This window comes from Neospora caninum, chromosome VIIb, assembly GCF_000208865.1.
Source record: "Neospora caninum Liverpool complete genome, chromosome VIIb".
Lineage (NCBI taxonomy): Eukaryota > Apicomplexa > Conoidasida > Eucoccidiorida > Sarcocystidae > Neospora > Neospora caninum.
This window is the reverse complement of record NC_018394.1, coordinates 1,461,695-1,598,232: the sequence shown is the minus strand read 5'-3', so window position 1 is coordinate 1,598,232 and position 136,538 is coordinate 1,461,695. Positions and strand designations below refer to the sequence as shown.

Below are 136,538 nucleotides of genomic sequence, written 5' to 3'. Positions count from 1 at the left end.
AAACAATTGGCTACTGGCCTCATTCCCGGCGGGTCCAGTTCGGCGTCCTCGCTGCAGCAACAGTTGGACAGCAAACTCTTTGTCACGAAAGTCGACAATCCCCGCCAGCCCTTTGTTCCTCAAAGTGTCCTGGATGCACAGAAAGAGAGAGAGGTAGGCCAGACAGAGAAGGCTCACAAACCAGCGAAGCAGCCACCGATGCCTTGCGTCGAGAAAAAAGTAAATTCGAAACGTGCACACGAGACGCACGATGTGTGGTGCGCTGGGTGATGGGAAAGCCGTGGGGGCGGCTTTTGAGGAGGAACTGCCGGTGGGTTCAGATTTCCACAGGCACCAACGCCGAGTCAAATACAGCAGGCTGAAGACCGTCATGCACGCGCATGCATGTTTATGCGTATATATGCGCATGAACGCGCTTCGAAGTGTATCTGTTCAGGTGTGAATCTCTGGACGCGCGGGCACGTGGATCTCTATACACGGTGTGTACCGGAGAAGTCTTCATGGGAAGGGAAGCGCATTTGCTTCGTCCTCGAGTCGTCTGGTTTTTTGCACCCAAAGAGTCGACTTTTCTGTTTCCTCCCGTTTTCAGCAGGATGAGGGTGACGTTGCTGTTCGGCAACCGAGGCGCGTCCTGGAGAGAGACTTGGAGGAAGAACAAGGAGGCAGCGGAGTATACAGTGTGGATCTACGAAGTAAGGCTTAGACGATTCTTTCCAGCCCCCCGGGCTGTCCCTCGTGGAGTTAACAAGATTTTCAGTGTCCTGCCGAGGTAGAGAAGTGGCGAGTTGAGATAGAAAATGGCCGTTCCGAACTTTGGTGAGTATTCCACTTCGTTCTGGCCGTTTTAGAGTCGCGTCCCATGCGAGACCCGGAACTTAGGATTTGCGTTGGAGACTGGTTTGCTGCTTCGCGAGGAACGCAGGTGTCTTTTGATGTCCTCGTGCTGCTGTGGTACAACGCAGAATCGCACATTTTGGCTAAGGAAGAGTGGCGATACGACGTGGTGCCGGAGTTTTTGAACGGGCAAAATGTCCGAGATTTCGTGGACGTCGACATCGAGGAGAAACTCAAACTCCTGGAAGAGGAGGAAGCTCTTCTTCTTCAACAACAAGAAATGGAGAGACCCGATTTAGAGGTACACCTCTGTTTTTCGCGTGAGGCGCATTCACAGGTTTTTATCTGTCATGTCTGAAATTGGCAATAACGCACACAAGCATGCACCACTTCCGTTGTACCAACGCGCGATTCCTCGGGTGTCGGTATGTGCGTGTGTGCATCTGCAGTTGTGGCCGTAGAGTCCGTAGAGTGTGTGTTGATGGTAGGTTTATGTCTATTTGGACGCTGAAAATAAAGTGCGCATGCCTTGTTTGTTTGTCAGGATCAGCTGGATAACTTGGCGTCTCTGAAGATGGAAATGGCCAAACTCCATTTGGGAATCAAGCGACAGCGGCTGATGAATTGCCTGAAGAAAAAGCGCAATGGACCGCGCCTGCTGAAGAAACCGGTAGGGCGACTCTTCCGTTTTTCTTTCCTTGAACGCCAGGGCTGACGGAGTGATTTTTTTGTCGCAGAACATACTGAATTGAACTGCGGCTGTCGCGCCTCTTCGATTCCGAAGAAAGTAACGAATGCCGAACAAATTAAGCGGAGAAAAAGGGATCACACAGCCCCGCACAAAACGTCTTCCCGCTGTCGCCTCTGTCCTTCGTTTCCCTCTGCCAGTCGCCCGTTCATCCATCGCGGTTCTTCCGGTGCTCCCCTGTACTACCTAGTGTGGTTCTCTCCCCGTTTTGGCATTTTCTCGGTCCCTGCCTGGGCTTCGATGACACATTTCCCCTGCTCTTTCCTTGCACTGTGTATCCCTGTTTTTCTTCAGAAGACAAAACTCCAGGAGATCCGCGAGAAGAGGCGCCTGGAGGCCGCTTCCAGCCTGGCAGGAGACGGCGCAAGCGTGACGGATGCGATGTCCGAAGCTCAGAGCACAGCTGCTTCGACGGATCGGGGCACAGAGGCGAGCTCCACAATCCGAGGAAGAACTCTTGAGAGTAAGATATTGTAGAATGGACATAGAGGGAAGCACAAGGCAACTGAAGGAATTGCGCATTCCTTGGTCACAATCGGTTGCGAGGGTGTGCGTCTCGGTTGCACGCTCGGATTCTGGAACGCTCACGCGTCGGGTGGCGGAGGCCCAGTGCTGAAGACAATTTTGTGGGCACTGCATCAAAAGTCAGCGAAGATACACATGGCCATGTACCGCAGGATTTCCCTTCCCTATCGGTCTGGGTTCCTCTCAGGCGGAACACAGAAATGTGGGGGTTGGGAAATATATGGATATTCACACGTTCCTAAACGAAGCCGCTTTCGGGCGTTGACGTAAAAGTTAGAACACCTGTTGGTGTCGATTTGAGTGTTTTTCGTCGCGACACCCACACCGTGCGCAATCTGGCTTTCGAGAACTGGAGACGAAGCGCCTGTTTTGTGTCGTTTACAGGGAGCGCGCGTCGCGGTCGATCGCCGTCTGCGGATGGTGCAGACGGAGACGAAGATGGTCACGGGAGACTGAAGAAGAAGATTCGGGCTATGAGCCGGTCTCGTTCCGTGCAGCCGACGGCCCGTCAGCGAGCGGCGAGCCGAGCGCGTTCAGCGAGTCGAACGGGAGAAGGTGAAGAAGAGGAACGCGAACAAGGGCCCGCAGCTCTTGGTCAGATTCGAAGACTTGGTGGTGTGGCTCAGAGAAAGGCAAGGAAAATGAAGATTGCAGCTGACCGTCCAATTCGAGGCCGAGCGGGAGAAGCCGACCGACACATCAGCGTTAAAATGCCCAAGCATCTGTTCTCTGGAAAGCGCAGCAATGGCAAAACTGACAGACGATGAAAAGCGCAGACACTTGCAGGAACGAAGGAAAACAAGAGCGGCTGTTACACAGATAATCGCTCGCCTGTTGGTATTGTGTATCTACACGTGCATGCATCTCCATGGCGGATGGAGATGTGCTGTGGGATTGCCTCTCTCATGTCACTAGCTGGGAACGTTTTCCCCGTAGTTGTTCTGTGTCACGGATTGCTTTGGTTTGCTGAGGCAACAGATGCCGGAACTGCCTCAGTGGCCAGCATTTGACGAAGACGAGATCAAGACTGATGATACGGATATTGCAGCCTCCCATGTCTGTGACTTGTCAGTTGAAGATTAGGTGGAGCAGTTCTTGTTTAACTGGTCCAGAGTGAGAAAAAAGCCCTGAATCGAAACCGCAGCGGAAACGCCTGCGCGGTAGTGTTACAATCCCACGTTTAGTGACGGCATCAATCTTATTTTTTCAAGTGCACTGAGTATACACGAGTTGCAAGCATTGAGCTACGCATCTTTCACTGTGGGCACCGCCAATCGGCAAAGGGCAAGGTGGCTGTGCACTGTGAACAGAGGCCACGTATCACGAATTGAACAGGTCATTGACATATGCAGAAAAACGAGTCTAGCCACGTCCAGTGAACGTATCGTAGTGGCGATGCCACATCCGATTTGGGCATCTTTTCAACAAAGTCCTCTAGAAGTTCGCTCCATGTTAATCCGCGTTCTTTCTTTACACGGCTTCCATTTATCGTACGTACATGGTCAGCACTCGGGAAAAGAACGGGAGTCCCGGAAGATTGATTGATCGCGTTTACGAATGTCGACTTTGCGACCCAGTAACAGAAGCATACATTCTTATTGTAAAGAATTGTCTGTTCCGACAGTTAGCAAGTGCCTTGATTTCCGTTGCTGTTTGAAGTGCCATCCGGTCGAGGAGGCCCGGCACTCACTCTCAGCACGCCTAAGCAATGGCCTATACGAATGAGCTATCGGGTGTATTCGGGTCATGCCTGCTGCATCCAATCAAAGTAGAATCTGTATGCTGCGTTTATATCAACACCATTTAGTAATATCATTTGACTTCTGAGCAAGTCCTCGCCAGATGATAGTTCTAGATGCCTTTCGGAGGGGTCTTCACGACTCCCTCAAAAACGAGAACACACCCTGAGATGGGTTGCACGAACACGCACTTGGCCAAGTAGTGAAGGTGTAGCAGTAGTGAAGGTGTAGCGTGTGGTGGGGAACCGCGGAAGGCGTTACTCCAGGCACACGCGGGAGCTGTTTGCGTAGTCGTGGAACAGTGACTCTCAGGGGGCTTCAGTCATTATATTTATGCCTTGCAACTGATCGCTTCCATGTCGGTATTTGGCGTTGCAGCATGTTTCCGTATCAGTGAAGAACTTGGCAAAACTCACTCGTCTGAGTGGTGGTTGTGCAACACTAGTTCCACCGAGTCCATTCTGGAAACACTCCCTGGTGCGTGACCACCGCGAAGCAGCTCGGGTCCTTAGTGAACATCTCTAGTGCCGCAACAGATGGATCGAACTGAGCCTGTTCGGCTGCATCTTATTTCCTCACGAGCACGCGATCAAGATTAACCCACATGGTTCAACATGCCTGCTAATGATGGTCCTCACCACTTTTTCACACTTCCTGTAAGGTAACAGATTCTCAATTTTTTACTGATTCTTCGGGATGTCCCAATTTCTACATGCATTTGTTTGCCATGCGCTCATAGGCACATTGCAAGTTAATCGTCCTTTGCGAACGAAATGGTTACGACGTGTACTAACAGAAACAAGTTGAGATTGGAATATGAATGGTGCCAAAAAAGAGCCTGCTTTGGAGTGAAGGAGATAGCTCAGGATGGGAGAGAGCGCCGCCAGTGCTCTTATACGGAGAAAAGGACTCTGTGCGTATCAGCGTAGCTCTCGGGAGTGGGGAGTGGAACGGAGTTCTCGAAAGTCCCCACCCTTTTTTGTAGTGTAGAGGGGTGTTTTGAGCCCGGCTGTATCCCTGTCTGCTCCTCGTTCCTCGAGTAGTCTGTGAGGTGGAAGGTTGATTCATAGGGAGGCTATTTGAAAAGCGTTCGGAAATATCGCACCTGGTGTATAAGGCAAGTGAGGGCGCTTGCGTCTTATCCCACTCTCTTTAGAACTCGTCTTTGGGCAGGTTTTCTTTCCCTGTTGTCCTGTTCCTCTAAGATTGGGAACGACACTCACGAGAAGAGGCAAATGTCAGTGAAGAGGTTTGTCGGCACTAGATTGGGTTTCTTCCCCCGGACAACTTTTGCGTTAAAGCTCTTCCCGTGTTCATTACTTGTCTAGGGCTACGTTGAGTGATTCGCCTCAAGTGATACTTCTTCACATATCAGGTGGTTCTCTGCACGCAAAGCCGACTGGTGAGCATGTTTTGTTGCCTCGCAAGCCGATTGGGCGATTAGAACATGTAAGAAGCTGAGGGAAATATATGGTGTTTTAGCACAGGTCTGGCGACGCGCGTCGTCTCTCTTGGATGGACATTTACCTTTCCCTTTGAATGACTGAAAGGAGCATGCCTTCTGACTTTTTTCTCCGCCTTGCAAGGTGCATAGAAGAGCCTCGGCGTCTCATGTTGTGGATTGCTCCCGCTGCTCTCTCCATGTTTTTTTCCGCCTCTCTCGTGACTGTGAATCGCTCGATCACTTGGACTGCTGCTGACTGACTTGTCATAGGTCGCTCAGCATTGCCCGGGAAAGACGTTTTTCGGCTTCCGCATCATTCCTACACAAGAAATCCGGGGCATATATGTGCATAGTTGGTATGTATGAATGTTTCTATGTGTGTAAGCATGTATGTGTAATGTATGCATGTATGTATGCTTGTCCTCTGATAGTCCTCGGCGCCGGCAACCGGCTGCGGAACCCCTTGCACCGGGAAGAGTCAAGTCGTGAGTGCATATAGATGCATATACATACAGGCATGTGCCTGTCTTCTTTTACCTCTTCGACGGGGGCTTTTATGAGATTTGGAGTGTTGTCAAACCCAGGGGGGGGATTGAGAAGAAAAGGTAACCGGACGAGACTTGAGCGCTCCTCTGAAGAGGCACCATACTTGCACACCGTCGTTTGGGCCAAGGGCCAATTTGAGTTATTTTTGGACAGCAGTGTTTTCACCGACAGCCTATTTTAGTCGGAAAGCTACTTGTGCAACGCGAGAAAATTCTGGCTTTCCGTCCGGAATGTCAATTCTGTGGCGCGGTGTGCCGCTCAAAGTGAAGAGGACCACTGAGGGTCCCAGAAAGCACCAGACATTTCAATGCAGTTTACTTCGCCCGAACACCATGAAGACGTCACAAAACAAGGCTCGAACTCCCTTTGTCCCCGGTGGTCCCACCAGTAGTTGGGAATGGAGTAGATTACTGCCGTTCCTAGCGGCTGCGCTGGTCGCGAGCTGTACCTGGTACCCTGACGCAACTGAGGCGCCCTCCATTCTAGTTCTAGGTTCAGCATTGCCATCCGTAAACGTTTTCGACCAGACAACAAGAGGGAGCGCCATTTTAAGAGAGTCAAGCAACAACAACGACGAAACTCAAGTGGCCTCTCTGGAATCTAACCATTCGCGGCCAGCAGGTGCTGGCCTTCAAAAAGCCGTTACGACAGCAAAGCAAACGTTGATGACCTCGGGTTCCCGGCAAGCGAGGTCTAAACAACAGAAACATCGAGAGACATCTTCCAGTCTCCTAAGTCATCAGAAAAGAAGTATGCAAGAAGAGAAGGCAACTCTACCTCTCCGGAGCTACGCGTATGGGAACATTCATCAAACAGCGTACTACTTTGCAGGTATGAGTCATTTGCTCAGTTGTAGGCCACGCCAGTCCTTCGGTTAAATCCTTTCACAGGCTGACCATGGAAACAGATGAAGGGCTCACAGCAGATGCATAATATATTACGTGGAAGGCCTGACTGCTATGCACCTCTGATCACCACACTTCGACAAGTACGTCCAACGCAGGTAGCTGGACAAACTACTCTTCTTGTGTCTACTTCAGTGTTCGGCTCTAAAGGACGATTTTACTTACTCCAGGATTCACTAAAAAGGAGTAAAAAACAGAGAACACCGAGAAAAGACCATTTTTATGGTCTTTTCCAGTATCGCCAGAGTTCACAGACTTTTAAACTGACGTCTCTTCTTGCCTGTTTAGATAGTTTGAGACACTTGGCAGGGAAGATTTCGACAACCCGGTCAATCTTTAGTAACGTTCCCTGGCCCATTATCCCAAATTTGAGCTCGTGGCGGCAATGAAAAAAGAAATGTGCGGGGCGCCTCCCATAAAACTGGAACATGTCATAATATGGAGTAGAATTCAGTCTATGGACAGTACAGTGCTCGAGGCATCTTCTGCAACTGTACGGACGTAACAAACCTCCAGGCAAAGAACTTGATATAAGTCATCTCAGCAATGAAGTGCATTCTCGTTTGCCTCACTTTCTATCTAAAATACAGCGTTTTTTGTATCCGTGTCCGTACGACGCTAAACCAACTACGTAACCGTGCTGTACTTGACAAGGGCGGCAAGCAGAGTGTAACATCAGATTTTGGCCCGGCATAGTTTGTCAAGAAATTGGAGGCCGTTCTATGCATCCATACGTATAGACCACTAAAAATCCATTGCAGTATTGACTGCATCGGTCCTCGTTAGCTCCACGTCAGACATATACAGATGCATGACGAAACGCTTGCAGATACATATATATATATATATATATATATATATATACGTGTCTCTCGTTTTCTGCTGTGTGCTAATACTCGCAGATGTGATCGTCGGCACTCCGGCGGTGCAGCGCCAAAGCCTTATCCTCGATACTGGCTCTTCTGTCCTCGCGTTCCCTTGCACGTCATGCAAGTAAGAAAAACAGATTAGAACACATTAGAACACCCTCGCTGTCCTTCTGCGACTGGGGATAAGGTATACCGCATATCACTTTCAGCGGGTGAAGTATCTTCGTTTATCGACATTACTAGTACATGCTTGACCGCGGTGGATGCAACACTTTGCATGTTGTGCATTACACGTGTGTGGCATGGTTGAAATGCTTGCACATAGTGTGTCGGAGGAAAATGAGAAAGCAACGAGTCAACAGGCCAGCGTCGGTGAAGAGGAGACGCGAGGACGACCGACTGCCCCTTAAAGTCGACCTCATTGACTTGTCGCATGCATCGAAGACACCCGTAAATCAGAGGCTCGTGTCGTCATTATCTGTCAGTTTGTACAGATGTACCATTCTGGACTCTCAAATCGTCTCTTGAATCGAAGCCTTCACCGGCATACCTCGTTATTTTTCGGTAGTGTGGTAGTGTAGTATCCCTAAGCAATAGCTTTAACTGGCATACTCTATGTCTGATTAGCAAGCAGCCGAAAATAATCCAAAAGCCTTTCTACGTCCACAGATTCACTTACGGTGTTTTATAAATTGCCGAAACCGTTTAGGTTGATGCCGCGATGCGGATTCAAGTGTTCGCTTTGGCCCCCGTCCAGGCCATACACCTGACTGGAACAAGCTGACTCTCGACTTGATTCCTGTGCGGGAAACAGAAGGCCCCGGCAATAAACACATTTCGAGGGTCCATTGTAACGCAGCTTTCTTCTGGAGTAATTTTGGCAGGTCTTGCGGTAGACACATGGACCCTCCATTCGACTGTTCGTCAAGCTCCACATGCCAAAGCCTGCCGTGCAGTGCGACCTGCACCCACTGTGATGCGAAACAGAAGAGGTAGGTACTTGCCGTCAACTATCGAAGCATTTACGAAGCGTTATTTTGGGACACAATCACAAGTTATACTTCGTATTTTCTTTTGCGTACGTTTAGCGAATCCGAATCTAAAGATGTGCGTATAACTCCCGAGATTGTTAGACGGGGATCGTGTGACCACTATGTCCATGAAGAGAAGAATTCTTTGAGTGACAGTCAAATGACTCCTGATTTGGAGGGACTTGCAGGAGTTAAAAACAGCGACCGTGGCCAAACCTCATTGTTTACAAACAATTCCAAAGGAACATCCCTAGTAGATCACGTTTGAAAACCCGCCTTTGTCGAAGACCGGAGTCCGCCCGTGCGCAGAATGACCGCTCCCTGATCACTCGGCTAGTGAACCGCCCTGCTCTCTCTCCAATTCCAGCTCTCAAACTGAACACCCGTCGATCTTACCTTGACAAACTACACTTTTCGGTAGCCAGTCAAAATCACATGAGAACTACGTTTATCCCTACTGGAAGACAACAAGCCTCTTAATGTGGAGCCTAAGCACCGAGTTACCACCTACCATGCTAACGCACTGATGTTGGCCGACGGAGAGGGATGAGTCAAAGAAGGTGCATGTATCTCAAAACAGAAAGTTTGCTTCTGGCCTTCAACCAAATAGATCTGCTGACTCTCAGCTACCAAGTACAGACCGACGGTAGAGGCGTTGCAGTCGCAAAACCTCAATAGTTGAAAAGCACACATGAGCAATAGGATGATGAAGACACTGATTCCGTTCGAGGTTTAATAAAATACGGTGCGAAAGGGGGAATGCAAGAAAGTCTTCATAACCGTATATCTTCAGTAGATGGTCTTGTCGTGTTGACTAAGAAGATCGAGAAAAAACAGCATTCCAGTAGAATATATATCGGCTTCAGCGAAGAAAGCATCTTACCACTGTACTCTTCTTTCATGTTGTTCTCTTTTATCGCGCAGGTGCGCTTACCGTGTGTCATACATGGAGGGCAGTAGTCTGCAGGGCTTTTGGCATGAAGATCAGTTCCGGCTTCTAGCTCCACCTCGGACGGTGACGCGAAACAGTCAGTCTTTTTACGATATCAAGAGTCAAGTTCTCCAAGCTCAAAGAAAGACGCATTCTTCAGACGAATCTGGACCTTCTTCACTCCTGACCCTGCCCATCAGAACGAACTTCGGTTGTCATGTACAGGAAACAGAACTGTTCGTCGATCAGAAGGCAAGCGGAATTTGGGGTCTAGAAATTTGGAGTCAATTCGGACCGGAAACATATATGACACGTACTTTGTTGAATTCAACGAACAAGAGCAGCGCTGTTGTCCCCTCAACCCTCCCTGACGGTGCGAGTTCCTTCGCTCTCTGTCTTGCGGAGCATGGTGGCGCCTTCTCCATCGGAGACGCAAATGGAGAGCTACACACTTCAGATACAGTAACGTCGAATTTTATTCCACACCAAGAGTCCTATTCGGTCTACCTCTCAGGTATCAGTGTTGGTGATAAGATCATATCTCTCGAAAACAGTAAAGGTGACAGAGCCGATCCGAGCAATGTGCCCCAGACTCTGCGGGGGAGCGCGCTTCAAAGTAGCAGTCCAGCCCGAGACGACCGCCCTAATCCTCCACATCACCTGCCCCATCCATCGACGAAATTCGAGGTGCTTCTCGACTCGGGTACCACGATGAGCTATTTCCCCACCAGAATTTATGACGAAATTGTTGGTGCTATTGAAGAGTATGCAGAGCTAAAGGGTGGCCGCCGAACCGGGAATCGTAGAAGAAGACTCGCAGGTGCTGGGGAGATTCCAACAGCAGCAATCAACGAGGCTCCTGGGACAAACAGCCTTGCCAGAGGGAAACTAATCAAGCTTCTTGGCCAGGAAGAAAGTGTTTCAGGTTCCGAATTTGTTTCGGACTCGATGTCAGCACAACACCGAATCACGGTACGAAGCTTGGCGGCCACGGCGCACTCAGGTGTTGAATATGATGTACTTTCAACTGGTACGGAAGGCCTTTCCGAGTTTCTTCCAGCCGGGAGCGCCGAGCAAGACGACGAGGTTATAATGAACTTGGTGGACAGGTTAACTAGTGATGCAAATCATGTGGACACTAGTGGAACGGTAAATACAGAAGGTATCAGGCGTGCCGCCCCTGGTGAGATCAGCATTTCTAACCCACAGCGCCGTCGTCAGGAGCGCCCAACTCCAAGTTTAGCAAAGACCCCGGCAACAAACGAAGCGAACCAGCATCTTGGCAGCTCACCATCATCCTCCGCTGCAGCAGGACATAATTCACAGACGCCGCACCCCCAGAGCGAGCATCTAGCGTCTGGCCGAGGTCGGAGACAGCAGCGTCGTCAAGCGAGGCGCGTGGAGCTCGGACAGGAGGTGCGAGACAGCGAAGCAGAAGCGATTGGCGAGATCATCACCACGTTAAGCGTCGATGACGAAGTTGCGTATGAGTTGTTGCCCCCCTCAGCTTCACCGAGGCAGAGTCAAGCGGTAAAGGTGGAGAGCACAGCTGGTGAACTTTGTTTCTACTTGCCTAAGGGCCGAGCCGATCTCTCATACTTCCCGGATATTTGGCTACACTTTGTACCACCCCATCAGAACAGTGGATCGGCAAGCTCTCTCCGCAGGGATGCTGCACTGCAGAATGGCCACGGTAATGAGACCACAGAAACTAAGGAAACAGGTTCTGGTTGGGTGCGCTGGCAACCCGCAAGCTACTTGTATACGAAAGGCAACGAGCATTATCGATGTGTAGCGATGAGTGACGATCCTCGTGCCGACAGCTCTGGCGTCTTGGGCAGTAGCTTCTTCATCGGTCACGATCTCATCTTCGATGTCCGCCATGAGATGATCGGTATTGCTGAGGCAAGCTGCCCAGGGATCAAGCTGAAGGATCGACCCAGGGACCTGCCCTTGTAAGTCAGTTGAGATACTGTGCCAAGATGACCATATTCTCGTTACAAACAGAAAAGTGACAGCAAAGAGAAGATGCTTATCTCCAGATGGCCAAGCTGTTTCTTTCTCTACTTAACCATTTTTAGTTTCCTTTCAGTTGCTGAGATGTCACAGGGAAGTAGTGCCGTTGTCCAGCTCAAACGAAACAAGAATCGCTCCACCAGTGATGGTTCTCCCAAAAGAAATCCTCAAAAGTTCAGTGCAGTCAAGCACCGCCGTCGAGTTTCGTGGCGTACAATTTTCAGTCGGTTTTCAATCGCCTTGTGGTGTAAAATTAATGGAAACACTCGAAAAATCGTAGAAATTTGCTGTGTGGCACTGGTCACACAAAGGATTCGCGTAGCTGTCGCAGAGCCTGGCCTCCACGACCGTCGCCAAACTTCGATTGTCAAAATAGTCAGGCACACATGCTCACGGCATGGATACCATTACTCGTCGCATGAGTTTCTGTATTAGCCACTGGTCATATCAGTATCAGTTACCAAGCCACGTACAGAAAGTTTCTCCGAAGCATCTATTTGACAATCTTAGAAAGTATGATCAAACATAATGACAGTACGTCTCGGCGTAAAAGCATCACGCAGGGAACCAGCTCCAAAGGGTCACCGTGTCACGGCCATTCAAGCTGTCTCTCAGTGCTCACCACCTCACGAATAAAGACGAAACGGCGAAGCAACATTGGTGGTAGCTGCTCGCGTCCTACGTAATTCAAAGAATCCACCAAACGTCTTGTCGCGCATACACACGACAACGAAAATAAACCTGCGTGGTCCCAGGAGACTGTGTCTGCGCTGTGTCTCTCGATCATAAATCTGACGAGGTCTGAGCCGTTGTTTCTCTCGCAACATTAACCCATTGTCGTACTCAGTCGCCGTACCACTCTGACACTCGGCAGAGTTTGGAATCAGTCCTCAACACAAAGGAAAAAATCATATTTCACGTGGTACTGAACGGTCGCTGTTCGCTGGCGTGATGAAGATTCAAGAAGAAAATCAAGAGGCCCGCTCCGACGACTCTCCCTGCTTTCTACTGAATTCCTCGAGCGCTTCATCATATAGCGTATCCAGATGATCGCATATGTTCGCCAGGTCGTCAAAGCTCTCTCGCAAGAGCTGCATAGCTGATTCACCTGCACGGACCGAGGATAGCAAAAGCGTTTTGCCCACCATTTCGGAGACAAAGAACCGGTGCAACAGTGCGGCTGTCACTCAAATAACAGTTTACGTGGGTATTCTTCCGCTTCCCTTGAAGCGCACAACATGTTTTTGTACAGTCCCCATGGCACAGCTACCAACATACCTGTTGTCTGGAGGCGAATGTTCATCTCTGGTTGAGTCGGATGGGGCACGGAATAGCCAGCAAACTCCACGCCGGGTTTCCGAACAAGGATAGATCTGATCGCGTTGCCCAACGTATGGTCTTCGCCAGTAAGTGTAAAGGTCAACTGGGCGGACTTGCAAGCCTCTTGCTCGTGGACGCCCGTTCTCCACGTTTTTCCAGACGGATTGGAGGAAGCTCCGTGAGGGCTTCCTCCCGCACCGCCATCCGCCATGAGAGCGCTGTCCCTGCCTTTCTCTAGCTGTCGCGCGACAGCTCTTCAAGTGTCGCCGGCCGTCACCTAGTCAAACGATATAGTTCGATTGGAGGACAGCAGCACGAAGTACTCGTCTGGCCAAAAGGTCCTGCAGCTTCAAATGTCGTTGTTGACTACCAAAGCTTGCTGCTATCACACATATCCTGCTGGAGATTTGCCTGCTTCCCTCTTTCCCCACGCTAGGCACAAGATCCGAAAACAACCAAGGTCCCACTCCCACTCAACAAAATAATATGCAGTGCTGAGATCACAAAAATTACTCCAACTCGAGACGGCACAGGGGGAATTTCCGACGGGCTTTCTTAACTCTGGCGTTTGGCATGCGCATGCAAAGAGTTCGCGTCCAGGTACCACGACACCCTTGGCATCAAACAGTACCCCAGCGTAGCTGAAGAAGGCTGACAAAATAAAATGTGAGAAAGCTACACTGATGCGACCAACGAGAGGTAAGAAATTACTATGTTGCCACATCGGGTTAATGCCCACTACTTCCTGACTTCCAAACAACGTCGGTTCTCATCCGCTGTAGTCTAGGTGGTTAGGATACGCGGCTCTCACCCGCGCGACCCGGGTTCAAGTCCCGGCGGCGGATTCTTTTTCCCGTGCTTTTTCGTTCTATTTATGGGTAGCACAACTACATCTAAATCCTTGCGATTCAAAGTTGCAAGCTCGAAGATTGAACTGGATGGTCGTTGTAGGAACCGGATAACACGAGCTCTCTGCATTGCACGCAAATGCAAACGGCCTGATCAAGCTAGCAGCCGCCCTTCGCCCTCTTGTTAATTTACGTTCCTCTTTTACGTACTCTAGGGTATTGTTTCATTATTGCCGTGAAGCTTATTACCATCTTAATGCGATATAGTCGCTATGTTAACCACATCAACCGGGAACCGCAGGCCGTTCTGTTCAGATGGAAGACCGGCCCGAAGATGTCCTGTGTTGAACCATTAACTGCCTGAGCAGCACCACGATACACTAGCCGTTCTGGTCGATAGAGAGAGACAATAGCAGTGTCTCTGACAATGAAATGAATGTGTTATGAGTGAGTTGGTCTCGCTAACAATTTTCGTAGCATCTTCTACTGCCAGTTTGGTAGCTACATTGCGGTACATCGAGCAGCTGCTCGGACTTCGATGTTATGGATGTCCTTCATCGTCTTCTAGTGTAGGGGGCCACACCGATATGAGTAGCTAAGGAGTCGGATTAGTTTCGCACCAAAACGTGCAGTACGTACACCGCCGACCGGAGGCACTGCAGCGGCATACCCTGCTTGAGTAAACGCTACGGTCTTTGTCGTATAAGCAAACGAATATCACGATGAGCATTGGAAGCGCCGCATATTGTGGTTTTGTAGTATTCAGATTACCGGCTACTCTTACGCATGTTGCAAACAATTTTTCTACATCGCTTTACGACCACTTAGCATTGGTTTCATTCCAAGCTCACAAGAGGCAGCTTGTGACTCAGACCACCGCCCCCTGCAGTGAAGTTCACGGCGCGTCCTCTGTAGTTCTTCTTCAGGACGAAAATGGGAACGCAGAAGGCTACCAAAGCTCCACCCCCGGACAGCAATGTTCCCGTCGGAGCGGAGTTAAACAACAACAGCAGGAAAAGGACCTACACTAAGAGCGGAGACAAACAAGAAAAAGTCAAGAAGCCGAGGCACAGCAATGAGAGTAGGAAGAATATGAGTCCACGCGAAGCTAACCCCACCACGCCGTTGGAACCAGGGAAAGTGATGTCAGACGAGCAAGTAGCAAAGAATCCTCGTAAAGGAAAGAATCCAGTCGTGCCCAGAGAGAAAACCAGAATGACAGAAGACAGCAGCAAAGGTACTTGCTCTAATGACAACCAGATGAACCCACACCTTTTAAGCAGTCCCCAAGAGCAAAACCCGACGGAGAAAGCCAGCGCCGATCACGTGCAGGAGCACGGCACATCCGACCACATTCTCGAACAGCTACCGACCTCAATCAATCTTCAAAGAGCTGGAGCCGAAGCCAAAGATTCTGCCTTGAAGATCGGTAATGGCTGTTCATCTAAGGATAAGCCCGTAACAAAAAACCGGCATGACACTGTTGGAGTAGCGGGTGACAAGCCGCCTCAATCAACGAAGACAAGGGGCAGGACCAAGGGGTCAACAAAAAAGCAAGAACCGCCAAATGTTGAGACATCTGATACTCGTTCAGAGAAACATAATTGTTCCAGGGGATCAACACCTGCAAGCAATAATATTCACGAACCACCACAGGGCGACGATTATCCGACAAAAATCGATCACCATGAACAAGAGAACGTGCGGGATGAAGATATGCCCATCATTTGTACGTTATCGTCACAGAACGAAGCATGTACAAATGCAGGGCCATCCTCCTGTGTGGCAGCTCCTCTATCCGTGTCCACAGCTGACAGCCATCGTCTGGCTGTATCTGGTCCTTCCGATGAAGGCACTACAATCAGTTCGACGAGAAAAATGTCTGCAGACGAAAGCCGGGAAACAGATGAAGAGGCTGCTTGTGGAATAGACGCTACTAAACAAAAACAGTTGTCGGTCGAACGTCGTCCCGAGCCGGAGAAGGCTGCAGGGGAAGGGGACAGAGTTATCACTACCACTGCAAAGAAGACACAGAAGGGCAATCGAGGAGCTGCAGTGAAGGGGCAGAAGACGGACAAGAACGAAAACATGAACCACGTAGTCCCACCGTCTGACCGAATCCTCTGCTACATGAAAGAGCAAAACCGTCCGTACAACGCCCAGATCGTAAGACTTGGTAAAAACGCCTGTTTTTGAGGAGATATTAGAGGGTTGAACAGATTTTTGATAACCTCCAAAAATCAATAAAAAAAGCAGATGTCGAAAGAATTCTCGACGAGTTGACGACGCAAGGCTCGCTGATTGTCAAAGATATCGGGAAAATGAAAGTAAGCGACTGTACGCCTGTTCTCCACAAAAGTGCAAGCATACAACATAACATAATCTAGGTTTACATGTACGAACAGTCTCAGTTTGGAGACAAGATGACGCCTGAGGAGATGAGTACAGCTGACGGGCAAATTAGTGGTAACACAACCGGATATGTGTCACCTGTAAACAACTGTTAAGACTTCCTGCAGCGCTTAGGGAGGAGATCCAACAACTCGAAGGTGAATACCGAACACTATAATAGCGTTTTCTTTTATCTCAGCCCGTACACGTGCAGCCGAGATGAAAGTGCTAAAGGCAACTCTAAGCAGGCGTGAAGCTGAAACTGCGGCGGTGGCACTAAGTGATTCCGTCCAGAATGAAATAGACGAGTGTAAGTTCACCTGCAGAAGAACGAGTTTGCTTGTATCACAGCCAACGGTCGCAGTGAAGCTGCTGCTGAAGAGTGCGGCTACAGGAGATCGGAGCACACTGCTCCTGACAGCCGATGAAATTAATAAAACGAAGGTGTCGCACCACGTGATGCACGCTGAATGGGCACGCCGAAAGAAGATCTGCATGGAGCTGCTGGGTCAGATCTCCGAGGCAACGGGGCACACTGTGGATGAACTAGTGGAGCGGTTAGGCGTAGAGATAGACGAGGATTACATCCCCGACGAAGCATATAAATGCTACTCATGAATGAATGCGTGGTTGTGCATTGTGCCTCTACAGGTGCCCACTCTGCTTCTGAAGTGGCGACTCGACCATCAGTGCCTAGCACACCCCGATGATGTAAACCGCCTTTCGTTTCTTCGCGGAAGACAATCTACGCATGCCAGTTTTTCCTAAGTTGCACGTTGCCCCGCCTTCGCTCGCGAGTACAATAGACACACGCGAATGGCATTCGGCCACGTGACGAAACATAGCGTGAGCCGTCAGCGAGTAGCGCGAAGAGATTCCTGCAGAGTCGGTCCTGAGACAGAAATCTGGTCTCTCCAGCAATACTTGACCGGCTTTTTTTCCTTCCCTTTCTGCACAACCAAAGCCCAGTATTGCCACACAACCTTTCCAGGAGGCACACTGGACGCTAGGAGACGAGGTCGGTTAGAGCAGCCCAGACTGCAAAGGTCTTCTCCAAGTAGCGTGGTGGTCAAATGAAGGACGACGGGATAGAGTGGAAATTGTTCGACGCGGATGAAGCTAAAGCGGTCATGCACTAGCCACCGCCTTGAACATAACTAGGGAGCCAGGTGGCATGATATCACATAAGTCTGGCTTCTCGTGACTAGGCTGCATCGCTCGCCGGTTCCGACCGGAAGGTGGAAACTACTCGTGGTGACTATCGGGTCACTAGAAGAACCCCAAAATACCACAAAACAGGAGCGACACGTCTCATTCCAAGCACGATAACGCTACACAAGCTTCAAGGTACCCAGGTACTTACAATTTTGCCTCCCTCACCAAAAAAGGAATTCGTGCGGGTGCTTCTCTACGACCGGACGGCAAGCATCATTTAAGATTATGATCCTGTCCTGTGGTGCCCTCATTCACTGCAACAAAAGCCCAGCTCAAAGTAAGTCCACTATGTGCAAAACGGCGTTAAAACAAGCACCACTATGTTCCGTACGACAACCTAAGAGCCACACGATACCCAGAGAAACAACAACAGTTGGAGCGCCTCTGGGGCACTTTAGCATCCAAAGAATACGATGGTTGAGATGTAGTGCAAGCCTCAGTTCAGGTCTCCTGGTTTCATCAATTTGACTCAGGTGCACAAACGTGCGGTTAGGTCCTCATTGCTTGCCTGTGACACTGTGGACACGATCATCATCTTACAGCGTCGATGGGAGCTGTCAGGGAATACAAACTGTTGCACATCACTTAGGTGCTCAGGTGAAACACGGAAGAAATCATCATCATGATGCTCCCTCGGTTTGTGATCAACGACGCTTAACTTCGAGGCACAACACAACCATTCAGTCCCGAACAAAGAATATCGGAAGACGAGAGCCACGAACGAGGCTTTCCACTTTCACAGGTTGCGGCGTGGTCCAGATCTCGCTGGTGGACGGTCTCGTCCAGCACACGCAAGTCTGAGACGAACACAGCCTCCTGCAGCGAAGTTGAATGGATGTGAAGAGCAATGGTGTTTCATGTCGACACGTTGCCAGCCCGCCTCCCTCACCAAATGGATTTCGTGCGGGTGCTTCTCTACGACCGGACGGCAAGCATCATTTAAGATTATGATCCTGTCCTGTGGTGCCCTCATTCACTGCAACAAAAGCCCAGCTCAAAGTAAGTCCACTATGTGCAAAACGGCGTTAAAACAAGCACCACTATGTTCCGTACGACAACCTAAGAGCCACACGATACCCAGAGAAACAACAACAGTTGGAGCGCCTCTGGGGCACTTTAGCATCCAAAGAATACGATGGTTGAGATGTAGTGCAAGCCTCAGTTCAGGTCTCCTGGTTTCATCAATTTGACTCAGGTGCACAAACGTGCGGTTAGGTCCTCATTGCTTGCCTGTGACACTGTGGACACGATCATCATCTTACAGCGTCGATGGGAGCTGTCAGGGAATACAAACTGTTGCACATCACTTAGGTGCTCAGGTGAAACACGGAAGAAATCATCATCATGATGCTCCCTCGGTTTGTGATCAACGACGCTTAACTTCGAGGCACAACACAACCATTCAGTCCCGAACAAAGAATATCGGAAGACGAGAGCCACGAACGAGGCTTTCCACTTTCACAGGTTGCGGCGTGGTCCAGATCTCGCTGGTGGACGGTCTCGTCCAGCACACGCAAGTCTGAGACGAACACAGCCTCCTGCAGCGAAGTTGAATGGATGTGAAGAGCAATGGTGTTTCATGTCGACACGTTGTCAGCCCGCCTCCCTCACCAAATGAAGTTCGTGAGGCGGTTCCTATCCGGTCGAACGGCAGAAGCCACTACAGTATACGCTGCAAATGGCAGAGTCTAACCTCGGTGGGTGATGCCGAGCTGACTCTGTGGCAAGTAGCAGCGAGCAAATGCCCAACATATGCAGGCTATTGGACAAGACCTGAAGTTAGCACGAATGTGACGCTAGGCAGTATTTCCAACTGACGCTGATATGTGGAACTACATGAAGCTTTACCGTGCTCCTACGGTGATGCACCACCTCACCTCCGTTTCGTGTATGTGCTATCAACGACAGAACTTCTGGAAAGCATAGTGGACCTGCAACACTCGCTCATACAAGGGCGGGAACATTGTAGGTGAAGCCACGTCCTGTACAAGCTCCGGTGAACGTTCGAGAGCAGTGCCGCAGAATTACCAATCAGCAAGCCGTTGTCTCGTCGGCTGCCTTCCAGCTAAAAACCTTGAATTCACAGAAGCAAGAGAAGTCTAACATAGGTCACAGCTGCAGTTCACACCTGGGACGTGTAGGCACACCACACAAGATGCACGCCGACAACCCCTTTCAGCCCGGACCCCCTTCCTTCTGTCATGTCAACACAGAGAGGATTCACGCGCAAGAGCAAACTGTCCTCAAGCCAGCTGAAGACCCATCTTCTTCTTCAGCTCGATGTTGATCAGCTTCTCCTTCTTCTGCTGCGCATGTTGCGACTTGATGCCGTTGATGCCACCGCCCCAGCGTCTGCGCACTTCGGAGTTGTCGTTGAACATGGCACGGTAGATTTCGCACTGTGCCTCCAACTCCGCTTGATCCTGCACGATGCAGCCCAGAGAAGAGAGAAAACACCTGATGTTACCCGACGACGAATGAGGATTCCGTCACGTACGCCTCAAGACGGTGCACTGACGAAAAGGAAGCGAGTACCACCCACGTGAAACAAAAAAAAAGATCACTCACGCCGCATAAACGTCACCGCGAAATCACGAGTTTGCAGCACCAGGACATCGGAGCAAAAACGATGGAGCAGTCGCCATATCATTCAGAAGGGCCTCAGTGAACTTTGAAGACAAACAACGTTCACCCATGTCCAGCAACAGCAGTCGCCTGTCGTGCGTCAAGGTGGGATCATCAAAGGCTCAACTTCTTTCGACACATACCAGAAAGCACAGCCTCGACAAAAAGTTCACAGCACACGGCACTGCCGCAGGATATACGGTGTGAAACTGCAAACCGCTTCACTTTTCTTGAAGTTCATGTGTCACGTCATAACTTGGGGATAATATAAAATACAGCTCCACCGGCCTACCTCCTTTCTGACGTTGTCAATAGCAAGGACAGGGCAGTTCTTCTGGTGGACCAACTGACCGAGCCTGCTCTTGCCCTTGACGATGCAGTAGGGAACCTGCGAAAGACAGAGGAAAACCATCGGGAGGGGCGAAATGTTCTGTCGATTTCCGGCGCCAAATACACGACCGTCCGCTTCGTTGGCATTTAGAACCACTTTTTCGTATCGCCAGCCTGTCAGTCCGTCGTTCAGTCAGAACATTCGTCATTGTCGTGGACGCAGTCTGCCTTGTGCCAAATGCGCGTCCCTTCGTCGACGGGTACCGACGACACCCTAAAACCTCTTTTGATCTTACCTCCTTCTTTCGGCAAAGCTGGGGGATGAAGCAGACAAGCTCGACAGGAGTGACGTCATGCGCGATGACAACAAGCTTCGCCTTCTTGATCTCAATCAGATCTGTCACGTGGTTGATTCCATATTTGATCATGACGGGTTTCTTTCCACCAGCCGCGCCACCAGCACTCTGTCTCTCGGCCTCCTGAAGCAGGCGCTGCTTCTTCTCAGCGCGAGTCTCCGGCTTGTACTTGGCGAGCAGGCGCATGAGCTGAGAGGTCTGGTTCTTGTCCAAAGTGTGTGTGAACTGGTTGATCGCAGGGGGGACCTTCAGTCGCTGCATCAACACCCTCCGCTGGCGCTGAAGCAGAATGTACTTCGGCCATTTGACGAATCTGTACACAAAAACATGTCGCAGCCGTTACCTCCTTTTTTCAGACGCGGCACCTACACCACACTGGTCTGAACGGGAGGCAACGCGAAAGCTCTGACTGCTGCTAGATCACAAGTTACCTGACCACATCGCCGGAGTCTCCATCCACCTAACTTACTCGACTCATGAACCAGTAACGGAGTTCGTAAACAACACCTTTCCGAAGACCAGCTTGCAGCATCGTGGGAGACAATAACGAAGGGCTCCTGTCGCCGACGAATAAAAGCTACGAATCTATCACTTAATGGAAAACTCGAGAACCAAATCGTCAAAGGAGGTACTTCTGACGGGCATGCGTATACGAAACGCTTCCTAAGAGAAGGGGTTACGAAAACGTGAAGAGCACAACACTCACCTGCTGAGGTCGCGTCGCGGCTGAATGTTTCCGCCGACACGGAAGTTCCTCGGCGTTTTCGCGAAGATCGGAGACTTCTGGACCTTCTTGCCCGACTTGCTGCTCAACGGCGCAGCTGGCAGCTTCTTCTTCCCTCCGCTGCTGCCCTTAGCGCTAGCCGATCCCTTCTTGGTAGACGCCTGAAGACGAACGTGCACACACACGTGTATAACGGGTGAAAATACGGCTCGCTTGTCGCCTGCTGCAGTCTCCCCATTTCCACTACGACATGCATTGTTCCAGATCTGCATAAACCTTCCAAGGACTGGAAGCTACACTGGGTGCAAACGAAACAGACGAGGGTTCAGCAACCCACACACATTATGGCCTGCATTTCGTCCAAACAGAACAGGTATCCCCTTGCTGTGCGAGCAACGCCTGCGGCGGTGTCCCACTGAGCATTTTGGGGCACGGTACGCTACAAAAGGCTGTAAACGCGCACAGGCGCAACACTCTCCTCAGCCACCGTCACTGACAGAAAAACAACGAATTCAACTGACTATGAAACAGTACTATGATCCAGCCCACCAAGAGCGGGCACTTCCCTAGGCGCTGGCTGCTGTGCGTCCACAGCGGCGCATGCTGGAATTGTAGACAGACAAAAAATCGTCTCAATGCATGACGCAGTCAATGCAGATGTTGCGAAAATAGCGTTGACGAATACACAGCTTGTGTTAATTTCCCCAATACATGTCGAGCTCAGTTTCCCCAAGTGCCTGACGCATGTAGCTGGTGTCCACCGCAATGGGGAGACTGCGCCGTAAGTTGCTGAGGATCTCTCCGCCTCATCACCCATGACGACAACGGACGCACGACACCACCCGAGATGCTTCTCAAAAGCATTCTCAGAGTCCTTCTAGCTGACCCATCCACGCATATTCTTCTTCCTAATTAAAATCATCCGTGGAAAACGTGGGGGATTCCAGGGTTCGCGTCAACATGCGCGAACACGAGCGCCACAACTACAGCACAAAAAACGCAAAAAAACGAAGTCGCATCCGACTTTTACTGTTTTACCGCCATGCTGAAATTTTTGTCCGATAAAACTGTCAATCAAACATTCAGCACAACGATTCAGTTAACAAGTTGAGCATGTGAGGGGAAAACCACCAGAAGTGATGCCCCCAGCGAACGTACCATTTCGATGAAGTCTCTCTTTCCTTCGTTCCCTCTCTCGTTTGACTGGAGAAAAAGTGGCGGCACAAGACCGCCGTAAGACGCACAAGAAGGGAAGGGACCTCCGTGTGGCCACGCAAAAACAGAAAAGGAAAAGAGAACGGGTTAAATGGGGATATCAACGACGCGGGTGAACAGCGCAGCCGCACCAGTCCGATGGTCTCTCTCTGCCGTTTTCTCCCCCCCACAGAACCCCCGCGTTTTCGGCGCAGCCCCTCAGCGGAGAATAATCCCTTGCATGTGCAGTCGAGAGAATCATCAGCTAGTATTAGAGTCTCGTCGCAAAGGCGCATCGTGTTAACCAGCGTCAGGACTGGCTGCATGCTCTCATTTCTCGGAGATAAAAATGTTCTGGGAGCGGAATATCTCGTGTGGTGGCTATCTACTTTTCCCTTGACAAAAACCCTTGTGGCGGATGGGGCTCAGTAGTTTTTTATAGAAAAGATTAACAGGCAAGGAAAGTATCTTGAGATGAAGTGACCGCAAATATTTGATCTGCATCAAAAACACGGTGTATGTACTCTCCACACTGGAAGCCCTAACGACAAATTGCCCAGGCTCCACATGCTCGTGCCTGAGTTAACTAACAAAAAGCATTTCACAGGATGGGACTGACTGTTCGGTAGATTTTTTTTGTTGTTTTTCCACAGCAGCCGCCCCTCACAGCACTTGTAGTGTAGAGGTGTTCAACTTTTGACCGGCCACAACACTACCGCGAAGCTGGCGAGTGAGCGCAGTATATCTTTCCATTTTCGTCCTCCAAATCGAAAAACATACTGGATAGCGTGTGGGGGTGACGGCGGATACCCCGGAGCCCTGAAGGTCCTTTTTGTCCCTGGATTTTGCTCGTAATCCAGTTTTTGAGTTGTCACGGTTCAATGCATATCAATTGGCAATACCCATGAGCGTGCTATCTAGGTGGTACCTCTGAGGTACGTTAGCCATCAACCGAGGAATTATGGTGTTCGGAGCGTTGTGGCGAATACGTAAGTTTGTAGCCCCTCAGGCAGGCAGAACTGGATACCATCTGTGCGCATGCCCAATATCGTCACCCCCCCCGGTATCGTAGAGCGTGGCCGAGGGGAAATGCGCCACGTTGAATGTAATCTTGGTCAGCAGCCGACGGTGTGCTCGTCAAGGCCCCTATGATTGGCCAAGTATAGCTACGAATTATTCTTGCACTCTCGTCTGTCGTCTCTTGCCCGGCTCATCATCAGCCAGGCAGCAGCGTATTTTCACGGCACTGAAAATCTGCCTTCCGCTTCTCGAAATGTGACAGTGGCAGCCATCTCCTCGTATCCCCCTGTTGCTTGCTAAACCTTTCACAACCAACTGCCAAGTCGTACAAGTCCATGAGCGTATATGGGGAGGCGATCTGGGTCATACGGTGTGAGACCTTTTTCCTATCAAGTGAGCCTTATTCTCGACTTATTTCATGGGTGTTGTGTGTCGAGCTGGCAAAAAATCGCCAGGTACCTACAAATGCAACTCCTTCCAGAAACGCTTCCGGAGCTTCCGGCGCGTCGGGTGACCAGTATTTTTATCAAACTTCGTCGACCTTGTTATCGATTTCCACTGAGAGTTGGCCTACCGACTCCTACCAGTGTAAAACCACCGAAAGCTGCACGCTCAATGATGAAGCTAACATCTTACGTTAACGGGCACGTGTGCCCTGGAGCCGGAGATGTCCTCCAAAGGCACCTGGCTACGTTCGAACGCGGACTGTAAAAGGTGGTAGTGTTCACTGGTGCGCCTTACTGCCGCCCGTCAGCCGCCGCTCTTCCACACAGGTGACTCCTAGGCCTGGCCACAGGAGTGTAGGCCACCGCGAACTCGACCGCTTTTCTAGCAACCAGGCGAAAAGCCGCATTAGCCGTAGTGGACAGGTGTCCTCTTTCTCAGCGGTGGACATCACGGGCAGCGCTTCCCGTGCATCAAATCCGGTTGTAGCACTGCACAGCAATCAACTACTCGGTTTTTGTGTCATGCATAAAAACGTGTTAGGCCTGGATTTTTCTTGCCCCAATGCAATGCATATTTGAATTGCCAGACTTCCTCCCCTCTCGTTTTGATAAACTGGTAAATGGCACTTGCCACCTTCGGCAGCAGCATACGAGTTGTTCTGCGTCCCTTCCAACATTTTGAACATCCGATTTCTACTCGGCAGCCATTCTGAGGCTCCGCCCCGCCCCCCTCCATGCAGATCCGAGCCGTGCCAATAGACAACAGGGATCTGCACGAAACTGCAACGGACGGCGCTTTGCTTGACTGCACGAGCAGAGAACTGGGAAGACAAATACATTGGAGTGCCGCCCTTTCCCCGCATAGAACCACGGGTGACGTCAGTGTCTACCGCAACCGAGCAGTAGCTACGAGACCAGACTGTCGTTCGTACCGGCTGAGGCGGAGAGCGAAACTGAAAAACTGCTTGCTCCGACATCTGGCATGCATCAGCATGCTTTTGCCACGTACGGGGTGGTCCTAATCCTTTTTGAACAAGGATTGTTCTACGGCACCAAAAGGAATGCACGCGTACTGTTGTACCTTCCTATGCCTGGTAGTTTTTTTAGAATCCTTCGGATACTTCTGTGGTTTGAATGTCGTGGCTTTGGAGTCTGCTATGCTATCTCTCAGCCAGAGACGAAGATTTGTATTCCAGAACATCAGCTGGCATCACCTGGCAACCGGTATCACACCACACGAGTAACGGGACGAGTTTGCTGTTGAAGAAACAATGTGGCGTACACTACAAGGCAACTGGATGGCTACGTTACGGATTCATTGAGGGTAGTGCGATATGCACGGATTTTTGTGGGCGATCACTGTGTGTCTTCAAATTGCGCGGTTCTGGCGCAGGCCCACAGATGGAAGCGGGGCTGCGACTGCTGGCTATGCGGGCCGATTGGAAAAAAAAAGCCAGGGGTGAACACATGTAATCGAGTTAAAAGACCGTCCACGGGACATCGCTTTGCGTCTAGGACGATAGAATGGAAGGTGTCGGTGCCCCGAATGCTGCACAAATGTCTCCGTCATTCCTTCATAGGAAAGGGTTCCAAGACGCTTACCGAATAAAGCAAAACATGGTAAGGTGTAGGCTGGGTGGCGACTCTCGTTGAACCTTTCGCTACCCTCGAGATTCACGGCACCAAACAGCAGCGCTTCAAAAACACATGCCGCTGAAGATTGAGATTGCTGCATCCCACCTCAGTTTCGTAGGGAGCGAAAAGTGTTTTAAGAGATATGCTGCCTACCCAATGGGATAGACACGACAGCGGGGTCAAAGTGGAACTTGCACACTTTTTTGTCGCGGTTAAACCTGCGAACGGGTGTTGACGATCGCAATCTCGTAAAGAGCCGAAAGGCTAACGAGACGCCCACAGGTGTGCAATCTGGCGTCTGTCACCACGTGGCGGGCTGCTTCTTTCCACCCCTCCCAACAAGGGGCGATTCCCCAGACACAACCACCTGTCCGGCGGAGCAACCACCAGCCCACCTGAAAAGGTTCCCTGTCGTAAGATAGCCACAGAAATCTATTCGGGCTCAGATATTTCTTTCAGAGCAAAGTCCGTGTACGGCCTCAAACACGATAGCAGATCTCCACAGAGACGCCACACACTGTCGCACCAGCACGCGTTTTCCCGTGTGTACCCGCAATTTTCACTCCGTGTGTCCAATTCCCCCTTCCTATTCAAGATGTCGGCCAAAGGTGCGGGAGGTCGCAAGAAGACCAGCAGCGGCAAGAAAGTGTCACGCTCTGCCAAAGCTGGTTTGCAGTTTCCCGTGTCCCGTATTGGAAGGTACCTGAAGAAGGGACGGTTCGCGAAACGCGTTGGAGTGGGCGCTCCCGTGTACCTGGCTGCGGTGTTGGAGTACCTCTGCGCTGAAATTCTGGAGTTGGCGGGCAACGCCGCACGTGACCACAAGAAGACCCGTATCATTCCCCGACACATTCAACTCGCTGTGCGCAATGATGAGGAACTGAGCAAGTTCCTCGGCGGTGTGACCATCGCAAGTGGAGGAGTGATGCCCCATGTGCACGCGGTTCTGCTCCCTAAGCACGGCAAGTCAAAGGGGAAACACGGTGTGTCTCAGGAGTTCTAAGCTGCCATAGATGTCACCGCAGCGCATCTACCCAGGAACTGACAAAAGAAACGCCAAAGTTTTCGTCAGGGGTACGTCAAGGACTTGCGCGTTTTCTCTGAGCCTGAGATGGTGACGAGTGTATTACTGCCACAGAAACGACATGGGACAAAGTGTACTGCACGACGACTGTCGTGGGCACACGATTGCTGTATAGCAACCTATCCCTGCTTTTAGGCTTCACTAGAAGCCACCAGGATGACTGATTTTCGTTTTCAACTCTTCCTCGAAACGCGCGCATCTCCAAGGGACAGGGGATGACATTCAGCGTGCGCTCCTATCTGCTTTGACATCTGCATTCGCGCCAGATTCGTTGGTTGGCATTAGATCATACGCCTAGGAGCTAGCCTGAAAGTGTGAAAGATGGTTTGAGGAGAACGTCACCTGTAAAACTACAAAACTTCATTGTCACAATGTCCGATTAGCGCCATTGTGTGACTATGGAAAACGACTGCACACCACGGGGAATAAAGCGAATCTGTAGAGGTCGCATCCCCTGCTGGGACCTTACGCACGAGGCTGCGTCCACAAGTTGGGGTAAACTTTGCAAAAACCCCGCGTGTGCAACTCACATATCAAAGCGAATATATCCCTTTCCCTAAAACATTCTGTCGCCCTAAGGCAAATGTGTAATATTTGTCGCATTTACTACAGGCTCGCCGAAATCACACGGCAGGGTTCTTGAGTCGATTCTGAAGCAGAAGAAGGGTGTCGTGGTGTTTGGCGCAGGGCGAAGAGCGTCCTTGCGACTCTTGCGAATCCCAAAATTCCGCCAAGTTCACTGCCGTCTGGCCCTGTGGAGAACGACACCACGCAAAAAACCGTCCTTAGAAAACCTCGCTTAGCTGTCGGCTTAAGATGATGGACCCGTCCAGTTGGATGACAAAGAAACGTAACACCCTAGTCACCCTTGCACAGCGACGGCGGGCAGTCAAATAGCGACATGCTAGTCACTGCACACCGGTGCCAACATGAAATGAACGCTCACAGAAAGGCTAGAAACCAACTACTAAATAGCCGCATATGCTCGTACATCCATACGCCTCCCGATGCACTTCCGACACGGAAACCGAATCCTTAGCCCTCATCCATATATCTACTGTAGGCTGCTCCTAGCCCCTAGAGGCGTCGCCGAGAGGGGGATGTTGGCGTATTGCATCCTGAGTTACACGGACTTACCTTCGCTGTGATATCTGGATCTGCGCCTGCCGCCAAAAGCAAATCGACAATTTCGGGGCAACCCCTGTAGACTGCCACATGCAGCGGCGTCATGCCATGCTGAACAGATACAGAGACAAAAGTTTCCAAAAGTGGAATGAAAACACAGAGTCCAGCCCTTATCACGGGTACCACGCAGCGAGGGGACAAGATTTCCTTTGTATGTATGCACATACATACATACATACATACATACATGAAGCCCATTTGGACCACCGGTGGGGGGGATATCTGCGCGACCCCGTGGTGTGAAAAAAACGTGCTGTTCTGCTCCAGTGCTCGAACAATATACTCTAACTACGTCGCCCAACAGGACGTTAGAAACTAGTAGGTTAAGTTAGACGCTGCTGAGAGTTATTTTCCTTTCTTTGTACAAACTTCCTCTCCTTCCTGTCTCCGTCTTCTCTCGATTCTACACTGATGCGTAATTTCTGGTTGCCGCATTTGGGCATTCCGCGACTCTGTGGAGTCCACAATGGAAACTGACAGTCCGATCTCATTGCCACAGTGGGACTACAGAGGTTTCCAGAGAACAGTAGCACGTCCTTGCTGCCGTTGGCCGCCGAGGACCAGGTGACTGACATCCGTATTTTGTTTGTTAATGTCTGCCTTCGCATCCGTGTCCAGCAGGAACTTGACAACGTCTGTGTGCCTGTGGAAAGCGGCAATATGGAGAGGCGTGTCGCCATTCTGAGCACAGAGGGACGAGAAAAAAGAATTCGACATTTGAACAAGGCCAACATACCTGTTCATTTACTCGTGGAACAGAAGGGCGAAAGAAAGGTGATACTTTGGGTATGTTATTTGCAAAGATACATGCTCACAAGGCGGCCCTGTCGTGAAGCCGTTTGGACTTCGCAGTCGATTCGTGCATGATTGTGCTGAAGTACATCCGGGCAACTTTCCAGATCTTCTTTTAAAATGCTGCGTGGACACGTGTCTCGAATTCACTAGCTGTCCCTCTGTTACCGGTTGGAAGCCGGGATACTGAGCACAGGGTGTCGACAAGACAACTCACATGGAAATGAGATGTGTACCCAAGCACACATCCTGCCACACGCTCAACATACCCACGACGTATGTGCACTCGCATGGATACCAGACATGCTCCCGCTGAGAGTGTCCCGTTTGCTGTCCTGCTATACGGCAAAACCGCCACCAAGGCAGCGACATCAGTGAAATAGCGTTGCTTTTGTCACCATCTGCATGCTTCGCTTGATTGTGTTCGCCGCACCGAAGGAGTGCAGCTTATCCGGGAAGTCGTGTACAAATTTCGCCTCACCGTTGCTGAACAGCGTGCGTCAGCTCCACTGTTCACGAGGAGCAGCAAGGCCTCGAAATTCCCCGACTGCGCCGCACGATGAAGTGGAGTGAAACCGTTCTGGAAAAAAAAGGCCTCGCGAGACACGTAACCGATGAGCAGTGAGCAGTGGTTTCTGTAAGGAAAACTGCCATGGATTCGACGCCTCTGTTCCCGCAACAGCACAAAATGCGACTCCTGTGTCCTTCACGATGCTTGGCAATTCGAGGCAAACACTTTCCTTCCACTGTGCGGACGTTGTGAAGCGTTTTCCTTGTCCCTTCTGCATCGAGATGAACTCGCGCCCACATAATCCGCGGTGAAACCTACCTCATCTGGTGTATTGACGCTGTTGCCGCTGCTCAGTTGCTGCATCATGCGAGGCAGATTGCCTGTGTACGCAGCATTGCCGAGGTCGCTCCAAACATCCTCGCCCGCGTTCTTTGCACCTCGCGAGCAACATATCACCATCTTTTTGACGGTAAAGATCTGGAACGCGTCGGCACGGGCTTGGGAGCAACAATAACTGGAGAAAAAGATCGGGAAATGAGCAACAGGAAGGAAGAAAACGACTCTAAAGGCACTCCCGAAACGAACCCGCTCTTGGGAACCCTGCGCTTCTCTTCTGCAGTAGACGCTCTGGGGAGAAAAATCCCGACCAGTTGTCACCAAGAAGGGGTGGACCCCCAGGGCACGAGTCGCCTGATAAACATCTGAAAGTGTGTAGCATCAACGAAAGAGTGGAAAATAGCCCCTCAGGCACAAAGCTAACCCCTGAAGAAAGGACAACACGATTTCGCATCCAGACAGATCGACTGAATGAATTCTAACACGCGCAGCAAGTTTCCGCCAGTCGTGCAGAGAGAGCCCTCTCATTTCACTCTGAAAGTAACGTGCTTGACTGATGATTTCCGACTGACGTGCCTACAGTGCACATGTGTCCTCAAGCTTGGAATCAAACAACCGATTCGGGACCGCTGGCCAACTTATTTCCAATTTTACGAGCTGTGGAGGCTGAGTTTTTGTCGACAAAAAGAGTGCAGCACGGAGAAGAGTAAGGCACCCAGCTAACCACATTGCATGCTGGACTTCACACTCGATCAGCATGCACGACGCTGTCACGTCCCTTCTCTCTGACTCACAAACAGCACACGAATCACTCCCGGGCGATGCTGTGTAAGTGCCGCGTGGGCAATTCGATTCGGAATGCGAGAAGCAAGCTTTGTTCTGATAACATGAATCGTTTCACAGTCTACATTCATCGGACGAGGACACACACGACGGGACAGGGACCATGATGTGCTGGATTGTGCTCGTACGGGAGACAGCTGTGGATGCTTCGCGGATGACAGGCTACGGGCCACAAACGAGAGCCGTATCACCCTTCAGCGGTTACGAAGGAGTTCGATTTGAAATAACTACAAGGAGGGCACCGATAGAGTAAAATGCCACACTTCCCTGATACGAGGTGCTCACAGTTCAAGCGCAGGCAGGTTGATTCGCGTGCGTGCAAATGGAGTTCTTGATCCGTACCTCGTCAGTGATTTACAGGTTTCATGCACACTACAAATCATGGGCACTCTCTCCTGCAGCCTACAGTGTCGTTGCACACCGTTTTTGACTTCAAGAGTCATGAAAGTGAAATCACTACATGCAGTCAGACTGAGGTTCATATTAACCAAGTTTCGAACCAACAAGGAAGATTGTGTGGACACAACACACGATTCTTTTACTGTACCGTGCATGGAACGGCCACGCAGTAGCGTTGAGTAAACGGGGGCGGTTCGCTGATGAGTGCGTCGGACCAGAACAGGTTCCTCTCCTGACGTCACGGGGTGGAGGCTGTCTCACCATTCTTTGCCATCTGTTTTCTATTCCAAATAACTACTGCAAGGTTTCACATCGACACTATTCCACCTGTTGCTTGTATGTTCTTGGATATCTTCGTAAGAGCACATTTATTTCTTTTGGCTCCAGCTCCTTCGATGTAGTTCGAGCTCACCTTATGTCTGCTCCGGGGCTCGGTACTAAAGAGGACGCTTAGGCTGCCAAATGAAGTGTGCTAGGGCAACAGCGAACGAATCTGATCTCTGGGTTCCGTTGATAGCAAATTCGCCCCGATGCCGGGCCCAGTTACTAGCTACCATGTCCTCCCCAATAGTTAGACTTTCGCCGTCTTTGTCATGATTTTGGAAAAAGAGTGTCCTGAGTCTTGGCTCTCGAGTATGTGGCTGTGTCAAGCATGTTATTTCTTTGCAGGTCCGCTGATGTTACATTTCTGAGGTTATTCCTGTCACTGACGCCGCCTATTGCTCTTTACCAAATGCAACATGCTCTCTGTACTGCTGACAGCCGCTCTGTCCATTTGGTCACTGGTTGGTTTTGCCTCTCTTGTACTGAGGTGGGATTCTTTTGGCAGCGTTGCCCACTGCTTCCGCCTATCTACCATCGTCCCCTGGGTGCATCGCATGCGCCAGTCACTGGCGTTTTTTGTTGCTGTGGGCCACATACGGTCTGGACAGGTGAAACGCTGTGCAGCCAAACTCTACGGCTCTGCTACTTTCTGGCCACATACAGTGGCAGGAGACGAGAACATGTCAATGCTTTGTTCTCGTTTCCAGTGGCGGGAACCCGCAATTCAACGTAAGAGGAGGCGAAAGAAAGGAGAGTGTACTTCTCTGTAGGAGTCTCGGTACGAATTCACGTGTAGTTCCACGACCTCACAAGGATTGGAGGCACGCAGTTTTCTATTTCTGTTCCAATGCAACAGAAATTCCCGCCCCTTCTGTTATCCACTGGAGCGCTCGCAAATATGTTTCCTTTTTGTACAAGCGCGCCCGGCGCTCCTCTCTCTGTCAAATAGGCTGAACCCCGAGTCAACGGCCGCTGGTTTTCTTGACTCGCTTGTTTTCGTGCAGGCGAGTACCCCCACCCCCCACCAAGAGCGAACTCGCGCAATCGAGCTAACTACGGCGGCTGCACGCACAAAAACCTCGGATCGAGTGCTCTAGTGGAGAGGCAACGGAGCTGTGGCTTTCTCGAGCCAACTCAGAGTTTCACCCGGAGTGGGAACTGAGATTCTTCTGCCTTCTCCCACAGTGATTGAGGTCACCGCCTTGTTTTTGGTTTCTTCTCGAAGACGAGGAGCCACCAGTGTCCATACTCGCTGGTGGTAATCGTTCAGCCACTGAATTTCCTGAGCCGCAGCAAACACAGGGAGCGCACGAAGCGACGAAGAGAAAGTTAGACAGGAAAGCACGTACGGCAAGAAGAAACAGAGGCGACTGAAGTTTTCTGAGAGGCTCAACAACGTCTCCGACAGGTTCATTAACTGCGTGGAGCTGCTGCTGCCACTTTCCACGCCTACGCTCTGATGTTGCTCCATTAAAAAGTCGACAGTTTCCCATTTTCACCCTACATTCGCCTGCCTGGGGAACGCTCCGGGGGCACTTGTTGTACACGGAGGAGAAAAGACTCGACTACCGTACTCGAGCACAGGGATCGGGCCGCGAAAGGATCTCGATCTCCTGAGACAAGTTGCCCCATCGCGCGCTCTTGGCACGCCGCCGCCGCTCCTGTCGCTACAGCCGGACAAGAGTGTGCTAAATATTTACCTCGTTTGTCAGGAGAGAAGGGAGAATCAGCTTTTTCTGGATGGGAACAACAGTAAGCTGGTCGAAACGGAGAAACTTCATGTCCTCGAAGTTCTCGGCCGGAGTGGCTCTGTGTACGAGATAGCGGATTCGCACAGGTCACGTCCCCGAATCACACTGACTGCTCTCCCACTTGTGTTCCGTGAAGCCGTGACTGATGAACGCCCCAAGTTTCTCGCACATGAACTCTCCGCATAACTGTATTTACGCGCGGCCATTTCAGCGTAAACATCAGTTCGCTGAGGAGTCTGTTGGGTGCTCGAGTGGCAAAAAACTGCCGTGCGAGTGGTGTGGTCTGCTCATCATGAAGCCTACTTTGTGACGTAGACAAGATTCTCTATGCGGATGCCAAGGCTGCCTTGCTCATAGAATCCGGGCTCCACCGACAGCACGTTCCCCTCCGCCAAATCAGTCTCGCCTGCTTGACACTTTCCACAGAAAAAACAGCGGACAAACAAGGAAAACAACGGAGTCCTGCCTCCCGGAACAGCCCGTCAAGTGGCGGTCTCGACTGACTGGTCCTCATTACAATTCTTCCTGACAAACACAGAAAATCATAGCTTTTTGCCTCAACTCGTGCCTGGCGCAGCAAACAAAGCGTGGCGCTGAGTTGAGATACATACACGTCATGAAATATATCAGTATACACACGTGCTTTGAAGTGGCGTACTTTCTTCTCTTTACTGCTGGGCGCCTGGTTTTCACTTTTCTTTGCTTTTGTTTGATCTGACGTGTCTCCTGGTTTCGCTGCTACATACACGAAGCGGTCTGTATCTACTTGTGAAGACGCGTTTCCCTCTTGCTTGGCCCATCCCGATCTAGGATGCCGATGCTTTCGCTCGGAGCGCCTGGCGTCCCGACACCCCACTCCCGCTGGCGCTGCGTACAAGAGCGGGGAAATGTGAAAACCTACATCGTAGTCGACCCCGTTTCACAAATACAACCCGTGAAGGCTCTTTGGATTTCCGTGAACGAAGTTACATTTTTGATTATCTTCGCACCCGTAGTCTGTAGTAAGTTAACAGTGAAACGCTGCGACATCAGGGACACTGCTGTGCTTTCCTAACCGACTCGTGGAAATTTCCAACCGCTGTACAAAACCGGAGGGGAGCGCGGGAACCACCTGGAAGAGACCGAATCGCCTCCACAGACTTGCACACGGGGTTGTCCCGCCCGGTCTGCGATGTTGAGCCTGGACTCTGTTTTCCATTCCAATTATCCTGGCAGACGAACCCTCGATCAGGACTCACCCCGGGGGGAATATCCGAGAAAAAGAGACGGGGAGCGAACAGCCAGACTGACTCCTCGTTTAAAATGAGAACGGGATTAAAGCCCCAGTGCGCACCGGTGGGCGACTACTTACAATGAGGCGGGGAGAAATACCGATCGGCCCTTCGTGGACGTTCAAATAGCTTCCAACACCGTGTCCCGTTCCTGACAGAAGGAAAAAACAGTGCACGTACGTGGATGAGAAAACACGTCATTTGTACGTCCTTTTTGCACGAATAACACAGACAGAGGGCTGTGGAGGAAAGACAGGAAGCGCGCAGTGCATCGCTTCTTTCTCGCCCTGGCACACTCTCGCGACAGAAAGTGGGGACTCCGAAAAAACTGTTTTCCACCATCTGCAGACTTTGCAGACTCGCCCACCACAGTGTCTCGCTGATCTTCGTTGCCGTCACTGCATGCGCAAAATTCCGTAGCGGCTGGGGGATAAGACGAAAACCCTCAACACTCCCCTTCGCAGTTGTGTGACGGGAATCTCACCATGCCGATAGTCCAGGCCAGAAGCCCACAAATACTGGCGCGCCAGCACGTCGAGCTGCGGCCCGCGCGTTCCCTGTGGAAACACCTGCCGAGACAGGCCTATAAACCCCTGGGAAACGGGAGACAGACACAAACGCAGGAAGCCTGACCGACGGCGAAGCAAGTTTTCCTTTGCGGCGGGAAGATACGACCCTATAAACGAGGGGCCGGAGAAAACACCTAGTCGGACGCTGGTATGATCAGTAGTACCATCGTACTGGGAGTAATCTATGAGACAGGATTTCCACACACGACCCGTGGATGCCACGACTGAGGCTCCGCAGAGAGCTCCTGAAGGGGACTTCCAGCACTCGACGGCAGCACCTTCTTTGGAAGACGTGACTCAGAAGAGAACGAGCGTGAAATGCACGTTACAAGGGGGGAAATCGTGGGTGATACGCTTCCTCTCTGTGGACTTTGGCTGAGCCGAAGTGCCTCTCTCGTGGAACTGAGAAGCCAGTCTCCTCGCTGGAGACGCGACTCTTCTGACCCCTTAGACACTTTCCTCGCACCTTGAGAACCAGCGTGAAATAGCGTCGTTGGAGTTCTGTTGGAGTCCCCGTGTGCACGGTTCGCGTGACATCTGTCGTCCCGCCGACGGCGTAGTGACCGCCGCTATCGAGGAGGAAGAGACACGAAGACGTGACCGGTGCACTGTCCTCCCGCGAGGGCCTACGCAAGAGAAGGAAAAATCTATCAAAAGGTGAAGATAAAAGGTTGCACGCAACGATCCCAATGCACGTCTTTGTTTACCGCCTCGCCCGAAGTCCTTCGGGCCTGAGCGCCATCAGGCGCCTCCTCGCCCCGCGTCTCCAGGAGCCCCGGAGTTTTTCCACGCTCCTCGTGTAAACCAAGTCTCTCACCGATAGTGGACGATGGCGGCGTTCGCGTCGGCAGAGGCGATGGTGGAAAAGGAGATTCCCCTGAAAGACGGCTGCGGCCAATGTCATCCGCGAAACGCGCCACAGCAGTGCACACAGGATACCCAAAGTGTGAGAGAGATGCATGCGACCGGACCGGATACTGAGCGGGCCATGACCAGTCTGCTTTCAAAACTGACCCATTACATTTTTTGCCTGTCCTTTCTTGGGCTACACGCGCTACGACGGGCGGCGAGGGGCGGAGAGCAGACCTGGAACGGTCGGTTTTGTGGCGTGAAGCCTCCAAGCAAAGCAAAAAAGTGTAAGAGACAAACACCAACAGTGCGCCGCGCGACCTACGGAGAGCGCTCGAAAACCGTCGACAACCTGGGCCACAAGCCACTCAGAGAACGGCTCAGGTTGCGGTTCCCCGCTCGTCCGCTCCAACCACGAGAAGAACTTGGCGAGAGCGACGCCGTCCTGCACGTGTGCCTCCTTCATTCCCTCAAGCTCCGCCGAGTTCTTCACTGCCTGGAGTGGCGCATCACCGGAGCAGATACGGCCACAGCGTCTTTCAAGGGCGAGGAAACAAGGAACAACCCTGTCGTTTGCAGCACGGACCCGCCACGCATACTCAGGATTTCGGGAAACGCACACCCGGCGAAGAGCCCAGCGGTTTGCTTGCCAAAGGACACACGAGGTTTTATTTCGGCGGGATGCCCCAACTCTGCAGTTGATTGCACGCCGAGGACGATCGGACGGTTCACCCCACAAGATCGACGAGTCGGTGGCAGCCTGCGGATCTCTCGCAAATGCTGCTCTTTTTCAACCCGTCTGCATGCGCTCGTTTTCAGTTTAAAAATTGCTCAACTCTGCGGCGCGTAGTAGGATCAGCCACTCCCGTTCGTCCCTGCAACAGACTCGGCCCGAAGTCCGTGACTTCAGGACGCTCCCGGACAGTGCGTGGAAAAACGAAACAGACAGCAGGCGACGCATCGAGCCTCCAGTGTCGAAAAACGTTCGAAAGCATAATTACAGAACTTTCATCGCTGAGGGACCGATGGATGCTTAGACGAACGGACCTTCTGCTTCGCAGCTGGGGTCACTGCCAGCGTCACGCGGGCGTCACACTCGTTCGCAGTTGCGAAAATGGATACGTTGGCGGTTGGATCAACCCAGAGCATTTGAGCACACGTTTTGCTCCTCTCTGATCCGTCGTCACTTTTCTGGTTGGAAGCGTCGGCGTTTTGGTTGTTGGAGCCGGCGGGGCGTTCCGCTTGGGAGATGAAGTCGATGAAGGACGGTTTGTTTCGGAGGACGTGCCGCAAATCATCGCACACGCTCCCGTAAGGACGAACGTGCACGCGGTATCTGGCTAGCGCCTCAGCAACGGCGCCTTTGATCCGCTCCTCGTTTGTATACAGACTGGAAAAACGCACACGTGGCATTCTTTCGAGGACATGCCGCACTCCAGCTGCCTCGAACAGGTGCACTCCGCAGGTGTGGAAGGCACAAGCAAACGAAGTGTACGTACACACAAAAATGCCCCGAGGCAGCAGCCAGCCACGGCACCTTATGGGTGCATGTGCCCCACCGCATTACTATTCCAACGGTTATAATCGTGACGTTATCGCGGCAAAACCCCGCGTAACCGATATGCGCTGGAACATGCGCCCATCCTGTAAATTGCAAGTTAGTTTGGAGAAGAGATTGTTGACGCTTCTGTCATCAGCTCTCGGTGTGAGGGCCCGGTATGAAGCCTACGCAGCATTGGGAGTAACTCTTTCGAGTACCGCAACAGAGGAATTCCTCTGTTGGTATGCGAAACGCCCATCCAACAAACACAGGGGAGAGTGAAACCTTGAGTTTAAGACCACTACGACAGACACCTAGCGTGACATCCAATTGGACTTGCGTAGAAGCACGCAGACTGGATGCTCCCCGTTCTCTTTTCCGGGGACACGTTCCTTCGTGTCTCGCATTTGGCTGACTGCTTTCGTAGTGAATCTGCCCGCGCGACACCCTTCACGACAAGCAGTTTAAAGGTTTCCGCGACGTAGCATGCGCGAAGGAGGGACCAACCCGCGTACACAATCAGAGCTGACGAGCCGTCTTGCACTGAAGAGTCGCCGTTTTCAGCTGGGTGGAGCGCCGAAGCCGTGTTGACGATCAAGCAGTAGGAGAGGAAGACAGGAGAACAAGGAGCATCTGCGCCTCGAAGATTCAGAAACCACGCCACGTCGTCTAGGGCCTGCGTGCGTATGGACAAAGAATCCGCATGTAACAGGCTCTTTCAGAACTCCCTTTCCCGGAAAAAAGGCGTGCCGCGCACTACCCACCTCGAAAATACATGGCTTTTTCCCAGAGAGCTAAAGAAACACACACAGTGAAGGGAAGTTTGCGTTGGAACGAAGTCGGCCCCGCACGAAACGGTCGGGGAGGGAGCATCCTCGGCAGGGTTCGCAGGCCTCCAAACGAGATACAGATATGTAAGCCCCGCAGCTTTTGCCCAGAAAGAGGCTTATGCTCCAGGTTCCTTTGCTTTTTCAGTGTTCACTAGGAATGGACGGTGATCCGGTTTACGTCTCTGGAACGGCAAGTTCCACTCAGAGATGTGCATTCGTCGAGTTTCACGGCGGGGCCTTTTCTTATTCCCAAAACTGAACTCGACTCCCCCTGTCCAGGGTATATACTTTTCGTGCTTACCGACAGGAGGAGGACATCGCACCGCGCTGCGGCCATCTGTTGAAGCATCTGCGCGGCCTTCTGTCGCGTGTCGGCGCCTGGAAATCGCACAAGCAGGCAGCGCCTGAAGGGTCGGCAGTGCGGCGTGAGACAATGCTTGTGAGAAGCCGTCGAGACATGAACCTCAGCTGCGCGTGGCCAAACACGGGAGGCGTCTGACCCTTTTATATTGCATAGCACGAAAACGCAGACTTGCCTGCATATGAAAGGGGATGAACAAGAATATCTGCGGATGGAGCTGGGGGCCGAGCCGCACCCCACACCTGGTCCACGAGGTTTTCAGAAAGGATGACGAGTTCCTTCGCGTTTCCAGCGTCTACGGGTCCGCCACTGCCGTTGCTTTTCAGGGACAGGTCGCCTGCGGCGCCGAGGGAAGGGGCGGAAGACGACGGCGAGGGGACGAAGCCGGCGTGGAGCAGCTGTCGATACTCCGAGATCAGCGTGGAGTGACCGTCGACGCCTACACGTTTCACTGCAATTCGCATCACAGGAGGCGTTCCACAACAACTTCCAAGAGCGGGCTCCAAGCGCAACGGCTTGAGATGTGGGGGCTAGCAACAAGTGCACAGTCATGCATACGCGATACGGAACGCGTGGCGGGTTGCCCCCCCCCCCCCCCCCCCTTGAGCCGACAACTGCGCCCCCGGATGCGATCACGCAGCACCAGGAAACGTGGAAGTTTAGAGGTCCGACTCGCAAGCGACAGATCCACGACAACGGTCCACACACGCCGCAGTCTGGAGATGGAGAGCTCCCTCTGCACCAGTCACCGGGGGGGAGCGACCCTTTGCCCAGTCTGCGCGACACAGCAGTGGCGTCCGGGCAGACGGGACGTGGAGGCGAGGCAGCGAGAGAGGGTACACAGTGTTGGTTCGGGGTTATCTTTTTCCGTCAGATTCTCGACCAAAGCACCCGTGCGTTTCTCTCCGGGGAGCGGTAGGGGGGGAGGGGGTAACGCTGAGACATGAAAGTTCGAATGTTGTGGTAGGCAGCAAAGGAAAAACGGGCGCTACAGTTTTCGTTTTTGCTGGAACCGAGCAAAGTGAGGCATTGCGCCAGTAGGATCGGCATTCCCGCCTGCCACACACCTTTTGCATTGTTGAAAAGCCAGCCCTGGACTTTCGGAGTCCCCGGCGTGTTTTGTTTCATGAGAGTCCACAGAGAAGCGTCCAGCTGCTGTTCGGCCTGGACGAAATATCTTCCGTCAGTCCACAGTAGCGCCTCGTCAGCGGTGACGACGGCCACGCCATTGCTGCCGTCGAAGCCGGTGAGGAACTGGCGTCTTTCGTCGCACGGGGCCGGAATTTCACTGCCATGTGCGTCCCCGCTGTAGACAATGAACGCGTCTAGTTGGCGGTCTTTCATAAGCTTGCGCAGCTGGGAGAGCTTCTCCCCTGCCGACAGCCCGGAATCCCCACCCTTGCCATCTCGCGCCATGCTCGATGACCAGCTGCGCAGGGGTAACTTCTGTGGACCGTGGTAAACGCTGCCCGCGAATACCTGCGACGGAGTCACCCCGCTGAAGGGAGAGCGATCGCTGCTGCTTGGGCGGCTCGGCTGGAGGCCGGATCGGCGAGGACTGAAGTACACACCTCGTCTCGAAATTGTCAGGAGGCTGAAGACTGCCGACAGAGCGCCGAGCCACCAGGGGCAACAGCCGGCGGCCACGGAGGACACGCAGACGGAGAGGTACGAAGCTACCCCGCGAGTTACTGGATTCAGGGCTGCGAAACTCGGCTTCTCTGGGCGGATTACACTTTTTGAAAAAAGCGCGGAGGCCGCTCCACACGGGGAAGCCGGCGCATGCAAGGCCTGGCACCCCTCCAAAAACCCTCGTCTTGGAGAAGGCCGCACGTGACCACGGCAGAGGCGGTCCTGCGAGAGGAGAAACTTCCCTCCACCGGTCTGGCGAAGGCGGAGGAAAGATAGTGGAATCATTCGAGAATGCAAAGACCTAATGCAAAGAAACCGCACACACACTGTACGCCGGAGTTCTGGCCATCGCTGGCCGAGTCAGCACACGCGTACCAACAGGCACGAGGAACGCGACCAGACTTGATCAGTTTGAGGGCTCGTGGACTTCAAAAACAACGAACCCACCGGGGAAAAACCTCTTTCCACAACATGGTGCAAGCGCGGGATGAAGAAGAAAGGATCTTCTACAACGCAGACGGCAACTACCGTTGCAAGACCTGAAGGCGGCAACTGTGCGCTGGAGGGTTCTGGAAAGCCGCGCGGCGGACTGTTCACACGCGCAGGTCACTGAACCCGAATTCGTTTGTGCTTTTGCGTTCTCGGGCACCAGCAGGTGAGATGCCACCAGAAGATCCCAAACTCCTTATAACACGCAGTTTGTTCGAGCATGTTTTATCGAGATGGGTGGCCTTTGCTCGGTACAAGTTCTGCGTTGAGAGCTGCGGGCACACTACCTGGACGGGTAAGACACTGCGGTGTGTAGCACGGAAACACAGAATGTAACGCAAGAGCGGTACGGTTGAGCTGGGAAAAACTCATTGCACAGAGAAAGAACACCCTTTCCTGGAGCCTGAATACTGGCGCTTTGAGTGTGCTGTGGCAGACGGGAGAGAATCAGAATGCTTATCGCCACAAATCCAGCAGACCAAAGCGGCATATACGTATGCCGCGCTGTCTACCGTGAAGGGAGGAAAAGCGGAACGGCACCTGAATACTGGCGCAGAACCTGCCTGTCAATGCGCAAGAACTGTTCAAAGCATTTAAGTCAACCGATCTCTCCAGAAACGGGCTGCACGGTAGTCCTTTGTGCAACCGAAGCACCGGGTCACCGAAGCTTTCCCAACGAGAACTGGAGTCCTATTCAGTACCCTAGATACTAGAATGTCTCGTTTATTCGATTGGAATTATACAGTTCTGGATCACGGATCTTTGCCTCTAGCTGCGTCTTTTTTACTTTGGCACATATCGTTCTAAAGCTGAAGTGTTTGTAGTATCGCCGTAATCATACTCGGATGGACCAGATACGGTCGTTCCTCTCGAGAGCATGGACAGCGAGTGCACAGCCCAGAAGGGCTGTGAATCCCGAACCTAACGAGTTCGTGAGTGCGGACGGCAAGCTAACAAGCGCCCACCAGAGAACTTGTTCGCGGTCTTGAAGAGTGGCGCATTTCTTTCCATGAGTCCAGCAGAGGGACAAATCACTTCATCCCTCACTGACGCTATTCCTTCGTGATCCTCCTCATACCGCGAGACTACACAACAGGCAAGGTGCACTGAACCTGTGGCGTCCGGGCCGAATTTGGATCTGAGATGTGCGATGACAAACTAAAAATTAGCTATCTCCCGTCTCTGTTCTGTTTTTAAGAGACACAAATTTACCTTGTGATATTCTCACTGTAAGAGAGTGGAGAAGAGTTCACATGCTCCGAAAGGTCCATCTCAGACGGAGACGGCATGGCGCGGCCAACATTTCATGGTTTTTTGGTCAGGTTGACTGTCATGCCCTATTCGAGGAGGTGGTTTCGCTATTTCGATACTGGACACGCTCGGCTGTTTCCAGCGCCTCCAAAACGACTTCGAAACACTTTAGCGGTGGCTGCCGGCTGACGAGGCATGAGAACCAGAAACAGACGTGGCCTGTAGAGTACCGCCGTAGTCCCTCATCCTTCACCCAGCGATCAGTTTTGGGAGGGCAGGCATATGATTTTTAATGGTTTCGTGTGCTGCCGGTCTTTCTGTGCTAAAGGCACACCTTTTTTGTCTCGCAGACCAGATCAGTACGTGCGGCCTGCTCGGTGTTACGCCACAGATACTCGACTCTTTTAACCGCTGCTGCTGGGATTGTATATTATGAACTTATGGTATTGCTATCAAGCCTCTTCTTCTAGATAAATTTCATTAGCCGACTTGGCCACTGTATCTACTGGGGCCACAGACAATACAAGGCGGAATTCTGGTCTACGTGGAAAGAGGACAGCACTCTCTGTCTATCCCCGACTATACATTTTAGACAAGACTTTCCCGGCTTAGCTTCCCGTTTAAGCACATTCAAACCCACGCGCACCGACGAAACTGGGACGCCTCGGTTCCAAGTGTTTTCGGTCACCGCCTGAGAGGGGATATCTTTCGTCCCAGTTGGGGCCACATACAGCTGCGATTGAGGTCAGCTCTGTTTTTGTGGAGCCCACATGATACGCACACAGATACTTCCATTTTTGAAACAGTTTCAGATAAACGACATGTGAAGAGGGAAAGCCTGTCCACACATTAGAGCCAAGCCCTCGTTGTCTTATAGCGTTGTCCCTGGTCAGCATAAATGAATAGCAGTGGCGCGGCGTGGTGACTGCGCGAACCTGCTTTCCTGACTCAACCCTCAACCCCAGTCAGAGAATATTTCCGCGCTCCATCTGGTCCCTGGAAGGCGTGGCGGCTGAACACGTCCCCTCCAGAAGTGCAGACGAAGCGTGAGCTAGCGGCTGCATTTGGTCGAGGACAGTCGCAGGAACTTCTTCCTGGTAAAGCAACCTGCACAGCGCCAGCGCCTGAAACCAGAACAACACACAGAACGGAAGACAAAAGGCAGAGGCAATACGACTGGGGCTTACGACGTTGGCGACAGAAAGCCTTGCGGTGCCGCGTGGATCTCTTTGCAAATCAGCACACAGGCGCTTCTGTCTATCTCCCTAGGTTCACAGCGCGCTGGAGCTGTCACTGGAGAACGTGACTCGCCGGTGATTGTTAGAAAGGCCCGCGTTCCGGGAGCTCGCCACGAGAAGCAACCGTGTTTGAAGCGGACCACAACGACAGAAACAGACAACCAGTACACCTGGCTAACCTTGTGTGCAGAGCAGAAATCGTCTTCTCTCGTGTAGCGCCACGCTCAGCAACTAGCCACGCAGCGGCACCCCCTTCCATTCAAGTCTCACTTTGCTGCTGATCGCTTGCGGCCGAGCAGTCCCCGTGTTAACGGCGGAGACACGTCCTTGTTCTCGTCGGGCGAGGCGGCCCTCGCGACGTTTGCGTTTCGCCCCATCGCGCCGTATCCCGCCGGACTCCCGGTCTTCACTTGCCGAGTGTCTGTCCTCATCTCCTGTTTCGTCGCCAGCCGGTCGGTTTTGTCTTTGTGGCGTCTGGAGCAATCTGCCGCTGTTCTCGTCGTCCCCCGTCCCTCGGTTGCAGGATCCCGTTCCGCGTTTTCCTTGGTCTGAGTGCGCCGCCGCGGCTAACGCTGCGCGGAGGCGGCGGTCGTCGGGATGCGCCGCGAGAAGTCGAGCAAATGCTGCGGGGTGACCGCAGGCTTTGGCAATGTGAGCAGCGCCGCGTTTTCCGAGGAACGGCAAGACACTCAATTGCCTACAAAAAACCTCCTGCACCGTATACTTTGCACTTTGGCGGTTCGTCTCCAGCCAGGCTGACCACGAGAGAAGTTCCACGACTTCTGTCGTCCCGGAGGCGCCCCAAGGACTCATCCCGAACGTGCCGCCTACTCCCGACAAGCCTCCTGCTTGCTCCATTCTTTTGCGCCGGAGAAACAGCTGCGTCACCTTTCCAAGATCCTTGCTCGCTGATGCAACTGACATCTCTGTCTCGACGCCAGGCGTCTGAACGTCGCGACGACCTTCTCGGAACTCGGCCTCAGCAGCGCCACGAGCTCCTAAGGCGGCCTCAGCTCCCCGTCGTGAGATTCCTTCGGAGCAGATCTGGTCTCCCGTTTCCACCGGGATGACGGCATCTGAAGCGAACTGTCGGACTAGCCGTCTGTGAATTCGAGTCAGCATGGCGACAGTGTGCGCTGGACAGGTGGTGTTGAGAAGCAAGAAACCATTGACAAGTTGCGTCTTGACTTGCGCCGTCCGTACAGCGGCAATCTCGGCCGCCGTAGTAGCAGCCGATGTCGACAGCGGCCCGCCGAGAAACGTTCGACCGCCTCCTTGGGCGTTTGGCCCAGGAGATCCGCCGAGAATCCCTGGACGTTGCGAGCCGGGAACACGATGGGGACTTGGCGTCGTCCCTGCAGGGTTGCGCTTCGGCGCAGCAAAGGTGGCGGCAGAGAGAGGGATCGCGGGACACTGCGATGCCTCGAGCAAGCCCTCAACGAGGTACAGAACTCGCGTGACGCCCGCGCAACGCATCAGCCGATATTTCTGGTCTTCGTAGCGGCCATCGCGGATGGACGAACTCAGATCTCGCAGTGTCTTGCGCTCCACAATGATGGGCAACACAAATTCCACCGGCGGGGAGGACGCAGCACCTTTCTTGCACGGCGACGCTCCCTCTGAACCAGCCCCGTGGCCTTCCCTGTCTTCTACCGGCTTTGAACTCGACCCTGCAGTGGAACCGACCTCAGGAGTCCTTTCTCGGGTGGGGTGGGGGCTCGGCGCAGACTCAGCCGGAACTGAGCGCAACTGAGCAACCCACAGGGCGTCTCCAACTGGAAGCGGCCGCAACTCCACGGGGACACCGTTCCGTCGCAGCTGGGAAGAGAGGAACTCGGCTCGGTTCATCCCGCCGCCCCACCCGCCCCCGCCATGTTCGACGCGCTCGCGGTTGTCGAGCACCAGGCGAACCTGAAAAGTGTGGCCAACGGGGCTCCACTCCCGGGCGGCGACAGCGTTTCTGCGAGACTCCTTCGCGTCGTGGTCGACCGGAAACCCCGCAGGCACAGAAGGTGACTCCGCCGGTGTGAGAGGTCGCCTGTTGTCTGCGCGTCGGCGCACCGGTGTGGCGGCTCCAACGCATGCAGTTGGAGAGCCGAGGGGAGGGGTACCCCTACAACTCGTCCCTTGTCGCTCGAGCGCGCCGCAGGCGTTCGACTCCTCGTCCTCTTCATCCAAGACAACAACTGGTGCTCTACTCTTCCCAGACGCTCTGCAAAGCCTTCGCGAACCTTCTGTGCTGCTGGGGGTAGCAGACGCCGCGTCCTCTCCAAGGCTGCCTTCCGACGAGAGGCCGTCGCCGACCTGCCGCCAGCGACCTTTTGGCGTCGCCTGGGGCTCGTGGAAACATGCTCCATGAGAGTGGGAAGGTGACGCGTCTTTGCTTTCTGACTCCTGCGGTCTTCGTTTCCGCAGGGGTAGCCAAGAAAAGGGGTGCGGATAGAGCTCCGGGTCTTCGCCTCTCTTGCAGTTTGCGTCAGACTCAGCGCTCGAGCTTTCCACCGAGACATCCCCCTCGTCGAGGGACGACGGCGAATGCTTTTCGCGTAATCTGAGCTTACTTGGCCCTTCAGTGAACCCATGCGCACCTGTGTTCCCCCTGCTGCTGGCCTCGCTTCCTGCGGTTTCCTTCAAACTCCGGGATTTCCCTTGGTCCCCAGAAAGATCTTGAGCCTGTTCTTTCTCGAGGTGAGGCGGCAATGCCTCCACGTCCACGCAAGAGTTTGCGTCTGTGGAGGAGCGCTTTAGTTCGGGCACTTCCTCCACCAGACGCTTGGCCACTTCTTCCCCTTCTGGGGTCAGAAAAAGGAGCTCGAGGTGATCGTGACAACACTTCTTCAGCAGCCGGAGTTTCAGGGTTTCCCTTTCATCCGCTCTTCGCTGGCGCGGTGCTTTCTGGGCAAGACAACGACCCGAGTCCGCACTGGCCTCTCGGCCTTCGCCAGCCCGTGAGTCCTCTCCTTTCTGCAGTGTCGCGAGACACCTTTGCAGCGCGGTCTCGCCAGCAAAACTGTCGCCATTCAGGACTCCTGCTTGCAGAGGTTCGCCGGCAGGTTCACTCACGGCCTGGTTCGCAGAGGACAACTCCCGCGGGGCACCACCAGGCACGCGAGCAGAGATCAGTTTTTGCTCAGCCAGAGTCGCAGAAGCCGCGCGAACGGCGGCAGGACACGGCCGGCGGACCGCTATAAGCTGGTCGACTCGAAGGCTCTCCAAGACGCTCCCTGAGACACCGCTACAGGGATAGACCTGGAACAGGCGCGTAAATAGGCAAAACACATTCACGGCACCAAAGACCACTCAAACGGAATACGGAATACAGACAAGCATGTGTACTGGGAGCAGCCCGTAACTGTTGATTTTGCACATCTACGCTACAGTACAGAAGACACTTGACTGACCATAGTTACTCTCTATCGGAGGTTCTCCACGCACTGACAACGAATCGAACCTCAGCCACATACAGGGTCGAGCCGCCCGTGCCGCGTGTGTGCGCCGCAGCGTTTCATGGGAAGAGCGCCGCGCTAACCGCAGAACAGACGCTTGGAAACACATTATGCTTGACCGCTTTCTTCCTCTGCCATGCACACGCATGCTTTCACCTTGCCAAACGATTGGAGGTATCGCTTGTTTTCGAAGCCACACGCCGATGCGCGGGTGGATCCTGCAACGCACTGGATGTCTCAGGCGCACGGAGGCTTGGGAAAGACGCTCTCGTCGGAGGTTCGACTCCTCTCAGTTCTTACCTTTGAGAGATCTTCTTGTTCCTGCTTGATTTGCATGCGACTGACGCCTCTCGGACCGAAAGCCTTAAGTCTGTAGAGACACACCAGCCCGGTCCAGGCACTTGAACCCTTTCGAAAGTCCTTCTGCCGGCGCTCGACACCTTTCGTTTCCAGCGGGTGAACGCATTCAGTTTGATTTTCGCTGCTCGAAAGGTCCGCCTGGAAGAGACTGCCGGAAACGCCCGCTTTCGCGGGGTCCTTGTGTGGTGCATCCCGTCTGTCTTCTTCGAGCTCCGCTTGCTCCCCGCCGGCTCTCTCCGAAACTGCAACGTCATGTGTCCGCCGCGATCCTTCCTCGTTGGCTCCAGAGCTTTCGCGAACTTCGTAAACCTCTCCTCCTCTCCCGGGGCCCGGGCATCTTTCGAAGCCCTCCCGCCCTGGCACCGGGTGACTTTGTGGATCCTTGTGCCTCTTCAGGAAAAACGCAGCCAGGCGCTCGGCTGCGCGCCGTTGTCGCTGTAGATACACCTCGAGGGCTGTCGAAGGCCCGCATGAAGAGGGAGAGCGACAACCCGCCTCCGTGGTAGCCGCTGCTTCAGCGGAGAGTTCACGGCATTCTTCTGGAGACCCAGCCTCGAGGCTGTCGTCGCCACCGATGCTGGCGACCCAAGATGAAGACGGAGGAGGCGCAGGGTCGCTCGTGACGGCGCCACCGTGACACGGTGCATCGGCACGATTGAGGATAACTCTGCAGGAAACAGACAAACTCTTTGAAGACGAGTGGGGGGCGGAAAACACGGGAGGCGGAGACGCCGAGACAGCCGTTTGTGCTCCGGAGCTGTTAGATCTTCCCAGGAGTTGCGGTGTAATTGCCGCGAAATCGGGCCTCTCCAGTGCGCGGTGGAAACCTGGCGCATCCGCCTCGGTCGCATGTTTGCTACGCTTGCGCCTCTACCTAGTGGAGTGGACAAGGGCGTTTTTCGATGGCAACGGCGTCGACGATTTCACAACCCAAAAGGGCCCTAAAGTCTGTGTGAACAGAGTAAACGCTCGACGGCAACTGCCACGTGACTCGCGTAGGGACGTCACTTACCGGCCGAAGAAGCCCGCGAGGTAGTCACCGACGCCGTCCAGCTGCGCTGCCTCCTGCGGGGTCGAGACAGGAAGCGGGTACGACTGCAGAGCCCGAAGAACCTGCAAAACCGTTTTGAAAAGGAGACACACGCACCGCCAAGACTGGAATCCCCGTGAGCGCTATCAGGACTGTTGTCTCTGGGGTCTCCACTGGAGGGGCGTGGGCTGTGGCGCACGTGTCGCCTCCCAAGCTGGGACAGTGATCCAGATGGACTTCGGGGACGGTCTGATCTGGATAAGCCACTGCGCCGAAGACCATGTGGAAATGAAAAGCAAACAGGACATCGTGGAGAGCGGGCGTTTCGGTCTGACATGCGTTTCGCCCACGAATCACGCAAAGAGGCGTTCATCTGCGGGAGAAAACGCTATTCTAGGCACGAGCGGAACGCCAGAATCCAGACCGAGAGCGAGGCAAGGCACACATATCGGGTGTGGGTTGCCTGAAGACATCAGCGACACCGCGTAGAGGTTCTCGTGACGCTTTTGGTTCCGCGAGGCCAGAAGATCCACTGCCGAATCTCGCCAGTCTCTTCGAGACGGAACCGAAAACGTCCTTCAGCCGAAGCGTCCAGTGACAGGAAAACTGCTTGGTCGCGCTACACGCTGCAGTCTCTGCTGGCTGCGGGGGATCTCGCGTTTGGCTTAAAGCGGGTGCGACTTCGGACGACTTCGGATACCCTCTGACAGTCTTTGCCTGGAAGTCCCGCCCCAGAGGAACTCACTCGAGAGTACGTTTCGAACTGGCGTTCAGTGGATGCTTTTCCCCGTGCCTCCAGAAAGGCGTCGAAAAATTTCCTGTTCTCCGGATGCACCTGCAGCTTCCACCGGTCCAATGCATGCGCGCCGTCCCGAGTTTTCCTTTTCTGCCGTTGGAACTGTCGAAAAGAGCTCGTCGCGGCAATCCCTTCTTCCGCGAGCCGCTCCATAACGCTTGCATGCAACCCTCGAGGATGCGCGCCCTGTCTTGAGGCACTTTGCCCAAAAGAACCGCAAAAAAAGAGGGAAAGTTCGGTGCGGTTGTGGCGGATAGCGCAGGATGTTTTCTGCGCCTTGGCAGCGACATGCTCGGCCGCTGGGGAAAGAGGCAAAACTGTTCTCGAAGCAAGGCAAAAGCCGGGAGTACGAAACAAATATGTCCACGTTGCTTTCTACGAAAGGATCCCTACGCTGCCACCAAGAGTCTGACGGCGGAACCTAGAGCGATCGTCTGGGGATTTCAGCTGCATAGGCTACATTTGTGTTACCGACCTTCGGGGACAGGGCTAATCTCGCGTCTCCTTCATGCAAAAAAAATTTGAAGTGGAAAACGTTGGGGCCACTGAGGCGCCGGTACATCGCCGGGGGCGGAGGCATTTTGCCTCTGGAAACCTGGACGGCACTGTGACGAGACCACGGAGGCAGGATGGCCGGAATCAAGTGAACAGAAGAAGCAGACAAAGGCCGAAATCAAGGCTGAACAGCGGTAAGCGAAGACAACGCGACGCGCCGCTCCGTCCTCGCGAAACAGCAGGTCCAATGACGTCGCACTCGAGCGCTGAGCCGTCTCCCGTATAAGGCTTGGGCCCCGGCCCCGCCCCAGTGCAGAACAACCGTTGACATGCAAATCTTCAGCCCAGAAAAGAGACACAAACAGGAGATCTGCCAGACGTGCGGAGGGCAAACGAGAGAGAAAAGACACTCCCAGAGAAGAAAACTGTCCTCTCAGCTCTCGTGGGAGGGTTTTGCGCCCAGCAGGTTCTGACACGGCGCATGCCGAGAATTGCGTGTCTGGGTATAGCACTGACCGTTGTCTGAGCAAAAGCTGGCTGCTCGGTGTGAGAGAGGATCGACAAAAGCGAGGATTGTCGGTAGTCGGAGCGACAGAGATTCACACTTGAAGACACCCTTCTCAAGGGGGGCCGGGGACTCGAGTGTGCCTGCAGTGTCTTGCAAAAACTGCATGCGCATGCCGACGGAAAAGCGCAGAACCTCAAGAAACAGACAGGCTTTTCCCTGTTGCTCCTCCCACCAAATCTGGACGAGCTGTCACGTTCTATGACAACCTTCGTTGTCTTCAAGACTTCTTTCTTCGCGACATTCTGGAGTGGAGACCCCATTGAAGGACGTGACAGAAGTCCTTTTTTCCATGTCTACAATCGCTGCGACATCGCTCTGAAGATGGGTTCATGCCCTTTTCTTGCTCCATAGCCGAGTAATCAGTTAAGAAACCGCGACACTGCAGAGAAACGTGTCTCCTGTGCTGCCGCATGGAACGACATTCGATCCCAATGCCAGCAAATGAGCGACCTCACTTCCAGGCTCCGGCGGTTCTGGCGTGTGTAGAGCTGCAGGAAGTCGCATCTTGAGTTTTCCCTCGTCTATTTTTTTTATGTCCTCAGATAAGCCCCCCATGTTTTCCACACTTTTGCTGTCCACGCCTGTTACAAAATTCTGCTTCCTTCCCTTCCAGTCTCTCCGTCCCCTCTGACGTGTGGTGCCAGTGTTTGGATGTGCTTGCCGTCGCGGTCGTGTGTGTGTCGCTGGTCTCCCGTTTTGTTTTGCATCTCGGCACCGTCCCCTCGGTTGCGCTCCTCGCCTCGCCAGCCCCCCACCATGAACGGCTTCTCGCCTTGCAGAGGCGTCCAAAAAGAAAGACTCAGTGCACTTGATGGGTTCTCGCGATGCTTTTGGGTCTCCAAGACTTACTGACTACTCTGCTTTTGTTCGTGCCGTGTCGGCCGCCTCGCATTCAGTTTCCGATGTGTTTCCCGTACGTCAAGACGGCAACCTTTGTCTTTCGTGTGACCTCACATAAGCAAGATTAAGCAAGACCCAGATGTTAGTCTAGTTCGCTTTTCATCGTGACGTCCACGCTGCGTTCGTTTCCTTCGATCTTCCCCTGGCCGCCCGCGGTTCGCAGAAGACCTCTCACCCACCGGCCTTCGCAGCTGGAGCGAGAGGCCAGGCAAGAGGCAGGAACTCCCGCCTCGGTTCCGGCGCTCCCAGCATGTCATCAAAGTTCGCTTGCTGTCAAGATGTTCCCGGCGACTTCAGACAGCCGAAGCCGCAGCCGAAGCCCCGGCGGCTCGGAAAGTTTTGCTGCCTCGGCGCACTCCTCACGGAGAAGGGATGACAGAGCTTTCTTGGATCAAGGCTTCAGTGGGGGGGCGGCTTCGTCGGCAGGGCGCCTCGAGCCCGAACTGCGCGCGGTTATCAAGAGACACGTGATCCAAGTCGACGCCCACAACCGCTACCTTGAGAAGCGACAGATGTGGAGTCAACATGAGAAAGATGAGGAGGAGCGTGCGAGGAAAAAGAGAGAAAGTCGTGAGTGGCAACGAAAGGCGACGCGTGTTTCCCTACAAACACATGTCCAGTCGTCAAGAGGCTTGTCACTGCGGCACGCTCTCAGTTTGCCGAACGTTTTCTGTGAAGGAGTGTACCGGGTTCTCTAGGATAGGAATGTTTATGTCCATGGGGGCCCATCTCTTTCAAAGCTGGCGTGTACCCTAGACGTACCACGTTCATTCCCAACGCCCCAGACTGGTACTTCTCTTGGGCACGTTCCAGGACTTTCTCATCTCCGTTGCATGCGCCCTGAGATCCCTTTGGGCAGCGACACGGCACCCTGTGGAGGCTCGGAAAGCCGTCTCTGGGACCGGAGTTTGTGCAACTCGTGAAGGAAGCAGAAGGCTTAATGTCTTGTGTAGATGCGCTCTTCTGGACTGAATTGACTTGTGCGCAGATGGGATTTTCGCGCGTGACTATGATGGTGACAGCGAGGATTTGAGAATGCCGCATCGAAAGCAGCCGCGACCTACACGAAGCTTCAAGGAGGTGAGGAGGAGCTTTGAGAATGCAGGGTTTTGCCAAGGATTGTAGGGACCAACTTGAGCCGATTGTTTTGTTGCGCGAGGGATGCACTTTGTAGCAAATATCGGGCTTTTCGGCACGGTGCCAACGTGGAGACTCTGAGATCGTGGTGGACTGCTTTTCAGCTCCGCCAATTCAACTAAATGTCCTCACTCGCCTGCGGTTGTTCCAAAGTGTGTACCTGGTGACTTCGCCGTTACTCATGCTCGTGGAAGCGCTCTGTTGATCCGTGCGTGTGAAGGACGAGGGACTGCAAGGCAGGCCTGGAGGCGCTTCCATGAGCCTATTCGATGTCCACGCAGCCGAACGACTTCTGAACGCAAGGGAGAAAGAAAAGAAGCGGCTAAAACAGATAACAGGGGAAGATGGCGACCACTGGAGGCCGGACAAGTTCTACACCGACGAACTGCAGACAGTAAGCAATCAAAGGGTTTGACTGGAAGAGGCTTCCGCTATATACCTCTGAGTCCAAACGCAGCGGCTTCAGCGCATTTTCGAAGGCCCCACTGGTCGTCGCGGGGCGAACCTTGATTTAGCGGATAGTGCGTCGTGGCTCAGCTGCGTGAAGCTCAAGAATAACGACACAATGGACAAGGATCCGAAATCGTGCCAGATCCTGTAGTTTTGACTGGTTTCTGCAAACGCGTTTCTGTCGTGGTGACTGATGCAACAGCGGGCAGCGCTCTCCATCGAAGTGCTCGTTTTTTTCCGCAGTCGCGCGTGCCTCTCATCGCACATGTGCAGCTGCTGTGCCGAAGTGATCCTTGAGTGGCGTGAGGACACTGTCCACAATGCTGGTGCAGTGTCATTAACGCAACGGCAGGGGAGGCTCTTCCTTGCTGTCTGGTGCCCTCAGGAAAAGCCGTGGATCAATCCGTACGACGTCATGGCCCGAAATTTGTTAATCCAGCCAAGCGAAGGAGAGTAAGCAAACGATCGAAGCGATTCTCAACCATTCGCTTGTTTATGAGCAACCAGCTGCCGTTCGTAGATGAGAGCGTGGAGATTTGACGATCTCGACATGCGGAACATCATCCTTTGTTATGTCAGTGGAGACCTCGTGGCAGAGGGCATAGGCCAGAAGGGCTGCAACTGCGAGTGGTTTTGCTGCTCGAGCACACTGGAAGCATCCTTCTGCATGCCACGCAGATAGCTAAAGTGAGCATCACATATATGAGGAAAAGTGGCCGTGTCACGTTCAGCAGCTCTTTTGCTCTCCTTGAGACGTTCAGGCTAACGCCCAAGGCGGATTCAACGTCCAGTTCGTCAGCAAGTCGCAAGCGCGATAAAGCGAAGAAGAAGTCCAAGAAGAAGTTGAATAAGGAGAAAAAAAAGTTGAAAAAGAAACTCAAGAAGCTAAAGTCATGAGTTTTCCTAGTCTTTCCGCTTATAGGTGCAGAGTGCCGTGGGGGGGGGATTTATGGAAAGGAGCGAAAGCTTGCTCTGCTGTGTTCAGGAAGCCCGTGGCAGATCGGGCAAGTGGCATGTTGAGAATGCAGGCCCGCGACAAGAGGGTGTGTTGCTTTCACTTGAGTTCTTGCCATTTTTGTTCGCGCCCCCTTTTTTAGGGGTTTGCCGTGCATGCTACTTCTGCGCTGCGGTTTCAAGTTATCTCTGGCACTGGCCGATTACCTACAACAGCTGAACGTCGGTCAAATGTTGTATGTGATGCGCAAACGGAATGCTCTGTTCGAACGGCGGCGGTCCACCGCAGGTCTGTGTGTGATTGGCTTTGCAAGCCGTCTGTGTTTACAAGTGTTCTGAAGCACATTGAGTGAATACAGAATAGGTGAGTGTCTGCCTCCGCGGAGCCTCATTCTGATGCGTGTTTTTCTTGTGTCCGCCGGCTTGTTCATTCGATGGAGCATTTGACGGGAAATGTACCCTTCAATTCATAGAAATCGAACGTTCCCCTCTTTGCACGATTCTTAGAATAATCGAATCAAAATTCTCGACGCTTCCCTTGGTGCCGTACCATACAAAAATGCTTTCACAGAAGACTACGCAGTACTGGAAGTACAACTGTCCAAACGAAGCTAACCACTTTTCGTCTCGTCCCAAGTTGGCTGTCATTAACCTTTCCAGAACCAGCAGCTGTGCTGCGGTAAATACTTTCCTTCATGCGTTATGTCACTTGTGGCAATTAAAAAGCTGGCACTTGCGCGTACAACAAGAGCAGCAGGGACGTCGGCTACGTTGTTTTTGTTACCTGGCCACGGGGAAGCGATTGCATTAAACGGGCAGTGTTTTTACGAAAAAACGCCACGGCAAAATGGAGGCTACGTTGGCACGAGTTTGTGCAAAAGTCAAGGTTTCACAGTATGGCGTGAGTTGGTCTGCGTAAACTCCTGAGAACCCGTTGTCGTGCCCGACAAAAGAAGCAACTCGTCAGAGACTACGTACGACACTGACAAACTCAAAACATCTGTTGACGTTGCTCCAATGAAGAACAGCCACAGGTGCGTGCCGCTAACAGTTCCCTTGCACAGCACGAAGAGTCGAACGTTGTCGTCTGCAAGAATGGGGTGTGAACCGTTTGGCACACGCTAGTGTGCTCTCATATCCAGTATTTTATCGGGATTTTTCAGCTCCGAACAGTTGGGTATTTGAAGCATCTTTGATGATCCAGGAGAACATGTGTCGTATCCGGAAGGGATAGCATCGCGCAGAAGTGTGACCCCCTCTTGCCGATTCTGAAGTAAGCTTCAACTGTATTACAAGAAGTGTTGCTAACAAACACCAACCGTACTTCTTGCAGACGAACTCTGTCAAATTCTCCTCTGCTTGCTTGGAGTGTCTTCCGTCTACTTCTATCCATGGGACGTACTCGTAGCCAACAGTCTTAGAGTATGCACTGACAGCCTTCCTGATCGTTCTAGGGGTAATGTTCATCGCTTCAGCCACTTGGCCTGCAAACTGCTTACATTAATTGGACACCTTTAACGGAGGTGACGCAGTCTGCAGACAGCAACTGGTGATGCACGTCGTTAAGATGGAATAAGAAGCCACCGTTTACCTTGTATCGCTGCTTTCTTATCACCGGCTTCAGTCAGGCATTGCCTCCATTCGGTATCGGGACTTCCTTTGATGCTCTCAAGACTGACAAATTTATTGCGCATGTGCAAAAAAGCAGCTGACTCCCTTAGCCTACCATGTGAGAACGTTCGTGATCTGCGAAGGATCCGTGTGCAGTTCCCTGATTGCACACGCTGACACCTTATTCCTACAAATGTCCTAGTCTCCACCCAGGCTCTGCAACTGAAAGCAGTTTCGTCATACAGGTGACACTCCTCAGGGCCATGTTGACATTCGATCTGGTCGCCGTGTTCGACTGCGTTGCCTAAGGCGTTTCGAGAATGCCACTTACCAGAGTCTCGAAATATGCGGAGGCAGTGATGCTTACCATACGGATACAGACGTAGATCGATGTAGTCAGCAAGATCACTCTTCATAATGTGTGGCAGTTGCTTAGTTAGAAGCTGTGCCGTCTAATTAACAACAGAACAACGCCGGCTGGTGGACAGAAAGCTTACTCTCTGACAGAAAGGACACATGGACTCATACCTAATTGCGCACATGCCGAATTTGAGAAGCACCCTTGTTGTTGTGTAAAATTCAGAACACCTTACATGATGTCAACCTTTATTTTGTCGTTTTTCTGACTGTCAAATCGGGTTTGGGCTTGTCGAGGCACGCTTTTCACCGACGCTGCGAAGACTCCAATGAAGGAGCCCGCCGCCGCAGCCAAACCCAGAAGCCAAGAGAGTTTCATGGTTCTCGTCGAATTCAGGCAGAGTTTCCCCGTCAAAACCGGTATCGGCAGAGATCAGGTGTGACGCTCTTGTTAATCATCTCAACCACCTGTGACGGATGCACTGTCATTACAGCCTTCTATATGCATGCGATGTTGTGTATATTTCGCATGGTACTATCACTTTATGCGTCATACCAGATGTCTGCGCCCACGTTGCGTTGAAAACGTTTTCTGCAAGCAGCGTAAGTCCTAGGCACACATTTTCCGTCAGAGCTTTGAACCGCTGGATCTTTCCGGGGAGGACATCGAGGAAAACGGCGTTTCTACCCCCCACATGACGAAGCCTGGTGCGTGGTGCCTTGAGGCATGAGTGGAGCCACATCGGTGGAAGCAGCAAGCAGCCTCATGGGAAACTGAATACTAGGAGAAGCAGCCTAGTTCAGGGATGCAATATTTGTTTATTTCGAGCATGTGGTGAGCACAGATGACTCTGGTGTGCTATCCCAGGAGCCCGGCTGCTGAACTGCCGTGGGACAATTTTTTTTATGATCGCCTTGATTGACGCATGCACAAAAACCGGCCTCTGGCAGACCCATTCCCGAACATGACAAATGACCGGGATACTGTACGCCACGGGAGACAGAAAAGTCGTGATGTTTTGTTACGTTTCTGCATCCGAGTCACTAGAAGCGCCCTGCAGCGCAGGGCGGCGAGCACCTCATTGTTCTCGAGGACCACAATCGGCAGGCGAGAGCTTACGTAGCCCATGCCGAAGAGTTTGTTAAGATACTTCCACCATTACGTGTGCGCTAGGGTCTCTTCCTATCCGGAGACCGAGGAGGAACATCGGATTTGACAACCGTGTGATCGTGCGCATGTGCAAGGGTGTATCTGCTTGCAATTTCAATCGCACTCTCGTAACCTAGCGGACCCACACTGCATGCGTACGAAATCTAATCGGAAGCTGCTGTAGAATCGAAGGAGCTGCGGCAGGTTACGATTGACTGACGCGGTAACTAGTCCCCCGTCATGATCCGCATTCGCATTGGATGTACCGTCACAAGGGGTCCTGTAGGTAGCATGCGCAGTTCAGCAATTCTAGTATGTTCCCATACAAGCAGCTATTCTTGTTCTGGCGGGAATCGGCTGTCGACGTGACAGCCTGTCCTACAGCTCACTGTTCAGTCCCTCAAGGTGGGGGCTCGTTATTGGTTTGCATGTTTTCCGCTTCTACTGCAGGGCCTCTTTCCCCGATCACATAAGAGAAACCGCCGAACTAACTGACGCACCTGGGAGTCAACTCGATTTGATAGAAGCATTAACGAAATGCTGTCTGATTTTGCGCCACCTAATAGAAGGGACATGGAGGGCTTCGTTGCCTAAATTCCTACTGGCCAAGCACAACACACAGCAACCGATCTGTGTTTTCACGATGGGGAAAAAATCGAACAAACATGCGGGATCCTCCCGCAAGGGAGATGGAGCTCCTTCAGACTGCAACCAAGCACAAGCTCTAATGGATGTGGAACTGTTCGAGACAAACACGAGCTACCGAGCTAGCCGTTACGACACGTTTGGTAGGGAGAGGCACCGGCGAAAAATGCAGGCATTTCCTCTCCAACCAGTCACGCTTTTTTCTGTGACCAAAGGAGGGGGGCGGGCGGAAGATGACGACTTTCTGTTCACGTCTTTATTCCTGGTCATGACAAGGATTAAGGCCTAGCACCCCGAAAACATATTTTTCTGTCACTCTTCCCATTAAACTGGAAGGTCACTCATGGGAGGCTGCCTAATTGTGGAGTCCTCTTCTTGTCTGCAGAATTTTCGTCTAAGGTGACATGCTTCGCCTTCTCTAGGGACGCGCCCCTGCTTGCAGTCGGGGTCGAGATTGGAGGTGTCTACCTTTTTGACCTCACACAGCCGGAGGCTTCAGTGGCTGCGCCATCCGAGCTAATCGGTAAGAACCAAAATGAGAAACAGTCCGCGACGCGTAGCAGTTTGCGTTGTTGACAGAAGCCGCCCTTACTCAGCAAATTTTAAACGCCTGGCTCAAGGACATTGACGAGAACTAGCGAGAACAGCGGCGGGTGGGCAAAGATTGACGTGTGAGCATCACCTTACCTCGCTTTTTCTTGTAAGGGCCGAACAGGATCATCCTTCGTATGCTTTTCCGGTTCGCTACAGGCATAGTCAGGACGATGTATTTCGGACCACAGAACGGATTCGGAGAGCAAATTCTCTATGGCGCATTCGATGTAGGTATGGAGACATGTGCAGGGTGCACCTTTGCTCAGTCTCTGCATTTTCTGGTAGCAAACACATCATATGTTTCCTTGCGGCTTTTGACGTTTTGTACCACGACTAGAACTAATGGGGGTCATGGATTCTGTGTTGTACTTCCAGGATGGACATCTACGTCGATGGCTCATTCGCAACTTGTCGGAGATGGTCCAAATTGACTGCCGTGAGCCGGTTGATCGAGACTAGCGTAAACCGCACCCCTGTGCCGGACTCGATTCTTCATGGACCGGCCGCTTCTTGACCCGCCCACAGAATCATAAAAGGGTGTTCAAAACACAATTTCCGATGTCGTAACACACACTGTTAGCGGGTTGTAGTCCTTTGGTAGTATGGGCGTTTGTACCTCCTGTACCATTGTTGGCTGTTAGTTGTTTGCTCTGCCAGAGATACAAAGTGTATAAGGTAAATCCTCCTTCCCACCGTACAGCCCGTAGGCTTAATGTGGGAAGCTCCATGAAACAGTCCAGGTTTTTTTTTCTCCACTTCATCTACTGCTTCCTTACGACTCCACAACAGCTGCCCCTCCCAAAGGCAGTGACGCACGACCGCTTTTGCTGATCATGGAATGCAGTGTATTTCGGGCAAGAAGTACGAAATCTGCTCGTAAGCGGTGGAGGACGCTCTGCCATGGCCATCGGTGAGCGAGAATGACAATCACTAGTACTGCCAACGCATCTCATGTAACTTCCTGAAATCCCTAGGACAGCCTTGTAGCAAGACGGGCGCGAAGGATTCCAAAAAACCGCAGAAGATAAATGAGAGAACGTGTAACCGAAATGCCATGTATCTGCGAGTGCTGTGTGTGTGCCTATAGGCAAACAAAGCCGCCTGGCGGTGTGGAGTGCCCTTTACGATAATTGCTTCTCCTATCTGACCGTCCCATGGCTCTCAGAGGTTCAAGCCCCGCTTGACGATGCTATCCTCCTTCCAGATATACTGTTGCACCCAAGGGCCCCTCCAAACGCTGACGTGTTCCATGTTGCAGCAGCTTCACCAACAGAAGGAATTATGATTTTCAATGTGATCGTGGTCGAGCCGCAGTACACCCATCACTTCGACGTATCTGTTCATCCAGTCCGAGCGCTGCCCGGAGCGTTCAGCACACTGGCCGCCACTCCACAGCACATAAATGACCAGCAAGTGATTATCCTTGCTGCAACCTCCGCTGACACAAAAAACCAAATTGCCCTTATAAACCTCCAGCCAGATGCAGAGAATTATCCTGGATGCCAAGTACATGCCACGCTGATGGAACTGGGTGTGAAACCTGAGGATGCGATCACGTCTGTTCACTGGATCAGTCCTCCTGAAGAAGCACGACTAAGCACCACCGACGAAGACAGTAGTCACGATCCTGCTTCTGTTCCGCCACCGTCTCTGCTGCCCTGTATGGATGGAGTCAGTCAAGATATCCCCTACAGAAGAATGATTCTATGCGTGGGGACGGACAGAGGCAGCATTCTGTTCCTCGAGTGTATCCACGTTCCAGACAAAACAGACAGTAAACAACAGAGGCTGCGCGTTCGCCTCGTGTACGACCTGGACGGCAACAGAGGCCCAGTGAGGATTCAGGAAGTCCCTTCAGAAGTTGTAATGGGGCGGCCTATCTTCGCCAGCTGTTGCAATGATACAATGTGTCACCTCTGGGAACTGCAAGAAGCGAAGGCACCGACCACTGCCGATGTTGCAGCCGCTCATGCGTCCCAGCGATGCGCTTACCTGGAAATGCTGCGGCACCGCTGTATGCCGGACGGTAGTTGGCCGAGCTGGGACCTCCCATTTTCCTACTTAGCAGATCCTGGTTGGCCAGTAGAACCGAGAATTGGCGCACCTGACTACGAGCACCCGCCTTACCCTCCGTTGCACACCCGAAATGTGACTGAAGGCCCGCCTCCTTTCAGTCACAACAGACACGAAGGAAAAACTGACTGTATGCACCGGAGTCTCAAACAAACTGCGGGCGACCGCCAACGACAGCAGGTCGTAAAGACAGGCGTCGATGCAGTCGTGGACGAGGTGCTAGATCGCGTATGCAAGGATATATCCATGTGGGAGAAGCAAAAGCGAGAAGGCAAACCGCTCAGCCACTGTCACCGGCAGCTCACAGGTAGCGGCTCTTGTCAGAGGGAGAGGCCTGTACGAACCCACAGCGACCGGCGGGAAAACAGTTTCTTTAACGACCGTCCCCCATGGAATGACCGATTCCATGTAAAGTGACGAAAATATGGTGAAAAGTGTTTAGCGACTTGCACAAAAAGCACACTCACCTGGCTGAAATGTCTGCGTCTTTCTTGATGTCATTTGCTACCGAGTGACACACGGCGCACACCCAATACAAGAACTTCCCCCTGCTTCTGCACAAGAAAGAAATGTTGGTGAACAGCTGGACTTATCGACGAATGTAGAAGCCGGCCCTTTTGCTGTGGACGCTCATGCAAAGTTAAGGAAAATCATTTCCTTGTGCCAACTCGGGTATACCATATTCATGGTTCCCTGGATATTCAATGGCCCACAATTACCAGTTTACCCTCGTGAGCCTGGTCGATAAGCGTCACTCGCTCAACGCAAGACAACTCTGCTCTTGATGCAGTATTCCAAACACAAGTGGCTTTGAGTGTGTAAACATGGCCAAATCAACAACAGACCAGCGCTCTTGGAGCCTTCCGCATCTTCACGTGTCCCACTTCCCACTGCTACACCTGCTCTTGAGGAGGCAGGCTATCCTACCTTCCGGTTCTACCCCGCACATTCAAACTTTGCTTGTCACTACTTCTGGAATGCCAATGAAACTATAAGGTGGCTCACCAAAAGAACGCTTTGGCGCGAGCGAGTTGGTTAGGTCATTTGTCCGTGGCACTCCAGCCAAGCTCTCGACAGTACCTCCATGGTGGACTGACACACAACTCGAGCTGTCCTGTTACAACGCAGTCACCGGTAAGGGATTTGTCACAAGCATCCTCGTAGCCTTGCCGGGAGATCTTCCTCGCGTGGTTAGCGGGACAGAGGAGCTCTGCAGTATACGGTGAAAGCACAGGGCCTTGTGGAACAACCAAGGGAAAGTGTAGCTGCCCAGGGCAGAACGCAAAAAAAGAGTTTTGTGGTTAGCGCTCTGTATAAACTGAACTGCACTTTTCCTTGCGGCCACAATAGGATTACGAGAGACTCTGGTCTGCACAGGTGAGAAGTCATCACACCCACGGGGAATACAGAAGCTTGGCAGCATCACCAACTATGGAAGAGAGAAGATAAGTGAAAATAATAAACTAGGACGGACGAGCTGCTCAAGCATAAGCTTTCCAGATGCATTGACAGATATGTTCGGCACTCAGACAAGGCTCAGCTTCCCCCTGTTTCCTTTTCGCATCGCCGACGAAAGGACTGAATGCGGATTGCCCCGCGTGGCTTGAGCGATCTGTGGTTTTCTTTAATAGCTGAAAGATTCTCTACCTGCGAAGCATGAAGCAATTTCACTCCGCCTTCTGAGCTCTTACCTGGAATCCACGTGTACCTCATTACCACCATCCACCTATCCAGTGGCACTTCCGTCCCACGCTACAGAGGCTGGAGGCATCCCAAACGTTGGGGTTACCACAACACTTCCAACCTCAGCCCTAGTATTGTACAGAACAAAACTGTCCATGACTCTCTGAAGAAGACATAGATAGATGACAAGCTTTACAGTGTGTCGCCTTCGCCTGAGAAGACGCTCTACTTTAACTCTGACCGTACAGCGAATTAGTTCGTTTTACCAGAGGGACCTCCTTTCGCCGCGACAGTTTCAGGCGCATGTACGGCTGTACTTTGTTTTTTGGTAACTACCTCTCCGGATAGTGTGTACAGCAGATCCGATGTGCAAGAGTGCCATATCCATGCGTTCACATCGAGAGTCAGCCTCACTCCCGGTCCCGCCCCTCTGACGACGCGCCACATTCTCAGGCACTCGCGGGCCTTTCGTCACTGCCGATCGTTCTAGGCGCGCTCGTGCCTCTCATTCTGTGTGAGACGAAACTGAGGCCACAGTGCTGTCGAAGTACCGGGCATAGACTTGCCTTTGAGCTGTGGTGACCCAGTTGACAGGCCTGGCCATCAATAGTCAAGTACAGTCGATTGTTATCTGCCACTCTTTACGCGTGCACCCGCTGATTTTCGGACTGTGCTGCTCATCAAGCTGCTGCACTCGTGGTGTCTCCAGCGTCGTGACCAGCGGGGAGCTACCTCAGGGCGGAACGACCAAAACACGCGTGATGCGTGTGTACCGCGGCGAGACATTGGGTTGGTATCACCTAAACACGAGATCGTCAAAGCAGACGCTTCAATTTCCTCAATTTGCCTCCGCGGCCGCTACAAGGTTTCGACGCCGCAATTGCGCAGTGGACATCGACACTGCTACTCCCTCAGATTTGCCAGTACCTCGCCCCGCAGCTGTCTCCGTGCCAACGCTCACCCCCGGCGATCGTGCGGGAGAGACGTGACAAAATCACCCCCACAAAAACAACAGCACACGGGGTTTTTGTTCCACGCTCGTTCGCGTTTGTGGAATCTTAGCACTACCAATCAGCTGACGGGTTGCCTCATTACAATCGGTGTGAGCGCTCATCCTGTCTCGAGCTGTGCCTCCCACGGGGCGAAAAGAACCGTGGCGCTAGAGTCGCTTTGAGGATTTGCTGGTCTATTTGCAGTCATTCTTGTTCTCAAGGTACACAATGACGCGAGCTTTTGTTTGTCAACGGCTCGTCCTTTCGCTGGCTCTTGTGGCGGCTTTATATACCATCGCGTTTCCCACGCTGGCAGACACAAGTGAGTCTCTGACAGCCTGCTGTTGTGTGTCGAGGGGTGAGGTCAGAGGAATACTCAAAGTGGGAGTCGACTACGGAGCCTGAGGCACCGCGGTACCTTCGCCCTCTAGCAGTCGCGTCTATCGACTCCTTTCTCCACAAGCGAGACGGCTTGCCGCTGAGGCAAGTGTTGAGTCGCTAGTAGCCACCGGTTGTCTATGGTTCTTAGAATTGTTGCTTGAGCTTGCAGCAGTCCAGACGGGGAACGTCTCGTCTCTGGGCAGGCTCAAAAACGTGTTCGCGGCAACAGCTGTGGAGTTTCCGAGAAACATGGCGTGCAGCCAGGGGTACAACGTCAAGGCGAACCACGTGACAGCGTAGCAGGATGTAGACCGTTGGGTTGGGCCGAACCACGTGGCGGTCGTGATGTAGTAATACAGGCTTCACTTGGACTATCAAGAGGCAGAGTTATGCTGGCCTGGTGATATGCTGGGTGTGATGTTTTCAGACACGGCCAGCAACCGTGAACCAGCAAACCCAACCCCCGTTGTGCGGAGAAGCCTATGGGGGAGATTAACATCCTCCCCCAAAGGGGTCTGGAAGAAAGTCACAGTGAGTCCTTCGCTGAAAAATTCGACACGCGAGATAGTGAAGCTCGGAGAGGGTAAACATCTCCACGGGTGGAAGCACTAAAGTTGAGATGTGACTTTGTTGGTGGACAGAAGCGCAATGGAAACAAGGAGTGGCGAAACGGCATATGATGTCCATCATCAGTTACACTTCTGGAAGGCGATTGGTATATGCTTCATGTTAGCTAGTCGTGAGAGTGATAAGAGCTCGCGGGTGCACCAAGCACCGGTGGTGGTTGCGCGCGTCGCCATTCTATTCTGTCCGATATAGCGGCTGTTAGGCAACTCGCTGTAATTTCGAGGTTGGCGGCACTGTTTTTGGATTTGTGGGGCAGGACTGGTTATACTGCGAGCCCCCCTCTCTTAGCAGAGAACAGGAAACAGACGATGATCAACCAGTGCGTAGCGCCTTGCAGACGGAGCGGGGGCCTCGGCATGGACGTCATACTGGCGGCGTTGTAAAGAGTAGAGAAGCGCCAGATACCGCCAAGCAGGAAGCTGCGCCCGAAGCAGACATACAGAAAACGGAGAAGGAGGATTCCACGCACAAGGAAGAAGGCTTCACGTTGCCGCAGCCAGTACCGCAAAAAGGTAATCGGAATCTCCGTAGAGGCGGCACGCGTCCTGTGGCAGTAGCGGAATCCGAAAAGGAAACAGTTGCTTCATCTACAACTAGTTCGACCACGACGACCGCTGCGCCAGTGGAGACGCCGGGGGGGAAGTGGGTGAAGTACCTTTTAGTGCCGCCTGGCACGGCAGTTCCACCTACTGTTCCATATCCACCGACAATAGATGACACTGCGCCTCGCCGAAGCGAGCCACGGGAGCCCGCAAAAGAAGCTCAGAGAGACGAGGCTGATGCCTTGCCCTCAAAGGAAGGTGGCACCTTGCCGCAGCAAGAGTTACCCGGAGAAGTTCCAGCAACCAAGGAAGGCGTCGAATCACCCGGCGCTCAACCTTTCCCTGCAAGTCGTCCTCCAAGGATTGCCGTCGCACTTGGTCTTCGCCGATACCCTTCAGGACGAAGGTACCAGTTTGGTACAGGGGCGCTTCATCTGCCACCCCTCCCTGGAGGTTTGGAGATACACTCCGGCGGCGGGGACTTTGCGGAGGGGAATCCAAAGTCACTGGACTCCATCGACACCAGACGGGAAGTATCGACGCTGCCGGTGGACGGGGGGCATAGCCATCAGGAGAATCCAAAACCTAGAAGGCTTCTACAGCAGGTGCCTGTTGGGGGTACCGAAGCCATGCCTCCCGACGAAGGTACGCATCATGGTGGCTCAGCACCTCAACAGAGCGATCAGGAGGGACGCGTAAGTCGGAACAAGATGTTGGATGCTGGAGAGCCGGCAGGAGTTCCTGAAGGGGAACAACAACCCGAGAGCTGTGGAATCAGTGGAAGGCAGTGCCGCCCTGCCTCTCCTGCTGTTGGAGTGGACAGACAACATGACGAAGAGCAGGCTCATGAGGGCCGTATCGCAGCAGGTCCGTGGCGGTTTTTTATTGCGGAGGACGACTAAAGATGAGCCGACTGTGAGGCTGTCTGCCCTGAGAACGCATCCCCAACTTTGTCTGCCTTGTGCGAGTGTGGCACAGGCGGGAGAGATCGCTTGGTTGTGGGCGGCAGAGCGTATTTGCCTGCGATACTGTGCCAGTCTTCGTGTAATCCCGCAAAAGGGAGGCACAAGAAGATAACGAAACTTACTTTTCGATTGTTTATTCCGGATCCTCTGCAGCAACAGGCTGGCGTCCAGCCCGCTGTGGGGGGAAGTGCAACTTCCAGCAAATGAAATAAAATGTGGCTTTGTACAGTCAGCTGCTTTCTTGCGCCACTGGACTTCCGGTGCCGCTGATTCCTTCAGCGTTGTCAGGAGGACGACAGTTTACTCACGAGTAATGAGAGGGACTGGCTGCCGCACCATGAAGAAGGCGGTGAGTCAGGGAGTTCGAAAGGTGCTAAGCGTTTGGGCGGGCCCCCTGCTGTCTGCGTATTCGTCTCCAGGTGTATGTTCTTCAGGGCACTTGATGTGGCCCTTTCAAAGCAACAGAAAGCACAAAGCCGTCGCAGTGCCAGGATGCAACATCTACACCTGTCAACAATTCGTACACCCCACCAACAGAAGTTGCTGATAGACAGTGTACAGCGTATAGTACTGTGAGCGTTTAACGATCTGATGGCGATGCTGTACATTGAGTGCTGTTTTTTTTTGTTTGGTGCTAAAACATCTACTGTCTACTTCAATTATAAACAAGACCTTCTCACTATCCTCAAGGTCTAAATTTCCGAGCACGATACTTACAGACGGTGTTCCTTCCCCCCGGATGGGCAGAATTTTCAGAAGTGGTTGCTCGGTATCAGCGTCAAAAGTAAATTGACCGGCTGCACAAAATATAGCAAGAGCGCGGTAGCGGACAGAATCATGACACACGTTGGAACATGAGACTAGCGCATGTAGTGCTGCTGGCTGGGAAGACGCAGACGGATTACGGTGTGGGAACTGGACGTTCATGTATTCAAGTTAGAAACCAATGCTCGTGGTAAGTCGAAGTAGGTTGCAACTGAGCAAAAGGTTTAACGATCGTTCAGCAAGCGACGCGCTCTTGGGGTACCCGGGCCCTATTCCGCGACGAGACAATGTGTCGCTAACACACACGGCTACACTGTTGGTGAGTCAAACTTGCAGAGCTAAAAAAGGACTCATTGATCACAGAACATCTCGGATGTGCAACATTACAATCTCCACTGGGTCCCCCAACCAAAAACCATAGCTTTCGCGCGACCGAAGAGCGACCGATTTCCATCATATGTCACCCCCTGGATCGTCAAAACCGTTGGCCTGCAATTCTGTCGTTCCTCACCCCGGGGCATGTGCAGTTGCATGCGACTGCATCTTGCGAATGTTTTACCTGGCACTCGCATCTTTGTTGGAAAGCCGTGCCAAATAAAATACGGAACCAGCATGCTCAGTTTCTTTCCTGAGTCACCTTTTTCTTGACCCTGTATGGAGGGGTTTCGAAAAAGATCAATGCAATCTGTTGTCCATCGCCAGGGGAGACACCGTTCACGTGCATCCCCCTGTCTCGTTACTCGATAACAACTCTGGATCTCACGGAGCAACTACCGGCAACATCCTTTTCCAGGGTGATGGCCCTAGAGCGACTTTTTTTCGCCTTCGATGCCGTTTACCGGACAGGAATTCCGGCGGGCACTAATGATGTGATCCAAAGTCTCCGTTTTTTCACGTCAAAGCCTCGCTGGCCACCATCTTGTCAAGCGAGCGCGCATGTATTCTTCTTTCGGGCCCGTGAGTGAGAATTAAAGCTCTGCGTTTTCCAGCTTCCAGTGTTTTCGCTCCACAAAAACATTAAAACGATCCTTTGTATCACATTTTATATTGCCTTTTATAGGTTGTATTATATACAAACCTCCTTTCTCCAATACCATATTTGGTACCTTGGCTATTTGGAGGATACAGTTCACTCTCTCTTCTCTCCTCTGTCACGTTGGTCTTCATCGGCGACGAGGGTATTCTGTTATATCCTGGCTTGGCGCGTCGGTATTGTGGAGCAACTGCGGCCCTCGCTGGATGTTGTAACCTGCGGAGAGAAATCTCGGTAAGACAGTTCTCAGTCTGCTGCGTCCATCATCTCTGATGGAGGGCATGCGATCAGCACAAGAGCGGACGCCGACAGCCCGTAGAGGACAAACAGAATGCAGCAGGCCTACACCAGCTGTGAGTGGGTCTCGTGAGACCGGCCGCGCCAGGTTGGATGATGCTGCCGTTAGGGATGAAGACAAGGAAAAGGGGAGTATCAAATTCCTCGGCTCGAAACGCTGCGGGCATCGCCCGATCCCTCCATCAGCGCCTTCGTTGTTGACCACCCGATCGTCTGCTTCGCTCTGTCAGAGCAAGTCATCGTCGTCGCGCGCCGTGCGGCTGGATTCTGCTCCCCTACCCTCACCAATTTCTCTTTTCTCACGAAGATGGAGTTCGTTCACGAGGAAACATCGGACAGGAACAAGCGACTCTTTAATTCCTTCGTCCGCGCTCCCTTCACCAGCAGGCACACCCTTGTTAGTGGAACCATCTTCTCGCGGCGCGACAGTTGGGTCTTCTACGACCTGTCTTTCCGCCGTCACAGGAGGGAAGACAAGTGAGTGTAAAGGGAAGGCTCAGGAACACGACGTTCGGAAGCAGCTTTGCATAGCCGCCCGGGGACTCTCTCTGTTGTCGAGGCAAATTGATTTCTCTGATTTCACAAGAGCCACAAGTTTCGAGGTTCTCGTCCAGTCTCTTGCTCACGCACTTCTCAAGTTGAGCCTGCCTCCACGTGAAGCACAATGCCGTGACCCGTTCTTCAGAGTTCCTGCCATCTGCAGCTGTCGTCATGAAGCTGCCTTTCCACAAAATGAAGCAAGCAATGACGGAGATGGAGGGTCACTTCAGTTTGCGCCGTGCAGCTGTAGAGAGCCGCTCGGAGAGTCGGCTTCGCGTGCGCGTGGCGTGCTTCCCATCCGCGTACGACCTCAGCCTCCCTTGATTTGCTCCCAACTAGTTCCTGCGCCTTTTCATCTTCAGCTTAGAACTCAGGGCAGCACCGAGGCCACAAGCCTTCTTGGTGGCCTCTTTGGCTCTCCAGCAGCGAAGAAAGCAGCTTTCCCACGATCCTTTGGTGTTGAACAACACCTCGCATTGAGGTGTACGTACACGTTAGACGGCTCGGGTGGACGTTCGCCTGGAGAAACAACTGCGACGCGCCGCGTTTCAGCAAATGGGTTCTATCTCAGCGACTCCGCCGCCTGTAACTGCAACGAGACCACGTTCCTTCAGAAGCGGCGTGACGCGTCCTCCTCGTCTCTCACTGGGCACTTCCCAGGCACCGAAAATGAAGTGCATTCACCAGGAGGGCAAGCACCAGAGTTAGGTGAAGGCTACAGCAGGAAACGATGGGAAGCAAGACGCCAGGCCCAGGCAGCTGAAGTGCGCCGTGAGTGTGCTGTGTCGTTTCCTAGCCGTTGTACACCCATTCGCCGACTCTTTGGTGGTAAGCCTTGACTGTAGTCTCTCCCAGCAGATATGATGCATTTTGGAGAGGCCACACGCACCTTCTCATACTGCTGAACACAAAGTGTGCAGGGATCCACGAAGAAGACCTGGCATTTCACTCTTTTCCAATCGATATGGGTTCCGTTGCCTTCACGCTAATGGGCAAGTTCTTTGCGTTGGTCCTATGTGCGGTTCTGTGGACGGAAAACAGTTGCTAAAAAGCGACTTCGCTGGTAACGCAACCCTAGGGCATCATGAACAACCTACCGGTCCTTTTGCAGGCTTCTTTCAGTACTTGATATCAGTTCATGTCATTCGTTTTCTCTTCCGTACTTCGGAATCCGCATTCCTCACATATCGTATGCTCATGCCTCCCAGCGGTCTACCACTTTCATGTCGCAAGTAGTGCTTACACGTTCTGCACTGCAGCTAACTGCTCCTTGAGCATGTCACCTTTCTCAGCGTCTCTGTGCTCTCGTGGGTGAGGCTTCGCGAACGTCTGACTTGCTTCTGCCTGCCTCGCAACGCACTTCGCCATGCAATCCCTGTGACGAGCAGCGCTTGTGTCTGTGTCTACATTACCCCAGTTGGCGAGTACTTGACCATTGAGGCCGTGAGGGTGTATGGGGAGTCAACTCGTGCGCGAAACGACGAAAGAGAAGCCTTTTCACCGTCTCATAGCGCACCGGCGGGTGCGCCATGTGAGTCCGTGCCGCTCACACGAACCAGTGCGGGAATGCTTCGGAACGCCCTGTCTCTCGCGGTAGTTGAACTGCAGCAACAGGGAAGTCACAAACTCCTGGAAGCGCGGCACAAAAGACTCCTGCGTAAACTGTCTGGTGACAGGACAGCTAAGAGATTTCCCGGCGGCGGCGATGTCGGACGCCAGGGTCCAGGCTTTGCCTCTTCGTATAACGGCGCTGGTCAAGAGGGCTGTCGTTCCGCTGCCGGAGGAGAGCAGCTGCTTTCCCGGGGACTCCCGGTCTTCGCAGTGGTAGATGCGGATCAAGAATTGTTTCTCGGGTCTTACGTCGCTTGGCCACCAACATCGACGCAAGAGACCGTCCAGTCGGCCGCCCAGGTTTCGCCCTCAAGCAACGCGTGCAAAGCCCTCCGCGAGAATCTGAGTGGAATCGATGGAAACCCAGGAGAGCAGTGGCGGTCTGACTGTGTCCCGTGCAACGAGAAAGACGAACAGTGCTCACGAGCGAGGGAAGAACAGGAGAGTCGTGCCCTATCGGGGAAACGCGGAATTCCCGTGACAGGGACAGCTATCAGTGCACCTCGGCTGCTTCCTGCAGATGTCACGCAATCCGAGTTTTTCGCATTCAATGTCGTGAGGAGAGAGAACCAAGACGTTGGCCTCACAGGTTCGTCAGCAAGACGCACGCGCGCGCGGATGAAGGGGGGTTGTAAATAGGCGTTCTGTCAGTGACTCCGGTCGGTGTTTCCTCCCACTCTGCTCCACGGAAGGCTAACAAGAATATGCTGCAAACCCTGCAGAATAGCAGTTCTTCCAGACCTCCCAGTTCCCAATAGCCCCTTCTACCAGCGTGTTTCAGAAAACAGTTCTGCGCAGCCGAGGTTTCCTCTCTGCGTGGAGATTTCAAATTTGCTGACGTACGACATTGAGTGTGTTTTTCTCTAATTGCTGCGGCTGAAGCGGAACGCGCACAAAAAGTAATCCTGGAAACTGAGGCTCTGCCCAGAATATCTGTTTGTCACTCCTTTCCCTAGTTGCTTGTGTGAGCTTCTGGCTTCTTGTAGGTTTTTTCAACTATTTCGCGTGTACTTTGGGCATCGGCACTCCTCCGGCGCTCCTTTCCCCCTCGGACCACCAACGGCAAGCTTCACTGGTGCGTACCCTTCAAGAGCAAACGTACGTGTCTCTTCGTTTCACCTACTTCGTCGCGGAACTTCCAAGTCCTCCCATACGCCCTGCGCCTCTTTCTCGTCCCAGCTTCTTCACAGAGGATGCAGCTGAAGACCGCGGCCTGACGGAAGAGCCGCGGACGGGTCGCGGTCTGTTGACCGAACACGGCGGAGACGACTGCTCGATATGGGGGGGCGGAGTCGAAGAGCCCTGGCAGTCAGCGAACCTCATGGAGAGTAGGGAGTGGGACGGTTTCGCTCTCGGCCCCAGCGGAGAGACAGAAGACTCCGATGACTCCAGCGACGGGCGAGAGCAGGCCCAGGACGGAGACGAGTGGCTGACCGCCAATGAAGGGGAACCAAGCGAGACGGGGGACCGAGAGGGCGAGGAGTGCTTTACCGACATCCCTGCTCTCTCCCCACAAGCTGGCGGCACTCGAGAAGGCCTCCGCAAGGATCTCCTTCTTCTGCTTGCAGTATCCGCACCGGACCCCTATGATTCTCTCCATTTCTGCCGCTCCTGGCCCTTTCTGCCTCTTCTCGCCTACCGCAATACAGGAAGTTCAGGCCGCAGCTGTTTCACAGGAGTCTTCAGCGCGTGGCAGGGACCGGTGGAGGCTCCGGATGCGACCCCGGTCGCCTCCACACTTCGGCTCACCGCTCACCGAACTCTTCTCAAGCGTCTTCGCTGCATGCACCGCGTGCTGCTGCAGGATGGACGCGCTGTCACCCGTGGCGCTGCCTGTTTCCCGTCGCCAAGTGAGGAGACACTGCGGATGCCGGAAGCGAACGTACGTCGAGATGGGTCAGAGAGCCCCGCCGAGTTCGCTCGGTGGCCTGGGCCCGACGGTGATAGGCACTTGCGCGGCCCAGAGGACCCGGACAACGCGAAAGCAAGAAGGGACGCTTTCCAGAGGAAGCAAGCGGTGTACGATCAACACCAGTTCAAGACGCGCCTCGAGTCCTTTGCCGTCCTTGCGCCTCTTCTGTCGCGTCTTCCGCCACCCTCCGATCCTGCCGAGCTCTTTCCGTTCGCACGACCGGCCCCTGTGGCGTCGCCCGCAGCCAAAGCAGACCTCAGTCGGTCGCTCCTCAGCGCGCTCGACCCGCAGAGACACTCAGGCGCCCTTCCGTTCCCTCTCACAGCGAGGCTGTTTGGCCTCAGCCGTCTCTTCGGACAGGCCCTAGAAGCGAGTGGAAGGTTTTCCGGCGAAGAGGAGGAAAGGTGCTCCTCAATTCCGAGGCAGCGGCGCCGGGAACGGCCCTTGCTCGATGACACTTTCTCACCGCCGCCTGCCTCGAACCAGCGTGAGGTTGCGCAGCGCGCCAAGTCCGGCGGTCAGCCTCCGTGTGCTGTTTCACCCACAAGTGCGCAGGAGGCGCCTGGGGGCGAAGCCACTTTGGGCACCTCTTTGGTTGAAGGGTCGGTCGCGGAGCAAGAGAGGGAGTTGCTTTCTGTCGACGCGCTCGCTGCGAAGCTGCGCCCCGACTCGGGCCACGCCTCGCTGCACGGACAGGAGACAGATTCGCACTTGCACTCACCTTTCCGCGAACCCGGAGGAACAGAGACACACCGGCATGCCCCGAGCGCACGCCGCAGATCCCTGTGGAACGAAGGAAACGTGCCCACCAGCTTGAGTGGCGACCTACGGGCCCAGGCTTCTGCGCCAGAAAATTGCCGGCAGTCTCTGGCTGAGGGTGCCGCATCGGTCTCAGCGGGTGGTCTGGGGTCGCCGCCTCAGAGTTCTGGTCAGGCTGCTGTTCTCCCTGAGAGGCGCCCGAGCAGCAGTCGCTCACGCGAGCGGAGAAGTGGGTCCGTTTCGCGTGAGAATGCGCCGGTCGGAGTCGCGGGACGGGGAGAAGAAGCGCCTCGAGGACAGGTCGAGGCGTGGGAGTCGGGGGCGAGTGGTGCGAGAGAAACAGGGGAGAACGCGAGACACGGGACGCCGGCGGCGGCTAAGACCGTTTTGGCGTCGTCCGCGTGGGACATCGCTTCGCCCTTCCAGACAGCCGACTCTCCAGGGGGCCGAGAAGCTCCATTTTGGGCCGGGGGCGAGATCGCCTCCGGGGCGTTGGAGATAGGCGAGAGACGCCAAGACGCGGTCGCTGGCAACGAAGAAATGTGCATGCGGCGTGCTGTCGAACAACTGCTGCGACCCTCGCCTCCGGAAGAGCACAAAGCCCATTTGCTGCGACAGTCCCGGAAATTGGCCATTCTCGCTACTCTCGACCGCAGGGACGAGGCCGCTCTCTCAGATGCCTCTCGGTCAGCAGCCGTGCCGAAGCTGAATGGCGCTTCGCGGAACGCTTCCTCGCGTTCTTCCGCGAGTGCCGCCTTCCTGGCGTTTTCCCTTCTCGTCCGCGGCGCACCTGCGAACTGTCTTCTCTCTGAGCTTGCGCTGGCAGTCGCGGGTCTCCCTTCGCTGCATCACGTCCAGCGTTTCTGGAGTCTCTTTGTCGTCGCTCTCCGAGAGGCCTGGGAGTCGCGCAGGCTTCTCCCCCGTCTCTCGACGGCCGCGCATCCTTCGCCTTTGCACTCCTTTGGAGGAGGCGAGACGGCTCGCGGGGACAGAACCCCGCCACTGGAGTCCACAGACAGGCCCGTGCATGCGCCGAACGAGAAAGACCAACGGTTCACGGGGACGCCTCCCGAGGAACAAGCGGACTTCGGCGAGAGGGAAGGGAAACACCAGAATGACGGTGGTTCCGCAAGACACAGCTCAGAAACCTCCAAGGGCAAGTCACACTGGTGGCAGTGTTCGCCCTCCTCCCTGGCCAGATCTGTGGTTTCTTCTCGACTCACGAGAAAGCAGGGCGGAGGTCATCCGTCAGCTGCCTCGAGTTCCTCTGTCTCTGCCTCGTCTTCAGATCGTGCTGCAACCCGCGCGCTTCTTTCCCCATCTGCCTTCTTTTTCGACTCCTCCGCCTTGTCCTCTCCGTCGTTCGCCTCCCGTTTCCCTTCTCCCGGGAGCGCAGCCAAGTTCGCCGCCGCGACGGCGGTCGCGGCGGGGGCGTCCTGGGCCCCTGACGGGCCCGTTGGGCTCCCAGATTTCCGGGGGTGTCTCCTTCTTCAGCACCTTCAGCAGCTTAACTGCGCGATTCAGCAGCTGCGCGTGGTGGCCTGGGTGGATGAGACAGAGGCGGCGCGCGTTCCTGTCGTTCGAGGCAGGAGCTCGGGAGGGGAGAACTGTGGCGTGAGTCGTGGTAGTCAAGAACAGCAAGACGGCGGACGTGTCCCGAATTCCGGGGACACGTCCTCTTCCATCAGGTCAACGAAGCGAACGGGGCCGTTCGAGAGCCACAGGTTTCTCAGCTGGACTCCCCGAGGCAGACGACGCTTGGGAAGCGAAGGCCGATCGCGAAACCCGCGGGGGACTGGAGGGTTGCCTGTCATCATGCCCGGGATGCCGCCAGTCACAGAGCTCACACTGTCCCTCCATCGAGCACGCCTCGATGCCCAGCTCTTGACGCGCACCGGACGAAACGGAGAGAAACGAGATGGTTCGGATGGCGTCTTCGATTACCTCAGAGCCTGTCGAGGCGCCTTCGAGAGTGCTCGGGCGGCAGGCCGGAGTGAACTGCAGAGAGGCGCGCTGCTGGCGCACGATTCTCATCTGAGCAGTCCGTCGTCAGCGTCGAAACGCTCGCCGTCCTTCAGTGAATGGTGCCTGCGAGCGCTCGGTCCTTTTCTTCTTCCTCGCTGCGACATTCCGGCCCTGCTGGACGGCCAGGAGCTTCTCTTGGGCGTGCGCCGCGCGGCCTTGACTGCGGCGAGACAGGCAGCAGCGCGTCTTTCCCCTTCCCTCTCTGCATGGCCCCGTGAGGAAGAAGACCTGGCGGCAGGAGTCGAGTCGGGGGGGTTCTCCTCACTGAGCGGCCGTTCCCGCGGCACACGAGCCTCGAGAAGCCGAGCGCGGAACGTTTGCAGCGAAGAGGACGCAGGCAAGGAAGTGGCTGGCGCCGCCGCAGCTGCGGCAGAGGCTGCTGCTCGCCACGGCCTAAGGCCGGACAAGGAAGAAGTGCGGAAAGAAGAACGGGACAGGCGACGGTGTGCTGAGAGACTGTGGAGCGACGAGGACAGACACGGAAAAGAGAATCTCTCGCCCAACCAGAGGTTTTTCGATGCTGTGGTAAGCAGTGCGTCTTCCCGTTCCCTGCAGCAAAGTGGAAACAGTAGAGTCCTTTTCCAGTGGAGCCCGGCTTTGGGGAAGACCGCCGAGGTCGTCGCACCTCAACGATGATCTCGGAAAAACGTTTCGACGTGTGTCGTGTCAAACGCCCTCTGGGAGACCCTTCTGGAAGAAGTGTGCTTAGTGCATTTTTCGTCGTCTTTTATAGGACGGTAGGGACACGAGTGACACACCGAAGCTAGGAGGCGACCTACGGGAGACCCCAGATTGCATGCAGTTGAAATCGTACACCGAAAACCGCAGGGTATGTGCGTGCATACGTCACACCAGGTGCCGATACAGGAAGGGATTTGTCCGCGATGCTACATATATATATGTATATATATGTATATATATCATTAACTTGTACGTCGTGCTGCAGATCATCGGGATGGTGTGCACCTGAGTTCCTGATGGGAATCATCCTGCGACTGCGAAAACGGTCGTGCGTTCGCCTTGAACGGTCTCTTCCACTGGGACGCATAGCTTGTTGAGCGAGGACGTAGGATGGTAAATACCGTTGGGGTACCTTCTTCCGGAAAGGGGGACACACGGCACTGACGCGGGTCTGAAGAAGGGCGGATCCAGGGCGTGCTTCGCTGTATGGTGGGGTGCTGTTCCCCACAGTCTGTGCCCCGTTTTCGAGGGAACCGTCGGAACAGTCTGGAGGCAAGAAAAACGAAATCGCGGGTCTGTCGAGCAATGTTCTGACAGAAAGGGCTGAAAACGTACGGGCGTGCGTCCCCTTCATTTCTCTTCTTACGCGGATGCGATTCTTCTTCCCTGGCATTTTCAGGTCGAAGGCGAGATGGCGCTGCACTACCTGGAAAGCATCAGCGCGGTCGATCTCCTTCAGCAGCTGCTCTGTTGTCTCCTGACAGGCGCCGTCGAGGCTTGGACGACTGCATGCGCCTGTTCCCTTTTGGATGCCGCGGTGGGCACCTCAAGCCTGTCGGCCGAACGGTGCGCTTCGACGGCAGCTGCTCGAGACCTCGCGTGTCTCGCTGGCTGTCGCCATTTCCTCTCACCCGATTCCCCCCGCGGGCTTCCGTCGCCGACCTCTTCTCCGTGCACCGGCTTGCCGTGCGGGCTGCCGGCGCTTCGCAGTTCAGTCGTGGAGCTGCAGCGCCAAGCAGTTCTTCAAGTCGCCTTAGCGGCTTCCAGTTCGGGCGACGCCTCTTCGGGGCTCGCGGGGGCCTCCCGCGGGACCGAACCTGCGCCCGACACAGGTGGAGACGCGTCTCCGTGCGCGTTCTTGCCGTCCCCGTCTCTCTTCGGTGCGTTTCTCTGGTGCGAGGTAACAGCGGCGCGCGCAGCCTCCCTGTTGCAGAAACTCGACCGCTTCGCAGAAAATCTTCCACGCGCGTCGCTCGTCAGAGGGTTGCCCCGCAGCACTCCGAGCCTTCTCGGAGAGGCCGCTCTTCGGCTCTCCAACCGCGTCCTGGACCACCACGTGGTGGAGCGAGAAGCGCTCCGGGCGTCGGCAGTCGGCGCATGCACCCGAAGAAACGGGCCGGACGGAGACCCAGCTGCAGCCGAGCTCGACGCGTTTGGAGAAGATGTTGAAGTGCCAGTCGACAAGGACGAAGAACGCGCGGTCCTCGCGTATGTGCAGGATTGTCAGAAGGCCTCGAACCGGGCCTGCGCGGACCGCGCACGGGACGATGAGGACTCGCGTGTGCACGCGTGGGGCGACGCAGACGCAGGAAAACCTTTCGCCGTCGAATACATCTTCCAAACGGAGTCTCCACGGGTTTCGCAACCCCCCCTTGTGGAGATGAAGAAGGCCGTTCGGCGCCTGTCTTCGGTCTCCTCTCCCCCTGCTTCTTACCAGTCGATGTCTATACAGTCCGAAAGCGCCTCTCCTGCGTCGCCGGCTCAGCCTGCTTCCGCGATGGAAGCTCCAAGCGAGTTGCACTTGCCGCGCTCTGCCGCCGTGCTGCGGGGCCGGGACTTCCCCCCTTCTTCCAGTCGCGCCGGAGAGACAGACTCCGTCTCGTCAGCCGACAAAGGCGGCGGCGAGAATTCGGAGCCCATGCAGAAGACCTCGCCACGCAGGGCGAAGAACAGGGCCTCAAGCCCCAAGCGAGACACACGCGGGTGGAAGCGCGGCAGCCGTCTGGCGAGTCTCTGTGCGTCGCTCGACGTGCGACCTCGCCGCATTTCTCTCAGTTCGGTGGACGAAACGCAGCGCAGGAAGGAGAGAACAGGCCAAGAGGGAAGAGACGCGCCAGTGGAGACCGTTGACCACGAAGAGGCCGGAGGGACGGCTAGGGAAGAAGAAAGCTCAAACAAGCAAGAAGCATCTGCCGCCTTTCTCCCTGCTCGGCTGTACGCCATAGAGCGGGAGGCACAGTGTCTCTTTGCAGGCATGGTGACCACCAGGCTCGGCTAGAGCGAGGGGCTACGTGCAGAGAAGGGAAAGTTCGTCTGCCTGTCTGTGGTTCAACTTTCCGTGAAACACGCACACGCAGAAGGCGCCTACACACTGCGCTCGCCTAGCTTCGTACTGCCCCCCGTGTTCGTTGGATGAGTCGAGCTTTCTTCCGTAGCACTATCGTTGTCATTCCTGTCCCAGTTTTCCGCCTCTCCTCACTCCACAGGGTGCACGGTTTTCGAGAGGTGTTGTCGATTGCGAGGGAGGCAGTTCCGTCTCCGTTCAAAAATTTGTTAAAACGCGACGGTAAAAAACTCTGATTCACTACACTACGCGCTGCTCGCACGGCAGGTAAGAACTCCAGGGAATGCGTAGCTTGTCCTTTCCTCTCTGCGCAGGGTCCAGGATGCGCAGCCCTGAAAACGCCCCTGTGTTTTCAGCTGTTCTTCTCGTGCGAGAGGAGAGCAACGTGCACATAAGGCGGGACGTTTCGTGTAAATGATCTTTTCACTCACGCACACTCGAAGTTTTGCTCCAAAATGGGCAACTCATGTGGTCTCGCTAGCACCTGTGTCCAGCGGTCTCTTTTCTAAAGCAAATGCCAAGCAAAACGTTTCAGATTCCTCCGAGCTTGAGTTCAGAGTTTAGGGCGGTTCATAGCTCTCGAGCGTCGGTGCGTGGAACGCGCCACGCTTGTGGACGGCAGGGATGGACAAGATTTCGAGGAGTTTGCGACCAGCTAGATACGTGTATGGTATCTTGTTCTTATCTCGATAAAGGCCAAGTCAGAGCGCGCTTGCGAGGGCGTACTCAAATCAGAAACCAGGCAGTCAAAGGGCAGAACAAAGTGAGGAAGGGCGTTGCTCGGACAACGGACGCGTCGGAGAGGAATGCAGACAGAAGAGAGCAGGACGGAATCAGGAACGTTTTTGACAATGGATTTGACACAAACGAACTGCTGATATTCGCGAACGCCCCGAGAGTTGCCAAACGTTGGTGGGAAGAAGCGACAGCGAGGCGGATTCCCGCGTTGTCTTCTTTGATGCTCTCTTGCATCCCGACGTCACGCGCCAGGCTTCTCTTCGGGGGATGGCATCTCATCTCGCCAGTCGTGCATCTGAGATCGCAAACAAACACAGAGGCTCTCAGCGCCAGGGTGGCGGTTCCAGAGAATCCCTTTTCGTCTACACAAACGCGTACCGTCAGGGGCCTTGTGCGAAGGGCCCGTGGTTTCCTCAGTCAAGGTTAGCGACAAGAAAAAGGAAGAGTCCAGAGAGCCTTTGCCTGAGTGGAGACACCGAAGAACTTACTGCCGTCACCAGCCGCATGAATGCCAAGAGCTGCACCATGTCGTCCGTTGGACTGGGCAGCGCGTCTTGCTGCCAGTAGCTGCACAACGGAGCACCCGAGAAAGAAAGTCCAGAAAGCATCAGAGACAGGAGAAAAACTTCCAACCTGCGCACGTAACCACTCTGCTCTCAACGTAGCATAAAATGAAGAAACGCTCGCAGCACAACTGAACGAGGCTGTCACGCGACATCGCCGCAGAGGTCTGTTCGGCGGGAGTCCGCACAGTGGAACTGAAGACACCTTGGCAGCATGCGGTTTCGAAAAGGGCGGAGATCTGTGCAGAACGGGATCAACGGCGTCTGCTAGCAGCCTTGGTCGCCGCATTTCAAGACGGGGTGACAACGGAGGACAATCGATCTCGGAATCCCCGGGAGTCGCGCGCACGCCGTTGCGATATTCGGGGGCAAGAGATCTGCCTGTCTTCCGCGGAAACTGTGAGGGCTACAGCGCTTCTTTCAGACACTCTGTGTGGTCAGTGGAATGCACGTCTCTCAAGGCTCTCGCGGGCAACTGCGGATACGCGCTTCCCGCGCAGCCCCCCCTTCAGGTCACGAATGAGGCAGGTCCTACCAGAGGTGACTGAGGGCGCCGAGAGGGACGAGTTCCTTTCTCGGGGCGAAAGGCGGAGTTTTGTCAGCGGCTTTCAGGGCGTCGGCCTTGGCGTGTTCTTTGCGCATTGCTGGGGCGTCTTCACAGGCATCGTCTTCGATTTCCACTCCCTCGTCGGGTTCCTGTCGCTGCGCAACTGCCACCACGTAGCCTTCACATCCCTCTGTCAAGAACCATCCCTTCTCGTTTGAGGCGTCCTTCGAAGAGCTCGTCTGTCCTTCCGGTTTGCCTCGCGTTTTGGAACCAAAGGACACGCGAGAAAGCGGGAGAGACAGACCACGAAGAAGGCGGCCATGAAGAAGGGCTTCGAGGACCACCGGCGCCGTGTCGCTCAGCGCAGGTGTCTGTACAGCTGCCTTTTCAGCGTCTCTCGCGGTGTCTGTCTTCTTTGTGCGCAAAGACGCAGCGGGGCTCGCCGCACAGTCCGGGCCGAGGGTCCCTTTCGACTGCGAGACAGGAGGGACATTTTCGGTGTCACGGGAGTCTTCAGCCCCGGAAGCAGAGGCCGTCGCCGACCCTTCGTTGCCCGCCTCCCCCCCTTCGGCTGGGGCATGTGCCTCCGGCGTCTGTGCTTCGTCCTCGTCTGGGACTGCATAGGCGACCTGAGGCCGGAAGTGTCTCCTGACAGGCGCATCTCCGGTGAAGGAAATCTTGCAGGGAAGCACGTGCGCAGTGGAGATTCCGCCCAGCCGGTCGTCTCCAGGGAGTTCCCGCACCTCAGTGCCAAAGACGCGGGAGGAGACAGAGGCAGACTCTGAACAGGGAACCACGCATTGCCGTCTTCGCCACTGAGACGCAGCAGCGGCCCAGAACGCGGCAGCAGTCTCAGCGTCAGCAGTCGAGGCAGCAGAAAGCTTTCGTTTCCTTGCGGCCGAGGCGCCGGAACAGGCTGCTCCGGACGCGCTACTCTCTCGGCCATCTTCCTCGGGGGGCGGGCATTTCCCCCTGGAGGCAGTCCGTTTTTTGGAGGGCGACGCGCGCTGACTGGACCGCGTAGAGACACCGAAAGCTCCAGAGGACGCCTCGGCAGACGACGAGCACTCGTCCCACCAGGAGGAATCTGCAAACAGAGTGGCCGCCTCGCCGGCGGCGGTCTTTCCAGCGGAGCCCTCGTCGGCGGCGGTCTTTCCAGCGGAGCCCTCGTCGGCGGCGGTCTTTCCAGCGGAGCCCTCGTCGGCGGCGGTCTTTCCAGCGGAGCCCTCGTCGGCGGTGGCTTCCATTGTGAGTTTCTGTCTTGCGCAGAGAGAGCGAAGCGATAGGAGAGAAAAGCGCCAAGGCAGAGATGTATGTGGGGGAGTTGGAGGTCTAACGGCGAGTAGCAGGCTGTGAAGCGGCGACGAAAAACGATCAGAGCACACAGTGCCGAGGAGGTCCTCACTCGGGGAGAGAGACAGCAAGACGTGCCCAAGGGTGTAGGTGGACGGGTTTATACTGAAAGAAAACCAAGCGGGGGACTTCCGGGAACAGACGGCTTTTGATCCTGGGCGAGGCAACCGGCGAGAAGCCGCGCGCGTCTCGAGGTCTCCCCAAAGGGGACGCGATATCCGAAATTTGGGCAAGTGAGGCAGTGAGGCGCACAATGCTCTCGGAGATTCAATGAAACAACGAACAAATAGCGACGTTTTCTCAGAGGAACCCTCTATTGTCTGAAAAAGGAAGCACGGGGAAGGAAATTCGCCGTGCACACCGCGGAGAGCCGTGAGTGTGCAGGCAGGGATCGAGAAGCGAGGAGTGGAAATCGAATGTTCCCAGCCGCCCTATGCATGTGCTGGGCCTTCACCTTTCCTCTTTGCTTCTGGAGAACAAAGCACACGTTGAAGGACGCGTAAACATAACCCATCCTTCTTTTGCTTCCAGATTCACATTTTAGAGGGAGTCCAGAATCTCTACTTTCCCAAGGAGACACACACAGTGAGGTGATCATGCGCCTTGCCTGATCTCCCTCCCACCGACCGTTTTTCTGGTCGGGTCCCTTGCGAAAGGAAGGGACAAGACAAACGCTTTCCGAATAGCGACAGCTGTCGCGCCCCGCTGCCGGGAATGACTCCCTGGCATTTAGATCGAAAGAAAGCATTTTTACGTCCTCGAAAAGCAAAAGAAAAGACATGAGTGGATCGAACAGTTCCGGCGACAGCTGAAATGTCTTTTTTGAGTGGAGGGAAGTGGAGAAGAGGCGCCCAAAACAGGAACTGAACGTAATTTCCTTCTCTGAGCATGCAAACGAAACGTGGAGGGCCAAATAAAACAGCGTTGCATACAGAGGGCCGGAGCAACGGACGTGATGACAGGCTAAAAATCTCACCACCCTTGTAGGAGCACAAGATTCATCGTGAGTGTAGCCTTTTGCCTGTTGAACAGAAATGGACAGAAAGGGATTTCGTCTCGATGCTCGTGTCGTGTGTCAATAGTTCCACTCTACACCAAACTATCGACGCCACTTCAGCGGCGACCCTAATCCGAGCAGCCGCGTAGGAAGCACATTTTTTTACTTCCGAAACAAGTAAGCACTCGCGGACGTATTACACGCTATACTTTATGTACGCGAAGACCCATTCTGAAGCTTCCAAAATATTCAAGGCCAAGTGGAATGCAGTACTGTATATACTTCCCTCTCCAAAATGGACCGCTGAAGACAGGCACACGGTGCGAGCTGTGTCGAGTACGGGTAGCTGGTAAAACCAAATCTACGGAAAGGCGCAGTATACGGCTTTGAGCGGGCTAGATTTCGAGTGTGTAGTTCACGTGGTATGAGGGAGGGCTCTAGGAGGCCTTTTCTGTCTGACTGTTCGACACGAACCCGGGATATTCTTGTCACAAAATGCCAAACAGGGAGTGGAAACGGAGACGACGATGAAACGAATGCCTGGAAGGTACAGTATTTCCGTGAAAACTCAATTGTCTCCTTTGCTTAAACCCAGCGGCCTTTCGCGACCCTTCGTCCGAACCCGACCACGAGTATTTTCACATTCCAGGCCACCGGCTGTGAAGGAGTTTTCTCTCTCTCCGATCAGAGCTGCGTTCGCAGGGCAGTGCAGTCAATAAACGAGCGATTCGCTTTGAGAGGAAAGCACTCTTTATGTGACCGACAAGAGATGCTCCGAGTGAAAATGTTGTGCTTTGATATACACCCATGGGGCTTACACAGACAACCGAGCTAGTGGGCATGGAAGAGCGGTGACGGTTGTCCGAAAGCGATTCTGCTGCTATATACGCAGATCCACGAAATATCAAGTGTTTAGCGAACCAAAACGTCGGGGTTTGCTGACGAATTGCTCTTGTCTCACCGAGGATTTCTGCTTTCAGTCCATTACCTTGGTCGTGCTCCCATAGTGATTGTCTCGCTTTGCTTGCACGAGCCGACTACAACCGGTTTTCCCGCAGTACCTTTCTTCTGCCACTGCATTCACACGCGAGAAGACTGGCATCCTCAGATTCGCCCGCGACGACGGTAGACACCGCCGTCGATGCCAACGTCGTTGTGGGCAATACGCTCCTTGTCACGTGCTTTCGGAGGCCGGGATGCCTCGCATGAGCGATGCATTCGCGACGATGCCTACTTTAGTTGCCCCTAGTTGAAACTCGATCAAATACACGCACTCGTGGCTTTCCCTACGTGGTGCTCTGACGCTTTCTACGCTTGCCCGTGTTGCGCTCGCACTCACACGCCACAAGCTGGTAGGGAACAAAACCGCATATGGACTAGAAAACCCAATGCTGGCCTGTAGCCCCTTTTTGGTCCGGAAATTGCGACACACGCGGGCACCGATGTGAATCGTGATTCCTCAGCTGGGAAGTGCACGAGTTGCACTGGACGACGGCTGAAGAAACGTTGGACCATGCAAGCAAGGCTACTGAAGCCGCTTACTCGAGGAAGGCCACCGTTTTGCGCCAACCACCGAACACACCTGGCTGACACAGAGAGGAAGAAACAGATGAGTTAACGCGTTTACGCGAATGATTGTAACACTAAAGTCCGACTGCACCGGCTGTAAAATCTGATATGCCGACGCAGGAGATCACTCCGTGAGTGCAGCGTTTCGATCACTCGTCAATGCCCTAGCATTTGATCCTACCCCGCAGTATCGCCCATTGGAGAGCACACCTCTGCTCCGTGATTCGAAAGTTTCCGTCGCCAGCACTTTTTTATTTGGACCGACGAACATCCTGCGGCTGTCGCTCAAGCTGTAGTCGTTTCGTGCTGGTTTGACCCGTGTGCGTTTGGCGCTATGTTGCAGCGGAGCAAGGCACCCGTTCTTTTCGCTGTTTCTTTTGTCCCCATATTTTGTGATTTCCTGTGCATTCCCTTCGCTGCAGGACAACAGTGAGAGCAGAGCTAGTTGGCTCTAGCAAATGATCTTCTCTGCTGGAAGACGAGGTGACCGCAGGCAGTGTAGTCAAGAGGGAACGAAGGTCACCTGGCGCACGGCCTCCGGACTTGTGTGTTTTTCCCGTAGGGCGCGCTACCTGGGAGGCGGCTGCTTTGTGAAGGAATTGCAGATTTCGATGACTGGGGAAGAACGAGGCGCGTCGGGGCAGCCAGCTCGTGCGGTATACGGGTGAGCAATGGAAACCCCACACAAAAAGGAAGGTGTTAGCGCCTGAACTTACAGTACGTTAACCCGGTCATTTCCGCACTGTTCACTGTCATCGGCTTCTTCATAGCTTACTTCTTAGCCCCAGCGACATAGCCAGCAATACGTTGCGCTCGTCACTGCCTCGAGCGGACAAGGGTCGGCAGGTGTGTGCTGTTTTTTTGATTCAACACCAGTCCGGAAAGGCCCAAAAGGCCGATGTGCCGTGAATAGTTTTTCCGCCGGCAGGCAGGTCTGCAGGTGCTTGGCCTGCGACAAGGCAGTTGGGTATTCCGCGAGACGGAGCGCAGCCGATCCGGCTACATCGCAGACCCTGTGCTTTGAACGACACCACTGGACGGCCTTTTTGCAAATTAATATTCGTCAGGTGCCGATGCGCCGTCATCGCGCGAGAATCTCTCGACTCCACGCTGTCTCAGGGTTGGGGGGAAGTGGTGGGTGGTGGGTGGTGTAAAAAACGAGGATTTTGCGAGAATAGGGTCTTCCAACGCGACCTGTTCTTGAAAAAATCTCCTTTTCCGTAGTGTTTCTTCCTCTTCTTTCCGGTGTGTCTGCGCGAAACCAAGTGTCGTCCTTCGTGACTCTCCGCGTTGACACCGTCCGCTCCACGGCACGTCAGCTGCCTTCTCTCGTCGGCTGCTCTCTCTCCTCCCGTCGGAGGCAAACCTAGCGAGCGGCACACAGCCACGCCGAAAAAACGTGGCTTCTTTGCTGCTTCGCGTCAACTTCGGAGCCTGTACATTTCTCATAAGACACACAGAAGCCGATCCGCGAATCATTTCCACGGCTTTCTGCCGCGTCGGACGGCCCTCCGCGAACTCGAGATACACGACCGGCCGTCCACGTGCCCAGGAACTGAGGACCGGCGAGGTCGACAACATGGTATGCAGAAGACCGTGCGTAATGCCCACTTTACCGTTCATTTCGTGTCCAGTTACTGCGTATTTGCGGTACAAATGGGTGCCGGTCTCTCTTCTTCCCAGGCAGGCGCATGGCAAACGAAGTCTATTCCAGTAGCGCAACAAACGCCGCGTGCGCCCTATGGACCTTTCCCCAGCGGGTTGTACACCTTATTGTGAATTTACGTGCTTTCACTTCCCTTTTCTTGTAGGATAGGATTCAGCCTTATCGCACCCAGCCAGGGTCGTGGCGTGGGAGTCTGACCGCCCGCATCGTGTATGTCGGATGTCTTGCCAATCTTTGTCGTTTGTATCCTTGTCTAGGGAATCTGTTGAATGCAAGTCGTGTTTTCGCTCCTTCGTCTCTTTTGCTTTTGGCTCGTTAAGTGGGACACACTCGAGATCGTATATATCTTTGGGAGCAGTCTGTTCAGGGAACGTACAGTCGCACGCGTGAAGGTATCGGTGTCGCTGCTTGCCGCGGTCTTCCCCGGCCGCCTTCACTGCAAAGTATCTCCAAACGCATTTGTCGGTCCGAGCAGCAGCTTTCGTTCCGGACCAGGGTCGTCTGTTTCCCCCCCATACACTCCGCTTTTTTGCCCCTGTCTTTTCCGGGGCGCCCCTCCTTTTCCAGTTTTTGTGGGCTCGGTGCCGCGCACACGCCTTCGGGCCACCGCTGTAGAGGTTCGTCCACTGCCGTTGCACCCAGTCGTGGAAGGTCAGTTGAGGGCACGCTTTTCCTTTCCTGTTGACTCTGTGCCCATCGCCACATCACGCGTAGCTTTGGTTTTGTACCTTTTTTTTGTCACAGTGCGGAGAGCCTAAGGTCTCGTTCTTGCCGCTGCCTGCGTTGCTTGCCCCAAGCGAAAATGGTATGAACTTTTGTGAACCTTCCTTCATTTCACGTCGCCTGACGAAGCGTCCACGCTGCTTGCCGCCCTCCTGCGTCGTGGGAGTCCGTTGCGCAGTGGAGAGTGGTACAGCTTTCGCCCGGCTGCCCGAAGCCTGCCGACGACGTTAGGCTGCGAAGGCCGATTCGCCTCTCCTCTTCCTCCGTGTGCCCTGTGAGCTTCGCGCCATGCCTCGAGCACTTCAGCCCGTCTCTGCGGGGATTCTCCCGGCCCCGGCCTCGCCGGTTTCCCATCTGAGCCAGCGGAGCGGTCGCAGCAAGAAGGCGGCGGCCTCGGAACAGACCGCAGTCGCTTCGCCTCTGCAGTCCTCTGGCCGTTCGAAGAAGAGGCGTGAACCGTCTGCCTTGGAGGTCCGGTCGCAGGATTCGGAGGTCGAGGAGGAGAAGACGCCCCAGCGCAAGGCCCCCGACGCAAGGAAAAGAAGAAACTCTACGCGGCTTCAGTCTGTGGCGACGCGATGTGGCGACGGTCAGACGCGAAGCAGCGCCTCTGAGGAAGATAACGCGAGCGCGGCTTCGCGTCCCCTCCCCTCGTCTCTCTCTTCCCTCACAAAACGAACGTCCGGCGGAACGCGCGGAGCCGAAAGAGACGACAGCAACCTCCAAAGTGGACAGTCTGCGCCTGCGTGCACCCAAGGTGAGTCGCAACCAAGCGACTCCGAGGCAGCTGAGAGTCCTCCACGGCGCGTCACTCGACAGACGAAGGAAGACAGCTCCTATCAGAAAGCAGGGTGGAGAAGATCGATGGGAGAAGGCCCCGAGGCTGCACGGGCCGAACCAGGAGGCAGAGGCGGGAGGAGTGTCGGTGACGAGCAAGCCGAGGCGCGTAGAGAAACGCGTGCACCTTCAGACGAGTTGGCCAGGCTTGCCGGAGGTCGCGCTAATCGGCAAAGTAAGGGCGGAAACGTCGGAGAGGAGGAAGTGGAAATGACAAGTCCTCGGAAGCGGCGGGAAGAGGGACAAAGCTCTGAACCGGAGGAAGCGGCGCAGGAAGGATGGGGCAAGTCTGTGCTCGAAATCGAAACGGAAGAGGATGTGGAGCTCAAGGATCTAGAAGACCAAATCGAGAAATTCGAGTCGGCATTGACTCTGCTGCGTCCAACGGTCGGAGATTACGCGGGAGAACGCGAAGAAAGTGTCCAGGCCATCAGCAGCCACATCGACAAGTAAGGCGACAGGCGGTTCCGACAGGCGGTGGCCTACGCGTCTGCTACCGCGACTGTTCTCGGGAACTCGAAAATTTCCTGCCACAGGCTCAAGCGAAGGCCCTCGCCAGGGGATTGTCGCGTCTGCATGCGTTTCTGTTGTCCGTCGTCTCCTCTCGACAGCAGAGCACGAGAGCTGCATAGCGACTTGCTCCACTTGGCACACGAGGACGCGCCTGGCTACACCGTTTCTAACAGACAGCGTGTACGCGGTTCCGTGAAACCACCTTTTTGCCTCCCGAAATGTTTAAAATTCATGTCCTGGTTGAGTCGACAAGTCTCGCTGGTGTGAACAGAAAACAGCGACTGTGCGGAGCGAGGGTGTGCCGGAACGTGTGTGATTTCGTTTCGCAGACTCTTGGCGCGAAAGCGAGGCGGTATGGTCTACCTTTGTGGCGCAAGTGGGACCGGGAAAACGTGCACGGCTTTGCACGTCCTGGACCAGAAACTCAAGGAGGCGAAACACCGCAGCAAAATCCACAAAGAGGTACACGAGGGAGACAGACAGACCGAGTGAACATGCCGCATGCAGCCTCAAAGTTTCCCGGGTTTCCCGTGAAGGGAAAGACGAGCACAGTCCAACAAGGGGAAAGTTCGAGCGGCGTATATTATGCTTACTGATCGGAGCACAGTTCCCTGGGTATCCAATCCAGTGTTTTCCGCCTTCGAAAAGGCTCAGGTTGTGCAATTCTGGAAAAAACTGTTCTTCTCTCTTCGGCTGAAGCCCTTCGTAGGAAGGGTCCGTTCAAACCTCGCGCATCTGGGCCATTAACGAAGTTACACTCTCAACGAAGGAAGCACTCGCCGTCTTGTTTACTGCTCAAAATCTGTGAAGGGTGGGCGTGTGCATGTATCCTCTTTTGCCCATCATCTTCTGTTACGGTTTGCGTCGCTCGTACGCCGAAAGAAACAAGCGGTAGTCACTTTCGGTTCCAAACTTCACGGAGTGTCCACCGGTGTGCCGCAAGCACGGCAGAGAGAACGCCTTTGACTGGAACGGGGTCGGCGTGCTTTTGCCGTCTGGGCAGCAAGTGATGGACGTAAAGTTCACCCGTCTGCGGCAGAGTGTCGGCAGCCGCGTTTACTCCAGTTCTAGTGGTCTCTGTCTTTGTTTTCAGCTAGTGACGGTTTCCTGCGCCCACCGCGAGAAGGACGCACAGTTGTTCTGCGAGATGCTCGTGCGAATGCTGCCGCCATCGAATCTTCCAAGCGAACGGGCACTGTACTCGTAAGTCTTCGCCGTCGTCTCGTTTCTCCACGCGAACCACCGCGCACCTGTTTTTTCTAGACACTCGCGGCGCACGCAAAAGAAATAGTGAGCTGGCACCTCCTGGGTAGTGTCCGAGTTTGCTCGGTGCATTTTTTCGTGGCCGCTGTCTCTGCTGTGCCGTAGTGTTCATTCCGCGTATGGTGTGAAACTCGAACCCCAAAAAGATGGATCCTGGTGCCGCGAAGAGGCAGTTTTTGGTGCTTCCTGGTCGGCGCCGTGTTTGGAAGATTCGTTTTCCAGTCGTCAGAAACCGAGTCTACGGGAGAGATCGGTAGAAACACTGTATCCACATGCATTTCCACCGGCCGCGGCGAAGTTAAGAAAACGCTTCTTTCCGTGAACTGTGCGACTAAGGAACTTGGTTACCGTGTCCGTACACCTGACGGGGTCCTCGTAGACGGCGTCGACGAGTGTCTGTACACCAGGGATCCCCGCAACCAGCACACGCGGTCTCTGCAGTTGAACTCTCCCCTCTTCGTTTGATTATCGCCGGCTTCATGGCACGGCCAGCGGTCCTACCCTGTAGCTTCCGAAGGTGTCCAGTTGCGTGACGCGCCCTGGTGTCCACATTGTGGTTTGCCTTTGTGGCTTCAGAGATCTCAAGGCTGCCCTAATGAAGGAAGGAATTGGAGGGCTGGTGACGCGATTCACAAACTTCACCAAAAAGTCTGATAAGCTCTGGTGAGCCCGCGTGTACATGTCAGGTGGCTGCATTCTCTGGGTTTGAAGAGTATGGCTGTTTTCGCTTCTCGTGTTGTTGCTGAGATGCGCGTTTGCGCAACGTCAACCGCGTTCTCTTCTCAGGCAGCGCAGAAGACTTTCCTCGACACAAAAAAGTTTCCCGCAATCCGAAAGCCTCCCCCGAGCGGACCCTGCCGAGTCCCTGCCATGCCCTCACCCCTGCTGACTCGCTCTCTGGGCGTTTCCGTCGAGCGTGTCTCCCTCTCTTTTTCGGCGGTCCTTTCTCCTGACGGTGTCCATCTCTGGATCTGTTCTCAAACTTGTCTGTTTCTGCGGCCTTTCCTACACTCCAGGCTGTGTCTCGTGGACGAGGTTGACTTCCTCACAACGACTGGAAAGATTCGCGCAGACGTCCGCGACAGCGCCGGCCGAGCGTCGGGGGGCGGTGCCGGTGTCCGTGGGCACGGAGGCGGCTCCGGAGCGGCAAGTCAGAGAAGCGCCTTGCAACAGGACATCCTCATGGCGCTCGCGCTGGCGGCGACGCATCCCCATTCGAAGATCGTTGTTGTCGGTAGGTGCAAAGAACGGCGCGCACGCTTCCGCACTGGACCTTCCGGTGACGGCGGGAGTGTCCCGACCGCTGCATCCGTTTGAGGATGGAGGCGCCCTGTCGAAATGTGTAGAACCACCAGCGGGTGGGCGCTTGCAGATACTTTCCCCAAGATGTGTTCTTCTCCAGAAGCACAACGCGAACGGTCTCGTATGCGGATGAGACGAAACTCGCCCACGTCCACGGAAAGGGATGTTGGCGACTAGAGAAAGACACCGATGTGGCGAATCGAGGTGCTGTGCAGAAGCGAGGGGCGAAAACGTGGCTCCGTTGTACGCAGGTTGTGGGCCGCGTAGTCGATGCTGGAACTTCGAAATCGGGACAAGTCCAGAACGGACTCAGTGCGCGTCTCGTTTTGCGTGCATCTGCGTCTCTCTTCAGCTATTAGCAACAGCTCGGAACTCGCACAGCATTTCGCGGGGCTTCCTGTTCCGTCCCTCACCTTCTGTCCATACACTGAGCGCCAGCTGACGAGTCTTCTCCTGAAAAGGCAAGTCACGTTCCTCTGCTTCCAAGCCTTGAGCAGCTTTCCCTTCTGCCGCACTCAGATGGTCTTTCATGACGCATGCACTCCGAAAAGCGTCCAGGGGCTGGCTGCTCCCTTTTCTTGGTGCCGGGAACGCGTATCCACGAGAGGAGATCTCTCACCACTTGGCACCTCAGCGCTCCACCGTGGCTGGCTGCGTTGCGAGACTCCCCCGGCCTTGCCCTGTCGGCGTGCGTGTCCTGCAGACTGGAAGTTCTGGGAGGTCAGAAGTGCTTCGCAGCTCCGGCGATTCTCGTCTTTGCGCGGAAAGCCGCAAACACTTACGGCGACTTCCGCATGGCTCTTAGTGGTTTCTGGTGAGCGCCGTTTTTGTGCGAGGTTAGGCAGACCCGCGAAGCCAGGCGAACGCAAGAACCAGCTTCGCAGACCAAGACCTCAAGCCTGCGATGAGCTCGTCTGCGCAGAAGGATTCACGCGATCGTGTCGCCCCTGCTAGAAACCTGACTGAAACTCTACCCGTAGATCGGGGAAGTGTCGACACCGGCGGTGTCGGCGCGCAGCTCTCGCGTTTTCGGTGTGTCCAACGTTTTCTGTTTCCCTGTGTGTCGTCTCAGTCGCGCGATCGAAGACAAACTTGGATCTCTGCACGACGAACGCGCACGCGCGTTGCTCGCAGCGGCGGCGCGGTCGCGGTCGCGATCCTCCCTCTGCTCGACAGCAGCCCCCCCGAGTCGGTCGATGACCGGTGAGGCGTCTGTCGATTCGGCAGACTTTGCGTCTGTCCAGGATTCCTCGCTCTCGTCGAAGTCGCGGAGGCCCGCGGGGAAATCGTCGCCCGCAGAAGAAGAGGTCGCGCCGTCGGCGCCTGCGAGCGCGTCGCCACCGGGCGTCGCTCGAAGCAAATCTCCACCGAAAGAAGGGAAAGACCCGCGTGAGGACGAGAGTGAGACCGTGAGGACGGATCTGGGTCCGTGCGCTGCGCCTGCTGCGGTGCTGAGGGCGAAAAGGCGTGCTTCGTCGGCGTTTCTGCGGCAAACCATTGCTTTGCCTTCGCGGAAAGAAGAAGGCGAACCCGGCTTTCAGCAGACGCCGACTCCGTCGTTTTCGGGCGTCCTCAGCCAAAGCGTCCTGACAGGCGAGACGCCGCAACACTTGCAGCAAACATCGCCGTCCACAGCTGCGTCGACTTCCTCTTTTCCTTCTCCTCTCACTTCGGGTTCGTCTTGCCATTCCCCGGGGACCTGGCAGCAAACGGCGGGCGGCCGAAAGAACCCGGAAGCTTTGCGGAAAGCGGCACGAGAAGGCCAGGACGCGATCAATGGCGATGTCAGCGCAAGGGGCGATGGAGACACGAGGAGAGACACTGAAGGGTCCGGCAGGAATACCTACACAGGTGAGACCACACGCAGTGGGAGAGATAAGAGGCCAAGACAGATGGAGGCCAGAAAAGACGCGGCAATCGAGTCAGAGCGCGATTAACACGAGCAGAGGAGGGAGGGCGGCGTCGGAGAAAAGTCTGAGAGAGCAGATGCGTCAGCGGAGGCTGCTGATTGGGCCTTGGCCGGTTGTGTTTTTTCGTGTAAAGAGTGCCAAACAGGGTGCCTCTTTTCAGCGCCAGCCGGCGATCGCTCCATCAGACCTCACGCTCTCCTGTCAAAACCCCTGACGGGGGGACAGTCGGCTCTCTCTCTCAGAGACGACCGCCAGCTTCAGGGTGTGGGAACGGCTCGGCCCTGTCCTGGGAAGTGCAAGCTTCATGCGCGAGGCTTCTCCGCGCACCCACCCTGGCTTCCAGTTTTCGCCGAACGTCGGCAGGCGACGTTTGAAATCCCCCGCGCGTGCGTTCGCCTCCGTGTGTTGTGTCCACAGAGGTGAACTCCCCCCACAGCTGGTTGGGGTCTCCGCTGCTGCATGCCTCGTCAGACGGCGAGTCGTCGCATGGCGCCCATTTCTCTTTGGCGCGGCGGGCGGAGGCAGAGAAGAGACAAGAAGAGGGCGACAGCGTGCGTGAGGAGGGAGCGACGGAGGATGCGGAGGAGAAAGAGAGGGTCAGGCACCGCCAGTCTTGCGGTGGGCGCAGGCGAGAATCTGTTCGGGAGTCTCAGATGGTCTCCGCGGACGTCAGCCCGTGTGGAAGCCCGCACGCGGAAGAGCCAAAGTTGTCTCAGTTGTCCGAGTCGCGCGTGAGGTCTCAGTCTCGCTTTCTGCCGTCTCTCTCTCCGTCAGTCCGCCACTTTCGCTCCGGCGGAGAGGCGCACCTCGCGCCCTCGGCTGCGCAGCCTCTGAGTCTCGGGTCCTGTCCAGCGTCTTTCTTCTCTCCGTCGCCGCCTTCTCCTCTGTCGCTCTCATCCTTCTCGTCCACGGCGTCTACCCCTCCGCCGTCGCCTTTTCCGGGAGGAAGCGGCCAGCGGAGGCGCACGGGCTCTCAGCTCTCCGCACTGAAGCTGCTTCAGCTCCAGGAGCCTGCGGGGAACGGCGAGCCGACGCGTCGGCCGTCGAGCAGCAGCGGCTACTCCCCCTCGCGTTCGCTGGGGCTGCGCGACATCCAGAATTTGAAGAACGGCGCGCCGAAGCCCCCTTCGCTCCACCTGATCGCCGCTTCGCGCGGCAGTCACTCGTCTCTCTCGTCCCGAGATCCTTCCCGGTCCGGCGAGGGCCGCTGCGCTCTGCGCAGTACCTCGGACAGCGGAGAAAGTTCGCGGCCCGGAAGGGACGGGGGCGCAGAAGGGAAGCTCGGAACCGCGCTCGCCGGCGAGGGCGAGAACGACCGCTGTGGCAGCCTTTCAGGCGACGCGCCGCACTCCAAGAAGGGGCGCGCGAGCGTCTCGCAGGTGATCGGCGTAGGCGAAATGAATGCGCGAGCAGGTGCAGTCTTCGGCAACGACCAGCAGAACGTGGTGGCGAGAATTCAAGGCTTGCCGCTCATGCACCAGGTCTATCTCCTCGCCGCCTGCCGCAGCGCGTTGAAGCGCGTCCACGAAGCGCAGTCGGGCGGCCAGTCGGGCGGAACGCTTCCCGCCGGAACGAGGGACTGCGAGAGGGGAACAGAGGGGGGCTTCCGAGGGGGTGGACGCCACAGCCAGCAGGAAAATGTGAGCACTCAGCAGAAAGAGCAGCTCCTCGGTTGCGGAGGCAGCGTCGACATCACCTTCACGGATGTAGAGGTGAGTGAGTGCGCGCCAAGGCAGTGCAGGCGGAAGCGAAGCAGAGAAAAAAGGGACGAATTGAGGGAGTCGCGCGTTTTTCCTGTGGCTGTTGCTGCTGCGCTTCGTTAGGGGGATGTGAAACTCGGAGCGCATCGCGTTCGTCTGAACCGTTCTCTGCGTGTGGGGCTGTGTTCTCTCTCCAGGTTCAGTATCGTCAGCTGTGCGAGGAACTCCAGAATGGATACCTCTTGAGTCAACACATGGCAACCAGCTGCTGGCGCCACGCTCTCGAGGCCTTTGAACAGATGGGTCTGATGCGGCCAAAGCGGCCAGGCGTACTCGGCTCCACGGCCGCGAATGGCTTCGCTGGCCTCTCGGGCGCTGTGGGCGGGGGCTCCTCGCTCTCCAGCCCCTTGAAGGGCCGACTGTGGGGAGGGCCAGGCTCGGCGCGCGGCGGCTTCGGCCCCTTTGGAGGCGGCGCGCGAAGAAGCTCGAGCGGCCTTTTTGTCGGCATGGGCGGAGGCGCGGCTGGCGCTGGCGGAGGTTTCAAGACGAAACTCGCGGCTGAACGAGAGCAGGTACGGAGACGGCGGGAAGTGGGAAAGAGGCTTCCCGAGCAGTGCTGTCGATGCAAACGCCAGTCGCCAAAAAGAAACTGAAATGGAGTCGCTCAGCGGTAGATCCCCACACGGATGGATGAAGGTGGATAGACAGCCTAGACTGGCAACTTGACAGGAAGCGGCAGACGCGTAGCGAGACAGATTCCCTGCAGAAGGTACACCTCTCGGTGCAACGCAGCTTAGCGCACGCGTCTCCAAACGCAGGCAAAAGCTATTTTCGCTCGCGAATGCACGTCTGGAAGCGGCAGACTCTAAACGGTTCTTTTCAGCTGCAACATCGGCCCTTTTTGCAATAGGGCATGCTCTGTTGGACGGTTGTGTTTCTAAGATGAAAAGGTGTGACGGGGGCGCAAACTCGTAGACGCCGTGTCAAATGCATGCGTAGTGGCATACCAATCTGCCGCTGGGTTGGTCAGAGATCTAAGCCACGATGACACGCCTTTTCTGTGGCGGCCTAATTTCGAAAACGGCAACTGTACACAATAAGCTCTACACGTTCGAGAGAACCGCATAATAAACTATCCACCTCGGCCCTGGCAGTTCTCGCAAATGGTCCGTCCGTAGAGGCGGCGAAGCGACATTTTTCGTATGGAAAACGGGTTCTTTCCGCCTGGACTCTTTCACGGTTCGATGTGTCCTCAGGCTTGGGAGTTGCAACTGTCGCCCGCCCTTATCGAGGCGGCCATCAAGCGTCTCCAGCCTATTCTGATGAGTTCCGACTTGGAGGAGCACTTCACCCGGGGACTTGAGGCGTGAACTGCCTCGATGCGACGCATGAGCTCGTGTTTTTTGTCTTTTTGTTTCTTCTGTCTCTCGTCTTGACCTGTGGACCTATCTACGCCCCCAGTTTGGGACAAACGAAAGGCATGTCCACGCGGATATGCGCTTGCTCTAATGCTTTTCTCACAAATATGGGTAGTTGTACGCTTTTGTTTTCGAATATCGCGACTCTCATTGACAATTGTTTTTAGCAGAGTTGACTCCTTATGAAGAGGGAAAATTGACATGGGATACAGAGGGAGAAAAAGGTGCGTTTTTCACGTCGGGGCCATACCCTCAGAGAGAGGTGTACGTCTCCAAGGCAGGGAACTCTTTTTCTTCTGTAATAGCCAAGGGCAGCAAATTTGCTTATTTCGTGTTTGATTGAGAGAACCGGCCATCGGGTTGTTCGTTTTCGTTTTTCCAACGCATTTTTTCGAGGGAAAGCTTCGCGTGTTGGCACGGGTGATGACGAATATCAGAGACTTCTGTCCATGTCGAGAAGACACGTTTCCCGAACCCCCGCGGCTGACGCCTGTTTCCTGCTTCGCCGAGTTCTCGGCGTCATTAAGATAGACTGAAGTGGCTTCTGTATGGTCGCGGTTGAATCGAGACTTCCGTGATTCCGTGTTGTGCTGCTTGTGTGGTCTGCTCTCTTCGGGGGCCGGTCAAAGGCAGAAATCTCTTGCGACCGCGTTTCTGGACGCCAGGCCTTTTGCCCCTGCACCCAGGAGCGGCAGTAGATCTACCAAGGGTTTTGTCCCCGCCATCACAGCGCCGAATTTAGAAAAAATACACTTTTACAGTGAGACACTACAGAGTCGTTTCACCCTCCGCCAACGGACATGCACAACACGTGATTTCTATTCCACACGGATTAAAAAAGCCCCGCCCCTTCAGAATCTTTACAACACAGCCTCCGACACCAAAGCTAGTCCGTGCCTCGACCGTCGTATTGCATTCGTGTGTTGGAAGTGACCGTGTCATTAACAGGAGGTTTCTTCAGGAAGACGTATGTAGCAGAAGCAAGGTCCTTTACGCTGCTGTGCCTCCGTCAGTCATCAGACCACAATGTTCCACAGCCGACACGTGTTTCCTTGTAGCCGTCTACAGAGCACGCCCTGTTTGGAGTCTGCCCTAGTCAGGCCTTCCTCTTATGCCATACATGCAGTCGCTTGCTCAAGTGACTCTCTCGCTGGTTTAAAAAGGTGTGGCTTCGACCCAAGCTCTCCATGCGCCTGACTGCTGAGGCCGCATGTCCGGTATTTTCGTTTCCTGAGAAGCGAGGCATCATCGCCCGTCCACTGCTCCCTTCTACACCTGTCGGCTTCACAGGCTTCGCTCGAAAACGCGACTGCGGATGATTTCGTCAGGTTGCTGTTCAGAGTCCACATGATCTGAAGCGAGAACGTCTTTCGAAAGAACTCTAGCTGCATAGGGTGCGATTCGGGAGGGTGGAAACGTTGACCGTTTCACGTGGCGTCTTCGTCTGTGCCGTGCATTGCTTCCGCAGATTCCTGATCCCACAATCGGAGCCTGGGAGTTCTATATTCGGCAAACTACGGAACTCAATGGTGTGCACACACCTTGGCAAACACCTGCTGACCACGGTAAAGTGAACCGATTACCACGGACTGTAGTTGGCGCAGCGACCTGCATGCGCGCTAGCTCTCCGAGAGAGAGAGCAGATGTCGTGTGCGTGCATGTCTGAGCCTGCTGGCGCGCTGCGGAAGGAAGGTTTGTGGAAAAGCACAGTCCTGTTGTAGTTCACACGCTTGTGGAAAGGAGGAGCAGATACACGCATGTCGACACAAAAATTTAATGTGGGCGAACGGCCCTGTGTGGCAGGAGTGTGCTGGACTTTTTTCGCGTCATTGCCTGGCACCTCCCTGAAGGTGCGCCCCCCAGCACCTCAGCCAGGCTCAAATCTATCGTGGAGCGAGAAATTGTGATGCCAGTCAGTCAGGAATGAGACTTCAGTTGTCCCCATCAGCATGCCGAGGGAGTTGACGGCGGCGACCACGTTTTTCACGGTGTCTTGGGCTTTACACGGAGAAACTGAAGCCGTTAGTACGCGCGGGTTTTTGCCGCCAGCGTCTTGCCGACCAAATGAGACTCCCACGTCCAGCTGCCACATGTTATACAGCTAGTGTGTATTTCGGAATTTTTCTAATTTGTGAGTCTTGAACGAGAAGGTCGGCGGATTCGCCGGAGATTGCCTCTCCCTTTGCCACACATGACTGGGGAACGTCACGTTGGCGCCAGTCGTTTTTCCTCTGGCTAAAGGTTGTAAAGCCAGTCTCCTCGCAGTCCTGGCCATCCATCCTCCGAACTGGACGCTTTCTCATGGCTCACATGACAAGAAAATACCGCCAGGATGGGCAGTCCATGCTTGTCTTGGCGTCGTTTCTTTCTGCGGTCGGCATCTTGACCGCTGACTCGGCTGTCAGGCCTCATTTTTTTTATGGTCACGCGGAAGAGTACCAGCCGCCACGTAAACACTGGAAGGAGTTCGTTATTGAAGACGCTGCTAAAGACATTGAGGAACTCGATGTTGGAGATATCAACGATGACCAGATCGACCTGCCTCCAGGTCAGTTCCATTCAAAATGCGTGGTCATACACTCCATTAGATACGGCTCATTGGTGGGTGTATCGGCGGAACTGTCCCCCGTTATGGCAACGAGCGCGTTTGACATCCATTGCAGGGACTGCTAGAAAGGACACTACCCAGGGGGCAGATCTTTTGCTCTGGTAGCAACGGACACCGCTGCAGGTTGCGAGGCCACTCGAGGGCTGGGGCCAAGGCAACGAACGTCAAACATACACAGGAAGGAGAGGTGGTTCATCGACAATTTCAGCGGGAGGTGATCTTTGAAGTTGTGGTCATTAGTGGCGCCGAACGTTGAAACAACACCTCCCCTGACTGGCGCGCTATCTGAGTCCTGGGAAGATGCTACGAGTTTCTGGTTGTGTCAGATTTCCCACGGAGCGCATCTCCAGCAGACTCTTTTCGAATCGATATGGACGATGAAGGGGATTGGGCACAGACGATGGGCACGCACTTTGGCGAACACTTGCTCATTGTCAATCTCAGACTGGACGGTGAATACGTAAGCATGTCACATCTTCGCGGGCAATATGTCGACTTTCATTCTCACAGTTTCTTGGGTTCACTATTGCAGTTTTTAGTCGGAGGTGTCTAGAGCTCTGCCTACATAACAGCGGTGAATCGAAGAGTTGGGGGGGGGGGGGGCAGTCGCGGCATCGGTCCCTTGCAGCCTGCTTCATTACTCGCAAGCCAATCCGCTGTGGATACTGTATTCGGTACGTCACGATTTTTACCGGACTACAGACGCCGCCGTTCTTGTGCGGTATGGGGCTGGTGGCCAATCCTATATGTTGCACAATCCGTAGCAGGACGTGGTTCTACGTATTTGCTTAAGCTGTGAACCTCTTACTGTTTGTCTTCGAACATTGGTATGCAGGAGCTCTACGGGGACCCGGACTTCACAGGTGCCGTTCTAAGTAAATGGGTTGCGATGCTGAAGAACGCGAAGGCGGATGTCCGGGTGTATTCTGTCGAGTCGGCTCGAGCAATCATCAATCTCCGAAACACAGCCGATATTGGGACTGTACGGCGTTTTCTCGCACAACAACCCGATGTTGACTACTGGACGATCGATGGGAATCGCTTTTTTCCACGTACGTGTGAGGGCAGGCATGGCTGTAGCTGTTGCCAGTGCGCTGCCGCCAGAAGGTAGTTCCAGCCAAGGCTTTTGTGGCGCTGTCCGGTCTTCTGACCCAATTTTAGTCCCACCTTCTACTTGTGTGGCTTTCTTTGATCATGCAGCTGGCCGGTCGGAGCCGTATCTCACTGAAGACGAAAGAGCAAAGCGAATCAAAGCGATGCACGAAGGCGACCCCTTGTTCGATCAAAGGAAGAGGGATGAGTTATGATAACACTCTGAGAAAAGGCAATCAACATGCTTTCTGCCGAGGCTGACAGAGGAAAAATACCATTCGCTGGACGAAAATATCATCGTACTCAACTCCTGGTAGCCAACCACTCGTCTCCTGTATTTGACATGTCCCTTCTTTCCGACCACAGCAGAGCTGCAGTCTCCGACAAAGCGACTGCCGGAGTCATCATGACTTCAGCTCGTACCAAGTTTGTGGGAATGAACCACCATGTGATCGTCTGTCAGGTGGCGCATAAAGTCAGCATCGCTTACCGAATAGCCAAAGGAAGTAGCAGTGGCAGAGATCTAGGTTGATTGGATAGCGGTGCGTGATCCAGTGGGTAAAGGTTCTGTAGTCCTCTACTGTGAGTCGTTCTTTCAGTGCGACAAATGTTCACGTGTTTTACACACGGTGACGCTGGTGCGGGAAGGATGGGGTTTGTCGAATTAGCGAAGCGTGCTGCAGTTGCTGAATCTACTTAGAGCTCAAAGCACAGGTAGCGTTCGTCGGTCTGTCCCTCATCAACTCAGGAATCTGTCCTAGGGAAGATCGAACTGAGGGAAAATGTTTACAGGATATTTCTGCGGACCAGAAAAAACGAGCTCCGAGCTTTCCGACAGCATACACAGGGAAGCAGCAGAGAATGGCCCTCATATGCCCTTAAAGCTAGCACGCAAAATGGTTCGGCAATATGGAAAGAATCGCCGGAAGCCTGCCGATTAATGCTTGATCCCGGCTAGGCCACGTGCCAAACTGGGGTTCGGGCGTGTAACCCCCAAGACATGTTCATTCTTCTGCACCACGTCGTGGTGAGATCCGATCTCCCTGGCGCGCAAGAGTGTGGTGACCTTTCGGAGTTAATGCTCAGTCGAGGGGCTTACCAATCTCTAAAATCTCGATTCTCTCCCTGTCTTGCTTGAGCTTCTTTGATCTCACCTTGCACTTCCTTAGGAGCACAGGTGACAACTGTTAGCAGGTTCAGGATGTTACTAGTCTCACCGGCGACACTGGGTGAAACCCTGGTTTCACTGGCGGTGTAGTATCAGCATTTGGTAACTCCGTCATGTATGTCGACTGCATAACAACATCGTGGCGCGATATACTTTGGAAGTGACGGCCGTCTCTGTAGGCAAGCGTTGACCATGCAATGTGCCGCGGTTCCGGCCGTCGACGCAACAGTGCCGCATTTTGGTTTTGTCTATCATTGCTTTCCTGGGTATGAGCTGCTGCCGCTGTTATCTGGTTATACTCGGCGAGCACAGAAGAACAGCCTAAAATGACGCCAGCCCAGAGGACGACTGCAATCCCCCCACAGTTCACAAACGGCCGTTGGCTATCACCTAATTGTGTCATCGCCGCACGCAAGAGAAGAGAACTTCTAGGTTGTCAAGTAGCAACTGGAGGGCGTCCACAACTGCACCACAAAATGTCGCCGTGGTGTTTGGATGTTTGTGCTTTGACCACAACCTTGGAGGAACTCAGGAAAGCAAAGATGGAAAATGCTCGAATCAACTGTACATACACCGAACGACACACGCTACAGCGAGCTAGAGGACTTCAAGATGTAGTCTCCCAGGACTGCTCCGCAATTTCGGACTGGGTGCAACCAAGTAGCTAAGTCAGGCACTATTTATAGCAGCAGGTAAGCTGAAAATCCCACGCCCTTTTCAAAGAGTACAATCGTCCGTGGTGAGTCACTCTTCTGCAGGCTAAATTAGCTAGTGTTCTGTACCAGGCACAAGCGACCAGGTTGCCTCTTGAGTCTTTCAGCACTTTCAACCTGCAAGTACTAATTGACATCGTCTCTGAGAAACTTCACAGCTCAGAATTTCCATAGGCTGGGCGGTACGGTGCACTGTAGGATTGATCATATTTTCCCCCCTGCACGTCCTGGACTAACTCTTCACATTTCCTTCAAGGCAGCGACAAGCATGTTTTGGCCTCTGCATTACGCTCCCGCGGGGCAGGAAGCGTGGACCCGAACGGCCGCACCGAAGAAAAAGATACGGGCCACTGAAGGGTATTGACAAGTCCGCTAGCGCATGCATGCTCCTTCTACCGCACATGAACTGACGACTACCGGTTGCGCTGCAGTTCCGAAAAAGATCCAAACGCATCTCTTGCATTCAATAGTCTGCTGCTCGGCAGGGCTACCGCTGCAGACTTCGCAGCCGGTGGCTCTGGCGACTTCTTTATGGTCGCCTAACAACCTTAAGCATGCTTGGGCACCGGTTGATCGTTGTCGACTATCTCCACAATCTCGCTTCCGTTTTTTCCTGGTCGACCCCCGCAGCCGCACATCGTAGCCCACATCCCTGGGTGTTCTTCCTGAAACCAACGGAGATGGACAGATGGACACGACATGCTCACACATTCAACAGAAACCAGCTTTGGCCGGTACCCAGCCCAACTCATATTTCTTGACGGAAAGGATGGCACGAACACGCTGAAAGCGACACTGCTGCCTGCTACTCTCTCGACGGGCCAGGCGAGTCAGGCTCTACTAAAACCGCCTCGCGTTATCGCTGCCATGATGGCGGACTGCCGAGACATACCCAGCCTGGGGGCGTGCCACCGAGTGCTGCCATTGCATCCTCCTGCCAAGAAAAGCAAATGCGCAAGAGAAATAGCAAACACATTCCATTGACGCAGCACAGCTCGCCTCTACGGTGCTATCAATCGATACCCCATACCACACCATCTCGACAGGATATGCTTCTGGAACTGCCGGTGGATGCTCCTGTTGGGCCGTGTCTCACGCATGCCTCTGTCCTGGGCCCAAAACGTGAGTGTCACACTTAAGAATAATTTGACAGTACCGGTTTGGAAGTGCCGTTCTCCGTTGCAGCATTCTTGTCCGTAGAATTAGCACCGTGAGAGTGGTCGGCTTCAGGCTCCGGGGGCGGGGTAGGGGGAGGGGAAGGTCTTGGCTGCGCACCATATTGGACGAGGAGTTTGTAAACTGAAAAGCGTCGCCCACACACAATCCAACGCCTGCCGGCATATGAAACGCATCGTTTTCATTACTGCAATGCGTCTTTTGCCACAGAGTTGGTCCATGGGACACTGGCTCACGCTTGCTGCAAAAGCGCGGCACATTCTCAGATGCATGTGTCTCTAAAGCTAACTGAAGGTAGCGTAAGAGGAAGAAGCTGGGTGCGGTCATCACGCAATTTCGAATCAGCTCACCTTCACTGTCCTTTTCGCATCTGTCCAGAGCCGTTTTCCCCTCATTGTCTTCCACGTTGATATTATCGGCTGCACCACGTTCGAGCATCGCTCGTATCCAATCTACAGGAACCTGTAGGTAAAACGCATGCGAATGATGGATATACGACAAACGTGAACGGGAGGAAAAAAGTGTGCTTTCTGCAATTCGCCTGGAGCGAAGGCATGTGTCAAATCCGGAGTAACTTACATTTTTCCCGACCGCCGTCATAAGCGCCGTGGTTCCGTCTGTGGCTCGCGTAGTCAGATCCAGATCTTTCTGCGGGATCAGGTACTCAACGAGGTTTTTCTTGTTCAAAAGTATAGCCATTTGTAGCATGGTGTACTTGGCCTGGTTCGAACTGCAACACCACCGCATAATATGCTAGAAAATACCATTCAGGATTCGATTTGAGTTATACAGTTCTGGATCGCGGATTACTTGTAGAGAGACACACAAAGCCGACAGAAACGCACGGCACGGCACTAGGATACGGCTCGTACCGCAGCAAAGGATATTTGTCAATTTACGCGAACACTCCCAGCTCGAAAACACCGCTGCTGCGTTTCGCAGGCAACGCAGAAAGAACATACAGAACTGATCATGGAGCCTCGGCTCGTTTCATAGACGAGAAAACCAAAAATTTCTACCATATTCACCCTAAGCAACGCGTTAGGGTTCTGCGAGCTCACTTGTCCTCGATATCTGACACCGGCGAGTTCCAGTACTTTTTCAGAGCTTTAATGGTCTTGATATTTCCGCCTGAGAACAAGAAGTCCGACACACAGAGCCCGCTCAGCACGATGGCCTCTGTACCACACCTTGGATCAGTGTCAATACCTCTTTTCCACGCACTGGCAGTGGGGAGCCCTAATTGGTGGTGTCACAGGGGCGGCCACCAACCAGGTCACTTTCGGGCCTAAATAGAATCTTGCATTTCGGAAACCACTGTTCATAAGCAATGCCTATCGCGCCTGCCTTGTCTCCCTTCGCCGTGAAAGAAACTCAACGTCGGACAACGCAGCATAGTTGATATCGCAGTAAACATGAGCTGATGCCTTTTGCAGAAAACCTCTCTCACTGCTAGAAGTGAAGCTGCTATTACTGAGGTGTCGCCGACCAGAGAAGAGCCAGCGATGACAATTCCCCAGCATGCTGTGCAGAAAAAACCAAGAGAGCCTTACAGCAACCGTGAAATTCCACTCACCAGCGATGACGGACTTGTTAAGGTGTGTGGTCGCCATTCTTGCAGTAGAAAGCTGAAAAACTGCACTTTAGTTAGCCGTGTGAGAGACACCAAATATCCTAGTTGCCAGTAAACTGTTGAGGAGAGCCAGGACGAGCCAGTGTCAAGCACAGTCTACCACCCGCGCAAAGACGTCGTGGACTGGCAAATGCCAATAGCTCATGTCCTTCTTTTTGCGGTTCCTTCACTGATAACGCCGAAATGGACTGAAAGAGAGGTAGTCACAGTAATAATCTCCTGGACGAAGTGGTTCCACACTGTTGCAATCCCCGTAGTCTCGTCCCTCTCGTCCCCAGACTAACCAAAGGAATGGTGGAGGCTGTGGAGAAATTTAGGTTCGGAAGAAACTGCTTAGAAGAGATTCATTCGTCGCTGGGACGCCTCCCTCTCTACGTAGTCAAGCAGTTCATGAATATCGGGAACAGCATGCGTACTTCGCCAACAATGCGTCCCACCCACTGCTAAAAAGTGAAAAAGACCTGCACTGTGGAGACAAATCCGAGAAACCGCCACGCACACACTGGGCTGTCGTCTTATTTCGCGCTCGTCTCTGTTCGTCATCAGCGTCATTCGCCGATTCTTGCATGCGTTAAAGAAAACGCAACGTTTCGGCCATCAAACGGTAATGAGCCGCTCAACGTGAAGCAGTCAGCTGGAAGGCCTCAGCGGACAGCGCGTGTTGACACAAACGTGTATGCCCTCCTAGACCGCAAGCGCGTCAACAACACGATTTCCCTTTTGCGGCCCACTTCAGCACCAGATGAGTCCAAGAGGCATGAAAGAACAGCTCTCTCACGTTCGATTTTATCGCGACTCCCGTCGAGTGAGACGGGAAAGGAAGACTACGAGTAGCGCGGTTGGCAAAAAAAGCGCAGCAGCGAATTAACACTTGCCCGCAAAAATCGTCTATTAGCTTAATAACACATCGACCGGGTCAAAGCGTCATCTGCCTTAAAAGAAGAAACAATCCGTAACGGTGACCACGTGTTTTTGCGTTCTGTACATACACCGGTATCCAGGTAACTAGGCCCCCGAAATCCGTTATGAGCGCTCAGAAGCGTCGGAACGCACCCACCTAACCCTCTCAGCAAGCGTATGAATGTCGACGGCGCGTTTTTCTCAGCGCGGGTGAGCGGCCAGAACTTGCAGTTCTCGGCGAACGCTGGGTAGCCACTGAAGCGCGTCTCTCTCCTGTTCGATGTCACCGATGGTGGGTAATTAAAAACCAGCCCTTCCTACTGGGCACTTTCTTTTTCCTCCTTGACAGCTGAAAACACCCGTTGCGAGGAAACGGCCGTGCACACACTGACTCTTGCACTCCCGTCAGTGCAGAAGGGGGGGGGGAGCGGGAACATGGTTTCATCTCGATCAGTTTCGAATGCTGAGTGTGCTACTGTGGGCATGACGGCTCTACGTGTTGTCGTCTGACTAGCATTCTGTTTCTATCCCCTCAGAAGGCATCTGTGTCTCGAGGGGAGGTTGTGTGTTGATTTGCCATGTGACGTACCGCATCCTTTCTAAATTACCGAAAGCACATCTTATTTTCCGTGAGATTTGCTGGCGTCGTCTGCTTGTGCTGCGGGGGTTCCCTGCCGCCGCTCTGCCGAGGTGTGCGCTTGTTTCGCTCTCCGCATTTATCGATTTTGCCGTTGGCGTGGAAGCCTTCGCCCAGATTTTGAGTGTATATATGTCGCATCCCGTGTATGCAGTGCCGCATGCCACGTGAGGTCTCTCTACTCCACTTGCCACACGTTCCATCAGAGCAAAGTAGGCGCGCTGAGGTCGCATACAAGAGCGAGCAGTAGACATTGTCCTCTCGCTCCTTTTAGTGTAGTGTCTTCTTGAACAATTTTTATGCAGTTCCTGCCTTTGTGTGTCTCGGGTCTCTAATCGAGTCTGCTTTCACTTCTTTTGCCGCCCGTTCTTAGTGAAGGGTTTTCCGTCCTCCGATTCGAAAGCTAGGCAGCGGAGGCCTCCACCTCGCCTCCCAAAAACGAGCCCGGCCACCGCGCATTCAAATTTTCCCGTTCGAAAAAAAGACAGAACAGAGTGGGGAAAGCTTTTTTTGCCAGTCTTGTCGCTAGGGATCGCTTTGTTTGCTTTCGTGAAGGACGGCGATTCTACTGTCCTACGAGTATGTTTGTTCCGTCCAATAAAATTTCCGGTATTTGTTCCGAAACGCCCGCCAACGGGTGCGCGGTCGCTCCTGCTCCCCGGAATGTTCCCGCTGTTGAGGAGTTCCATTTCTTCCGGCTCTCAGCTTTTTTTCGTGTCACCTCTTTGCCATCTGGATGACCAATTCACACCATTCCCACTCTGTGCTGCCACCGCCGACGAGGATCTCATCGGGTTTCGGGTTCCGAGTTTTTCCCGGTATTGTAGCTTCCAGCGGCCGACGGTATCAGTGTAAACTTCCCAGATTTCAAGTCACGTCGAGACTCTCTGCCTGGTGCTTTGTTGGCTCTTCTATGGGCCGCTCAGCTGATTGTTTTGTTTCGCGACCGCGCCATGCACCTAGATGCCCGTCTGAGAAACATCGACCCGAGACGTCGTACTGTCAAACATACATCGTCATCTAATACCATCAAACAATAGTGAAAGATGGTGCGGAAAAAGTATTTTGTGCATGTGAATGGCCAAGCATAGGGGGGAAGCACCTCTGTGTGTTAACCGCTGTCCTTCCTGAGAACCCCAGGGCGACGGTATTCATTTTGTGATTCGGCGCCTTCCTCGCACACCCCGACGGTACATTTGAAAGGCTGTTGATGTGCGTGTGCGTGTTTGTGTGAATCTGGGTGTGAGGACACGTGTCCATGTGTATCTTCACACACATGTATGCCGGTAGATATAAGTGTGACGTTACATTTGTGGCATTGCTTTAGAATATCAGCCTTCTTCTCTTCTGTGGGTGAGGATCGCATTGCAGTGTGATTTTGCACCATCGCGGCTGTTTTTGAGGGAACCAGGGATCTCTGTTACCTCTCAGCGGGGTTCTCGATTTGAGCCGCAAAGAGATCTGGGCATGCGTGCTGTCTTTGGCCGTCAGTGTTGTCCTCCTCCAGGTCGTAATTTCCTTCGTGCACAGGTTTTGTGAATTGGAGGCAGTGTTTGCTTGTGGTAGCACGTGCCTTGTCAAAATTTTTGTCGCGAATAGTGGCACGATTTTGTGACGCTCGAAAGTGGTGATTGTTCTCCGGCAGGCAGCATCGACGGGGGGCCCTAGTGGCGTAGGTAGTGTCCCCGTGACGTTCGCTGAGCAAGAGAGAGTTCGCCGCGATTGTTTCACGGATTTGTACGACCATCGATTCCGGCCGGGCAACCAGAGTGTGCAACTCTGGTGAAAAGTAGCGCCGCCGCCGTATCTCGTCTCTTGTAGTGCTCCAGGACCTCGAGTTTGGCGGTTGATGAGGGCACACTTTCCCAGTTGTGTTCACTTCGCCTTTTCGTTTCGTCTAGGAAGACGGTTTCCACAGCGCCCACGCGTGCCAGTCTCACGGCGCTGGTGTACGTACACCCTGGGCACGTCGAGGTCAGCGAGTCCGCAGTCTGTGACGGCGCGTTCCACCATCGGTCCACGAGAGAAGGCAGCAGTGCTTCCGGACTCTTGGACGTGGTTCCCTCTCACCTCCCTGGAACTCGGTGCAGGGACTAGGAGCGTAGGACAGATCTGCTGGGGGACCCTGTCTAGGCCGAGTTTCGGTGCGGGGGTAAATCACTTGAGAAGTTCTGGCTTTCTTCGGCATCTTCATTGAGGTTGTGCCTGGGATTCGATAAAAAGAGGCGGAACGTCCCTGGCGTTTCTCGACCTGCTCTCCGCGCAGTCTGGCTTTCTCCCCTGGCGACCGTTCTTGCCTCGACACAAAAATGGGGGTGACAGCGGGGGAAGAAGACGTGGCGTCTGACGCTGGCTGGGGCTGCAGAGTGGGCGCAATGCTTGTTCTGCTGTTTGTGGGATTGATTGGAGCGTGGGTGCCTCTGGCGTTGAAGCAATGCAAACTGAACACAATCATCGCCATTCTGAACACTTTTGCCGGAGGTGAGAGGACGAGGCATTAACATTTTGCTTTGACTTCGTCACTCACTGCTCGCTGCAAATTCGTGGCGAGGGCTTCTGCTTCGTCTGTTCACTTTCTGCGAATCTGCTAGAGTGCTGAGAGAGCCGTTTCCAGTCTCCTCCACCGCTATTTTTTCCCAGCTAGGTGCGCGGTGTTGGGCACGTTCCAATCGTTAGGCACATTTATTTGGACGGTTCGCACGGTGGTCATTTTCTGGTGTTTTCGACGGAAGCATTGCAAGTTTTAAAATCCGGTGAAATAGATCGTTGTTGTTCGGTGGCAGGCCAGAGAGGTACACGAGTTAGAGAATCGTGTCGACAACGTATGCACTCCGCGTCTTTTGTTGCGGCGCTGCTGGAATACGTCCGGGCATGATTCTTGTTGCGCATCTTTACGTAAATGAGACCACGTCATACGTGTTGAATCTCGTGGTGTGTTTCGTGCTCTTTGTGTAGGTGCCTTCCTCGGCCTTGCGGTCTTCCACATTATGCCCGAGGCCGCGGAACACATCGAGAAAGCGAACTTGTTTCTTGAGTTCGGCGATGGCAGGTTCAACCTGGCTTACCTCTTCCTTTTCATCGGTTACCTCGCCATTCTCATCTGCGAACAAATCCTCACCGTCGACGACGACTTTGGAGCGCACGCACGTAAGAGCTTGGTCTCACGGCAGTGCGCTTTGCCGGTATCAAAGACTTTTCGTGGCAGCACCTGCCTCCTGTGTGTCACCTAATCGTCGCGTGAACGCCCCTCGCGGTAGAGGAGGCGGTCTCGTTTCAACGATAGTTGACCTGGCGTGTCGTGCTTCAGAAAAACGTCTATCACGCGTAGAGACGCCGCCGTGTTCCTGTGGAGCAAAGCCACTGGCACACAGGATGTTCCATGCAAATGCCTAGCCCGTAAAGTTACTCAGGTGTGCTCCAGCGGGCTGGTTCTTCTGTTTTCTTGCAGACGGGCACAATGCGGGTTACGGTTCGGGAGGCGTGGAAGAGAGAGACAGCGGCGCGACCGCGCCTTGTTCCTGCGGCCGGCGAGTGAGTGTTGACCGCAGCTCGGTTCTGGAAGCCTCCCGTGGCGAAGACCAGGGGCGCGAGCGGGGAAAGAGGCTCGATGAGAGGCCAAGTTACTCGGACGCCAATCCCACAGAGGGAACAACCGAGTTTAGCAGTACTGTAGTAACAATGTGTCCCTTTACCGTGGAGAGGGAAGAAATGGCAAGAGAAGGACTCGAAGAGGGACACGAACAAACTGGCTCGGACCATCGGCGGGAACCGGGCGCCTCGGAGCACGTTCGCCCACAGGAGAGGACCCAGAAAGGCGTCTTCAACGCACGTCCCAGTGAAGAACAAAGTGGCAGACATCAAAAGATGAGCGCAGTCGTTCCACAGAGTCAGGAGGAAGGAAGCCTGACAGAACTGGAGGGAGGACCGAGAGGAGACGAACTTGAATTATCGCCACGTCGTTGCAGATGCGCTCCAAGATTCAACTTTGACGGGACTTCGTTCTTTTTGATGATTGCGCTCGCCATTCACGGATTGTTCGAAGGTAAAAAGGAGCATGGAACAGTGTCTCCTAGACAGTCGCCGATTGGGCAGAGCACTCTCGTGGAACCAAAGAACGAGGCTGCACGGACCCCCCCCCCCCGCCCAGCAGATGCTAGACTCTTACCTGAGTGTATTTATATCTGCAGCTTTGTAAGCCGATTTGCGCCTGAAATACTTTCCACAGGTTTTCGGGGGCGCTGCTGCCACACTTGTGGGAGGAACGTAATGCACGTAGCGCTAAACGTATTTGTTGATGGGGAACACAAGATTAGGGTGTATTGTGCAAGTCTAAAAAGGCGGAGTTGCATGTGCTCTGCATGCGACAACAAAGCTGTCATCTGTACACGCTTTCTTTGCAGGAATGATCGTTGGGGCGGAGTCGAATCTGATTTCAGTTTGGCTGGTGACAAGTGTCATCTCTGGCCACAAATGGGCAGAGTCGCTCATGCTCATGTCCCAGTTCATCGCCCGCGGCATGGTAGGCGATGGTCACATTCTCTCGAAACACCGCGACTTCACTCTTGCTTCCTCGGCTCCACTGCTGAGCCCTGAACTTCGTAACAGCGATCACCACGCCGGGGCTTTGGAGAGAACCGCAGTGGAGGGCACGAAGTGCCGGCTGTCACCAGCAAACGGAGTCACTATTGCTGGAGAAAGCGGCCAAATCGTCGCTGTGGGGTGTTTATCAGCAACGGCGGATCGTTCCGTTTCACGGCCTTATCTTTGGAAAGAGGCGATGCAGTGGCGCGGAGTTCGGTTTTCCCGTGTCAAGACACATCGCGATCTACGGGTTCAAAAATCGGCACACTGCACGTTTTTTGTGTTTTTCGCAGGCGACACGGTGGTGCTGGATCCTGATGGCGGTTTTCGTTGTCTCCTCCCCTCTGGGCGTTTTGATTGGCCTCGGCCTGCGCAGTGAAGGCGAGGTCGCTTCGGGCGTCGCAAACGCTCTGGGTGCAGGAACGCTTCTTTATGTGGCCGCAGAGGTACGTTTCGTGTAGTCTTGCTTCTTTGCATCCCGTCTTCATTAGGTTTTTTGGAGTTCGGGCGAACACGTTGGCGGTGCCGGGTGTTCCGTTTTGTGTTTGCGGCAAAGGACTAGAGTATGTCCTCACACCGGGCAATGTTTTCTGCCCACGCATGCATGGAGCCATACTTTCCAAATGTGTGCTTTTCTGTTCAGACTTCAACGAGTGTCTTCGCCGGGTCCCGTGCGAAACGGGTCGGCCAGCTCATCGTGTATTGCCTAGGGGCCAGCATGGTCCTCGGTCTTACTGTTCTCGATCTGGCCCTAGAGGCTTGAACTGTTGCACGGCCCTCGGGCACGGAGTTGTTTCAGGCACCTCCCCTCGGATCCCCTTCCGATGAGGGGGAGACAGCCCCAGAGTTCCACGCGTGGCAGAGTACGCTGCTCCGAGGAACTTCGTGAGAGAGTGGTTGCTTTTGAAGGGAAAGCAAAGACGCGGCGGGGGGGTGGGGGGTGGGGGGGGCGAGATCTCCGAACGCGTTTCGCAGGGGCGTTTGTTTGTGTTTCAGCTGAACCTCGCCGTCGTCCGATCTTTCCCACTGCGGCCGTTATTGCGAAAGAGGCTAAGCGTAGTGTGACCACGCGCGAAGACAGGGGTTAGCAACAGAGCAAATTCGACAGATGACCTATACGCGTGGATACCTGCCGGTCGGAACTCTATCCCGAGACCCAAACCACTTCGCGGTTCACGTGGGGGTTCCCGCAAACGAGTGTTTTGGGCTACCGAAGCGGGGGGGCTTTGCGGAGAAAGCGTTTTCCCATGTTTCCTGCCCATTTCGAAACGGAGGGGAAAGGCAGGACGTACGGAACAAGCACAGGGTCGGGCTGTCGTGTAGGATATCTGCATGTTCAGGGGATGTGGAATTTTGGGCAAGCATCGGACGCCCTCGAGGAAGCAAGAATTTGGTGCGTCCGGTGCCCCGGTGGGTCGTGTACCTACAGCTGAAATTCGATCAGGTGTGAGTTTGGCCGTGCGACATTGCCGTGCAGGGAGTTTGAGGGCACTTTGGTGCTCTCCTAGGTGACAGGAGTGGAAAGCGTAGTGCTGCCGTGTGCGCCAGAATGCGAGTCACACGTTGGGCTTTTTGGGGCATGCCGCAGACGAAAGGTGCGCAGTTGTGAGAAATCACGCTACGATACGCTTGGCAAGGGCACGGCCGGAGATGGCAGTGTGGCAGTGGTAGTCGATTCAGGTCAAGGATATATCGTGGAATTCGAAGAATTCCGTGTGTTCTTTAGAGAGGCACGTTGAAAGAAGATGCGGAGGGGAATGCTTGTGTTCCGTCATCCTCTCAGAGCGATCTTGGTTTCTTGGATCGGCGCGAGGACCGTCAGCTCCACGTCGCATTTTAAGGAGGCAGTTGCGTTGTTTCTCGTGGAGCGCTATCTGCACATGTCATCGTAGAGAACAAGAAGGATGGTGTACCGCCGAATACGAAGTTTTAAAATATATCTGCGAGTGCTTGGTGGAACGTAATGATTGTCATGGTAAGCGTGGGGCCGAATCGTCCCACGGCTCACCTTTACGCATAGCGGCTCGAGGCTCGCACCGGGTGGCCCTCTTTGAGGTGGCAAAAGCTGAGGAAATGAGAATGTAGCCGAAAGTGCCGGTTGTCATACAGCTTCTGCGTCATTGAGACACGCTTGGTGGCGCGCCCACTTCAGTGAGGAGCCTCGCTTTCCTCTTTTTGAGGGCTCAGTTACTTTCAGTGTTTCCCGCTCGCTCCTGGAGCAGCGGAGGTGGCGGCGGTGCGCTGCCAAGGCCCGGAAAAGTTCGGAGGAAGACAAGGCACTCAGCTCTTTTACCTTCGTAGACTCTTCCCCAATTGGACGGAGCATGCGGCCGTGCTTCCTTTCTCGTCGCACATGTGTTCGTCCCGTCGGAGGCAGATTGCTCCTGACCCTAAGTGACTTTGCTCATCGATCGGGCATTTTGGATTTTGCTGCCGGTTTTTGAGGCAGAGTCTCGGTTGGGCAATGCGACAGGAGCGATGGGGAACCAACTGCGGTTCACAGTGCGAAGACACTATACGGACGGGAGTGGGGGGCTGGGCACGTGTTCAAGGGCGCGGAAACAGACACTACGGATTTTTGTGGCCGCTGTGTGACCACCATGAAAACTGGTGCACGGCAGACATTCGCGTTTGACCGATTTTTGCAACTGTAAAAAGGGCAGCTGCGGGACTGGGAGTGTTTCGTGGAATCTAATTCATCTGACGGTCCTCGAACTAGGGGTACGGATTTTCCAGGACGTGGGGGTTTCGGCGATTTGTAGCACCGGATTTGGGCGTTGTTGCCTTTCTTCCCGACATGCTGGAGCCGACCCCCCCCCTGTCGCCCTCACAGGCGTCACCACGACCTGACAGCGTCTGCCTACATTGGTTCTTGTTTCATGTACAGCTGTGACGGAGTAAAAACGTATCCACGCGTGTTTGCGCATTGTCCCCAGTTTATGATTTTAGTCTACGCTTTTGCGTTCTTTTGGACGTCCTTTCCTATGCCGTAAGAGCTTCAATCGATTACTGTCGCTCTACCCCGGGTCTGCAGCTATAGTGGAAAGGCACTGAGCGTGAGGCGACAATGCTTCATTCTCACATCCGGTAACGTAGCTGCACTGAGCTAGGAGCTCGTGATGCGCCTCCCGACCGAGTGCCACGTATAGCGAGAACTGACATTACTACGCACTGGCGATGCGACTTCCTCCACTACACCCGTGCGCCGTGTCCAGTATCAAAACAACAGTTTAACCGACTACTGATTTCCTCCACGTCTTCACGCTGCCCATCTTTCAAGAGCCAAGCGAGGAATTCTCATCCCTCCACCGCAGATAGTCTAACCCACTGACCAGAAGGGAACACCGGGCTGTGACGCAGCTCGACCGTCAAGTCGTGCCCGTCAGCGCCCCCTGATACACCTAAGGTTGCTGTCCCACGTAGTTCTGAGTGTGTACTTCCTAGGCACGAAAGCGCCACTTCCGAACCCCCACTATAGATTGGTGCAAGAAGTTACCATAGCCTCCGTGCCATGCAGGCTGCCATGGTAGCCCGCAGGGTCGTGTGAGGTTGGCGCAACTAACGGTGCTCGACAGCCGTCAGGCTCTCTTTGCAGTTCCCGGCAAAAACACACGTGTTGGGAGGCTGGACACGCAGACCAAACGATGTTGTTGGTGAATCAGTGCAGTGTTGCTAGGAAAGACTGCTGAAGAGACACACCAGTCACTGGAAAGTGTGCTAGCCTATCACACGCTGCGGTACCGTGGGTCCGGCTTTGCTGTTCGACTCAGAGCTCGAGCTTTAGTCAACGGTGTGCACATCCCCTTTGACGCTTTTTCCCGGCGGCCGAGACTTCTCTTTTTAGTACCAGAGGGGTTCGCGTCATGCCATGAAAAAGACCTGCGTTTCTGCGTTTTTGTCACTCCCCTTAATTGACAATCTGAGCTTCAGGAAGACCGCCGCAAACACCACATGGTAGAAGCTCCACATATAGCCTCGCACCAGTGCCCTTCTGCAGTCTCACCGAACCACCCGCACTCTCGGTTCGCTTCTTGTCTGCGATAAAGGAGGGAAAACCTCCAGAAACCGCGCTTCCGCTCGAGGTTCGTGAACCAGCACGAGACGCAAAAGCTGTCTCTGCGGACGCCCTTGTCCCTGAAAAAGGTGCGACTGGGCACCGGCATATTGGCCGACCGGGGCGCACTTCCCAGACAATTCTGCGAACGAGGCTGGACGAGTCGCCGAAAGAACACCTGGCAGTCGCCTCTGGGGTTTCACGACTTGTGTCAAGCTCCGTGAAGCCGTTGGGCCCCCTGGCTACGGAAAGGCCCGAAGACGGGCGGGAAATCACCTGGGAGCGACGAAACGACGCCTCTTCCTTGGTTTCCATCGGGAGTGATTCGTTCTGCCCTCCCTTCTTCGGCACACGCGACTCTCCGTTTGACAAACCATCCGTCGACTGCCGCCCGCCGAAAACGCCCTCCCTGCGCCCCGCGCTTCCACTGCTGTCCATTTCGAGTCTCCCGTGCACCTTCGAGGAGCGACGTAACTCTGGTACCCAAGCCTCTTTCGCCGGATTGGAATCTTCTCTTGCTTCCCCTGGACCATCCAGATGCGTCTCACAACGCAGTCTCGACCGGTTAGAGAGTTCTCCGTTTTCGCGACACGGAGGAATGGGGGAAGGCGAACCACCCGTACTGCCATCGAGCTGGCCTTCCCTGCAGAGAGTGTCCGTCCGTTTTTCTGCTCTCCATGTCCACCGGCACACTTCCGACTCGACAGACTGGGTTTGGAGGTCTTCCTCTGACGAGAAAGACAGAGCACGGTCTGCCTTCTCTCCACAAAACCCATCGTGGTCCGAAGCGTCAGTTCCCTCACGAACGTGCGCCGACTGGCAGCTCCGAAGAGAAGAGGAACGCATCCAAGAAGGGCTGCTCGCCGAAACGTTCTTTCTCTCTTCTTTCATGCAGCATGCATGCCTGCTGCCAGAAACAGATTTGCCCGAGGGGCCAGGCACGCCTCGCCCTTGACTCTGTCCATTCTCTGAATGTTTCGTCGCCGGTTTTTGCACAGGTGACACTGTGAAACATCGACCTCCGTCGAAGGACGGGGTGCGACGAGGCGGCAGAGGAGCACTCAATGTGGGGCTCCTGAGGAAGCCCCCGTCTTGTGTAAGAGCTTTCCCCCATTCTCTTGGCGTTTCTCGCGCGTCGAGCCCTGCAGAAACCTGCTCTCTTTTTCCTTTTTGAGATGCTTTCGAGTCAAAACGGCCCAGCTGATCTCTCTGATGCACTCTTTCCTTTCCGGCCCAAGCACTCGCCGGGTCACCCCGGTCTGTTGAGCTTTGGTCCTCGCTCCGTCGCGGCGGTGCTCGACCCTCGGCTCCCGCCCGCCGCACCCCAGCGACAGATTCGCCGTCAGAGTGCCGACTGCTGGGACTGTACGGGCTCAGGACGCGAACGCATGAACAGGGGAGCGCGGCAGAACCGCTTGCACGATGGTTCACCGGCAGCGAAGCTCTCCTTCGAATGCTTTCGACCTGCCGCCAGGCTGCGCTGTCTCTCACGTGCGAAGGTGCTGCCTCCTCCACTGATGAAGTCGAGGAACCGTCGGCACAGGCGGAAGCCGAGCTCTTCATGCCCGACTCGTTTCCGTCGACTTCCTTTCGATGCGTTCCCTTCAACGACTCGCGATGTGGGCACGGAGAAGGCGGACCTGGATCCGAAGCGCGACCCGACAGCGACGACTGGTTCAGCCGAACCGGACCACCTGACGTCCCGAAGCTGGGTAAACGTGCGCCGGACCAAGACTCGGACGGAGGAGAGAAGAGCCCGGCAGGCCTCGGCGTCCGAGCCTCCTTGACCGGTTCATCTCGGTCGGAGTCCCTCCTCCGTCTGTCGTCGGGAAGGATGGGTGACGAAGAAGACGAGCAAGGACGCTTCGTGCGCCACGCCTGTGGACTTGACGACTCCTCGCCGTTGCCCCCGTCTGCCTGCGTCCCCTCACTCCGCGTCGGGGAGACATGGTTCTCTCGCATCTTTTTGCCGGCCTCCGCAGTTTCTTTCTGGCTTCGAAACGCCAACGGAAAGAAGTCACGGCTATGGTCATCATAGCCTAGGCATACCGGCGCGGATACCACGCCTCGACGACACGCATTTTCCCGTCCTGCGGCATCTGCCCCGTCCCTTCCCCAAGAGCTCTGGTTGCGCGACTCCCAACCAGGGGTAGACACTGTTCGAGTTAACAGCTTCCGCGTGCCCTCTGAACCGCTTGCTTTGTCCCGTTTTTCTTGAGTGTTTTCGCGCCACGCCAAGTCGAGCGGCAAGAAACTCTCTGCTTCCTCGGAAGCAAGTCGCCGGGGGTCTCGACAGAAACGCCAACCCTGCCTGGATTCAGGTTCTGGTGCATCCTCCGACGTGGGCCACTTCGGGCTCCGGTAGAGGAAGAAAGCATCGCCAAGCGCTTGATTCGATGGCGCCTGCTCTCCGATTGCTAGCGCTTCTGACAGCCCACTCGCCGCAGTTCGTCCAAGTTCCAAGGCGCGCGTCTCCGTTCCACAAGCCTTTGGCCATGCCGAGCTTTCTGCAGGGTGGTCTCGGATCGCCTCGCCCCGTCCCAGCGCACAGGAAGCCCTACGAAAGGGGCGGTTCTGTGGATGGCGAGCAGTTCCTACTTGCTGCGACAGGCGCGGACAGGTTTTGCACAAAGACAGAGAAGCTACACACGAGTCGCGGCAGTGAGGATCGCTCGCCGCCAGTGTCCTGCGCTGGCATTGCGTGTCGGTGCCCTGGAAGGAGAGGCGAGACACGGGAGACAGCACTTCTTCATTCACGGAGTGGGACCGACCGCCCGGAGAAAGGCACTTTTCTCGTCTGTGGCAAGCTTCCGTGGAACGTCGGCGGCTGGCGAATCTATCCTCACGCCGCGAGGACGTTCGCGCGAGCGCAGTCTCCTCAGGGCGCTTAGAAACCGTCCCCGTTCCTCTGCCTTCCTCGAAGGATCCTCGCAGTGGGGAGCCACAAACAGTCCGAGAGGAAGACGCTTCAACGTCTTCTGGCACTTCGTGTCGGGAACGCGTCGGGCACGACGAGCGGGATGCCGTGCTTCGTTCTTCCCGCCACGCGTAATGCGCTTGCCTGCCGAGAAGCTCAGCCGATGTCACCGCCAAGCCCTGCTCCGGCTGGTGTCTTTCTGGCCTGGCGGCGCCTTGGTCCCTGCTTCCTCTGTCCCGTGTCTTCCTCCTCTCACCCCCTTCCGCGTCTCTCACTTGCGATGCACCTTGCCAGCTTCGCGCCTCCCCGGCTCGTCTCGGACACAAGCTGTCCCCGTCGCGTCCGGTGTCTGCATCTACCGACACGGCTGCCGCACTCTTGACTCGGGAGAACCACTCTGCTGGCCTCAACGTAACGGAGTCCCCGACCTCAGAGGCGTCGACCTCACGTAGCTCTCTCTCCTGCTTTTCCAGCCTCTCCGTCGACCGCTGCAGCCTTTCCGCAGCCCGTTCAGCAGCCAGGTCTGTCTGCTCCCGCCCACACCACGCGGTTTCGGCCTGCTGTTTCCCTTGGGCTGCCGTCGTTTTCTCCTCTGCGTCAAGTGTCCTGTGGCGGTTACGGTGTGTCACGCATCCGTCCTTGTTTTGCCCAGAAAGGCGGCCGAGAAGAACTGGCATCCCTCCCTGACAGCCACCAGGAACCTCTCTCGGCCGCTTGCTACTCGCTCGCTGTTTTGAACTTGGTGAGGCGCAGCGTTCTCGCCCCTCTGCTATCCTAGGCAGGAGACAGCTCAGTGATCCTGCAACCGCCTCGCGCTCGTCCTCAGCCTCCTCTTCGACATCGACGGATGCACTACCCGAGCCGTGGAAAGATTTAGGCATCGGCATTCCTGCCGGGGTTACAACAGGGCTGCTCACGGAACGCATGCGCTGAAGGCTGCTTTGTCCCTGTTCGTCCGGCTTGTCCTTCTCTCTTTTTCCGGACTCTCTGAGGTCTCGCCGCTGAGGCGACGGTCTCTTGACACTCTGGCGACTCCTCCCGCCCCAGACAGGGGTCCGGGCTGCGTCACTGAACCGTGAACGGCGACTGGCTGCGGCCTGGGAGACGAAGAGGGCCGTTTCGGCGACCGTATCATTGCTTGTCTCGGCCCTCATGGAGAGGGACGAACGGACCGGGTCCGCGGAGGTGATGCCGACTTGATGACCCCGTTCAAGGTGCTGAGGCGCCAGTTGACAGGCATCCACTTCTTGGCGATCGAAAGGCGTGCAGCCTGTCGGCCCACGCGCCGTATCGACGCACCCTTGGGGCCCTTGCCCACGAGAAAACGTGGAAGAAGCCACCAAGGAACCTCTCGGACTCGCTACGGACTCTCGCGCAGAGGCCTGACCGCCGGCACATCGCTGGAAACTCGCGAGTCTGTTGGAAGGCTCGGAAGAGCCATTTGACGAGGGAACGCCGCTGCAAAGCGAAGGCCGACGCGCCAAGGGAGACGACGCACTGGGCCGGGGAGACGAAACAGGGCGCGACTCGCCAGAGCCTGCGGCTGACGGAAGAAAGGAAGAAGGGGAAACGTGCTCAGGTGGAGAAACCGAGAAGGCAGAGCAGTCGGAGAAGGGAGTTCGGGAGAAAAATGTAGCCCGTTCCCAGCTACGGCGAGAGTCAGAGGTCAAAGACGCTCGCAACGGGCCCCCGGTCGGCGTGCAGAAGATAGGGCGAACAGATGGTGCACACGACTGTTCTGGGATATGGGCCGTCCGCGTTCGAGGACTGTCCTGTCGACATTTTTCAGGCGGCAATCCTTCCGCCAGATGACTCCGAGTCAGCGGATCGAGGTCCCGTTCTTCCATCTTGCCGGGTCGCGTTGCTTCGTTGTCTCTCGTCCCGCGCTCACCACTCTTTGTTCGGGTTGGGGCATCCCCATGTTGTGGTCCCCTACCCCCTTTCTCGCGACAGCTGTCCTTCCCTGTGTTTGCCACGTGTGCGACGCTTCCGATTGCTTCATGCCGCACTGGTCTCCCCCGTGAACCTGCTGCATCGCTCGCTTCACTTTTCGTGCGTCCCTCAGCGGCCGTTTCATCTCGCAGAAAGCCGCGCGTGGAGCCTGTCAGTTTCTGCCTGGTCCCTTTCCTTCCTGGAGACTTGCTGGATAAGCTCGGGTGAAGGCCGCGCGACGCGTGGGAGGCTGCGCGCCCCGAGGTCCCTGACGCGTCACTGCCCGCAAGATCGTCAGCTTCTCGCTGTTTCTGAAGCTTCTCGAGGCGAGGGGATCTCCGCCGAAACGGGAATCTCTCCACTTTCTCGTCCCCGCACCCTGGAGCGACTGAAGACGGCGAAGGCCTGCACGGTTTTCGCCGCAGGGTACTGCAGAGTCGCAGTGTCCTCCCTTCCAACAGGCCCCCTCGCGACTCTAGAGGCAGTTTCTTGCACGTTAGACTCGTCGGGATTCGCGGCTCAGCAGGACTCCTGTTCCTCCCGGTTGCTTCCGTTCTCGCACGACCGCTCGAGTTCCCCCCCTTTTCGACACGAACTTCGCGAAACGTGAACGGCGCGCGTTCTTGAGATCTCTCGTACGAGGAAAACAGCCTCCCTTCACCCCTCCGGCAGTTCCACGGCCTTCGGCTGTCCGAAGCAATAGCAGCCGAACTCGCTTCTTGAGTCCTCAGCATCTTGCACGAATCACATGAATGTGTCCCGGATCTCCGCGCACAGCCTGCGAATACACTCCTGCATTCGGTAGAAGCTGAAAATCCGCCACCACGGCGGCTGACCCATCTGACAGCGGAGCAACTCGAAGTCCCGGGTAAGAGGGAGCGCCTGTTTTCACAACATGCTTTCTACACTGGACGCTGTTTCTGAAAGGCCTGCGTCGAAAAGCGGTCGGCAAAAAAGGGACGGGATAAACCCTGCGGGATCACTGTCGTTGTGCCCACAAGGCGCACCTGGCAGACGCTCTGTGGAGAAAAACGAAACGCGTTAGTTGACAAAGCTTTCCAAGAAACGGTTTGGTCCCGGGGTGAAACACAGGGACGTGACCGGGGGGGGGAGCGTGAGGGTCGCGGGTGTCGAGGGCGGGAACACCGCACTCTCATGAGATGTGGCAGCGACACATCTGACAGGCAGACGAAGGCGAGAACGCACGCATCGAGAGAGATCGAATAATCCGGAAGCGGGTGGAAAAATAAATCGAAAACCCTCAGTTTTCAAGGGCGACCCAGTTCCCTCACGGTCGGCGTGCACACGCAGGCACACCAGCTCACCGACAGACGAGTGAATCGGGGTCGACGGAAAAGGATAACGGCGGAACGCCGAGGAGCGAAAAATTACAGAGAGAAAAATCTTCGCTGTTGACCCCAGGGGTGGGTCTTTCGAGCAAGAAGCCGGCGTTAAAAACCGGACAAACAAAGGGTAGTTGCGGCGCCGTCCGTGCGTTCCAGCACCAGAGGACGCCTTTTCCGCTGCGTTCGACACAGCGCCCTTCCTTCGCAGCTTTTGTGGACGAAGGGAGAAAGCGTAAACGCTGGAAACGAAGGACGAGAGTGCGTGGAGACCGAGAACTCAACGGTTCATGGCATGTTCGCTTTGTAACAGCTGGCGAGCCGTTGTCTCATCGACCTCTCCCTTATGATTTCAAGGACGAGTCGAGTGCCTCCCCGCATGCATACGCCCAGATCAAGAATACGAACGTTCACTGAGAGCAAATAAAGAAACAAGGGTGTATGAGAACGAACAAGCAGTGTTAAGGCCATCTGCTTGGCTTGCTACGTGCTCCTCCGTGCACGCATGTCTTCTGTCACCTTGGCACAAGCGTCGTGAGAAACCGTTTCTCTACTTGCCACAGAAGCGCGGCATGCACATATCCTTCGTTTGCAAGCTACAGTGCAGAGACTCTCCCTAGGGAACTGTGCCATGTCGTTACCATGTGCGCGATGCGATTCGGGAAATATACGGACAGCGTCCAGCAGAGCCGAGTCTCGCAGCAACCGAAAGCGGTTTTGCAGTCCCCCCTTTTCCGAGTCACTCGGGCTACCCAGACACACGCCGGTGGGGGGATCTCACCTCTCGTGGCCCACCTTTTCTCGTTCTTCGCTGGTGGTTGTACTGCAGCGCAGTCCAAGAAGTGTCTTAATACATCGGTTCTTTATTGGTAAAACTCGGTGGACATTTAGCGGGAAACCACCGAAAAAAAAGTGGGTCCACCGTTTCTAAAAATCCTACAGCGTGTGTGTGTGTGTGTGTGTGTGTGTGCGTCGGGTCGCCGCTCCAAGAGGCGCGTCGAGAACTACGTCTACCCAGAATATGTCGCAAAAGTTAGAGACATGCGCCGGCGTGGCAAGCCTCCAGGACGCCTGGTAGCCTATCACGGCTGTCTAGCACCAACAAAGAGCGAACTTGCTGCAAAATACGTATGATCCTGCCACAAAACGGGGAATGTGTGCAAGGAACGAACAATGTGGGATGAGCAAGAGACATCGCCGGTTTTGGCCACGACGACGCGGAGCTTAAAATGCAGAAGCTCCCACAGTAAACGGGGTTTGAGCAAGACCGTCCCGAAGTAGTCGCTGCGGCCATGGAAGAAAACTGGAAGACAAAATGCCTGCCTGTTTATACGAGAAAAACACCGTACCCCGGAGAAATGAGAGGCCTTTGCTGGAGCACCTCCTGAAAGAGGCTAGAAGTTTCTACCCCACGTCCTATAACGGCGACGCTCCAGTCTGGTAGCTATACTTGAAAGAAAAGCAGCCAATACATATACCAGTGACGGGACGTCACTTGTGGCCTTCTATACTTACACGATCTTCTACGGCTCCGAGGGAGAGCACCAGTGTAAACCAGATGTCACGTGCCATGAATGCGTTGTATAATGCTGCCTGGTTGCCACAGGCGCGGAAAATAACCCCCCTCGCCGGGGGACACTCGATACGCGAGATAAAAAGTTCGGGGAACGTACTCCTACAGTACGTGCGAATCGACCTCCAAGACCCGTATGGAACTGCGGGGCACAGATATACTCGTGAAAGTATATTGAATGTGGTATCATCCACATTCCGTACGGCCCGCCGACGAGACCGGCAAACCGGACTTGGCAAGTCATGCCGACGCAGTCAGCTTCCGTCAACAGGCAGGCACGAAGTCATCCTAACTCTCCCAAAGAGACGCAGAACCGCGGACGTCCAGGGGAAAAGGAATTCCAGCTAGACGCCAATGGGGTAGTTGGGGGGAAAATGGTGTGTAGCTAGCCAGGCCTGTAAAAAAGACACGGCTAGTATTCCCTGTGAGTGAATCCGTGTCTGTCGTTGAAGACACCGCAGGAGGCTAAGCGGCAGCGGTACACATTCAGGTTCTGCTCCGTGTCTTCGTCAGGAGAGATACGTGGTGAGTTGTTGCTCGCACTTCTTTCTTTCTTGACAGTGGCGTCCCCGGGGAAAAGTGTGTGAAGTTTCATGTTGGTCAAATATGTTCTTGCGACTCTCTGCATGAACCGGGAAGACAACCAACTGAAGTTTGCGAGAAACGTCTGGGGTCCGTTTTAGCTATAACGGTGCCGGTGGCGTATCGTGTGTATATCCGGCGAAATATGGTCTACGGCCAAAGCATACCTACAGAGATTGGAAGAAATTGGTACCATCTTCTTCTGGAGTCCCCAGTGTGTTATTGTACAGATTTGATTTGGGGCCCAGCATGAACATGAGGTTCAGGATGCGTATGAGTTTTCTCGCCGTGATCGGAGCCCTGCTTGGGGGGGACGCAATCACAAGCTTCAACCCAACGGACCGAGAGTGTGGCGTCTATTCTTTGAGTGGGGGCATTATATCTGCAGAGGCAATTCGAATCAAGGTTTTACACTCAGGTTCCAAAGGAGATGGAAGTGAGGGGGCAAATCACCGAAGACAGCCTTCGGCAGACTCAGATGCGGATGATGAGGGTGAAAGGTCTGAGGATGAGCGAAAGAACCAAAGGCCGCTTAAGCGAAAGAACGCTGGTTATTGGAAAAAAGGCGATGATGGCAGGACGCAGCGGGTGCCGAGACGTGAAAGGAACTAGGTAGACTGGAAGGAGGTAAGAAGGCAACATGAGAACTGGCGATGGGGCGAGATCTCCAGGAACAGAACAGGCGGTTGGTGTAGGTGCGGGGGTTTACTATCTAGCCAAATCACTGATATGTGCATGTGAGAGACTAGGTAGGAGCGAACGGCGTCGACACGGAGTCCTGCCTGTCATGGTTATTTTTTTGACAGCTTTGTGTTTCTACGGACGTCATTCATGAAATGGACCCCTAGGAGTTATCCAGTGTACTCGGGCAGCACATCCGAATGCGTTTGTTGTGCAGCGCTTCATCGCGTAGCTTTCATCATCTTTATGGAAAATCAATGGCCCATTGCTAGCTCATGTTCCATTGCATGGCCTTTGATTTACGATTGCTGTTACGGTCAGAGGCAAGACACACGGTGTAACCTTGCGTACTAGTGCTGCAAGAAGTAGGGGCTGTCTTTATTGGTTTTAACTCCTGTTCTTTTGGGGGCTTCCTGGTCGGATTTTTCGTGAACTGTAACCAAGCGAGGTTGCGTGTTTCAAGGTTACTCGTTCCTTCCTGTTCACAACCGAACTTGGTAAGAGATACACCAAACAGCCTGACCGGTTAACAGACGTGATAATCCCTCCCATAGTGGTGCTGTGTAGATACGAATACAGAACACATTTAAATAATGGCATGCGCTTCACATTTGGGGCACATATGTGCAACAGCAGCAGCAAATGTTCCAACGGCAAGAAACGGATGTTCGGACGCCATTTACGAAATCTCCCAGAAGAGGTGGTGTCACCAAGAAAGGGAGTTATTCCGGGGCGCCGGATCCGGACAAGCGAGTTACACGCAGAAAGGCGTGGTCGTTGGTGAGCTCGCATATTTAACCTGAATCCTGATGGCACGCTTTCGCCATCCGAAATGCTCATCTCACTGTGTTGGAAACGACGATGAATGGTTCGACGCCGTTGGGCAGCGCCTCCGTGAGAGGGCAAACACTAATCACGGGGCGATACATGGATATGACCGGGCTCATGGAGACGGTGAAACGTGGATACTGCACTTTTTAAGATTGGGTGCTACATGTGCTTTCTGTACAAGTGCTAATCGATGTCAAGTCGGCAGGACCGTGCAGTTAAACGACAAACGGAGGCACTTTCCCTGGAAAGCGGGGTCTACTCAGTTTTACACGGAATTCCAGGCGCGATTTTTGCGTGTCCTCGTCCGTTCTCACCAGTTCTGGGCAAGACCACCAGCTAGCTGTACCACCGATATGTCAATCAGAGCTGTCTACTTGCTGGATAGGGTGCCGATGCTCCGTGGAATGCCGCGCTATTTGTCGGCATTCTAGTGCTTTCCCTTTATTCAAGGAAACTGGAGAAGCGTTTTGCGTAGGAGCCCCGTAAGCGGCGCTCGGTTACAGCAGTATTTGAGCTTTGGGTAGAAGATGGACAGTGTAGCGTCTGTCATGTTAACAGTGCATTTACAAAGATTCTGAAGCTGAACAATTCTTCTGAGAGCACCTCACGGCCGACTGAAGTATTTCTTAGCTTCATTGGGCCGTGAGGTGCTCTCAGAAGGATTGTTCAGTTTCAGTATCTTTGGAAATGCACTGTTAGCATGACAGATGCTACACTGTCATGCATCACTTGTAACTCGCCGTGCTACTGGGGCCGCCTAGGGCAACCTAGTGTCGTACGCCTGCGTGTGGCACGAACAGGAAATTTGACACTGTCTACTCTAGGGAGCAGGGCCCATATTTCCCAGAGCTCTACTGGGAATGCCACATTGTTCCGCCGCACGTGTGTTGTGTTGTCTCGGCCTTTCCTCGTCACTAGAACGGCAGCGGTAAGCTGTTTGCGAATATGTCGCACCACTTGAGACTTCCATCGCGAATTCAGGTGGGTTGGATAAAACCGACCCGATGGTTCACGAGAAATCCTGAGACGCTAACATACACCCCAAGTACCGTTGTGTTCTTTTGATGACGACTGTGCGATGGAAAGAAGCGAACGTTGCGACTCGAGGAGTGACCTGCACACCGATGACATAATTTCTTCAAAGAAGAACGTTTCTCTTCTATGGTGACGTGGCCATTCCCGAGTCAACCATGAGAAGAATGAATAACTAAATCCCCGCGAAGCGTTGCATGCCAGTAGTTGCCGAACCAGCTGGTCATTCGCTGTCCTGCATACATTGCTGAAGGCTTGCGGATGTTTCCCAGTGAAGCCCCCGAATTTCTTTTTTACACCTGAGGGTATTCGAAACTAGTTCGTTCCTTCAGCACCGGAGAAGTGATCCTTGGAAATCGTGCCTTTAGGAACGAAAACGTAGAACGGCCTCACCCCTATTTCTTGTCTGGGCAAATCGGCTCAAGCAACAGGCCGGGGGGCTCCCTGCTCAAGGGCCGGGTTCGAAATGCATCATTTAGGTGCCTGCGGAGAACCCTACTTGGAAAAAGCTAAAAATAAGCAGAGTATGTCCTCAGAACAGGAATCCACCTCCTTTTTCCCTTTTGGAGATGTATGCAAGTGCTCGAACCCGCTGCGCGTTGCCGGGGGGGGGGGGCCACACTGCCGTTTTTGTCCGCAGCCATGGTACTTGCACCAGCGAGCCACTGAAAATAAGAGAGATGCGTCGCTGCGATAAAAGCATTCAGTTTCCTTCTTGTCTTGGAATTTCCATGAGCGACTTATGGGTGAACAAAAACTGCCTTGACCTCTGCTTTGCTGAGGACAACACAATTGGTTCAGGAGAAAAGGCTCAGCCTCGTAGTATTTGATCTTCGGTTTTTTGAGTCTGGGTGGCCGCTCTCTGCGTTGTCTTCCCTTGCGAAGCAGCCGCTCTCTCCCCTGTAACGGAGGCTAACTCACAGCCACGGTCGCGGCGGTTGAAGCGCGCCGTTTTTTTCTGGGTCATTGTACCAGCCGTTTTCGCATGTAAAGCTTCTTTTTTCTTGCCAATGATTTTTCCTCGCTTTTCTGCGTGTTCCGCTGGACACTCTAGCTTCAGCTCCGCGCTATGTCTTCCGTAGCGAGCAACAAGCGGCAGAACGGAACGGCAAGACAGCGTTGCCGCCAATAACCGCAGCCTTGCGAGGGACCTCCGAGCCACCGGGGCCCCCTTTTCCGCGACGTTCGGTTTCGTTTTTTACATCTCTCCAGGTCCTCATTTTCCTTTGACTGGCTCGCTGTCTGAAGAATTCCCCAGATCTCCTGTCTACTGACGGATCCCAAAATCCCACCCTGTCCCTCAACTCGTGTAGGCGGAATCGCCGCGCCCGATCGCTGCCACCCGCTGGGCGTGCAACAACGGCTTTCCTGTCCCTAGCAGCCAATATTGAATCTTGTTTGTTCATCATGCCTGAAGTCAAATGCCTTGGTGCAGAAAACGCATTTTCAAAACCCTGCAAATGCATGTTCCACCTTCGTCTCCTGGGAGTCCCTCTTATTTCCTTCGTCTGGGCTCTCCTTGCCGCCGCGCCGAGGTCGACTCCTCAAGCGGTCACCGCGACTCGAGTTTCGAGGGACCATGGCCACCATGTGTCAGTTCACTATGTGGGACGTAACAGGGAAGGGCGAAGCTCTGGTCCGTCTTCTTGGGGGCTCTCAGGTAATCTCACTGAAGTGCGTGGCAGAGGATGTGGAGCAGGATGCTTCGAGATTAAACCCGACAGTGCCGCAGCGAAACAGATCGCGAGCAACACCGGATCCGTGAAACGATGTCTCATTTAACCAAACTTTCGGGAAATCGAATACCACATCTTTTGGCATACCAGACTGTGTGAAGAAGTAGAGCTGAAAACACGAGGACTCGTTGGACGCACTCCGTGTCTCGTTATCATACTGCCGGAGTTCCATACGGTATTGTTATATTTTGTGTAAGGCCTGTCGTGTATTCTTCTCTACCCGAATGGCTTGGGAAAAGCCTCTCGTAAGCGCTGACTGTATATCCTCCAGTAGAGACAGTACATACCGCAACAGGAAAACGTACGAGAATGGTTGAGACCTGTCCGTCTCATTATAAACTGTCCTTGAAACGCACCTTCGTTTCTTTCCAAGAGATATTGTATTCTAAGTTTGAAGTGAACTCGCCTGGGCCACACTTCCTTTTTATGCTGCACTAGTTCTGCTGCTCTGGTTTTTTGTCGTTTCCGCAGACCGATCTTCGTCACCTCTTCTTGAACCCATCCCGAAGTCGGTCGAACTGGCCTCTTTCATTGAGACCAGTGAGTCCCCCTCTAGTGGAGGCATTTGGGCTGGTCTGAAGAGATACGTCGAGCTCGGAACTAGTGGCGAGCGGATCCCAACTAAAGACGAGAGTAAAATTAAGGAAGAGACAAATAAAGACACTTCTGGAGGGGACACCGCTTCGCCAGACAGTGACACTCCGGTGGAGGCGCAGCCGTCAGAAGCGACAGAATCAAAGGCTGTTTCCACACATGAGCATCACCCAGGAAAGGAGACAGGAGCGGATCCGAAATCTGAAACGTACCATCGTATGGCCCAGAAAGAACTACGAGATGCAAGAACCAGCTTGGTCAAGCAAACAAACGGGACACCTGAGGAGTACGGGGAGACAGGAAGCTTTCCTTCCCTCTGTGGATCATGGCAGGTAAGGATTGCAACTGGTAGAGCCGAGAGCATAAGATTGATAGTGTTACTCTTCCGAAATTCCCCAGTCAGGACGACTGGAAATACTTTTACCGGATCAGATTCCTTCAGCAGAGCACCCAAGACGCCGTCGATTGTGCTCTCCCGTTATCATTCACGGGTGCCTGAGGCTCTTGAAGCAAACCGATGGAACAGATGATGAGGTCTACCTCTATGGATATGGAAATAGAGCTACGCATGTCGAGCAAATCTATGTGGCCATACAACATTTTGTGACCCTGCTTTTTTCCTGCCTCGCCGGTTTGCTGTCATTACTGCCGTTTTCTGTAGTGCAGCGTACCCTGCAGGTTCTTCTGCTACCATTCTGTGTTATGAGTGCCAAATACATGGTGCTGGCTTTCTGCTCTTTGCAGACCGTGCCGTCTTCGCCGCACTTCCCATCAAACGCAACTTTCACTCGATACAGCGAGCAAGATGCCAGTCTTTTGGAAGATCAGTCGGACGCAGCAGATGCGTTACCGTACCCAACATGCCAGTGGCTACCTCGACGAGGCATACACATTTCGGAGAGGCGCACGTACGGGTTCGAACCAAATGTTGTGAGCATAGAGCGCCTCGAGTTCCATTCCGAAGAAGGGTGCCTACCGACCCACCTGGCAAAAAGTAAGCGTGGTGACCAGAGGCAGCACCTCGGTGTGACACAAAACTCCGGCGAGACGCTGATTCTAAAGACTGCATTTTCCGTGCACTCCGCCCATCTCCGTAGCTTGGGAAAAATAAGCCCAAATGCCTGCATTTGCAATTTGTCATTGTTTTTACTCTTTTCTCTAACCGTCTGAACTTACGGGGCGCGCCATGTGTTCAAGACTGGTCAACAGAATCTGAACGTAGCGGTTCTGCAGGGGACAAGCTTATAGTCGTGTCCGAGTCCAGAACGCAGGCACACGGTATCCAAAATCTAAATCTGCATTCTGTTACGGGCAGCCATTGACTCAGGCAAAGCTGCCCACGATTCACGACAAAGGAGCCTGCCTAAAACGGGGGGAGGTCACAGTACCCCGCGTAATAAAACATATCCATGTAACGAGGTAGCAGGATTCAAGACGTATTTTTCCAATTTCGTGTGATTGGAAAGACAGGTCTGAGGCTGTGGAGCTCTGGTGGTGTATGTCTGCAGTTTGGCGTTACTCGGGGTATTGGCACCCAGAGTCTGCGGCAAAAGACTCGAGGACGAAGGCAGAGGAGATGTCTGTGAAGGTAAAGAGCGCCTGAGTCGTCCATTTGTTGGCTGGGCAACCTCTTTCAGGCTCCAAACTGTTGCGTTGCTAGGTTTTTCCTTTTCGCTGGATCGGGTGTCTGTCAGGTGGGGGCGGGGCTGGCACTGTCTCGAGAAACGTGTGATTCCTCGATTCACAGAACAGCATCGCGTCTTTACTAAAAAGGTTAACGCACCTCTGACTGTTTTTGCAGCTTTCCTGGGGGAGTGTGAACGTCCAGATGGAAGTGAACGCTGTGTCACACTCACAGCACCTGGCACAACCGGCGGCACGTTCGGGAAAGCCCACCACTACAGAGGCAGCCTGTTTGGAAGATGGAGACCGTCTGTGGCTCCCGTCAGTCAGGCAGATGCACTTGGATCTTCGAGACACATGCACACGACCCCAGGGAAATTTCGTCTACTCTCAAGCTGTACCGCCTGAGTTCATTATCCTGCCCCAAGAGATCCCCGTAAGCCACGAAGTGCTTGCGAACCGACTCAAGCACCGGCTGCGGAGACGACTGAGCGTTCTGCAGCAGAAACATGGCAAAGCTCCCAACACGCCGCGCGACGATTCTTTGAAAAGCGAGGCGGAGGAAGCCATTGCAAGCAACTGGACCGACACCGTTGACCGGCGATTCGTTACTCGGTGGAGAGACTACCTGGTTCAGCAGAACCGTTGGACCGAGTAAGGCTGTTCCCGCCTTAGAGAAAGGAAATGTGCCTGTTTTTCTGCTGGGAACAAGATCCTTCGAAAGGAGAAAATCCATATTTCTGATCAGGCGGCATTAGTGGCATTCGCTGACGCCCGCAGGAACTAGGATATTTCGAATCAAAAGAGCGATCATGCGTTCCGTGAAGCAATTGCTGACGAGGTTTTCCCTGTAGACAAAGTTATTTGCGTTTGGACGGGCGACCTAGATGGCCAGTTCCCCCCACTATTTCCCCCGTCTCAGATCCGCGCGCGCGTTCCTCCCCAACATGGATGCGAAGTCCGTACATAAGTTATAATTATTTTTTGGGGCTGTTCTTTCTGCAGAAAAGTTTGCCAGTGGCATCTGCTCCGAGAAAGCTGTTTGGTCCCGCCTCCTCTGGCAGGTCCCGCTGCCTCTAAAAAGCACACAGCTGGAGGAGAAGGCAAGAAGCAGCATGAAAGCCACTGCTACATCCCATCTGTCCGACACTCTCTAACTCGAGAGGATAGCATTGACTACCTCAGTGTTCCTCTATTTCCCTTCACCAAAGATGCTGAACACGGTAAGTCACACATTGTATCTCCCATCTCCATTCTGATGTAACAAGAGGCCAGCGCGCTTCCGCGAGCGGGTCGGCGCTGGATATGAAGACGGCGCAGGAACAGCCTCGAAGTCGTGGCCTCACAAATCGAGGCAGATGAGTGTCGTCCATTGCTTTTTTGCATCTGTAGTGCGGAGGTTTGCGGTCCGCCTTTCGCATGTGTGCAGTGCGGCTGCGGAAAGTAGGAGGTTGTAATCCCCACTTGCAAGTTAGCTTGCGACGGGACAAGGACACCAAAGCATTGGCTGAAGAGCAGAAACGGCACTCTGCAGAGGATGAGTTAGCCTCAGTTGCGGTTACTTCAAAGACAATTCACCCTCACGACCACGCATCGGCGCCTGCGGTGAGTGGAGGTGCCGAGGAAGGTACGACACCCGTTCCCAGCGAAACGGAAGAGAAAGGCGTGAGAGCACACGGATTGGCAGAAAACACTCCACAGTCTGCATCAGAGACAACGGCTCAGAACGCGCCTGCAGGTCCAACTGGGGAGCAGGATTTGGTTGAGCCCCGCACTCAAGAGGAACCTATCAAAGCGGTGACACAACAGGCACCACCGGTGGAGCAAGCGCCCCCCACTGAAGCATCTGCAGAAGAGACAGGCGACAGCCAGCAACCAGAACAGGTTTCTGCCGCCGCACCGGAGCAATCTCAACAACCTCCTCAACCTCTCCAAGAACAAGACGCTTCTTCCGCTGTCGAGCAGCCGCCGTCATTCGAGGGGCAAACAGAGCCGCAGCAGGCACAAAGTTCCGAGGCGGCCCCAGAGGAGGCTGCTGAGAAGGACGCGCACCACGCACCCTTAGCAGAATCTCCCTCGAGTGAAACGGCAGATCCACAGACTGCAGAGGCTCCAGCACAAGAAGCAGACTCAACAACGCCTGCCTTCGATGCTAGTTCGACGGGCGCAGCAACTCCGACAGTAACAGAGGTATCCGACCAAGAGGGGGATGGAGGAAACGAGGAATCGTCTTCGGTGGCAGAAGAGTCTTCGTCTGAATAAAGATGACGGATGAGCACAAAGCCATCAATCAGAGTGCGTTCTTTTGTGTAGCCATGAAGGTTCTTAAACTGAAAGGTCAGTTGCAATGAGGGCCCAGGTTGTGCAATTACGAGCTCCCCATGGTAGTTTCTGATACAACTTGGACGGGCAGTCACAGCTGTTAGCAACTTTCTGTTCTTTTCTCTGTCGGGGCAGCTCGTAAATGAAACCTGATGAACCCACCGGCCCAAAAAAACGCCTTCACTTTTTTATGAATTTTTTCATTCGTTTTCTAATGCGTCTGGCATTTTTAGTGGTGCTGCTAAAAAACATTCAGTTCTATCACGTTTAACTCTCACCGGAGGAGGAACAACTGAATCCTTCGACGTTTTGCTCCTGGTTCGGATTCCAAGAACGGACAACAGGACCTGGTCACGGACTCGCAAAGACCTAGTTTTAGTTCGAAGATAGCGATACGCCTACTCGTGTTCTTACTGGCTTTCTGCAGAATCTCGTAGTTATGGAGTGGAGAAAGGCTTCTAAAGCGAGAGAAACGTGGTGCGTTCCTATGCCGTACCAGAAGAGGCGTTCCGCTTCTTTAAATACAAAAACTGCGCGACACAAAAAATGTCGTATTCCTTTATTGTGCATTTTCAGAAAGCCTCTGTCAGATGTTTGTTTGCTTCGTTCACTTGAGAGATGGCCTGCATGTGGTCAACCAGGAACGGTTCCCTTGGTTCTGCTTCATTTTCTTTGGAGCTAAAGAAGTGCTTGTTTCAATCAGAATAAATATGCTCCTGTTCAATGATAGCACGTCCTTTCGACACGCGGTCGTGCGGATGCATGTAGAAACAAAACATTCGGCTGAGAAGAGCCGAATGCGCTAAGAAATCCTGCACACTGTCACATAACGTGGCGGTCTCTGCCAAGCCCCTAGGAAAACTGCGGGGCCCCTCCAGCGAGCCGTCTCCGACTCGACCTGAATCCTGACCGTACGGTTGGTTCGTCTTCTATTGCTTCCGTGGCAGCAGACCGGGGCCTCTCCGCAGCTGTTCTTTTCGTCTTGTTTCCGTTTCACGTAGAGATACGCAGTATAACCCTGTGAGGGCTCCTGACTTGCAGGGTTCCTGTGTTTAGTGGTCTTTCTGCGGCGAAGTATATACCGCGAAAAAAGAGAAAAGTGACGGCACAAAAGACGTCCTGTGATTGTTGCGTCCTTCAGTTTCTGCGCGTGCCCGCTTGCTGAGGAGGGACGTGAAGAGACGGGCACACTCATTCGGGCGCTGTGTATGCGTTTGCCGTCAGTTCAATCCGAATGAAACGCCCGACTCAAATATCAGAAGAAAAGGAAGAAAAACAGGCCCATAATGGGTATGTCTCACCGGCTTTCTTCGGTTCAGCTGACTCAGTGCAACGTCAACACTCCGAGTGCGTTGCAAATGGAGTCCCACTGACTACCGCAGCAGACGAGGACCGAGCTACGTAATCCCAGGCAAACCAAAAGGAAATGTGATTGAGGTCAGGTCTTTTGTTGGTCGTGCCGGTTTACTGCTATTGATCACAGCAGCTGCAGTAAAGGAGCCTTTCCAATACTGTGTTTTTCCTCTGGACACGTGGGAACCCACATCGGAGTTACACCGTATTAGGCCTATCGATCAGGGGAAGCACGTAATAATACGGAGGCCTCGTATGGTGCTCTAAAGTTCCCGCAGTATACTTGACGCGGAATCCGCTGCTTCAAGGCCGTTGACAGGCTGCCCCAAACCCGGAACAAGGCTGATGACTCCATACTCTCTAGAACGACCCCCGACGGACTCGATGCAGCAGAACTACTCACCGAGAATAAGGGGACGAATAGGAAGCACAAAGGAATAAATGCACAGGGACAGCAAGAAGAACTGTGCTGTTTTCTCTTTCATATGATTCGTACGATGAAGAGCAAGATACATGAAGAAAAGGGAAGAACCCAACGTGCGGGCTATGGCACTGTAGTTTCTGTCGACGTTTTCGATGGACCGCACATCGGCCCAGCCACCACTTCCTCGAGCACAAACATTCGCGGCGGCGCAGCTGAATCTCGCTGGTGGCCGCGGTATACACCTTTCTGGCACACCAACTACAACCGTGAAAAGAAAGGAGAGTCGGAAGGATCGCCTCCGGCGCCGATACGGATAGACAGTCGTTTGTAAAATATTTAGTGATATAGATATACACACCGCTGGGTCACCCTCATTATGAGAGACCTCTACGCGTGTGCTGAATTCCTCAGTGTCTCTTCGATTGGAAACAGTTTTTCTTTCAGTCCAGAGCAGACAAGTTATTCCAAGAAAAGCAATGGGGGGATCCGGAAACGGTGAGAAGCTCAAGAGAGCTTTTCCGCGGTTAACTCCACAGTACGCTTGCCGTGAAAAACAACCAGTAAGCACCGCGCCCCTGGAACAACGTACAGAAACGGTCGATTCTCCAGTGAAGGTAGTACTTCGGTTCCTTCCAGGAGAAGAAGTTCGGAAGTCTGCGAAACGGGGAAAACTACAAATCTACTCTGACGAAGAAAATGGGACAGGTGTAGGAGTGAGACTGGAAGGGCATCTTCAAGATGCCACAATCTATCACCATTTTCACTTCTTTGCCGCCTTACCCGAAACTTCTTCTCAACAGGATGTCTTCGAGTGTGTTGGTCTCCCGATGATTGGCGAAACAGTAGCTCGAAGAAGTCGTAATACCTGCTGTTTCTTCTTTGGACGTCCGGGGACAGGAAAGAGCTTTACGGCCATCGGTCCTCGAGCTTCTCTAGAGCAGGCAGATATTCCCATTGCATGTCCATCTCCGAAAGAAGGAATGATCCACTCTTCTTCCTTAGTGACTTGGGGAAGTGGAGACGCGGAGAGGATTGCCGCAGTGCCCGCTCAGGGCCTAATTCCTCGGTGCCTAGAATCGTTATTCAGAACTTTTCGAAAAGAAATACAAAACGGACGAGTAGTGATTCGCCTCAGCTCCTTTGACGTTATCGGAGAGAAGACACGAGACCTGCTTCACCAGTGTCCCAATTGCGAGCGGCTGCCAAACACCTCACAACAGATCTGGTCAGAGAGGCCAGGGATGTTTCCTTCCGGCGAACAGAAAGAAGACACAATGGAATTCATGTCCTATGTCCCTCATTCAGCGCGCGACCATCACTCGGTCAAAACCCGAAGCTGTGACCTCGGGTCGCCGTCACTGTCTCGTTCGGTTCATCAGCATGTCCACGCTCAGCGTAGCCACCGTCCAAAGAACAACCAATCGCCAATGGAACAAGAAAAACGAGAAGAGTCAGACCAAAGAAAGAGTCGAGAGCCTCAATGCCCTGCCACCGCGGGACGTACTCCATTTTCAGTAGTTGGACGCATAAGCCGAAACGTGTGCACATGCTGCAGGGGCAGCCCTCCTGGCTCTGACGAGTTCCTCGGGAACTCCGATGATACGTTGGACTGGAAAATCTCCGACGCCCAATTGACATCTGCTGAACACGGCTACTCCTTGCTGGCACGATCGCTTGACCGCCGGACAGCCCATGGTGAGGCATGCGGATGGCCTCCAAGCTGCGCTCACAGGGTCCACGTCATCACAGTTGCTACTTGCTGCAGTCGGCCCTCACAACTTTCGTGTCAGCCCCCCAAAAGCGCTCACGGAAGACAGCCGGCACCAAGGGGCATATCGGCAGGCGTGCGATTCGTTGCTTCACCGGAGTCAGGAACCCGGAATAGCATCACATCACATACACTTGAGCCGCTGGCCGCACCTACCAGCGTTTGTTCCGAGGTGGCTTTGCCGGGTGTTCAAGGCAGCTGTCGAACTGTTGAGTTTTCCCAAGAACCCCAAGTTACTTATTTGACATTCGTGGAGCTGGCGGGCTATGAGGCCTCACCGGAGAAGCCGAAAGCTAATAAGGCAATCACGCATAGCTGTACCAACGGGGAGCCCACCCCTCTGAAAGATGGATTCACCCCAGAGGGGTTTTCCGCCACGTTGCACGGGGCGCTCGTAGCAGTTAGCGAACTGCTCTCATGCCTAGCCAACAGCCGAGATGGACAAGGCCATCAAGCCCGGCCGGATATCGAGGAAAGTGTTCGAACCGCCATGGAAAAGTCTTACCTAACGAAAGTTCTTCTGCATCAGTTCCCGAAGGCGTTACCGACGCGTGCCTTCCTGGTATCAACTCTGAAGCCAGGCCAACAGGCATTTGATGACATGAAGCGGTGTCTGGACTACGCCGATCGTTGTCAGCGGAGTTACCTACAGTCCCCACAATTGTCAATCAGACGTCTCGCGTCTCTACTCGAATCTTCCAATACTTCCTATACACCAGTTTCCTCGTCAGTTTTGACTCCGCGAGGTTGCCAAAAATCTTCAGCCGTCGTCAGAAGAGCAGGCAACAGCAGCCCCCCTTCCAGTCAAGATTCTACTTCTCTTCCCCCCGCTGTATTGCACGAACAAAACACGCCTGCCAAGCGGAGCCTTCACACTGAACACTCCCCACCCACTGGCGAATTTCCTCTTGTCCCTGCTCTCTCACTCCACAGTTTGACCCACCGCGATCGCAGACAGCTCCGCACACCTTGTTCTGTTGGTACTGGCAACTGGAGTCATCGGATGTCACCTGGATCTACCGTCGAACGTAGAATGAGCAGCAGAAGCACTGCGAGAAGTGACGCATCTGTCTCCCAGCGGATGCAGACCACTTGGGAAGAGACGTTTTCGCCAACAGTCCAAAAACAAGGGGACGCCCGACAAGACTGTTGCCGAAAAGTCCTTGAGAAGGAATCACTCCAGAAACGAGGAGCTCCCGCTGCGCCCGACTCTGGCGACCCTTCATTAGATGGTTCGATACTTGCGACACAAGAAGCGAGAGACTTCTCTGCCCAGCCAAACGGATTCCAACTGCAATTTCGTCAGGCGCCATGGGAAAAACTCGATTGTCTCAGCACCCAGGAGTCTGTAACGGCCCCCCGGTGTCTCGACCAGAACAGCGTCGGACAAACGAACACGGCTTCAAATCCAAGTTGTACTCGGACAGAGAAGCCAATGAATCAGCCGGCCGTTTCCTCTTCATCTCGGATTGATTTGCTCCCCGGGGGGGAGTGTGAAGATGGAACGCTGGGCTTACTGTCACCGCAGATACAGCAGATTACCCACTCCGCACAGAAAAGACAGCAGGTGGAAGAGGAGACAAACCGGTTTGTTCGTGAGCTCCTGTCCCCGCTTGACTTGACATTCCAAGAGAAGGAGACTCTGAAGCCTTTTGCCAAAGAAGCAGGGTTGGCCATTTTCTCGTTGCCTTCATACGTACGTGCCGCGTATCCGGGACTGTTGGACGGATGGAAGGCGCAAGTGGCTGCAACACTCAAGAGTCAGGAAGAATACGCAACGGAGACTGTGAGGCAGGAGCGGGGAGTTGCATCTGGAATAGAACAGAAGGGCGAGGAACTAGAAGAACTTTTGGCGAAGCTGCGGGAAGAAAAGGAGACGCTGCTGAGTAAACTCCAGCGAGACGCAGCTGAGCTGCGCTCCATTGAACGCTGCCTTCAAGAAGAAGTCCGATGCGCTGAACGAGACACAAAAACGAAGCTGGACCAGGTCGAGAAAGATGCTGCTGCCGAGAGGGCACTAATCAGAAGCGCATATGACTTGGCAATCCATAAACGGACCCAGTCCTTGGAGCAACTGCCTTCCTGTGTCCACGAGATTCCGACCGAAGCGAGATTAGCCCTCGAGAAAAAAGAACGGATGAAACTCCAGTCTCTCATTGCGAAACGAAACAGACAACTGCAAGAGCTGAAACGAAGCCATGAAGAGCGACTCGATGCAATCGATTCACAGTTCAGCCACGCCAAAGCGCACCTTAGAAGCGAAATACGGGAAACAATTGCCGAGTTTGAGAAGAGGAGGTACGCTCTGCCGTTGGACACCAACTTCGAGTTGGATCGTTGCGCCTCCCGAGCAGTGCGTCGATGCACTTTTGTCGGGGTGGTACCATTGCACACTTAGTACACCAGCACTGACAGTTGCGACACCATAACGCAGCCCTGTCGTCCTGTTATCCAGGTAAGAATGTGCGCAACCTTTATCTGGCCTTTCTGCTCTCGCTTTGTGTGTGGCGCCATCGCATCAGGGGCGTCCAGTTGCTCCACTCGACGTGAAAACGTCTGTGGCACAACTGGGGCCGGTCGGAAAATGACACGAAAGATATTGACGGTACAAGGCATTCTACCTTTGTTCTCTGTCTTTGAGCTACGCAACGTCAAGCCGACACAGTTCTTTGTAGCACATGCCGCCGTGTAACTACGTTAAGTCGCCTGTCCTAAACGATTGGAAACTCAGGGCTGAGCATCTGAATACAGAAAACGTCGGGTGGCGAAACGATTTTAGGGACTCAAATAACAGAAGCTGCTCGACGCAACTGCCTCACCAAGTGTCTCTCCCCTTCCAGACGTTGTTTCCATGGTGTTCCCCGGTCCTTCGTACCCAGGTCCGAACAGCGAGAGGTGCTCCGGCGGTGCTCCATGTACGACCGCCGACTGCGTCGTCTTTCTCGACGTCTCCTTAGCATGGTTTCCGACCTACGATCTGGCTTCTGGCCTGACCTCTACAAAAGTGGCATACGGCCCGCTCCAGAGCCTCTTCCTGAATGTGCTTCATTTCTAGCGCAGCATCAATGCTCCAGTGCGTCGGGCTATCCAGCTCCGGGCGACTCGGCATCACCTCTCCATTCGAAGCTAGGTTCTCTGGAGAGACTACGACGAAAAAGTGGGACGGAACCCGGCCCGACACTTGAATGGAACACTGCGTCCTCTTATCCGAAAGAAAAAGAATCTCTGCTCGCAAACCCAAGTCGTTTGCAGCGGCGGTGTACGTGGTCGGCGCTCCCCTGGCAAACAGTCAGACCTTCTTCGTGTTCTCTGTCCACGATCTCAAAGTCGCCTCACTTGCGGCCCAGTTCTGCTACCTATATTACTGTCCCCGTCGCGAGAAGCAAGTTCGTTTCAGCTTCCAGCTCCTCACGATCGCGATCTGCATTGCAAAGAACTCAACAGGAGACTGGTCGGGCGTCGGCACTGAACCAGTCTCGTCGACAGACAAATACGG

At 54.2% G+C, this 136,538-nt stretch overlaps 23 protein-coding genes and 1 non-coding gene across 24 annotated transcripts in view; 14 read left to right on the top strand and 10 right to left on the bottom strand.

Annotated features, from left to right (window-relative positions):
• NCLIV_025960 (putative nucleolar GTP-binding protein) overlaps positions 1-2,874 on the top strand; it is a gene marked incomplete at both ends in the record, with an annotated part of 7,101 nt that extends 4,227 nt beyond the window's left edge. Inside the window, 6 exons of the mRNA XM_003882790.1 lie at positions 1-153; positions 590-692; positions 963-1,135; positions 1,379-1,504; positions 1,877-2,045; positions 2,492-2,874. The exon at positions 1-153 is cut by the window's left edge and continues 104 nt beyond it. Coding sequence (XP_003882839.1) covers positions 1-153; positions 590-692; positions 963-1,135; positions 1,379-1,504; positions 1,877-2,045; positions 2,492-2,874 — 1,107 coding nt within the window. The remainder of the gene's footprint in view (positions 154-589; positions 693-962; positions 1,136-1,378; positions 1,505-1,876; positions 2,046-2,491) is intronic.
• Positions 2,875-9,587: 6,713 nt separating this feature from the next.
• NCLIV_025950 (Aspartic protease 7, related) lies at positions 9,588-11,531 on the top strand (the record flags this gene model as incomplete). Its single annotated transcript, XM_003882789.1, has 1 exon — positions 9,588-11,531. One exon carries the CDS (start codon positions 9,588-9,590, stop codon positions 11,529-11,531), a length of 1,944 nt encoding a protein of 647 aa, XP_003882838.1.
• A 1,028-nt stretch (positions 11,532-12,559) lies between these two features.
• Positions 12,560-13,119, bottom strand: NCLIV_025940 (DNA-directed RNA polymerase I 16 kDa polypeptide,related; the record flags this gene model as incomplete). Its single annotated transcript, XM_003882788.1, has 2 exons — positions 12,560-12,696; positions 12,867-13,119. 2 exons carry the CDS (start codon positions 13,117-13,119, stop codon positions 12,560-12,562), a joined length of 390 nt encoding a protein of 129 aa, XP_003882837.1.
• A 561-nt stretch (positions 13,120-13,680) lies between these two features.
• On the top strand, positions 13,681-13,753 carry NCLIV_t090002. The gene has a single exon. It is a non-coding gene; the product is annotated as a tRNA-Glu (tRNA).
• A 936-nt stretch (positions 13,754-14,689) lies between these two features.
• On the top strand, positions 14,690-16,765 carry NCLIV_025930 (putative TBPIP domain-containing protein; the record flags this gene model as incomplete). Its single annotated transcript, XM_003882787.1, has 6 exons — positions 14,690-15,922; positions 15,976-16,083; positions 16,144-16,222; positions 16,276-16,305; positions 16,362-16,457; positions 16,512-16,765. The coding sequence occupies 6 exons, from the start codon at positions 14,690-14,692 to the stop codon at positions 16,763-16,765; spliced, it is 1,800 nt and encodes a 599-aa protein (XP_003882836.1).
• Positions 16,766-19,605: 2,840 nt separating this feature from the next.
• On the bottom strand, positions 19,606-22,441 carry NCLIV_025920 (hypothetical protein; the record flags this gene model as incomplete). The annotated part of the gene is made up of 5 exons (XM_003882786.1): positions 19,606-19,785; positions 20,280-20,375; positions 20,614-20,986; positions 21,380-21,558; positions 22,436-22,441. The coding sequence occupies 5 exons, from the start codon at positions 22,439-22,441 to the stop codon at positions 19,606-19,608; spliced, it is 834 nt and encodes a 277-aa protein (XP_003882835.1).
• A 3,846-nt stretch (positions 22,442-26,287) lies between these two features.
• NCLIV_025910 (Histone H2A, related) lies at positions 26,288-26,695 on the top strand (the record flags this gene model as incomplete). Its single annotated transcript, XM_003882785.1, has 1 exon — positions 26,288-26,695. The coding sequence occupies one exon, from the start codon at positions 26,288-26,290 to the stop codon at positions 26,693-26,695; it is 408 nt and encodes a 135-aa protein (XP_003882834.1).
• Positions 26,696-27,399: 704 nt separating this feature from the next.
• On the bottom strand, positions 27,400-29,723 carry NCLIV_025900 (putative ankyrin repeat-containing protein; the record flags this gene model as incomplete). The annotated part of the gene is made up of 5 exons (XM_003882784.1): positions 27,400-27,528; positions 27,914-28,012; positions 28,535-28,642; positions 29,235-29,333; positions 29,583-29,723. 5 exons carry the CDS (start codon positions 29,721-29,723, stop codon positions 27,400-27,402), a joined length of 576 nt encoding a protein of 191 aa, XP_003882833.1.
• A 2,536-nt stretch (positions 29,724-32,259) lies between these two features.
• NCLIV_025890 (Peptidase M24, related) lies at positions 32,260-39,753 on the bottom strand (the record flags this gene model as incomplete). The annotated part of the gene is made up of 12 exons (XM_003882783.1): positions 32,260-32,448; positions 32,867-32,975; positions 33,221-33,333; positions 34,269-34,339; positions 34,673-34,781; positions 35,224-35,383; positions 35,575-35,645; positions 35,932-36,102; positions 36,654-36,996; positions 37,662-37,822; positions 38,580-38,788; positions 39,405-39,753. 12 exons carry the CDS (start codon positions 39,751-39,753, stop codon positions 32,260-32,262), a joined length of 2,055 nt encoding a protein of 684 aa, XP_003882832.1.
• Positions 39,754-42,674: 2,921 nt separating this feature from the next.
• On the bottom strand, positions 42,675-48,065 carry NCLIV_025880 (Conserved possible MUS81 endonuclease, related; the record flags this gene model as incomplete). Its single annotated transcript, XM_003882782.1, has 5 exons — positions 42,675-42,833; positions 43,218-46,196; positions 46,694-47,420; positions 47,766-47,848; positions 47,901-48,065. The coding sequence occupies 5 exons, from the start codon at positions 48,063-48,065 to the stop codon at positions 42,675-42,677; spliced, it is 4,113 nt and encodes a 1,370-aa protein (XP_003882831.1).
• Positions 48,066-50,820: 2,755 nt separating this feature from the next.
• On the top strand, positions 50,821-53,026 carry NCLIV_025870 (conserved hypothetical protein; the record flags this gene model as incomplete). Its single annotated transcript, XM_003882781.1, has 5 exons — positions 50,821-51,112; positions 51,531-51,622; positions 51,900-52,073; positions 52,515-52,582; positions 52,891-53,026. 5 exons carry the CDS (start codon positions 50,821-50,823, stop codon positions 53,024-53,026), a joined length of 762 nt encoding a protein of 253 aa, XP_003882830.1.
• A 1,619-nt stretch (positions 53,027-54,645) lies between these two features.
• NCLIV_025860 (hypothetical protein) lies at positions 54,646-55,430 on the bottom strand (the record flags this gene model as incomplete). The annotated part of the gene is made up of 6 exons (XM_003882780.1): positions 54,646-54,757; positions 54,810-54,881; positions 54,938-54,998; positions 55,062-55,137; positions 55,192-55,222; positions 55,288-55,430. The coding sequence occupies 6 exons, from the start codon at positions 55,428-55,430 to the stop codon at positions 54,646-54,648; spliced, it is 495 nt and encodes a 164-aa protein (XP_003882829.1).
• Positions 55,431-56,844: 1,414 nt separating this feature from the next.
• On the top strand, positions 56,845-58,114 carry NCLIV_025850 (conserved hypothetical protein; the record flags this gene model as incomplete). The annotated part of the gene is made up of 4 exons (XM_003882779.1): positions 56,845-56,989; positions 57,232-57,369; positions 57,597-57,671; positions 58,098-58,114. The coding sequence occupies 4 exons, from the start codon at positions 56,845-56,847 to the stop codon at positions 58,112-58,114; spliced, it is 375 nt and encodes a 124-aa protein (XP_003882828.1).
• Positions 58,115-58,721: 607 nt separating this feature from the next.
• NCLIV_025840 (conserved hypothetical protein) lies at positions 58,722-64,640 on the top strand (the record flags this gene model as incomplete). The annotated part of the gene is made up of 3 exons (XM_003882778.1): positions 58,722-59,669; positions 61,906-61,965; positions 63,453-64,640. 3 exons carry the CDS (start codon positions 58,722-58,724, stop codon positions 64,638-64,640), a joined length of 2,196 nt encoding a protein of 731 aa, XP_003882827.1.
• Positions 64,641-66,773: 2,133 nt separating this feature from the next.
• On the top strand, positions 66,774-76,604 carry NCLIV_025820 (hypothetical protein; the record flags this gene model as incomplete). The annotated part of the gene is made up of 5 exons (XM_003882777.1): positions 66,774-68,166; positions 68,936-69,538; positions 69,936-74,170; positions 74,379-74,474; positions 75,006-76,604. The coding sequence occupies 5 exons, from the start codon at positions 66,774-66,776 to the stop codon at positions 76,602-76,604; spliced, it is 7,926 nt and encodes a 2,641-aa protein (XP_003882826.1).
• Positions 76,605-77,649: 1,045 nt separating this feature from the next.
• NCLIV_025810 (conserved hypothetical protein) lies at positions 77,650-79,765 on the bottom strand (the record flags this gene model as incomplete). Its single annotated transcript, XM_003882776.1, has 3 exons — positions 77,650-77,703; positions 77,897-77,975; positions 78,507-79,765. The coding sequence occupies 3 exons, from the start codon at positions 79,763-79,765 to the stop codon at positions 77,650-77,652; spliced, it is 1,392 nt and encodes a 463-aa protein (XP_003882825.1).
• A 5,349-nt stretch (positions 79,766-85,114) lies between these two features.
• Positions 85,115-93,721, top strand: NCLIV_025800 (conserved hypothetical protein; the record flags this gene model as incomplete). Its single annotated transcript, XM_003882775.1, has 11 exons — positions 85,115-86,112; positions 86,506-86,638; positions 87,270-87,379; positions 88,016-88,102; positions 88,456-88,673; positions 89,094-89,211; positions 89,445-89,555; positions 89,814-90,592; positions 91,069-92,363; positions 92,549-92,923; positions 93,608-93,721. The coding sequence occupies 11 exons, from the start codon at positions 85,115-85,117 to the stop codon at positions 93,719-93,721; spliced, it is 4,338 nt and encodes a 1,445-aa protein (XP_003882824.1).
• A 2,358-nt stretch (positions 93,722-96,079) lies between these two features.
• On the top strand, positions 96,080-97,943 carry NCLIV_025790 (conserved hypothetical protein; the record flags this gene model as incomplete). The annotated part of the gene is made up of 4 exons (XM_003882774.1): positions 96,080-96,317; positions 96,704-96,837; positions 97,213-97,429; positions 97,933-97,943. 4 exons carry the CDS (start codon positions 96,080-96,082, stop codon positions 97,941-97,943), a joined length of 600 nt encoding a protein of 199 aa, XP_003882823.1.
• Positions 97,944-98,564: 621 nt separating this feature from the next.
• NCLIV_025780 (conserved hypothetical protein) lies at positions 98,565-99,040 on the bottom strand (the record flags this gene model as incomplete). The annotated part of the gene is made up of 2 exons (XM_003882773.1): positions 98,565-98,633; positions 98,687-99,040. The coding sequence occupies 2 exons, from the start codon at positions 99,038-99,040 to the stop codon at positions 98,565-98,567; spliced, it is 423 nt and encodes a 140-aa protein (XP_003882822.1).
• An 858-nt stretch (positions 99,041-99,898) lies between these two features.
• Positions 99,899-102,139, bottom strand: NCLIV_025770 (putative ankyrin repeat-containing protein; the record flags this gene model as incomplete). The annotated part of the gene is made up of 7 exons (XM_003882772.1): positions 99,899-100,015; positions 100,243-100,284; positions 100,507-100,649; positions 100,877-100,988; positions 101,106-101,256; positions 101,588-101,657; positions 102,103-102,139. The coding sequence occupies 7 exons, from the start codon at positions 102,137-102,139 to the stop codon at positions 99,899-99,901; spliced, it is 672 nt and encodes a 223-aa protein (XP_003882821.1).
• Positions 102,140-106,005: 3,866 nt separating this feature from the next.
• Positions 106,006-109,040, top strand: NCLIV_025760 (GD24343, related; the record flags this gene model as incomplete). The annotated part of the gene is made up of 6 exons (XM_003882771.1): positions 106,006-106,177; positions 106,652-106,843; positions 107,145-107,738; positions 108,097-108,215; positions 108,571-108,723; positions 108,921-109,040. The coding sequence occupies 6 exons, from the start codon at positions 106,006-106,008 to the stop codon at positions 109,038-109,040; spliced, it is 1,350 nt and encodes a 449-aa protein (XP_003882820.1).
• Positions 109,041-112,184: 3,144 nt separating this feature from the next.
• Positions 112,185-117,914, bottom strand: NCLIV_025750 (conserved hypothetical protein; the record flags this gene model as incomplete). Its single annotated transcript, XM_003882770.1, has 1 exon — positions 112,185-117,914. One exon carries the CDS (start codon positions 117,912-117,914, stop codon positions 112,185-112,187), a length of 5,730 nt encoding a protein of 1,909 aa, XP_003882819.1.
• Positions 117,915-120,927: 3,013 nt separating this feature from the next.
• Positions 120,928-121,290, top strand: NCLIV_025740 (conserved hypothetical protein; the record flags this gene model as incomplete). Its single annotated transcript, XM_003882769.1, has 1 exon — positions 120,928-121,290. One exon carries the CDS (start codon positions 120,928-120,930, stop codon positions 121,288-121,290), a length of 363 nt encoding a protein of 120 aa, XP_003882818.1.
• A 3,396-nt stretch (positions 121,291-124,686) lies between these two features.
• On the top strand, positions 124,687-129,437 carry NCLIV_025730 (conserved hypothetical protein; the record flags this gene model as incomplete). Its single annotated transcript, XM_003882768.1, has 7 exons — positions 124,687-124,882; positions 125,430-125,884; positions 126,297-126,546; positions 127,061-127,140; positions 127,549-127,829; positions 128,181-128,398; positions 128,605-129,437. The coding sequence occupies 7 exons, from the start codon at positions 124,687-124,689 to the stop codon at positions 129,435-129,437; spliced, it is 2,313 nt and encodes a 770-aa protein (XP_003882817.1).
• Positions 129,438-136,538: the final 7,101 nt, after the last annotated feature.